General features: G+C 35.1%; 10 protein-coding genes, 2 long non-coding RNA genes, 1 other non-coding gene and 1 pseudogene across 21 annotated transcripts in view; 9 read left to right on the forward strand and 5 right to left on the reverse strand.

Annotated features, from left to right (window-relative positions):
• The window catches only part of LOC108993029, a 2,952-nt gene extending 2,341 nt beyond the window's left edge, over window positions 1–611 (reverse strand). Inside the window, exon 1 of the long non-coding RNA XR_004798429.1 lies at window positions 516–611. This is a non-coding gene — a long non-coding RNA (uncharacterized LOC108993029). The remainder of the gene's footprint in view (window positions 1–515) is intronic.
• A 383-nt stretch (window positions 612–994) lies between these two features.
• On the reverse strand, window positions 995–2,391 carry LOC118344701. Its single transcript, XM_035685819.1, has 6 exons — window positions 2,316–2,391; window positions 1,998–2,207; window positions 1,786–1,878; window positions 1,485–1,580; window positions 1,250–1,372; window positions 995–1,129 (listed from the first exon to the last, which is right to left on the reverse strand). Exons 1-6 carry the CDS (start codon window positions 2,379–2,381, stop codon window positions 995–997), a joined length of 723 nt encoding a protein of 240 aa, XP_035541712.1. The 5' UTR covers window positions 2,382–2,391.
• Window positions 2,392–2,419: 28 nt separating this feature from the next.
• LOC118344743 lies at window positions 2,420–3,206 on the reverse strand. Its single transcript, XR_004798494.1, has 3 exons — window positions 3,170–3,206; window positions 2,702–2,974; window positions 2,420–2,584 (listed from the first exon to the last, which is right to left on the reverse strand). It is a non-coding gene; the product is annotated as an uncharacterized LOC118344743 (long non-coding RNA).
• Window positions 3,207–27,724: 24,518 nt separating this feature from the next.
• On the forward strand, window positions 27,725–29,918 carry LOC108993035 (UPF0481 protein At3g47200-like). Of its 2 annotated transcripts, none has more exons than XM_018967798.2 (2): window positions 27,725–27,922; window positions 28,441–29,918. In XM_018967798.2, exon 2 carries the CDS (start codon window positions 28,773–28,775, stop codon window positions 29,850–29,852), a length of 1,080 nt encoding a protein of 359 aa, XP_018823343.1. In that variant the 5' UTR covers window positions 27,725–27,922; window positions 28,441–28,772; the 3' UTR covers window positions 29,853–29,918. The 2 variants fall into 2 exon arrangements, with proteins under 2 accessions (XP_018823343.1, XP_018823342.1); XM_018967797.2 differs by having other exon boundaries at window positions 28,469–29,918.
• A 10,383-nt stretch (window positions 29,919–40,301) lies between these two features.
• Window positions 40,302–45,179, forward strand: LOC108993030 (putative nuclease HARBI1). Its single transcript, XM_018967791.2, has 4 exons — window positions 40,302–40,617; window positions 43,659–44,113; window positions 44,192–44,417; window positions 44,527–45,179. Exons 2-4 carry the CDS (start codon window positions 43,673–43,675, stop codon window positions 45,030–45,032), a joined length of 1,173 nt encoding a protein of 390 aa, XP_018823336.1. The 5' UTR covers window positions 40,302–40,617; window positions 43,659–43,672; the 3' UTR covers window positions 45,033–45,179.
• Window positions 45,180–47,505: 2,326 nt separating this feature from the next.
• LOC108993098 (uncharacterized protein At3g17950-like) lies at window positions 47,506–48,482 on the forward strand. 2 transcript variants are annotated; one of them, XM_035686054.1, is made up of 3 exons: window positions 47,506–47,533; window positions 47,700–47,796; window positions 47,902–48,482. In XM_035686054.1, exons 1-3 carry the CDS (start codon window positions 47,529–47,531, stop codon window positions 48,400–48,402), a joined length of 603 nt encoding a protein of 200 aa, XP_035541947.1. In that variant the 5' UTR covers window positions 47,506–47,528; the 3' UTR covers window positions 48,403–48,482. The 2 variants fall into 2 exon arrangements, with proteins under 2 accessions (XP_035541947.1, XP_035541948.1); XM_035686055.1 differs by having other exon boundaries at window positions 47,518–47,568.
• A 2,512-nt stretch (window positions 48,483–50,994) lies between these two features.
• On the forward strand, window positions 50,995–51,124 carry LOC118344767. Its single transcript, XR_004798518.1, has one exon. It is a non-coding gene; the product is annotated as a small nucleolar RNA snoR80 (small nucleolar RNA).
• A 4,578-nt stretch (window positions 51,125–55,702) lies between these two features.
• LOC108993241 lies at window positions 55,703–60,003 on the forward strand. Its single transcript, XM_018968088.2, has 6 exons — window positions 55,703–55,804; window positions 56,109–56,251; window positions 57,359–57,519; window positions 58,298–58,384; window positions 58,714–58,872; window positions 59,720–60,003. Exons 2-6 carry the CDS (start codon window positions 56,122–56,124, stop codon window positions 59,816–59,818), a joined length of 636 nt encoding a protein of 211 aa, XP_018823633.1. The 5' UTR covers window positions 55,703–55,804; window positions 56,109–56,121; the 3' UTR covers window positions 59,819–60,003.
• A 2,020-nt stretch (window positions 60,004–62,023) lies between these two features.
• Window positions 62,024–71,313, forward strand: LOC108993190. 6 transcript variants are annotated; one of them, XR_001996477.2, is made up of 12 exons: window positions 62,024–62,802; window positions 63,278–63,535; window positions 64,674–64,715; window positions 64,804–65,046; window positions 65,240–65,389; window positions 65,754–67,276; window positions 68,354–68,433; window positions 68,557–68,638; window positions 68,714–68,839; window positions 68,998–69,094; window positions 69,854–70,011; window positions 70,827–71,313. XR_001996477.2 is itself a non-coding variant. In XM_018968003.2 (12 exons), the coding sequence occupies exons 1-12, from the start codon at window positions 62,362–62,364 to the stop codon at window positions 71,070–71,072; spliced, it is 3,456 nt and encodes a 1,151-aa protein (XP_018823548.1). In that variant the 5' UTR covers window positions 62,026–62,361; the 3' UTR covers window positions 71,073–71,313. The 6 variants fall into 6 exon arrangements, 5 of the variants coding, with proteins under 5 accessions (XP_018823551.1, XP_018823552.1, XP_018823553.1 ...); XM_018968003.2 differs by having other exon boundaries at window positions 62,026–62,802; window positions 68,988–69,094; XM_018968006.2 differs by lacking the exon at window positions 69,854–70,011 and having other exon boundaries at window positions 68,988–69,094; window positions 70,827–70,950.
• A 2,166-nt stretch (window positions 71,314–73,479) lies between these two features.
• Window positions 73,480–78,307, forward strand: LOC108993105 (ABC transporter G family member STR-like). The gene is made up of 5 exons (XM_018967869.2): window positions 73,480–73,532; window positions 75,175–75,577; window positions 75,684–75,863; window positions 76,093–76,361; window positions 76,678–78,307. The coding sequence occupies exons 1-5, from the start codon at window positions 73,480–73,482 to the stop codon at window positions 78,305–78,307; spliced, it is 2,535 nt and encodes an 844-aa protein (XP_018823414.2).
• Window positions 78,308–79,140: 833 nt separating this feature from the next.
• On the reverse strand, window positions 79,141–83,635 carry LOC108993217 (TPR repeat-containing thioredoxin TDX). The gene is made up of 11 exons (XM_018968051.2): window positions 83,570–83,635; window positions 83,219–83,471; window positions 83,080–83,113; window positions 82,592–82,744; window positions 82,392–82,479; window positions 82,212–82,292; window positions 82,035–82,099; window positions 81,489–81,629; window positions 81,300–81,416; window positions 80,717–80,747; window positions 79,141–79,663 (listed from the first exon to the last, which is right to left on the reverse strand). The coding sequence occupies exons 2-11, from the start codon at window positions 83,326–83,328 to the stop codon at window positions 79,329–79,331; spliced, it is 1,155 nt and encodes a 384-aa protein (XP_018823596.1). The 5' UTR covers window positions 83,329–83,471; window positions 83,570–83,635; the 3' UTR covers window positions 79,141–79,328.
• Window positions 83,636–109,419: 25,784 nt separating this feature from the next.
• Window positions 109,420–112,911, reverse strand: LOC108993250 (protein TIFY 6B). Of its 2 annotated transcripts, none has more exons than XM_018968102.2 (7): window positions 112,762–112,911; window positions 111,435–111,643; window positions 110,887–111,191; window positions 110,683–110,773; window positions 110,263–110,581; window positions 110,048–110,108; window positions 109,420–109,685 (listed from the first exon to the last, which is right to left on the reverse strand). In XM_018968102.2, exons 2-7 carry the CDS (start codon window positions 111,615–111,617, stop codon window positions 109,586–109,588), a joined length of 1,059 nt encoding a protein of 352 aa, XP_018823647.1. In that variant the 5' UTR covers window positions 111,618–111,643; window positions 112,762–112,911; the 3' UTR covers window positions 109,420–109,585. The 2 variants fall into 2 exon arrangements, with proteins under 2 accessions (XP_018823647.1, XP_018823646.1); XM_018968101.2 differs by having other exon boundaries at window positions 112,594–112,911.
• A 2,462-nt stretch (window positions 112,912–115,373) lies between these two features.
• LOC118344775 lies at window positions 115,374–115,491 on the forward strand (annotated as a pseudogene).
• A 10,989-nt stretch (window positions 115,492–126,480) lies between these two features.
• On the forward strand, window positions 126,481–127,152 carry LOC108993116 (low temperature-induced protein lt101.2-like). Its single transcript, XM_018967882.2, has 2 exons — window positions 126,481–126,656; window positions 126,761–127,152. The coding sequence occupies exons 1-2, from the start codon at window positions 126,576–126,578 to the stop codon at window positions 126,842–126,844; spliced, it is 165 nt and encodes a 54-aa protein (XP_018823427.1). The 5' UTR covers window positions 126,481–126,575; the 3' UTR covers window positions 126,845–127,152.
• Window positions 127,153–130,063: the final 2,911 nt, after the last annotated feature.

The raw sequence follows: 130,063 nt of genomic DNA on the forward strand, positions 1-130,063 counted from the left end.
ATTTCAGCCCAAGTAGTTATCATCCACGGGATTAAAATCATTTCATTGTCACTGCACCAATCATAGCAGTAAACACTGGGACTATATCGTCGACTCAAACCATAGATGTCCAAGAATAGACTGAGATCATACCAATTTACAAACCACTTATATGGCAACCCCATATTGCACCAATGCGAAAAATGGTCCCTATTTGGCAAGTGTGTGGTATTTTAAGGAAAATTAATTATAGACATTTGAAGATAAGTACAAGCGACACTGGAGACTTGCAAAATATGTGTAACTACTATAGATTGTAATGGGCTGAGTTTTCATGATTTTCTCATCTCTTTTCCTGTTCCTAATCAAGAGTTCATCTTGTATACTACTCATGTGCTTGGGCTATGCCTTTTGGGATTTTAATAGAATCTTTGTTTGGTTATTTATTTAATTCTTGGAAATAAATAACCATAAAATCACCCATATCGAACTAGTACACTTAAAAGATACAAGCAAACAATCAGCAAGAGGCTCACCATAGAATATTTTGAGAAAAGATCCTTAGGCATCTGTCACATCCCACTTGCCAATGACCGTAGATATTCTTCTCGACAGAGGACGACAGGAACAACTGTGGCAAACACCAAAAATAGCATTAATATTCATCGGGTTTGGGAAACCAAGTTGCTAGAAATATATTGAACACTTCACTTGTACAAGTACATTTTAAGGTGGATAACTCCAAATGATACTAACCCCATTTGCAGACCATGAGAGATCAAAGAGATCCCCGGTGTAGACATAGATCCAAGATTTATATAAATATATATATAATACTATATATATATATATATATAGCCCAGTGTCGTATAGACTAAGTACAAAAACCACCCAAAAGCACAACACCTCGACACCCTAACTTCATATCTCCCAGGTGTCACAAAAAACCACCCAAAAAATGTGCCCTTTTATGAGAAGCCCCTTATGGGCCGGGGGAATCGTTACACTGAGTCTGTCAAACTGACTCAGTGAACGACGGGAAAGCCCTAAAGAAAGACTGCATCAGATTGTCATTTTGTATCTGATGCTCCCTCAGCTCCCGCATCTCTGTCCTCATTTCATCCAGCTGACTCTTGTAAGCTTCAGCATCCTTCTTATATTGTTCAACATCCTTCTTATATTGTTCAGAATCTTTCTTGTGCTTTTCAACCTCAGACATGTATTGTTACATTTGAAGTTTGTCACATTGTCTACTTGACTAGGGGATGACCATTTCCCCAAGTCCCCGTGCATATCCAGGTCGATGGCCAAGAGCCTCCCTAAAGACAGTCGCTACTGCCTCATCACTACGTTGCTCTGGTCCTAGGCCATCCAACCTACCTTGCATCTCCTTCTGCACATTGACAAAGCAACGATTATTAACAAATAATCAGCTAGTGCTATGTTAATATTTATCACGTATAGAAAGAAACATAGATCCCAATGGCTGTTTATGTACTACTCACATAAGTACTTTCTGTAGCATCTGTGACAAATGCATTCTTTTTCTTCGACCAACGCGTCTCTTTGTAGAAGTCGACCAAATTCTCATTCTCATTGCGCTGTCATGTGTGACAAATGAGTATAAGAATACTCATTTAATATGAGAAAACGTTATTCTGTGGATGAACCATGTGGATTTGAACAACAAAAGCTATGAGTAACCACCTTTAGTGATAGTAATGTAATATTGTCACTAAAATCTCCAAGTAAAGTTCATTTTCACTATTCTATTGAAATGAAAAGATTGTTTTCCCTTAGACATACATTTTGCTCAAGTAATCGGATGAATGATTTACGTCCTGATGTGTGATTAATGGCCTGCTTGTCTCGATTCTCTCGATTTTGAGCTGAAATTTTCTGTCATACACATTAGGGAACAATTACTTATAATAGACAAACAGATTTGCCACAACAATATTTAGACATATTAAATTGATACATATTATATGGTTGTATGTAAGAAAGATCATATGTACCTTAAAGGCATCGCTGCCCCACCTTTCACACAACTTCACCCATACAATGGGGTCCACCAGACTAGTTCCATTAGCCAATGCTTCTACGTGGCTTCCATAGGATTCATAAATCTTGTGCAAGTCGTGGTGGAAGGAGTTGAAGCACTTACGTAAGGCCTTTGTCACCGTCAATCGGTGGTTTTCGCGATCCCAGTCCAACACAAAGTCACTCTACATAAGGCAGCATGCAAACAATCAATGTGTCATCTCGTTATTTAGGCGATGATTATACTACATAAACAACTTCCAAACAATCACAAGAACAAATTTGTGACTTACACAAACACGATCGATGAGCTCCTCTTTAATCGCTGGTGGGACATCCGACCAACGCTTGTAACTCATGTCACAGTATTGTTTAACAATCCACGATACTCGTGTTGTGAACATAGAAGAGTGTTCACAACATGGGGCTGTCTCACCATCGTTTATCTTCAACTACACTTTCCCGTTCTTCCTTAGCTTGTCAAAGAAAATGCATCTAGCTGGCCCACGAGTTCGTCTCCTCTGTTCTTGCGTTCCTTCGGTCTCCATTGGGGCATCTGCAGCTGTATTTTAACGTGCAATATATTAGTATTTTTAAGTTTAATGTGGAATATTCACACTTAATAACACATACAAACATGATAATGCTTTCAAAATTAAAGTATTGGAAAAACATGCACCAGTTTGTTCTCTAGTAGGTGATTGTTCCATTGTATTTGGTGGGGGTTCTTGAATAGGTTCTGGCGCATAAGTTGGCACAACGCATGGTGGGGGACTTGGGGGCTGTGTCGAGTCATCCGAGGAGGATTGATTACACTCCTCCGTGCTGTGATATGAAGATAATTTCGCACCACATGGTCGGATGTGACGACTTAAGTATGGGATATAACGCCTTCCACCTCGAAGACCGCGAAGTCTACCTCGGCCTCTTGAACTGGGTCCCTGCTGGTTACCTGCACGAGTTCAAGTTAATAACATAGTGGGATAAAATTGATGCCCTAATTGATACAAAATAATCTCAATATGCACAGACAGGTTCGTAAACAAGGTCATTTATCTACCATTTTCAGTTACTTTTAGGTAGACTAACCCTTACATTATGAGACTTTAAATAGACAAACGAATAACTGAATTGTCAATATATATACCTTGATAATGCATAGTGCTCCTCACACAGCCTCCCGGTATTGAACGTAACCTGAAGCAAATTAAATCACATGTTAGATACTATTTAATTTAGGTATGGATGTTGTAAAACCTGAATACTACTCTCAAGATTGTTTGCTACTTGCATAATAAGTAGTTCGAGCCAGGTAAAATGAAATTCTTCATGGTGGTAAGAAATAAATCAGAACATATATTTCATCCAAACTCATATTGAACTGTCTATATACACATACCAATTTCAAAGTCAATCTCATATTGTCAGATGTCTATATACACATGGGAATTTCGAACAAGAAATCTAATATCTCAACCTTAAATGAACGAAGTTCCTGGGTTGTACTTATAGGTCACCAGACTCATCAGATGTTGATAGGCCGTCCTCATCTGAATGTTCCCCCTCATTTGTTGATAGGTCATCTTCATTTGAATGTTCCCCCTCACTGGCCGCATTTCCAGAATCAGAAGTGATCATGTCATCATTAATAAAGCCTGTTGAATCTATGCATTGACCAACCGGATCCATGATTTCTCGTGCATCTACATGGCTAGGTGGTATATCAGGCCTATTCAGTTGAGTTGCCACTTGATCTGTGTTATCACACTGCACTGGTTCATAATAATATGATGGCTCATTTTCTTGATCGGCATCAGGAGTACTTGATTCCCCATCAATATCTTCAAGAACTCTCGGCAGTGGTGGAATGTTGTATACATTCCTATTTGCATAGTTCTGCACAACACCCCAATTCCCTTTTTCCCTTAAATCTCTTATGTAGAAACATTGATCAGCCTGACTCGCCAACACGAATGGTTCATCCTTATACCAAGTCTTGTTCATGTTGACACTAATCATATGGTCATCCACCCGCACCCCTCGTTTTCGATCACCAATGTCAAACCAATCACATTCAAACAGGTACACCCGACGCCACTCCATGTAGCGTAACTCTACAATATTATTAATAACTCCATAGAAGTCCAAGTTATTTGTGGCCTCATCACCAGTTACCACCACTCCAGAATTTTGTGTACGCTGGCGAAGTTCATGCTGTTTCGTATGAAACATTTTTCCATTTATTATGCAAGCAATATATGTTGCAACCCAACGGTCAGGCCCGCAAGCTAACGCATACAGATCAGCGGACACATCAAGTGTATGCGAGGTACGATGTTCCTGGATCTATATATTTAAAAAAGTAAATTTCATAACGTTTATTTTTTATTAGATCCAAATCATATAAAATGAAAGCTATAGCAGTGCATCTTAGATAGGAATGGATAAGAACTTACACGTTGCTTAAACCAAGTTGGAAACTCAGTTTGGTGCGTGCGATCGATGCAATTTGGGTGTTGCACCTTACATTTCTCGTAGTGCTCCCTGCATTTGGTGCATCGAGGCGAAGCAACATATTGAAGTTAGATGGTATTGGGTTCATAACAACTTGTATAGAATGAAAGATGATTTTTAAGTAGACTCGTTAATGCTTACTCTATATAAGGTCCAATCTCCGCACAATTATTGAGCACATACCAGATGGCTGCCCTAAATAGTTTATCTTCTAATTGCACGTTAGAAGGCATGCCCAAGGGACGGACTTTCTGGTTGAAAATTTTGAACCCATCTAACGTTTCCTCTTCGTCAGCATCAATGTTGCGGTCCGGTCGACTAAACCTCGTCTCAATATCTTTGAGCTACATCGAGCAGAATGTCAAGCATTCGGTGTGAATGTAGGCCTCAGCTATTGAAACTTTTGGGAGGCTTTATTCTTAACATACCGCTTGAATTTGCCAAGATACCTCTCAAATGGGTACATCCACCTATATTGTACTGGACCCCCAAGTCTGGCCTCAAGGGGTAAATGGACAGCTAGGTGGACCATAACGTCGAAAAAGGAATGAGGGAATATCATCTCCAGTTTGCATAGAATGGTGACAACATCAGTTTGGAGTTGGGCCAGGCGGTTGACATCAAGTGTTCGAGCGCACAACTCTTTGAAGAAAGTACCAAGTTCAGTCAAAGCCAAGCCAATGTCACTTCTTAAATACCCCCCAGCAGCAATGGGGAGTATTCTTTGAAGGAAAACGTGACAGTCATGGCTTTTCAACCCTGAGATTTTGCAATCACGTCGAGAGACACAGTTCGAGATATTGGAAGCAAACCCATCTGGAAATTTGATATCAGACAACCACTCACAAAATTTATTCCTTTGCTCAACATTTAATGTGTACTGTGCATGTGGCATTGTTACACGATCACCATCATGCCTCAAGTGTAATTCTTTTCTATAGCCCAAAAGCTCTAAGTCACGCCTTGAATTGATGTTATCCTTACTTTTCCCTATATTGTTCATTAAAATGAATAAGATGTTGTCGGCAATATTCTTCTCAATATGCATAACATCTAAATTATGCCGAAGTCGAATTGTTGACCAATAAGGTAACATAAAGAATATGCTACACTTTGTCCAATTCAACTCTTCAGCAGTGCGTTTTTTCTTCCTATGAGATTTGCCAAACTGAACATCCCCAATCATCTGCAATTGATTTTGAATCTCTTCAGCTCCTACATCCCTTGGTGGCATGCGATGATCTTCTCTACCGTTGAACAACCCTTTCCTCCTTCTCCATATGTGATCTGGGGGTAAGAAACGTCGATGTCCCATGTAACAATGTTTTCGGCCATATTTCAACCAATTAGAGTCTGTGTCTGCATTGCAAGACGGACAAGCTAATTTTCCCTTTGTTGACCAGCCAGACAGATTCCCGTAGGCAGGAAAATCATTGATTGTCCACAATAAGGCAGCATGCAACATAAACGTCTCCTTAGTTGAGGCATCATATGTAGGTACCCCATCTTCCCAAAATTCAAGCAGTTCATCGATCAACGGCTGCAAGTATACATCAATCTCATTCCCTGGTGACCTTGGGCCAGGAATAATCAAAGATGTCATGAAGAATTGGTCTTTCATGCATGACCACGGGGGCAATTTTATGGGACAAGGATCACTGGCCAAATGCTATGAGGTTTAGCCAAGTTGTTGAATGGAGTGAAGCCATCACTTGCCAGACCGAGCCTAACATTGCGAGGATCCGAAGCGAACAAACCATGATCTTCATCAAATTTCTTCCAGCACTCATACAAGTATCTTCTTTCGTCTGTTGCTCTTTGTGCCATCGCATATCACCTGCTATCTTTGCAGACATGAAGAGACGCTGCAATCTCGGTTTCAAAAGAAAATGACGCAACACTTTTTGAGGTACCGCACGTGGTCCGTGTGTATTTGGTATCCACCTCGAAGCCTTACATACAGGGCATTCATTAAGAGCAGCATTTTCCTTCCAAAATAAGATGCAGTCGTTGGGGCACGCATGGATTTTGTGATACTTGAAGCCCAAACCTCCAAAGACCTTGACTCCTCATATGATTGTGGCAATAAGGCATTAGGAAAGGCAGACCTCAACAAATCAAGGAGCATGTCAAATGACTTAATTGACCATCCACCGATTGATTTGATGTGTAACAACTTCACAACGAATGACAACTTTGAAAATTCTGTACACCCATCGAAAAGAGGACGTCGGGCATCCTCTAGTACCTGGTCAAAAGATGGTGTTGGTCCATCTACATGTATTGATGGCCTGTTTGGCACAGGAGTGCTATGTTGAGGCACATCAACGAAGGTGCCTGCCCGGATGTCATCCAACATATAATGCATGTCATCTATGTAATCGTCTTCTTGGATGATATCGTCATCAAGATCATCATCACTGACGTACAATGTTGTCTCCTCCTCCCCATGAAATATCCACTGGGTGTAATTTGGATTGATCCCTTTAATAAACAAATGGGTTTCCACCTCAGGTATAGGCAGCCACAGATTGTTAAGGCATGCACGACATGGACACCGAATGCGAGCCCTTCCACTTGCATGGTTTCGTGCTTGTGTGAGGAAATATTTAACGCCTTCGGCGTATGCAGGTGATACAAGCCTATCGGGGTCATTCATCCAACTTTTGTCCATCTAAACAAAAACATGGTGGGGAAGAAAGTTAGGTCAGCAGAGACTTTAAATATATAAGTTTGATGAAAAACTCACCATAGGCCAAATGTTGGGATAGGAGAATAAATGTTTAACTTGAAGATGATTTATGAATGTGGCTAGCTAGGCATCTCAGAAGGTTTAAACTCCAAAAAAATTTCAAGGATACTTGGCTGACAAAACTTTATTGGGAGCTACAATGTTTATGACATCATATGATGCCATATGTCCCAAAAAAATTTTAAACCGGGGGGATTCATCATATGAATTAACGTGAGTCAAGTTCGATGAGGACGCTAGCTACATAGTCCCTAGTTGTCCCCTCTTAAGGTTGTAATGTGTATTGAAATATATATATGTATTTATCAATACTGGACCAATAATGTTTGATTGTGATAGTAATAACCGTCGATGGCCAACTACATGTCTAAGCCCCTTCACTCTCATGTATATATATATATATATATATATATATATATATATATCCATGTGTGTGTGTGTGTGGGTATGTATGAGATATACACATGATATATATAGACTTACAAATGAACAACATCACCCAAAACAAAAAACCAATTCCAAGAGAGTTTGGTAAGTAGAATACACTTGACTTAGAGATTATTATCTAATAATAATCCATAAAAATATGCAAACTCAGAAGGTCTAGCATATATAATAACACTAAGAAAAAAACATCCATCTATGTTTTGAGAATGAGCAAAATAGATAAAATATCGTCTTGAAGCTGTGTATGGGTATTTCTTACCTTCAATCCCCAACTAAAGGAATTTCAGCTCACACAAGAGTGAAATGGCTCCTCAACAAGCTTGTTGTCTCAATCAAGTGTTTTTTAATCAAAAGCACAACACGTCCGTCTTAGAATCTGCACCCAACAATCCAAGTAATTTTCAAAACCAATCTCAATACCAAAATATAACACAAACAAAATCAAGAAACAAAAAATATATATACACTAATAAAAGCCAAAAAATGTAGGAGCTAGAACTTTTAATCACAATATTAACTGCATTTACCAACTATATAATTTCAAGTACAAAGCACTTTCCTTACATCCTCTTAACTTAGGGAAAATCAACTACAAAACACAACATCAAACCATGTAACTTCTATCCATACTTAGTGCTAAGCCAAACTAGAAAACTCCTCATTTCAAGCATTCTAAGATAAATAACTTAAATTGATCAAAATTGCATGTTTGCTGTCCAATAAAGGCCATTGAGTTATCTACATGAAATATAAATGGATGGAAGCGACAGTTGGGTTAACTTACACATACGTGGACTTTATCTTGGAAAAGGGTGTATTTTCAAGATGTTGGATCAGCTCAAACAAAAGGATACAAAGAGAGAATGCCCATTTAAGTCCTTAATTTTGCTGCAACCAGATTTAAAATCAAACTCGCAATCCCTAACGTTTTCACTTACAAAGTGAAACTCAAACAGTTCGAAAAAGTCCATGTCTTATCTGCTAGAACATTAAGAAACATCCTCAACAGTATATAAAATGTTCATTCGTAACGTAGCCTAGTATGCAAATGTTCAGTACTTCATTATTGGGCTTCCCGAAGGATATGAGACCATGGTGGGCTATGTTATGAAAATAAGCATAATATATATGCTTATTTTTGAAGTTCAAATCATTTTTAAGTACTGATAAAGTGTGTGGTCTTTATCTGGGGTTTGCTATTGATATGTTTGCAGTACCTAAAATAATTAATAACAATTACAACTCGATAAGTTTTTGGGCGGGGGAATAAATGGTAAGATATGGTTACTAGTCGTGATTTTGTCATCTCATATAGGGACTTTGAATCTGGTCTTATATATTAGATCATATGCAAGGGGAAGCTACACTCAACTGTGCTCTTTGATATATACATAAAGTTCTGCTTAGTGCTTTTAATCTTCTAGTATATATATATTATATATATATATATATAAAGTATTAGGATATATGGTAGTACTCACGTCTGCATTATAGTCACAAAAGAACTAGCATAAATAGGACCACTCCCCCATATATAAGACTATTTCAATCTAGTATATTTTTCATTTGCTGGCTGTTCAGTGCTGAAACTCCCAACTGGATAGAACCAGTTAGTAACATAATGGAAAATTAACATTGATTCCTCCTTTGGCTTCTTCATTGCTACATGTGAAATATTTTTACACGTTGTCTAATATTTCAGCTTTTTTTATTTTTATTTATTTCAGTTTTTTGCAACAGACAGTGAGTGAATTTGAACCCAATTAAGTGTAATGTTGGGTTAGAACATGCTTATAGCATCATACTTGTAGTACCTTCACCTAGAAAAACAGCTATGCAATTATCCCTTTCAAGCAGTAATAGCACAAACAATTTTCAATGATGAAGGAAACAAAAAGTCGAGGGATTTCCAGCACAAGTTTCAGTTTAGGCTATCCTATTTAAATTAATCTGTTTCTTTTAAGCCTTTGAGAATTTTAAATTTGACCTGACATATCTCATCTCATTTCCCCATTCACAGTTTTTGTTAGAATTGGTACATGTTTGGAGTTCTCCCTGCAGCCTTCCTCCTGGTCAGAAAGGTACTGAATTTAATCCCCAGCTGTAAAACTGCCACTGCTGGTTCCAAGAGGCAGCCTAACTGTCAAGCATTTTGGTATTGGAGGGGCAGAATGTGTTGGCTTCTTGGAAATATTTGAGAACTTTGGGCACCCCTAAGCATATGATTTAGTTTTCCATGCTTATGCAAACTAAGATACTGACATCATTGGAGGGGCAGGATGTGTCTGTTGGCATGAGATGCTGATCATTCAGGAGTGCATACACATATTCAGAGCATCTCAAAGTCACACACTCAACAGCTCCCTTCAGCATGCTTCTAATCCATATGACAGTGACATTATGTTTGAAATAAGTTCAAAGCAAAACCTTGTTCATACCCACCATGACCTTTGGCCCCACCTCTACTTTAATGCTAACTTGAGAGGTTTCATGGAGGACAAGACACTGAAACAGATAGACACCTCATGATTTGAAAGGCAATATGGAAGGTGATTGTATAAAATGCCTTGAATTTGAAAATCATCACCACCACAGAAAAATATATATTTAATGAAACGAATGGTGGGTGGCTAAACATCTCCTCTAGTTTTCTGGACCAAACATCCCTCCATATCTACATCCAGCATTTATTCACATCATAAATGAATCCATTCTGATATGAAATTCCTTCTTGTTTCACTGCAAATAGAACCATCATGCTGGCCCTCCTATATATATACATATATATACATAAGCTTTCCAAACATGTAGTAAACAGCCTTTATTCTTTGAATTAATCCTTGTCTGGTTTATGTAATTAAAGATTCGATTCTAGCCTTTCTAGCTAGGTTTGTATCCAGCAATAAGAGCTAGGCTTTGCCAATTGAACACTCAACCATCCAACCATCCATTCTTTTCCTAATAAGGGACTTTGATCTGATCTTGATTTATAGCTAGAGTCTAAAAAATTAGGTAATTTTAGAACTTGAATTCATTGTAGGTAGTAGTACTTGGTTCAATTGCATGGCTTGAGAAAGAAGAACAAAAAATTAGCTGAGAATAAAATCATTCAATATAAATATATATATATATATATATATATCAACTTTTATCCCATTTCATGTTAAATTGATCCACACCCATCAACTTTTATCCCATTTCCTTTCTTAGAAGGCCTAGATCTAGCACAGAACAGTACCTTAACATATCATTGGGAAGGAGTCAACTTGCCAATAATAAGCCACTTTGAAGAAATTGAGGTTCGACTGAGGAGAGCAACTAAAGGATCCCAATATATAGTACGCTTTATATATAATCTACTTTGTTCATATATAGTTTTGGAGTTTCTTTATAATCTACGCGCGCGCGTACTCGTCAACTCTAGACTTGAGTTAATTTTCACTTTGTTTTCCCACAAATCGATCCTTGATCAATTAGTTTATTGGTTTTGGGAAGAATTGTAGATTCTCATGTGTTTTATATTGAATCCTTGGACCAATGTTTTTTTATGAAGTTTCCTATATATATATATATATATATATATATAATAGCTGTTAATATTCACGCACGAAATACGTGAATTTAATATTCACGTAAGCCTATAAATGCTGAGTGTGTAATCTATAATCCGACATGCATGCACCAGACCTTTGAATAATTTCCTCTAAAAACCTTTAACTCCATACCTCCATGTATATATATAATCTCTATGGATCTTTATATAGTCAAGACAAGATCAACATATTGATCAATAGTCCATCACAATCTTCGTTAATGAAAGATCTTTTCCCAGAAAATCGTAGAAGATTTTCACATCCAAACAAGATTTTCATTTAATTATATTTTAGTAAATTCAGACTTTAAACAATAATGTGTGTTAGTACTACTATATGAAACAAAAAATGGAGTTGGTTGGGTATGTAGATTAACGTTAATTTCCATTAAAACTTATTGCCTCCTGATTTTCTTCTTTGTTATTATTATCAATCAGTTTTCTTATTATACGTGCATTACAAGTTCCAACAACCATTTATTTCCTTGTTCGTGTCTATTTTTGTTGAAGCTTAAAATTTAATTAATGTTATGCCCAAGCTTACATTAACCAAATCCACTTAATTGCTTGAGTCGATTCTCATACATATATGCAATATCTTAAGGCTTAAGCTATTGAAATCGTTAAGAAGTTTATTCAGCTGTATTTGTCTATTCTAGTAGATAGGTGCATCTGTAAATAAGCCCTTTGGATCAGAATTTTACCTAATTTCTGACCCAAAAAAGCCTGCCTCTGGGTGTTGGAGTAGCTTTCAAGGAAAACGTGATAGCAAACTACTGCTTCAGATTAAACTAAACAAGCTTCCTTTCCTGTTTAGTTTCTTCTCTTTTTGCATGAAATGGCAACCCGTGCCAGGGATTGTAATGCAACCAAATTCAGAATCTAGATAAATAGACTCTGATCAACGGTAAGGGATGGTGGAATGTTAGGATCGTATCCATCATCATCATCATTTCTTAATCACAGATGCTGCTGCATGCTGCTGATGATGATGATGGAATATCTGCTACAACAAACTAGCATGCAATGCAGCAACAGAATTCCTGATATGGCAGTTGAAAATGGCTCTCATAGATGTAGAGCCTCGTCATTATAAGAACATGCATGCAGGTTTCAACCTCATAATGATGCATGGCTTCCGGATTTCCATCAAAATTTTGACGGGCCAGCATATGGTTGGGCGGCTTGATAGCAATTGGCAATTGCCATTCAAACCATTAAGCATTAATGTCGTCCCACAGACAAAATACAAGTCATCGTTAACTCCTCTCCGCCACAAACCAAAAAGAAATGCAAACACTGATATTGCCATTCAAACACTAATTATATTTTAGTAAATTCAGACTTTAAACAAGAATTTTATTTCTGGATTGATGTATTATATTTTAGTTGATAAATTTAACTCTTTGCGCGAAATATTATTTAGTTTTCATTTAATTAGTAATTACAAAATTGGCCGGGTGGTGGCTTTATAGACTAAATATTAGAAGTAATAACACAAATATGTTGGTATAAAAGATTCATATACTTTAGCTTCATTCTTAAAAGTAATAACACAAAAAGCCTAGTACTATGTAAATGCTAAAAGTATATATTTATAGATCATATACAAAGATAAATGTTTGGTTGATCACAAACAGAAATTAGAAATAGTTGTCATACAAACTGAAATACATACCTACTTATATATACACCCCTACTCGCATTTGTATATAGTTTGCTGTGATAAATTAATTAATTGATCATTAATTTATATTGGAACCCAAAATTAATCTGTATATGCTGAAAGAACTTGAGTTCCCCAATGTATAGACTAGTGTTTGCCTAAATATTTAGTACAGAAAACTTGTCAATGGCTTATGGTATTGACAAGTATTATAGCACTTGAAACCCTAAGGGAAATTTTTGCCTCTGCTCAGCTGTTTAATTGACTAGTACTAGAAAGAACTTGAGTTTCCCCAACTAGCAAGAACATAGATATATGAATATTAACTACAAAAATTGATCATATTCGAAATACCCTATAACTAACTTTAAACTAAAGGGGTTTTTAATTGAAGTTATGATCTTAATTATAATGTTTCAATTGAGGATAGTACTAAAACATAATAGATCCAACTTCATTTTCCCCTAAAAGGGGCCATAAATGCAGAGAGAAAAGGCTCGGTTTCAGGGTTCAACATCACCAGTAATTACATACAGAAAAGGGAGGTATACAAAAATTGAACCTCAAGGAAGAACATGGGACTAAGATTGACACTGTAATTGTAAATCCATATATACAAACATAGCAGAATACCAAAACGGAAGAACATGGGAATGAAGCCGAAAAATAAGTATTATGCATGAAGGTTTCTGTCATAAAAAGAGTAGACAAGAAAATATACCTGAATGGGAATATATTATCTGAAAATTACACTCGATCGACAGGGAAATGAAGCCCCAAAAACTTATCTCCAAGCCAAATATGGAGGCACTGTGCGGCGACTCTCTAGGGGCAAGGAACGGCTCGAAAATGAAGCGAAAAACACACAATGAAAGTCTCGGTGCAAGCTGGGTTATGAGGAACGTAATTTTGCAGGTGGGTTGTCCATGGAGAAAGAGGAACTAGGGGGGAAGGGTGTGGGAAAATGGGACTCCGAATGTAAACGACGTAGTTACGGCAATGAAGCCTTCGAGTGGCCTTCCGTCCGTCGCAAACAGCCGTGACCATCGGCAATGGGTGTAGCGATTTGGTCCGGGTTTCGTCTCAGGGGGGATTGCAAAACGAGTAGTGTTTTGGGGGGAAAGTAAATTGGGGGAAAGTAATCAGATTACTTTGGCGCCCACGATTAGTTGCAGCGATATTTTAATCGCTGTTACTTAAAATACCTTTTACGGCGATTAAAAATCGTTGCCAATACAAAATAAATCGCTACAGCACCAAATTAAGTTAAGTCAGGACCCAAATTGGGCATGTAGTGTTTAAAACATGCGGCGAATATAAAATCGCTATAAAAAAAGTAGCATTAGCAGCGATTTTCTTAGTGGCGATTATAAAATCACTAGTAAAGAAGGTTTTTCTTGTAGTGGTTTTTGCTTATTTCATGGAAGTTTGTAATAAGTGCATGGGTTGTGGGATCCATTCAAGCTACGTACAAGTTGGAAACTTTATGAATGTCCCTCAAAGTCAATACGATATCATTTATGGCCTCTTTCTAAATTGAAAAAAAAAAATATATATATATATATATATATATGCTTATTAAATTGAAAAATCATATTTTAATTCTTTATTGGACTCACGCACGGATGAGCCAATTCATTATTTATGCGAACATAGGCACTACAAATACCAAAAAACCTTTTTTGGGATGAAAATTGTAATTTCGTCTCAAAAATATCTTTTATGACGAAATCCACCCAACTCGTTCAAAGGCTTTTCGAATGGGAAAAAAGTTACTGGACGAAGGTGTTGTTAAAGGCGGCAACACTATTCTCTCCTTAGAAAGTTCTATATCAAGTCACAATCATTCAAAAAGGCCTAATCCAGAAAAGCCTAGATTTATCTTGATCAAAACGATGCCTAAAAAGAGTTAGCGTGAGTGTGACAATTAAAATAAAGAGAGTGAATCTGTTGTGCGTGTAGGCAGGGGCGGACTACGTGTTAGGGACCCCAGTCTAGTCCCTAAACACTTGGTTCGCCAATCTAATGGGAACCTTGAAATGACCGAGTCTAGGTTCTTCTCTTGCTTGGTCCACGTCCAAAGATGGTCAAGGTGACCAATATGCCAATGTAAGGTTAAGTGTTTCGGCTAGTAAGGGAGTGGGATGTTGGGAATGGATGATGGAAGTGTATGGTTAGGAAGGTGGTAAGGGTGCACGGCAATGGTGTGGATTTAGGGTTTCCCGAAATGGATAGTGAGGTGGGCGGCTAGGGTTTGTCCCAAAATATGAAATGAATGTGGCAGCTAGGGTTTCTCCAAAATAGGAAATGAGTGTGGCGGCTAGGGTTGTCCAAAATAGGATAGTGCCGAAATTAGGAAAGTTTCCTAATTGTTTGGGATGTAAATGGAAGGTATTATGGGCGGCTAGGGTTGGCCCAAAATGGTAACAGAGTGTGGCGGCTAGGGTTTGTCCTAAATGGAAATGAGAGTGGCGGCTAGGGTTTGTCCTAAATGGAAATGGATGGGGCGGCTAGGGTTACCAAAGTGGGATAGTGAGAGTGGTGGCTAGGGTTGCCGAAATGGGATAAGGTTGGAATTAGGAAAGTTTCCTAATTGTTTTGGATGTAAATGGAAGGTATTATTGGTGGCTAGGCAAGTCCCAATAAGGCAAGAGACGGCCGAATGGGATTTGACTTACCAAATATTGATATTCGGCTAAGGCAACCAAAGGGATTAAATCAACTTATGGAAAGTTGACTAACACCTTTGTGGTCGAAAATTAGGGTTGAAGGGATTGAATAGCCGAAAATGGATGGGGATGAAATTAGGAAAGTTTCCTAAATGCTTGAGCTGTAAATGGATAGTGATATGGACGGTTTAGGCAATTCCCAATATGGCAATTGATGGCCGAATGGGACTTGTCTTACCAACTATCAATATTCGGCTAGGGCAACACAAGAGTTAAATCAACCTATGGAAAGTTGAATAACACTTTAGTTGGCCGAAAATGAAGATCAAATGGATTGAATAGCCGAATATAATGAAGAACACCAAGAACAATACGAAGACCCTCAAGAACACAAGTAAGAACTCTTATGTCTTGAATAAAATAAAAGAAAGAACACTAAGATAATCCAAACTTGATTCACGAGTTGCACAAGTATTGAATAACCTCATATATTGATAAACCAACTTGGATTCATGAATTGCACCAAGTTGCATTCATGAATTGCACCAAGTTGCATGAACAAGAAATTCGAACTACACTTATTCAAAGAATTGCAAAGTGTAATCCTCTTCTTGGGATCAACGAATATCACCCGACAAGCCCAAGTGCTAAGGCACCGAAAATGACCTCTCAAACAATAATGCTCTCTCTAAGAGTTTTGCCCAAAAAATGTGAATGAAATGACTAAGGGTCATATTTATAGAGAATACAACTTGGAAACTCCCAATAGGTCCCTTGGAAAATAAATAATTAAATAAAAATAACTAATTAAAAATAACATAGTTGGCATGGGTCAAGTTGACCCATGGCATGCATGAGCTCATGGATGGGCTAGGTTGGCTGTTGGGATGTGGCTGGCAAGGCCCTGGGCTGGTCTGGGCGTGGGCAGGCTGGCATGGCCCAGGCTGGCTGCCTGGGCGCTGGGGGCTAGGCGCTGGGGCGCTGGGCCTGCTGGGGCGCGCGCGCGCTAGGCATGCGCGCGGGCGTGCGCGCAGATGTGGGCGCTGGGCGTGCTGCGCGAGCGCGCGGCATTCGTGCTGTGCGGGCTGCATGCTGAATGGGCTGGTTTGGTCACCAGCTCCCTTGGGCACCCTGGGCATGTCAAGGCAAGCCCCATGGCATGCCCCTAAGGCTATTTTGGGGTTCTCTAGCCTTGTCCCCACATGGCTAGGGCCTTGGCCATGGGCCACTAAACATGGGTTTCTATCACTACGTTAGTGGTTGCCCCTCAAAATTTTTTAAAAATATGAATTAATATATAATTTTTTTAAAGATATCTTAATATAAAGATAATTTACTCTCTAAAATTTTTTAAAAATATAGTTTAATATATGATTTTTTAAAGATATCTTAATATAAAGATAATTCACCCCTCCAAAATATTTTCAAAAATCTCATTTAGTACTTAGTTGTCTAGGTTTCTTTTAGTTTTTTAATCATTTTTTCATAATTACACCTATTTTTTGTCATTAATAAAATTTCACATTCTCTTTTTTTTTTTTTTACATCTCATAAGTGGTAATAAAATATATATCTTGATCTCTTTTTATAAGATATTTGGTAAATTTACAACCTCATTTTTTCTATTTATTTACACTTTTCCTTTTAAGTCTTCCACTAGCTAGCTTGTTTGGATTAGTTTTGTTAATAAGTACATATATTATATATATAACTACCATTGAGTTAACAATTAGGTGTGAATGCAACAAATCTCACATAGTTATTTCTATATATATTATAGAGACTTTACAATATTCAATCGTAAATTCAACAAAAAAATTATCTTTGTTTACTTAATTTTTATCCTTTATTTTAAAAAATCTTACATGATTATTTCTATCTTAATTTTTATCTTCATTTGAATTTGATGGAGCTCAAGTAAGAGGTTTAGATGAATGGTTTTAATAATTTAGTTTGTCCTTATATAACAACTTTATATGGTTAATGTTAAATGTCGATGACACATTTTGCTACCTTAAATGTCGGTTACTATTCACTCATACATACGACACACTTTACTAATCGCCCCACACGCACCAAATCCTAGTTCCGCCCCTGCATATAAGAGTGAAAGCGATGATCTCTAGTTATAATATGTTTGTCTTGCACGTGTTTGCTAATATCTTAATAAAGTGATTTTGGTTATTTTCCACTAAGAGCTTCTCCAAACCCACCAAGTGTTTTGTCCCTCAATTTCGTTCGAAAAGTTGATAACAGAGTTTGTTATTTGAACCGCATATATCAAACCGAATGGTTTCAAGTGTTCGAAAAGTTGATATCACATTCGAATATTGAATGCAAATGTCACAATCCATGAATGGAATGGTTGGGTTGGGCTTGGGCCAAGTCTAACAGGGACTAATTTACTTGTTATTTCATCTTATGGAGTGGGCCGCAGAGTAGCTAGGCCTTAGTTGTCTTGCTTTCTTTTATTGAGTTTGTTTAGTTAACAATCGTGGATCTAGTTTAAGGCTAAGGCATTTTTACTTTGTTGCAAGACCTTCATATAAGGTTATTGTAACTACCGAAAGGGGCATCGAGAAAGAAACTAATAAAAAGTCTATTTTCCTTCTCTTCTCATCTTCTTCATTTTTCTATGGAGTGCTCTCCTCGAAATGAGCAATTTCAACATATTTTTTCTTAAGTAACTTAAGGTGTGTTATAATTGGTATCAGAGAGACACCGATTTCTGTATTATCAAGCTATGGAAATAGAGGAAATTATCTCATCATTACTCAAAATCAAAGAGTCGGTCGAGCAATCACAACAATGCTATGAAGTTATTCTGCAAACATTCAAAAATGTCAAGAACGGCTTTGAAGGCCTCAGGAAGAACTTTAATGAAGAGTTCACCTATCTGGAACACCAACTCTACATTATGCATAAAAAGGAAAAATGCGCAGCAAGTGTAGAAGAAAAAGAGGTAGTCAACTCGGATCATTTTCCTCTTTCTCGTGTTCCCATAAATCCCATTAGAAATAAGAGACCATTTTCTCCATTCTCTTATCTTCATCGCCGACTATCTGGACCTTCCTTTACTCTCAAGAATTATTTCATTTCTCTTTCATTTATGTCGGTCAAGTCTAGCAATAACTTAAGCATTGGGATGAATCTAAATACTAGATGGAAACTTGATCCTGGTGGTCTCTAATTACAACCCTCACGTTTCTTCTTCTTTAACCTTTATCTCTATCAATGTTGTTTCCACTCAGCAAAGCATCCTTCTCCCCAATATTTCCCACAGATCATATTTTCACTTGATATTTCCTCACGACCTGGTCCATCGAGCTCTGCAACGACACCCACGACCACTGCTCATCCTCCTTCCACGACCACCGCAACCACCCATATTTGGGCAATCAAAACCTGAACCTCCGAGTCCTTTCTCGTCCTGAGGTTATGAAATGAACAAAGATCCTCTAAACCGTTGGGCTAGACCACGACGAGAAGCTCTTTCTTTCGATCGACCATAGGCTCCTCAAGGTCGTAGAGGTGCAGTTCAATACCAACCAACTCCTCGTCGGATAGCCACAAGCTACATCTACAGGTGGCTATAATGGATTCAGTGGTGTTAGTAGCGGTGGTGGAGGCTTTTGGGGGTGGGGGGGGGGGCGAGGGGCCTGCTTTCGTGGAAAGGGGGGTCCGAGGAGTGACTGGCCCTCCTTAAGGTGGTGTGCATCTCAATTTCGTCGAGATCCTAGTGCTCAGTATACAATCAAAGGTATGGCTGAGGTATATAAAGCATTGTTTTGAATACCGTACCGGATGTCATTCCAGTCAAGGCATTGGAACGAAATATTTCGATACCGGCACTGTTTCATGTACCGTTTCGGGATAGTCGATATATGAATAAATTATATATCTAAATATATATAAATTATATTTCAAAATAATAGTCTATATATGAATAAATTATATATATATTATAAATAGCCTAATCTGAATTAGAGGTCAAAAAATAAGTTTGTACTTTGAAAAAATGAAAAAAAAAATTACAGGCCGGTATTTTGGCCGGTACGAAACACATATGATACCTGTACCGGCCACTCAGTACGAAAAATTTCGGTTGTATAGGCCCGTACGATACAAAATTAAAAACACTGATATAAAGTCCTTTCTACCTTGCTTGTAATCTATGGTGGAGGGAAAATATTCATGGGTTTGAAAGTTTTAGAAGATAAGAAATTTGCACCTCAGCTGCTTAATTTTTTGCCGAATGAGTTGTCCATGCTCTTGGATTCTAGAGGAAGAATCATGGATTCAAAAGCTTTAAGAAATAGAATATTTTATGCTGGAGTGGAGCAGGGATTATGGAAGGAGTTATGGGCATTCTTGCATGGATACCATCGCTATGATTCAGCATATGCTGAGAAAGAATGTCATAGGTCCCTTAAAAAGACAAAGTATGAGACAATAAAAATTCAATGGCAGAATATCTCCCCTGATCAGGCAAAACGATTTACAAAATTTAGGGAGAGAAAATGCCTTATTGAAAATGATGCGATATGCACTGACAGATCGATCTTCGTCTACGATGGGGATGATAATGCAAATGTGTATATGATGTGTGATATTTTGCTAACATAATCATTCTACAACTTCGATCTTCGTTATTTCCAGAGTATGAGTGATCTCTTGTCCCCAATATTGTTTGTAATGGATGATGAGTCAAAGGCATCTTGGTGTTTTGTTGCAACTTGTGCAAAAATAACTGACATCTCACTAGAAGTAGTTGGGTCGCTCTGCAAATCTTTGGAGACCTTGTCATTGGATTTAGAGTACATAAGCAACAAAGCGTTACTTGTTGTGGCCAAGGGATGTCCTGTTTTGAAAATTCTGAAGCTACAATGTGTTAATGATACTGATGAGACTTTAGTAGCTATTGGCACTGGTTATTCATTGCTGGAGTTCTATACGGCTTACAGAGATTTACTAATAGGCGTCTACAAGCAATTGGCAATCTTACCCTAAGTGGTTGTTATCTCCTAAGCGAAAAGGGCTTAGAAGTAATTGCAACTGGTTGCAAGGAACTTACACAACTGAAAGTTAATGGGTACCAAAATATCGAAACTATGGGATTGGTATATGTAGCAACACCCCTCGATGGTGTTAGTATTATGAAATATGAAATGGCTTTGGTGCAAAGAAAATTCTTGTCGCTTAGTTGATACTGTTGGTGGGACAATTGTGGGCAAAGATACCGCACCATGTGGACAATGTGCTTCTATGGGGGATGGTTTGTCACAGTCCATGAATGGAATGGTTGGGCCGGGCTAGGGCCAAGTCCAATAGGAACTGATTTACTTAGTTGTTATTTCATCTTATGGAGTGGGCTACAAAGTAGCTGGGCCTTAGTTGGTTTGCTTTCTTTTATTGAGTTTGTTTAGTTAACAGTCGTGAGTCTTGTTTAAGGCTAAGGTCTTTTTCCTTTTTTGTAAGACCTTCATATAAGGTTACTATAGCTACCGAAAAGGGCATAGAGAAACTAAATGAAAAGTCTATTTTCTGCCTTTTCTCATCTTTTTCATTCTTCTATGAACGTGCCTCCTCAAAGTGAGCAATTTCAGCATATTTGTTCTTAAGTAACTTGCGGTGTGTTACAACAAATAGTTCAAAAAAGAGTAATATATGATCAGATGGTCAACTATTATATATTGTTCAAATGTTGCAACTACGTCTAAAACCATTCTGAAATGGATATTTACCAGTCCTACCAGGGCGACTATACTCCCTTTCCCGAAGGCCCACTTAACCCATGGGCAGTCCACCTCTGTGAGAATGAGAAGGGAGAACCTAGGCCTGGTCCATGATGTACATGTCAATGAGAGAAAATGAAAGGGAAGTCGCATATCTAAATGTGTCGTAGCCAACTCGCACGGCAGGAGGCCACGCCACATTAAATGCCCAAAGGTAGCCACCAGCAACAACCCCGGCTGGAATCACACATTTTCCAGAAATCCAGATGGTGGGCGCACCTCCTCCACCTAACACAAGAAACAGACGTGTCAGGAGACACAACCACGTTCGATACAGCAACACGGCACCTGAGGCAACAAGTAGTCACCCTGCCACAAGTGCTGCGTCCAGTATGATGCGCGTAAAATGTTCTGATAGCGAGTGAGGACCACCTCAATCAATGTAGATAAACCCATCCCCAAGTATAGTTAACGGATTAGCTTCCTCTCCTCTTTCTCATACGCTCAAGTTGTTCGTCCTTCCCATGATACTTCATTCTCCCTACTAACTTTGGCATCGGAGGGGTCCCGCGCCACCCCAAGCCCGCATTCTTAAGTGTTTTGCAGGCCAACAAGACCCCCTGGAAGGAGTTGCCCAAGGTACGAAACACAACATCAACAGTAGCGTCATTTGTGGGATCTTTTTGAATAACATGTCATTTGTATGTCGGCAACAATGCACTTGCAGACCACCTGCGAACAAGAAGAATAAACAAGAAGCGTGGAAGCAATGCTCGCTGAAGTGGAAGACGTGGTTAGAAGACTGCAATGGAAGTGGGGAGGCTCTAGCATGAGAATGAAGCTCTGGGAAGAGGAAGCGATGGACCATCGGAAGATGTTGAACTAGGTCAGAGTGAACACGCCGAGTCGTGGAGCCCAATGGGAGTAGATGCAGTCAACGAAGAGAGAAGATAGATGCATCACGAGTTGTGTGGTCTTACGGATAAATACGAGGAGATAGCCAGGAAGATGGGTGCATCATCCTCTGTGGACCAACTGCTCACAAGCACTAATTTTCAATACAATGCGGAGGTCATGGCTGCTCCGCTCCTACCCAAGTTCAAATTCCCTCAAATGCAAATGCACGATGGATCTAAGGATCCCCTCAAGCATCCAGAAACTTTTATGGCCCACATGACCCTCCACGGGTTTTTCCAGAGGACATATGTATCCGTCTCTTGGGCCACGTGGTGAAAGACACTTTGGTCGATCCATTGCTTGATTTGACCGATAGTCTTCTTGTGCATCTTTTTCCACACCAGATTCGTAACTTCATCTGACTTTTTCCCTTCATTTTCCAATTGGACAGACAAATCTTTAAGAGATCCTCCATCTAAGGTCTCCAAAGACTATAGTTCGAGTTAGTCAGCTTTATCATGGTGCCTGATGCTAAATCATCCATGGACTTAAACTGATTCTAAGTTCAAAGTGTAAGTATAGGATCTTCGAGGTAGAATCTTGCAAAACGGACAGCACCGTTGTGTCCGAAACGCCTGATTTTGTTAGCTACAAGTCTTGTTTCGTCAAGATCAACCTCGAGTAGCACAAGGATCAGCAAAATTACCAAGACAGGAACTTTGTCGCCCATGGACCATGTTAAAATGCGTAGGCGCGTGTCTAGGGTCTGGAGCGCGTGGAACACGCGGGGCTCACGAGCTAGACCCTCTCTGAGAAAACGTGTGGCGCATGGGCATTAATACAGTTTATAATGTGGATTCAAATAAACTTTTGAGGTTTGACATGATCTTAATTATCTTGTTCAATCAGAAACCCAAGTACACTTTCTTCTACGGTGGCCAAGACAAAGAATGGATCAAAACATTTGATCAGATGGCAGGTCATGTGGCTCAAGATAAGCTCATAACCAAACTAGGCATTTCCATAATGCGGTATTCGATTGGAAACGACAACAAAATCGATGCTAAAGAACGTTTATTGAAAGTCACTCATGGGAATTTGGAGAAAGTGAACAAGCTTTTGGATCTCTTCAAGACTGATAAAAGGGGATGGGTTGTGCTGAGCGGCGAGAATGGAATGTGGGTCTCTGATCGTGGGGGGAAAATGATGGCCATATTGGAGCGTTTTGACGAGCATTGGAAGGCAAATGTCGAAGAAATAGGCTTCGGAAGAAGTTTCATGTATAGCCATGACCACTTTAAATAGATGGCTATTATGTGGATCATGTTTGATCTGTAATGCTCTGCAATAATAAAGGGCATCCTGATTACGTGGGTCATGATCTGATGCCAATGTTGTTTGGAATTAAGTATCTATGTATGTAATTGTTTGATATTCGTAGTGTCATAGGGAGGTTTTTTATGGAAATTCTCTGCTTGGCCAGCTGCATGTTTTGGTTAAGGAGTTAGGCCTAGGACTCTGGTCAGTAGTGAATATCTAATCAAGTTATATCTTCTTATTTATTCATCTAAATTTGTAATGATTTTCACCTTCATTAAAGTTATCTCTAAAATTTGATGAGAAGTGCATGTTTTCAGTAAATCCAAAATCTCCATAGTCATAACGCCACATTAGACTAGCTACTAGATTAGTCAAAATAATAATATAATATTATTTTTTTAATAATAATATTTTTAAGTTATTTTTTTCATATTTACAATTACACTAACCATATGTTAATTAATAATTTAATTTGATACTTAAATTATTGTTTCCCAACTAATTTTTTTTCTCAACCTAATTAATCCTGATTAATTCTTAAACTGTGGTGGCATTAATCTAAAAGTTGGAGGAAGTGATTTTGTAATAAAATAATAAGAATAGACCATGAACAGTGTCTCTTCAAATATGAAGATGAAAGTAAATACACTATAACTCAAAGTTAGAGTTTTGATTGTTTAGATCTAATGTAAGGATTTTAACCACAAACCATTCAAATTTTGAAGATTCCTCCATTTTGAAGAGACCGATGCAAGTGGTCTAATTTCATTCAAAATTGCACTAGAGAGAAAAATAATATGTTTTTTCATTATTTATTAGACAAGTAGTGATATTTAAAAGCTGTTACACCATATATATTCACATAACATTATTTGATTTCTAGGATTCAAATTTTAAAATTTATCTTCCAAATCAACTTATATAACGTCTATGATGTGTGGTGTAAAGGATTTCAAATAAAATTATTCTTTATCAAACATATGTTTAACCCTAGTCATGGGGAGGTTGGGTGAATCAATCCATTAATGCATGCACATTTTACCTTACATTGGCATTGATATTTTTTATCTCATATGTCAAGTAATTATTAAATATTTTCAAAATATCAATATATGATTATGGGATATTCTTATCTTATTGCACTATTTCATATCATTAAAAATTATTAATTGTATTTTAAATTTTATTATAAGAAGATATTATATAACTACACTTCATCTTACTTCTACCCTATTAGATGAATTATTTGTACAATTCTATAGTGTGCAAGTCTCACATACTTCCTTTAAAAAAAAAATAGATAAATCTGAAATCCACATGAAAAAATTCACTTTTTAAAACAAAATACATGAGATTTGCACACCTTACTATATTTATGTAACATTGTCTGTTAAACTCTAAATTTAATATTTAAAAAAAATTAAGAGTTGGATATAATAATTGATAAAGAAAAACATATTAAAGTGAAAGATGTGTAATATAATATAACTCTTATAACAGGATAACACTACGCAATGCACATCTTCACTGTCTCAGTTAAGACTTAATATAAACAAGCGCTAAGAAAGTTCTAACTGTCTCAGTTGGACCAGGAAGATACATGGTGGAGGCAAAGGGCTAAGAAACACTGGCTAATAAGGGGTGACAAAAACACAAAGTTCTACCATGCATGTGTAAATCAGAGAAGAAAGAGAAACTCTATTAATGGAGTTATCGATTCGGAAGGTGTTGAGTTGATGGATAAGGAAAATATAGCAGTTGGTTTCAAGAGCTTTTTTTCTGCAATTTTCCAGTCCTCACAACCCAGTCCAGCAAGAATCAACCAATGTATTCATGGGGTAGACTCAAGAGTGACTGATGAAATGCTCCAACAGTTGGATAGGCCTTGTACAGTTGAAGAAGTGGAGGTGGCTCTCAAGCAAATGTCCCCATTCAAGTCCCCAGGACCCGATGGTTTCAGCCTAGTTTTTTTCAGGATCAATGGAAATCAGTGAGTCACGATGTCTCTAAAGTTGTTTTAGATTTCTTCATAACTAGGAAACTACCAAAGGACTGGAACCATACTCACCTGGTCCTTATTCCCATGGTTAAGTTCCCCATCTCAATGCATGAATATAGGCCCATTTCACTTTGCAATGTGATTTACAAACTGATCTCTAAGGTTCTGGCAAATAGGATGAAAGGAATTTTAGATAAGGTAATCTCCTGGAATCAAAGCGCTTTTATACCAAATAGGCTGATCACCGACAATATAATGGTGGCTTACGAGCTACTTCATTCCAAGAATTCCAAGAGAAAAGGCAGGGAAGGTTCTATGGTCATCAAGCTGGACATGTCCAAAGCCTACGATAGAGTAGAGTGGGACATTTTAGAGGCCATGCTCTTCAAGTTGGGGTTTAGTAAGAATTGGACGGGACTAGTGATAGAATGCGTAAAGTCCGTTTCTTATTCTATCGTCATAAATGGGGAGCCAAGTGAGAGTTTCTTTCCATCTAAAGGGTTGAGACAAGGCGACCCCCTGTCACCGTATTTATTCCTAATATGTGCTGAAGGCCTTACTTCCATGCTGAATAAATCTGAATCGAGGGGATTGATTAAAGGAGCAACTGTAACACGAGGTGGGATGAGAATAAATCATCTCCTCTTTGTTGAGTTGACGACTGTGTTATTTTTTGTAGAGCTATGCTAACTGAGTGGTACTTAATCTATAATCTTTTGCTGCAATATGAGGAGGCATCAGGAAAAACTTTAAACAAAAAAAAGACGAGTGTTTTCTTTAGTTCGAATACAAAAGAGGTAACCAGGGACTTCATTCTTCAGCAAGTAAATGGCTCAAGAAATAATGACTACAACAAGTACCTTGGCCTCCCAACGCTGTTTGGGCGATCAAAGTATGAGACCTTTAGAAGCCTAAAGGATAAGATTTGGAGACGGATTAACAGCTGGAAGACCAAGCTTCTGTCCTCTGCAAGGAAAGAAGTCCTTATCAAGAGCGTATTGCAAGCCATCCCAGCTTACACAATGAGCATTTTTTAAATGCATGTTCTGTTACTAAAAGAAATAGAGGCTCTTTTGGCTAGGTTTTGGTGGCAACATAAAGGGGAAGGAAGAGGCATTCACCAGAAATAATGGAGCTATCTAGGCTTGGTTAAGAACCAAGGGGGTTTGGGCTTCAGGGATCTTAGCAGCTTTAACAAAACTCTACTGGCTAAGCAAGCTTGGAGGCTGATTAAGGAATCTCAGTCGCTGGTCTCCAGAGTTTTTAAATAGAAATATTTTCAGAGTTGTGATTTATTGGAGGCTAAATTGACAGGCTCGTCATACTCTTTCCTCTGGAGAAGTCTTTGGTCCAATGTGGATCTGTTAAAAGAAGGTACTGTCAGAAGGGTAGGTAACGGAGCTAGCATAAAAATATGGAAGGATAAGTAGCTCCCTAGACCAGTGACATACCAGATTCAAACCCCTCCAAATATGCTGGCTCCAGACTCTAGAGTGCAAGTTCTAATTGATGAGGACAGTAGATCCTGGAAAAGAGACTTGGTGGCTGCAATTTTTAAGGAAGAGGAAGTTAAGAGCATCATTTCTATACCTATAAGCATTAGAGGCACATGTGATAAACGAATCTAGGCTGGCTCAAAAAAAAGGAACCTTGTCGGTCAATAGCGCCTACTTCTTAGCATCTACACTCCAGAGGAAACATTTGGGTGAAGGTTCAAAGGAGGGGGGGAAGTCTGAATGGTGGAAAGATCTCTGGCTTCTAGAAGGCCCTGGTAAGGTTAAATTATTTATTTGGAAATGTTTAAATAACATCCTCTCAAGGAAAACTTTGATAAATGTTTAAATTTTTTTTTTTTTTTTTTTTTTTTTTTTTGAAAAGGGAATTATTTGGATATATAGGCTGAGAAACCGAATTGATTTTAGAATTAATTTCATCTTTCTAGGCTGAGAAAGTAGGTGATGGAGAAAGGCACGTGCTTAATTAGTAAGTACGCGGCTTCGCATTGGGGTAAGAAACGGATAACACGTACTGGAATTCAAATATTTGAGGCAAAATAATGAATGGTCCAATTTTGTGCTTGTAAAGGACAAATGACAAGTGAGATAAGAGTGCAAAATGTGGCTATATTTCTGTGTCTCTCTAGATATAGATCAGAGAGAGAGAGAGGCCACAGCAGATCAGCATTTCAAAATCTATGTACTCCCCCCTCGAACCATCGCTGCTAAGTTTCCGAAATCAAGGGTGATCAACAGCCACCTGATCTTGCTCATTAGTGGCACAGAAAGCTCATCAGAGTACTTCGTTACCAGGTGATCCGATATAACTCCCTCCCCTCAGCAGTGATATATATATAGACACTCAAGATTTTTACAATTTTTAACATAAACTTTACTACTTTGTGAGAAAAAGATGGGTCAGATATATAATATTAATATAGTTGATGGAGATTATATTAATTACTTTTTGTTGTTTCAAGTGAATGGCATTAAATTCTAATTAAGATTGTATTCTTATATGGAATATCACCAAGATTTGGCTTTTTTGCTTCTTGTAATTTAGGCTGCAGGGACAAAGCCAAGGGGGCGAGGGGGGCCTGGCTTCTTGTAATCGCATGTTTTCCTTTTTAAAAATTTATAATTATCTAAGTGAAATATATTTAATAAAAAATAATTTATAATTATCTGGCATATAAGCTAGCTGCACAATGTGCGTAATTCATGTTATATAATAGTTTCTTAGCTTATTTTAGTTATAAAATTGAATATGAGATTTAATTGCATAGTCATGGGACTATATAATTTCCTTCCAATATAATTTGAATTTGAAGGCCGGTGGCGGCCTGTTTTTCTTGTCAGGAAATTCAGGAAAAAAATAGGAAACAAAGAAACCTTGATAGATGGCCGAGGAATCAGCAGCTATGGTCATACCAGAAGAAACAATTAATGCTGTAACAAATATTAATGAGCATCAGGGGCCAACATGGTTAGTAGAGAAAATCGAGCATGCTGATCGCATAGCGCTTAATCGCCCATCACGTCAAACTATTTTGAGTATTTACAGGGTTCCTCATTTGCTTCGGGAATTGAACAAAGAAGTTTACACACCTCTCAAGTTATTTCAATAGGGCCTTTTCACCACCGCTCGCAAAAATTGCAATCCATGGAAATTTATAAACTGAGATATTTCAAGAGGTTCATGGAAAGAATTACCAATATCAACAGGGATGAGATGTTAGCAAGCATTATACAAGATTCGGAAGAACGGGTATGTGGATGTTATGCAGAGACCATTTCATTTGATAGTGATACTTTGAGGCAAATTATCCTGGTGGATGCGACCTTCATCATTGAGTTTTTCTTGAGAGCTTGGTTAGAAGAAGATGACGACTATATAAAAGACCAGCCATGGGTGCTTTCTTGGATATATTCTGACTTGATAATACTTGAGAATCAACTTCCTTTCTCTATAATCGAGAAATTATATGAGCTGCTTCCACTCGATCAGTCTTCCTCAATATACCCATCAAGCTTCCTCAAGTTTACCGTTAACTTCTTTGAACAGAAGAATGTTCAAATGATACGTCATGATGATATAGATTCAGAAAAAGTAATGCACTTTGTTGATTTGTTGAGATACTTTTACTTGCCTCCTCACCAAATTAGGCTCCCAGACAGAAGTTTTAAGCTAGTTAACAAAATGCACTGTGCCTCCCAGCTGGCTGAGGCAGGATTGAAGTTTAAGGCAAGTTCAAGCACATCCATACTTGACCTAAAATTTAACGAGAAAGTGCTGGAAATCCCAAGATTTAAATTACGCAATGACACGGAGACTTATGCTCGGAACCTCATCGCCTTGGAGCAATGTGTCTATCAATTTGAAAGATATGTTACTGATTATTTTATGATGTTAGATTTCCTTATCAATACAGGCAAAGATGTGGATTTACTTATTCAACAGGGGATCCTTGTGAATGAAATGGGCGCCAACAATATTAGGCCACCTTTCGCCGGCAATTTGTGCACAGGTATCTCATTTAGGGATGTCAGCGATGATTATCATGATCTCTGTAGACAATTGGTGGATTTCCATAGAAAACATGGGTTCGTAATTCTGAAGAGTAGCTTGAAACATGATTATTTTTGCACGCCTTGGATGGGTGCTGCTACCATTGGTGCTATTATCTTGTTGATTTTCACTCTCATACAAATTGTTTGTACTGTCATTTCGACATTCAAGTAGAGTGAAATGCTGCTTGTGTAATAAGAGTATATATTAATGGATTGCTTGCGTTGTGATGTTATAATATCTTGAGTCAATACGATATGATCATTTCCTTTTTCTAGATGGAAAAAAAATATATGCTTATTAAATTGAAAAATCATATTTTAATTCTTTATTCTTCTCACGCACGGATGAGCCAATTCATTATATATGCGAACACGAAAAACCTTTTCTGGGACGAAAATTGTAATTAAAATTTAGAGTGGTTAGCCTGAGTGTGACAATTAAAATAAAGAGAGTGAATCTGTTGTGCAAGTAAGAGTGAAAGCTATGATCTCTAGTTATTATCTGTTTGTCTTGTGTTTGCTAATATCTTAATAAAGTGATTTTGGTTATTTTCTATTAAGAGCTTCTCCAAACCCACCAAGTGTTTTGTCCCTAAATCTCGTTCGAAAAGTTGATAACACAGTCTGTTATTCAAACCGCATATATCAAACCGAATGGTTTCAAGAGTGTTCGAAAAGATGATATCACATTCGAATATTGAATGCAAATGTCACAGTCCATGAATGGAATGGTTGGGCTGGGCTTAGGCCAAGTCTAATAGGGACTGATTTACTTAGTTGTTATTTCATCTTATGGAGTGGCCACAGAGAAGCTAGGCCTTAGTTGTTTTGCTTTCTTTTATTGAGTTTGTTTAGTTAACGGTCATGGATCTAGTTTAAGGCTGAGGCCTTTTTCCTTTGTTGCAAGACCTTCATATAAGGTTATTGTAGCTACCGAAAGGGGCATCGAGAAAGAAACTAAATAAAAAGTCTATTTTCCTTCTCTTCTCATCTTCTTCATTCTTCTATGGAAGTGCTCTCCTCGAAGTGAGCAATCTCAGCATATTTATTCTTAAGTAACTTAAGGTGCGTTACAATTGGTATCAGAGAGACACCGATCTCTGTATCATCAAGTTATGGAAATGGAAGAAATTATCTCATCATTACTCAAATTCAAAGAACCGGTCGAGCAATCACAATAACGCTATGAAGTTATTCTGCAAACATTCAAAGATGTCAAGAACGGCTTTGAAGGCTTCATGAAGAACTTTAATGAAGAGTTCACCTATCTGGAACACCAACTCTACGTTCTACAGAAAAGGGAAAAATGCGCAGCAACTGTAGAAGAAAAAGAGGGAGTCAACCCAGATCATGTTCCTCTTTCTCTTGTTCCCATAAATCCCGTTAGAAATCGAAGACCATTTTCTCCATTCTCATATCTTCATCGTTGACAATCGGGTTCTTCCTTCATTCACAAGAATTATTTCATTTCTCTTTCATTTTCATCAGTCAAGCCTAGCAATAACTTAAGTATCAGGATGAATCTATATAGATGGAAATTGATCCTGGTGGTCTCTGATTACTACCCTCACGTTTCTTCTTCTATGGCGTCTATCTCTATCAATGTTGTTTCCGCTCAGCAAAGCATCCTCTCTCCCCGATATTTCCCTCAAATCTGATTTTCACTCAATATTTCCTTACGGACTAGTCTATTGAGCTCTGCAACGACACCCATGACGATCGTTCATCCTCCTTCCATGACCACCGTAACCACCCATATTTGGGCAATTGAAACCTGAACCTCCGAGTCCTTTCTCGCCCTAAGGTCACGAAACAAGTAGAGATCCTCCAAACCGTTGGGCTAGACCACGATGAGAAGGTCTTTCTTTCGATCGACCATGGTCTCCTTAAGGTCGTAGTGATGCAGTTCAACACCAACCAGCTCCTCGTCGGACAGCCACAAGCTGCATCTAAAGGTGGCTATAATGGATTCAATGGTGGTAGTAGAGGTGGTGGAGGCTTGGGGGGGGGGGGGGGGGGGCGCTGCTTTCATGGAAAGGGCGGTTCGAGGAGTGACAAAGGTGGCCCTCCTAAAGGTGGTGTGCATCTCAATTTCGGTCGAGATCCCAGTGCTCAATATACAATCGAAGGTATGGTTGAGGTATATAAAGTCCTTTCTACCTTGCTTGTAATCTATAGTGGAGGGAAAATATTCATGGGTTTGCAAGTTTTAGGAGATAAGAAATTTGCGCCTCAGTTGCTTGATTTTTTGTCACTTAAAGTTGTTTTTAAGTCCTTTGATATATTACTTGGTTCTGTTTGTTCAAGAATGTAACACCCGGACTCAGAATTTGTATGGTTGGACCATGGTTTTATTTATTTATTATTTTTTTTTTTTTTATTTTTGGTTTCTAGGTTATGGATAGAGTAGTGATTTTTTTTTTTTTTTTTTTAGCGTTTGGCCCATCAGTTGCGGATTAAGGCCGCACCCGTTTGACTAAACCTTAGAAAACCTTTCGGTTTTTGAGGTAGCAGATTCTCTCGTTTTATTTATTTTTGGTTTCTAGGTTATGGATCGAGTAGTGATTTTTTTTTTTTTTTTATTTAGCGTTTGGCCCATCAGTTGCGGATTGAGGCCGCACCCGTTTGACTAAACCTTAGAAAACCTTTCGGTTTTTGAGGTAGCAGATTCTCTCACCCGCTCGACTCTCTTCCCAGCCGCATGCATGTCCCTCATGCACATCCCTCGTCCGTTTGGTTTCATCTAGGGTTTTCTTTTCATGTTTAATCATCTATTTATATATATACATACGAAGAAAACTCACGCCGCTGCCTTCCCACGCGAAACCATAAGGCAGACCACTGCCCTCCCACACGAAACCGTAAGCCAGACCACCGTGAACCACTCCCACTGCCAAGCCCTTCCACGCTGCAACCCACATGACTGGCCCCTCACACGACGGAAAACACTACCCCGAAGTAGAACCAACCACAGCAAGCCTCCACAGGCAACCTCACGTCGCCCAGATAAACCCCGAAAGAAGCCAAAACTGCTCTGTTTTTGCATCAAAAAACAGAGTACTTCCTTAGCCAGGCCCTCCTTCCCAAGCACGCGTTCAACCACTGTCCTCGACGGAAACAGCCATAACCTGGTCTTGCTAGCTACGCCCTGCACCACCTTGCTACACTACCGTCGACTCAAACCACCACCCTCTCTCTTGGTAACACCTCCATGCACACGCGGTGTGTCACTCTCTATTGCATGAATTTGTCCCTCTCTCACCGTGTTTCTCTCTCTCTATCATTTGTAACTACCCAGGCACCGCCCTCACCACTGTCGACCTCAGCCAGTCCCTTCGCCGTCACACGTTTCCTTCCTCGGTGAGCCTCATCGCTGCCTCCTTCTTTTTCAAATTTGAAAGCAAGTTCCAGTTTTAGTGGATCCCGATAGTGCCGTTAGCATTTAGTTGGCTTAAAGTTTTTCCAGTTTTAGTGAGTTTTCGTCGCAAGCATTAGGTGGTTTGAGTTTATATATTTTTCGGTTGGGTTGGGTTGACTTTTACGAAGGGTTTTATGATGGCAGATAAGTCTTTTATTATGTTAGTAAAAAAAAATGTTTCTTAAATGCTTTAAATTTGTTATTTCTTTCAAAGGAATAATCGGTAATGTTGGATTTTTACTATGACTTAGTTTATTATATGGTTGTTGTATAATTTAAAATATTTTTGGTATAATTATATTATCTAGTATTAGATTTTATAATTACACTTCAATAGTAAATAAGTTAGACTTTTAAATGTTTTTAGTCGAAGTTATTAAATGGACATTGGCAATTTTAGAAAGGGATGATATATTTTGGGCTTTTAAGGGTTTTAGGTTTTGAGATATTAAAATAAGTTATTTTATAAGCCTAGGCTTAAATACTGAAATACGTGATTGATTGGAAATTTACGGGAATTACTTAATTATTTGATAGGTGACGATTGTTAATTGTTCGACATTTTGAGAAAAATTCTGAAAAGTTAAGAAGTTCAAGTAAGCAGAGTTCTTATGCTAGATTTTGCATTAAATAAAATGAACTGAGGTCCTTTTGAAAAATATGCATGTTTTGTTATGAAAATAAATTTGAACTACCTCAGTTATTTGTTCTGCATTACTCATGAGATTCTGTTTAAGAAGAAAGTATTTTCTGTCATGACTGATGTAGACATGAGCTTATTTTTGACATTCTGTTTCTGAACTTTGAAAATGAGAGCGAATATGAAATTTGTGCATAAATTATGTTGTGATATGATTTTGTTCTATTTTGAAGATTTTTTGTTCAGTACTCTATTTGGATAAGACGTGATTTCTGAAAACGTTTGGCATGACTCTCTGATTCTGAATTTGATATGTTTCCGTTCTGTTCAGTTACGGCCCTACCACGGGTGATAATAGTGGCATACGGCCCAACCACGGGTTACAATAGTAGATACGGCCCAACCACGGGTTACAATAGTGGATACGGTCCAACCACGGGTTATAATAGTGGATACGGCCCAACCACGAGTTATAATAGTGGATACGGCCCAACCACAGGTAATAATAGTGGATACGGCCCAACCACGGGTAATAATAGTAGATACGGCCCTGCCACGGGTTATAGTAGTGGTCTCTATTTTGAGTGCACACCTTGGTGACAGAGTGTTTCATGTTCTGCTTGGCTATCCGCATATGCACAACCCTACCACGGGGATTATACATGGCCTCTGTTCTGATATAATGTTCTGATGATGATGATGATCTTTTATGCTATGCCAAAGAATATTTTGAATGAAATTATTTCTAAATCTTCGCTCTGATATTTTGATAACATATTCTGCTTCCACACTCTGAAAATGAAAATGTTTTGTTCTGCATTCTAATCTTTGTAAATGCTCATGTTTATACACTGGTATATGTTCTCTGCTTACTGAGTTATTGATAACTCACCCATTATCTCTATATATTTTTCAGATAATTTTGATGGTTCAGTTGGAGAACAAGAGAATGAAGTTTTAGCAAAGTGTGATGATCGAAGTGGAATAAGTACCTGAGGGTACAAGTGCTTATCTGAGAGTCGTTGTTAGTAAACTGATTTTATTTTTCGGTTATTTTTTATCTTATGAGTTAAGGATAATTTCGAGTTTTGGAGAGTTTTTAATTTATGTCATTGAGGTTTTCTTTATTGTCCCCATGGAAGAACTTAGATATTTGGTTTAATTAACTGGATTAATGTTTTATGGAATTTTCTGGACTTTATAGTTGTATTATTTAAGTTGATTTTAGGTATTAAGAGTTAACTCTCTGGACCTCCGGGAACGGGGCGTTACAAAGAACTTCTCAGTTTCCTCCCGACAAAAATGGGGTTTTAAGTCATGATGGTAGTCATTTGGCAAGCACATATAGTGCTCTAGCCATACTAAAAATTGTTGGCTATGACTTCTTAAGTATCGACTCTGAAATGAGATTGACACAGGTATAGGGAAAACCACGGCTGCCACCTTTTGGGCTGAATGAGTTGTCCATGCTCTTGGATTCTAAAGGAAGAATCGTGGATTCAAAAGCTTTAAGAAAGAGAATATTTTATGAGGGAGTGGAGCATGGATTACGAAAGGAGTTATGGGCATTCTCTCTTGGATACCATCGCTATGATTCAAAATATGCCGAGAGGAAATCTTGTCTGTCCCTTAAAAGGACAGAGTATGACACCATAAAGATTAAGCGGCAAAATATCTCCCTTGATCATGCAAAACGATTTACAAAATTTAGGGAGAGAAAATGCCTTCTTGAAAATGATGTGATAAGGACTGACAGATCGCTCTTCTTCTACGATGGGGAAGATAATGCAAATGTGAATCTGATGTGTGATATTTTTCTAACATACTCATTCTACAACTTTGATCTTTTTACTGCCAGAGTATGAGTGATCCATTGTTTGTAATAGATGATGGGTCAGAGGCATCTTGGTGTTTTGTTGCAGCTTGTGCAAAAATAACAGACATCTCACTAGAAGCAGTTGGGTCGCTCTGCAAATCTTTGGAGACCTTTTCGTTGAATTTAGAGTACATAAGCACAAAGGGTTACTTGTTGTGGCCAAGGGATGTCCTCCTTTGAAAATTCTGAAGCTAAAATGTGTTAATGTTACTGATGAGACTTTGGCAGCTATTGGCACTGGTTGTTCATTGCTAGAGTTCTATATAGCTTACAGATATTTACTGATAGGCGTCTACAGGCAATTAGCAATCTTACCCTAAGTGATTGTTATCTCCTAAGCGACAAGGGCTTGGAAGCAATTGCAACTGGTTGCAAGGAACTTACACAGCTGGAAGTTAATGGGTACCATAATATCATAACTATGGGACTGGTATATGCAGCAACACCCCTTTATGGTGTTAGTATTATGAAACATGAAGTGATTGTTGGTACAAAGAAAATTCTTGTCGCTTAGTTGACATTGTTGGTGGGACAATTGTGGGCCAGGATACTACACCTTGTGGACAAGGTGCTTCTATGGGGGATGGTTTGTCATAGTCCATGAATGGAAATTGGAATGGTTGGGCCAGGCTTGGGCCAAGTCTAATAGGGATTGATTTACTTAGTTGTTATTTCATCTTATGGAGTGGGCCGCAAAGTAGTTGGTTTGCTTTCTTTTATTGAGTTTGTTTAGTTAACAGTCGCGGGTCTTGTTTAAGGCTAAGGCATTTTTCCTTTGTTGTAAGACCTTCATATAAGGTTACTGTAGCTACCGAAAGGGGCATCGAGAAACTAAATGAAAAGTCTATTTACCTTCTTTTCTCATCTTCTTCATTCTTCTATAAAGGTGCCCCCTCGAAGTGAGCAATTTCAGTATATTTGTTCTTAAGTAACTTGCGGTGTGTTATATCAAATAGTTTGAAACAGAGTAATATGTGATTGGATGGTCAACTATTATATATTGTTCAAATGTTGCAACTACATCTAAAACCATATTGAAAGGGATATTTATCAGTTCTACCAGGCTGACTCGACACCCTTTCTCGAAGGCCCACTTGACCGGTGAGCAGTCCACCTCTGTGAGAACCTAGGCTTGGTCTACGATGTACGTGTTAGGGAGAGAAAATGAAAGGGAAGTCGCATCATCTAAATGTGTTGTAGCCAACATTAAATGCCCAGAGGCAGCCACAAGCAACATCCCCGGCTGGAATCACACATTTTCCAGAAATCCAGATGGTGGGCGCATCTTCTCCACCTAACACAAGAAACATACGTGTTAGGAGACACAACCACGTTCGATACGGCAACACGACGCCTAAGGCAGCAGGTAGTCCTGCCGCAAGTGTTGCATTCAGTACGATGCTCCATCCGAGGACCACCTTAATCAATGTATATAAACCCATCCCCAAGTATAGTTAACCGATTTCCTCTCCTCTTTCTCATACGCTCAAGTTGTTCGTCCTTCTCACGATACTTCATTCTCTACATTACCTTTGGCATCGGAGGAATCCCTCGCCACCCCGAGCCCGCATTTTTAAGTGTTTTGCATGCTAACAAGACCCCCCTTGAAGGAGTTGCTCGGGATATAAAACACATCATCAATAGTAGCGTCATATGTGGGATCTTTTTGAATAGCATGTCATTTGTATGCTAACAACGATGCATTTGCAGACCACCTGCGAACAAGAAGCATGTAAGCAATGCTCGCTGAAGTGGAAGACGTGGTTAGAAGACTGCAACGGAAGTGGGGAGGCTCTAGCATGAGAATGAAGCTCTGGGAAGAGGAAGCGATGGACTGCTGGAAGATGTTGAACTAGGCCAGAGTGAACATGCCGAGTCGTGGAGCCCAACAGGAGTACATGCAGTCAACAAAGAGAGAAAACAGATGCATCACGAGTTGCACGGTCTTACGGATAAATACGATGAGATAGCCAAGAAGATGGATGCATCGTCCTCTATGGACCAACTGCTCACAAGTACTAATTTTCAATACAACGTGGAGGCCATGGATGCTCCTCTCCTGCCCAAGTTCAAATTCCCTCAAATGCATATGTACGATGGATCTAAGGATTCCCTCGAGCATTCAAAAAATTTTATGGCCCACATAACCCTCCACGGGTTCTTCTAGAGGACATGTGCATCCGTCTCTTGGGCCACATGGTGAAAGACACTATGGTCGATCCATTACCTGATCTGACTGATAATCTTCTTGTGCATCTTTTTCCACAACTGATCTGTAACTTCATCTGGCTTCTTCCCTTCATTCTCTAATGGGTAAGACAGATATTTAAGAGATCATCCATCCGAGGTCTCCAAAGACTATAGTTTGAGGCAGCCAGTTTTATCGTGGCGCCTGATGTTAAATCATCCATGGACTTAGACCGATTCTAAATTCAATGTGTAAGTACATGATCTTTGAGGTGGAATCTCGCAAAACAGACAACATCGTTGTGTCCGAAATGCTTGATTTTGTTAGAAACGAGTCTTATTTCATCAAAATCAGACTCAGATAGCATAAGGATGAGTAAAATCACCAAAACAGGAACTCTGTCACACGTGGACCGTGTTAAAAAGCATAGGCTCGTGTGAGTGACAAGTCGGTCTGGAGCGCATGGGGCACGTGGGGCTCACGCGTTGGACCCTCTCCGGAGTGCCTGTGGCGTGTGGGCATTAATATAGTTTATAATGTGGATTCAAGTAAAATTTTGAGGTTTGATATAATCTTAATTATCTTGTTCAATAAGAAACCAAAGTACACTTTCTTCTATGGTGGCCAAGACAAAGAATGGATCAAAAAATTTGATCTATGGCAGGTCATGTGGCTCAAGATAAGCTCATAACCAAACTAGGCATTTCCATAATGTGGTATCCAATTGGAAAGGACAACAAAATCGATGCTAAACAACGTTTATTGAAAGTCACTCATGGGAATTCGAAAAAAGTCAACAAGCTTTTGGATCTCTTCAGGACTGATAAGAGGGGATGGGTTGAGCAACGAGAATGGAGTGTGGGTCTCTGATCATGGGGGGAAAATGCTGGCCGTCTTGGAGCGTTTTGACGAGCACTAGAAGGCAAAAGTCAAAGAAATAGGCTTAAAAAGAAGTTTTGTGTATAGCCATGACCACTTTAAATAGATGGCTATTATATGGATCATGGTTGATCTGTAATACTTTGCAATAATAAAGGGCATCCTGATTACGTGGGTCATGATCTGATGTCAATGTTGTTTGGAATTAGGTATCTATATATGTAATTGTTTGACATTCGTGGTGCCATGGGGAGGTTTTTTATGGAAATTCTCTGCTTGGCCAGCTGCATGTTTTGGTTAAGGAGTTGGGTCTAGGACTCTAGTCAATAGTGAATATCTAATCAAGTTCTATCTTCTTATTTATTCATCTAAATTTGTAATGATTTTCACTTCTATCAAAGACATCTTTAAAATTTGATGAGAAGTACATATTTTTCATAAATTCAAAACCTCCCTAGTCATAACCCCACATTAGACTAGCTATTGGATTAGTTAAAATAATAATATTATTTTTAATTTATTTTTTTTATATTCTACAATTACACTAATCATATGTTAATTAATAATTTAATTTGATACTTAAATTATTGTTTCCCAAATAACTTTTTTTCTCAACCTAATTAATATTGATTAATTCTTAAACTGTGGTGGCATTAATCTGAAAGTTGGAGGAAGTGATTTTGTAATAAAATAATGGAAATACACTATGAACAGTATCTCTTCAAATATGAAGATGAAAGTAAATACACTGTAGCTCAAAGTTGGAGTTTTGATTGTTTAGCAAATCTAATGTAAGGATTTTAACCACAAACCATTCAAATTTTAAAGATTTCTCCATTTTGAAGAGACCAATGCCAGTGGTCTAATTTCATTCAAAATTGCGCGAGAGAAAAATAATTTATTTTTTCATTATTTATTAGACAAGTAGTGATATTTGAAAGTTGTTACACCATATATCATTCACATAATATTATTTGATTTTTAAGATTCAAATTTTAAAATTTATCTTTTAAATCAACTTATACAACGTCTATGATGTGTAGTGTAAAGGATTTTAAATAAAATTATACTTTATCAAACATATGTTCAACCCTAGTCATGGAAAGGTTGGGTGAATCAATCTATTAATGCATGCACATTTTACCTTAAATTGGCATTGATATTTTTTTTTTATCTCATACGTCAAGTAATTATTAAATATTTTTAAAATAACAATATATGATTATGGAATATTTTATCTTATTGCACTATATCATATCATTAAAAATTATTAATTATATTTTAATTTTAATTATAAGAAGATATTATATAACTACACTTCATCTTACTTCTACCCTATTAGGTGAATTATTTGTACAATTCTATAGTGTACAAATCTCATATACTTCTTTTGAAAAAATTAGATAAATCTGAAATTCATATAAAAAAATTCACTTTTTAATGACGAACGTATCTATTTTTTTTTAAAAATACACGAGACTATATTTATGTAACATTATCTGTTAAACTCTAAATTTAATATTTAAAAAAAATAAGAATTGGATATAATAACTGATAAAGAAAAACATATTAAAGTGAAAGATGTGTAATATAATATAACTCTTATAACAGGATAAAATGAAAATGGCACTGCACATCTTCACTGTCTCAGTTAAGACTTACCATATAAACAAGTGCTGAAAATGGGAATAAAAACACAGTCGCTCTGTACACAGACCCAACGTTACTGCTGCCACCAAGACGCCATTCATTTGGTTGTCTCCCTCTCCTTCTCTCGCTCTCACACCCTCTCAGTCTCTCTGATCCCTCTATTAACATTGAATTCTACCTCTCGTCCCCACCTGCCTCGGTTTCTCGGAAGGAATCAGCTAAACGTCGTCGTCTTCGCCTTCTTCGAGTACCAAAGCGGCACCGAACACTCTTCCGGACTTTTCAGGTATGGGGGTTTAAGTATTTTGGAGGCGGCCCGTTTGGTTTCCGAATAAAAAAAAAATGTGGTAAAAGAGGAATCTGGATTGTGACTCTTGAAATTCTTTGTTATCTGAGATTCGAGAGAACAGTAATGACCGTGCCTCTACTGTGTGTAAAGTGCAGCCTACTGTTGATGATAGAATAGTTCGATAGGAAATTCTCGTTAGTATTGAAGGTTACATGTCTCTATTTTTGGTAGGATCACTAATGATAATTGCTTTGTCTTAAATGGCTTGTTTTGTTTGTGAATGCTTCTCTCTCTGCAATTTGATTGATACCTTCGTTCCCATCTCTCCAATGGTCCTCGGTTTTTTTATTTGACTACCAATGTAAAACTATGTCGCGGTCTCTTAAAGCTTTGTTCGATGGAGATGACAAATGTCGGTTGGCTTACTCTTTGTGCCAAGACAAGCCCTTCTGATTGATTCTTTTGATTAATAAACAAATGAATGGATAAATAAATAAATTAGGATTGTCTATCCATTTGAATACGTCCCTCACTTGGAACGAGTTTGTTCTTGTATCTTGCTATTTCCTCTCACTACCAATAGATTTGCATCTCATTTTAGGATCTATAACCTGTTTGTATATGAGGGGGTGTGAATGGAGATGGAGTTAGATTCTAATTCGAATAGGCATTATGAATTTATTGGTTCTTTTTTAGGTCATTATCGGCATATTGTCAATAGGCACTAACTGTTTTGATTCAATTGCCCAAATATTGTGGAAATAAAATTTGGTTATTACCTCACACTGAAATGGAAGTGACCTCATAACTTGATCAGTGGCCAGTCTTAATGTTTTAAATATTTGATTCATAAACTTTAGCTTTCAAACGTTTGCATTAAGCATGTATACCTATATCTGACTTTGTAAAATATTGCCTTCCTTGATCAAAATTAACATCTTGCATGACCCTCCCGGGCACTATCTTTTTCAATAAATCCATCCTCCTGTACAATATGATGGGAAAAATGATAATAGTAATAATAAAGGGGGAACAAAACAGGTATTAGTCAATCCTTACCCCACAAGTTAAACAAAGAGAACATGGGGAAAGGGGGGCGTAGGGAAAACCCATCTTTCCAGGAGTTATACAAGAGATTTTAAGGCCGGTTTGGGGTTGGGGATGGAAGCTCTTGAATGTCAAGTTCTGGGGGGATGGAAGCTCTTGAATGTCAAGTTCTGGGGGGATGGGAGCTCTTGAGTTTTTCTCAATGCCCAGTGCTGTTCCTCCGCTTTTTTCTCACCATGAAACTCTTCTCTTAGTTCCTTTTAATTTATGATTAACAGTTGAAGTATGCAAATTAACTCTAGCTCAAAATCTCAAATGGCCCTTCGCCCTCTCTTAAGAATAGAGTGAAGAGTGTGGTTGTGTGTTTAAGATGTGTTGGGTAAAATCAAAATTATGATTGTCACATCGAGTTTTGGGAAATAGAAACTTTATATGCTCGTTTCTTGAGGAAGATGGCTGTATAGAGCTGTTGAGGGACATCTGGTGTTTCTAAGCAAGAACTTGGTTTTTCTGCATCCTAATTTTACAACTTTCTGACTGGAAGACTGTTCAGTACGACACATTGTGAACCAGTATTTTAAGTTTCATCTTGGTATGTTGTAAAGGTTGTCACTAAGCAATGATATACATTTTTCATAATTGCGTGGAATGGATGTGGTAGTTTATCAACTGCTAGGAAATTAACATAAAAGGTCCGAGAAGATCTTGTGGATTGCTGCTGGCTCAGAATCTGAATTATTGGCTCTCATTCCTTAAAGGGTGGTATTGTGCGTCTGTATTGTGCATGCTTATCAGCTTAGTTGATTCTCCTATACATTTTTTGCCTAGTCTTCTCTGACCATCTTAAGGGTATTCAAGAGACCAGCCATGGGGCTTTTATGAGTCCAGCGATTGAGTACTGATAATCCTCATTGTTTGATATATTGTGAACGGCAAGTCTTTTAACTTGATGCTATTTGTCTGCATGACAAAAGGATGCTTGAAAATCTTTCCACTTGAGGGAACATGGGCAGCTGAGGGGTGATGGAGTTGGATGACTCGGTTTGTTCTTCTTCCAGTTGCTAGTGTTGGTTCTGCTGGTCCATTAGATGTTACGTCTTTCCTTGAACTCTAAACTTCTGACTTTGGAGGCTCATGTTGTTGAATGCTTTTACAGATGACTAAACTTATGTCTGGTTCTTTGAGTATAGATTTGATTTTTCGAAGATGAACATTTGAATTTGGAGAATATATGCTGCCTCTGTACAAGAAGTGAGCCCCACTTTGGTGCCTTAGTAAGAAACCTCTGTACTTAAAATTACTGGATCACGGAGAAATAGGATGGAAATAGCTTTTAGGTTATCAGTTATCACTAATAGATGTAATATGTTGTCTCTTCTGAGGCTGTGAAATTGTGTTAACATCCTAAAAAAGCCATTTCTTATCTATATTTAGCCTCTTATTCCTTGGTAGTGTTGGCCTCGTCCTATTATTTATGAGAAGCACGACTGTGTTGGAATTTCTTCGGTATAGGATTTCAAATCATAAAGCAAAATTAGGTCCTGTTTTTAGGTCCTGGTAGGCACATCAATTCTTATTAAAAGAAGCTATTAGGGGTTGGGCACGTTGTTTGTAGTCCCAGTATTCTCACAAAAACCACTTTGTATGTTCTCGAGGAGAATCTTTATAGCTATTGTACGAGGGTTGGTGGTTAGATCTCTAGTGGATTTATTGGCTGGCTTATTTAAGGTAAACATATCTGTAAAGAGCGGCATCAGGTTATACTGATTCTGAAGAAATGTTGCCTATTCTCATAACGGTTTTTCAATTGGTTCCGTCCGCCTTTTATGCATTACAAGTTAATTAGTGTAGCACTTCTCCTCAGTTGATCTTCTGCATTCCCTTTTACTCATCATAATTGTTTCTTGTCTTCTTCTATTTGTTTTCTGTTAAATATGAGATTCTGATTGTCCCCGTCCTTTGCTGATAAATGAATATGTTGTTGGGTGCAGAGGTTAGTTTTTCCATGGAGAGCTCTGATGATGAAAAGGATGGAGTCCTTGGGAATTACATTCCAACAGAACTGACGCGTGTTTTGGCATCCAGTGGAGTAAAATTTGTGGATCAAGTACTGAATGGGCAAAATGAACTTTGTTTGGAAAATTTTCGAATGGATAAGCATGTATTTTACAAGTTGTGCGACATTTTGCAAGCCAAAGGCTTGCTACGCCACACAAATCGAATCAAGATTGAGGAGCAATTAGCCATTTTCATGTTCGTAATTGGCCATAATCTACGAACACGAGCTGTCCAAGAGTTATTCCGATATTCAGGAGAAACCATTAGCCGCCATTTCAATAATGTTTTGAATGCAATTATGGCAATTTCATTAGATTTCTTTCAACCTCCGGGTTCAGATGTACCACCTGAGATTTTGGAAGACCCAAGATTTTATCCGTACTTTCAGGTAACATAAATTGTTAAGGTTGACTGGCATCTCGTTTCTGGTTAATCTTTTTTTCGTTTTCCATTTGTTTTCTGTTAGGATTGTGTGGGAGCCGTTGATGGGATCCATATTCCAGTTATGGTAGGTGTAGATGAGCAAGGACCTTTCCGCAATAAGAATGGCATGCTTTCACAAAATGTTCTGGCAGCTTGCTCATTTGATCTAAAGTTCCATTATGTCCTAGCGGGCTGGGAAGGCTCAGCATCAGATTTGCAAGTCCTAAATTCTGCACTGACAAGGCGGAATAAACTGCAGGTCCCTAAAGGTATGGTCTGTATTTGGGAAGTTGTCATTAGTCGGATGTTTTCACCTTCTGCTAAAACAGTATGAAGTTCTTACTTCAATTCTTGTATACAAAATTACGATGATGGCAGGTAAATACTATCTTGTGGACAACAAGTATGCAAATATGGCAGGTTTCATTGCCCCATATCCTGACATTCCCTATTACCTGAAGGAATATCCGATTGGCTATCAACCACAAGATGTCAGAGAGCTATTTAATGAACGGCACTCACTGTTACGAAATGCCACTGATCGCACATTTGGCGCTTTGAAGGCAAGATTCCCTATATTGATGTCTGCTCCTCCATACCCATTACAAACACAGGTGAAATTGGTCGTGGCAGCATGTGCAATACACAATTACATCCGTAGGGAGAAACCAGATGATTGGATCTTTAGAATGTATGAACAAGAAGGTACTGTATTCGAGGATTCATTGCCTCCTTTAGATGTGGAACAACCCATTATGCATATTGACACCCAAGACCCGGACATTGGTGTTGAAACAGAACAACTAGAAATTTCTTCACAACTGCGAGACTCTATAGCAACCGAAATGTGGAATGACTATATCCATGATTTTTCAGCCATGTAAATTGACTTATTTTGGCAATAGTTTTCAGGCTAGGATTGAAAATATTTCAGGATCATGAACCGTATGAAGGTTTTGGAAGTGATTTTCATGATGTACATTGGCCTTGTTCATACAAAGAAAATAGATCAGTAGATCATACTTCTCAAACATGATTGCACTATGACAGGGTTTTTTTGAAAGGTTAAAGAGGGTTCCCTTTGAAAAAGGGTTTACGTTGGGGGCTTTTGTAATTGTGTGAGACAGATGTTTTAGCTTTACGACCAATTTGAGGCTTTAAAAAAATTAAAATAACTAAATCAACCATTGCAGGTGGTGATTGAACAGGGACGCCAATCTGTATATATTAATTAGGCGCAAAAAAAAAAAATTTGATTTTCTTTACTTGTGTGATATTCCAAATATACAACGTTGATGCCATTGTCGTTCGAATCCTTATGAACATAGTCAGAGAAGAGGGAGGGGGGTTATATGTATAGAATTCAAAATGCAAGTAGAGGTTTGGATGTTGAGATGAGATGAATTGAGATAAAAATTGAAAATTGAATAAAATATTATTATAATATAATTTTTAATATTATTATTATTTTAAAATTTGAAAAAGTTGAATTATTTATTATATTTTATGTAAAAATTTGAAAAAATTATAATAATTAAATGAGATGAGTTGATATGGAGCAAAACGAGTTTTTTCTTATGAAACAAATCCCACTAACATGGCAGTTTGGATTGATAAATATTCTCAATCTATTTTATCTAATCTAATAATTACAATTTTCATAAATTTTTATATAAAATTTAATTTTTTTAATAATAATATTAAAAAATAATATTCTTAACAACTTTTTATTTTATTTTTAATTTTACTCATTTCATGACTCAACCTTACATGTAGCCCTCTCTCTCATATCTCCCTCTCACTCAATGACCCTGCATGAATTAATTCAAAGACTGGGGGACCCATTAAGCAAAAGAATACTGATCTCTGATGAAAAAATAAAAATAAAAATTCTCACAAAAGCGAGACCTCGAGGCCATGCATGATGAACAAATACACATGAATATTACCCGGAGAAAATGACATAACTTCCGAGGGTTCTTATACTTTGCATCAATCGGATAACGCTGTCATGGATTCCTCATGCGTACTTCATCAACCGATTATCATGTTTACCATTTTACAAGATAATATGTTAGGAGCCTCAGGAATGCATGCATGCATGTGTCAATTACCATAACGCCAGTTCTAAATTCCAAGGACTAGAATATATGATTATCGTACGTAATTGGCTTTACTTTGTTCACAAAGGACATTATAATTAAAGAGCAAAACCACGAACTTAATTGGATTATATTGATTTTGTAGACCTCTCATGCAAAGTCAATGAGTAGTACTAGTAGTAGTACTTCAACTACTAATTTTCACATGAATGGCAGCCCCAAATTGAGCTGTAAAGTTTGGCATGGCATACAATGAGTATTAATGATGCTATAATTTCTCACCGCTCCCCTTATAATTCCTATGTGTGGTGACCATCCTTCTTTGAGATCACCCCCTTTCTAACGAGACTTTGATCTTTCGCACACTTTGAATAACACAATATGTTAAAAGGAGAAACGAGTTTGGAATTCAGCTTGCATCTAAGATGGAAATTAGTGACAAAAGATGGGTGCCCAAAGCAATATTCTTAGAGTAATTCTACATACAATCATGAAATGTGTAAACGTCGTGCAGTCGTTTTGAAAAAGAGTATGATTCACTATTAAAAAATTAATTTCTTTTCATGTAAATCTCATATTTATTTATTTTTTTTAAAATAATTATATAATACTTACACACTCACGATCGTAAATATTCTTATACTATTTTTCCTACTAATTTCAGACATAATATAAAAATAAATAAGGGTGATGAAATGTTGTGGACCTCACCACGCAAGAGACAGAGACAGAGACAGAGTCATAAAGGAGATGTAGGGGGTTGAAAGAATGAAGGGAATCTCTTAAAGAAGCATATGGTCAACATTCAAACCAATCAAGAGAACTAATCAACAGACACATGAACCTTTTGATGACTTTTGCAGCAATGTTGTCGGCAGTCTTCCAGCTACCTCTCAATTATGGTCTCTTTCATACCTAGCCTTCGCACAAAAAAGAAAAAGAAAAAAAAAAATGTAGACCGTAACCCTGTATTAATAAAGAAAACTTCCTGTCCATTTGCTAAGTTCAAAGTTTTTCTTATAAATATTTAGTAACGCTATATATAATATCATATAGTTATTTGGAGATTTACGTATAATGATCACTAATATTATTGATATCTTTATAAAAAATGATAATTATAATTGTAAATACATAAATACCGTCCAATTAATTTTAAAAAAATAAATAAATACAAAATTCACGTAAAAACTCTCATTCAATTTTTCTTTTATATTCCACGTTTATGAGAGAGAGAGAGAGGGGGGAGCAATAGATGCCTCAAGGGAGACAATACAAATGATGTTCGTAAAAACTCGAGGAACATCATCAATTAATGGTTTCAAACACAAATATTTTTTCCTAAATAAAGCCCACCCAACTCTACTTTCCTTTCAAAAACTTCCTTCAGCTACAATACTCTATACATTACGTACATTTGATTTCTGATATTTGTCACTCTTCTGACAGCAAGATAGATCAGATGTTGGATCCAGCAAACGACATGATGCCTCCACCCTCATCTCCCTCCATCTCCTCCGTTTCTTCCTCCGATCTTGACACTGAGGTACCCATTAACCTACATCCTTCAAACCCTTTAAAAATCTCTTCTTTTTCTTTCTGAATTTCTCTGTAAAACTTGATTTATTTAGTTAGTTATGAATGAGTGCAGTCTACAGGGTCTTTTTTTCATGATAGAAGCACAACTCTGGGGACTCTGATGGGCGTCAGCTTCCCTTCCATTGCCTTCAGAGCTTCATCTCAGCACAGGGAACCCCACGCGTCCGTGTCGGTGTCCGTTTCCACCGTGTCCCGGAAGACCAAGAAGGCCCGGAAGAACAAGAACAATGCACAGCCGCCTTTTGCGATGGTGGAGCGTCGGCGGAAATGGTGGCAGATTTGCAGGGACAACGAGGCGGTGCCGGCCTCGCTCGGAGAGTTTCTCGAGGTGGAACGGAGGTTCGGTGATGGCGCGTTCTTCGGTGCCGCGGAGGAACTCGAAGGCGTGGTGGTGGTGCAGCAGCATCAGATCAGGAACGGACACATGTTGTTTGCCGACGGGAGGGTACTTCCACCGGCCGCGGCGGACGTTGATGATGGATCATCGACGGCTGGGGCCCTTTGTAGATTCCCGGTTTCACTCACCGGAATCTGTGGTGGCGGTGTAGTATAAAACTTCCATTTTTTCTATTTTCTGGAGGGATTCTTAATTCATAATTGGAATTATTAACGATTATATTCAACATTTTTTTTGAACTTTTTTTTCTTAATCTATTTAAATTTTTAATTTGACAATTTTAAATTCTCCCTAATCAAATTTAGACTTCTAAATTTTAATTTTTTAAAAAAATTATTTTTTTAATTTCAATTTTATTAAAGCATAACCAAAATTTAAAAATAAATTATTATACAAATTATTATTATTATACATTAGTATTATATGTTATTATATGTTAATGTTTATATATTAGTATTACATGTTATTATACATTACTAGTACATCTTATTTTAATTTAGTTATTATATATTAATATTACATGTTATTATAAATTTATATATTTATATTTATACACAATACATCAGTATTAAATATTATAACTAGTATTATATGTTATTATATATTAGTGTTTATACATTAATGTTATATGGTAATAATAGTTAATAGTATGGTGTTTATATATACAAAACTATTATTAGCGAATTTAGCTTATTTATATTATAATATAAGCATATTATTTTATAATAATTTACTCATATTAATATATTATTGAATTTAATTAACTATATAAATTATAATTATACAAAATATATATTATTAATATATAAAAAATATATATATTTTTATAAAAATATATACAATATTAGAGTCGGAGTCGGAGTCTGTATATCGCCACCTCCAACTCCAACTTATCAAAGTCGGAATGGGGCCGGAACAAAGTTGGTGCGGAGTTGGATTTTCGAACTTTTACTCAACCCTGTCTGTTGGGTATCATTCGGCATAGATATTAGCTTTATTGGTTTTTTTTCTAATCATGTTGGGTTCCATTTTCACATAATATTGGGAAAAGAAAAATGAGATATAAAATCATCAAAGACAATCATCCCACGTGGTATTTGGAAAATTAATAATAATACACTCAAGACGGCAAATATTAGTTTTAAAAAAAAAAAAAAATTATCATCAATAGACTCAATGGATAGCGTGAAACCCTATGTGCTAAGAGCACTGGCAATGGACTAGCCATTGCCAAGTTCAAGTCTAATTTACATTTGAAATTTAGCTAAAATCTCTGGCATTGAACTCGGCAAACCTATATTTTTCTAACTTTAGCTACAGTAAAATCTTCACACTCGCTATACTTGGCGAGTAACTGTTGAAGAAGCAAACATTTATTTTATTATTTCCGCTCTCTTTCCCTCGTGATTTCTATTTCCCTCGTATTTGCCCTCATCTCTTTCCCTCGTCTCTTTGCCCTCGTCTTTCCCTCGTCTCTTTGCCCTCGTCTCGCCCTCGTCTCGCCATCGTCTCTTTGCCGTCGTCTCTCTGCCGTCGTCTCGCCGCCCTCGTCTCGACTTCGCATCTCGTCTTTTCCCCTTTCCCTCACCCTTTCCATTTTTGCAGCTCCATCGCGGCTTCTCTCTCTCGCTCTTCTCTCCGTTTGCCATTTTCTTTTTCTGAAACTCCGATCCTTCTTCTCTCTTTCTCAATCGATTTTCTCTCCTTTCGTGGGTTGATCTTCGACGGTTGGGCAATTTCCCCTCTCTCTCTCTCTCTCTCTCTCGGCTTGGCTCAACAACACAGAACTCTCTCTCGATTTGGGTAAGCTTTATTTGGGTAAGCTTTGTATTGAGTACGAATTTGTTAATTTCTGAAATGGGTATGAATTTGTTTGGGTAAGTTGGTTATTATCGTTGCTGATTTTTTTACAGTTGGTGTTGTTGATTTGTCTGAAGTTTGTGTATGGTTATGTTTCTTCAGTTGTTCATTATCGCGTCCAGCCAAACCTCCTCTCAGAGTCTGAGAGTTGAGCCCCCATATATATATATATATATATATATATATTTTTCTGTTTTCAGTAACTACAATCCATTGTTTCTGATTTGTTGTTTTTGGGTTTGTTTACTTTTCGTGTATAGCCATTTTCTCGTGTCTTACTCTGCTTGCTAGTCATTTTGGTAGTAGAAAAGCTCATTCAGTCATTTGATCCCGTTTACTTTGCACAGCTTTGTTTTTCATAGGATGAATCCAAACTAACAGGGTCTTTTACTTCATAATTGATGTTCAATGTGTTATTTTGTTGAGTGTTGCAAAGGGAAAAAGTATAGAATTAGATAAGTATTTGAGGATAGAATTCATCAATAACAGGTTTTAAACATAAATATAAACAGCTCTAATTGCGTAAACTTTCACTTTAGGTGCATTAGAAAACCTTAAAAACATATGGGAAAACACCTGTTTTTATGGATTAGTAAAAGGAGTTCCATTAATGTACAAATTAGGTTTCTAATTCCATATATTATTTTTATTGCATTTGTAAATCTTCCCCAAACAACTCCCGTAGATAGGAACATTGTAATGCACCTATATTGACTAATGAAGTGAAAAGAGTCCACAACATAAAAACACAGCAATCTTTGCTAAATAATAATGATCAGAATAGGATACTTGTTTGCTATACAATACTTGTTTGCTATACAATACTTGTTTTTCTATCACTTTGCTGTTATTGTTTGCTCTCTCCTTTCATGTAAGCATACTTTAGGGTGTATTTATGTGTGTATGTAGTAGTATATGTATGTGGATAATGGTTTGGACGCTACATATAACGTTTGTGGCTATACCGATCGATGGTTTCTTTCAATGCCATTTGATCCCGAAAACACCACATATATTATTTGTTAAGACACTTTTCTAACTCCACAACCAAAAACAGAGTTTACTTTTCTGTTTTTTGCAAAATAGATGAGGAATAAAATGTGTTTGTTGTTCTTCTTTGCAAAACAGAACAAGAAGTTTAATTTTGTTGATGTTTTGCAAAGTTGTTCTTTTTCTTTGCAAAACAGAACAAGAAGTTGATTTCTTTGCTATTTTTCTACATCTTTCTTTGCATACCAGCTTATCCAAACAAATTGATGATGTAATATTTGTTGTTTTTGTAATTTAGTGGACTGTTTTGTAATTAGTGGACTGTTTTGATGGAAGGGTGGACTGTTTTTGTAATTTTAGTGGACTGTTTTGTAATTATTGGACTGTTTTGATGTATTAGTGGACTGTTTTTGTAATTTTAGTGAGCTGTTTTGTAATTAGTGGACTGTTTTGATGGAAGGGTGGACTGTTTTTGTAATTTTAGTGGACTGATTTGTAATTATTGGACTGTTTTGATGGATTAGTGGACTGGTTTTGTAATGGCAATGAACTGTTTTGTAATTATTGGACTTCATTGATGGATTAGTGGACTGTTTTGTAATTTTAGTGGACTGTTTTTATGGATTAGTGGACTATTTTGTAATTTTAGTGGACTGTTTTGATGGAATAATAGACTGTTTTTGTAATTTTAGTGGACTGTTTTTATGGGTAGAAGAAATGTTGGTATGTTTGTTTATGTGATTGTTGGGTGAATGGTTTACAAAATATATTTATTGAATAATTAGGTTGAGGGAAAAAATAATTGAAAAATAATAATTTTATTTTTTAATAAAGTTATTAATTAAATTTGTAAAATATTAAAAAAAATATTATTAAAATATTTAATATTTTATTATTATTTAGACTTTAAGATAGCTAGTCCAATGTGGACTACTTTAACTATAAATCTATGTTATAGCCAAAATACAACATTCTAACTAAATTTTAGACTTGGCAATGGCTGCCAATGCTCTAATATTGGGTAAGCCAAGGACATGCTTACTTGAACTTAAAGATTAAGATTTCATTTGAATTTAAAGATGAGTCGAGATAATTTATAAATAATAAAATAAAATATTATAAAATATTATTTTTTAATATTATTATTATTTTAATATTTAAAAAAATTAAATTATTTTTTATATTTTATTTAAAAATTTTAAAAATTATAATAATAAATTGTGATAAGTTACCAATCGAAATAAGGCCTTAAATTACGACTCACGAGGATATCATTCTTATTTGAGAGATAGGGTCCAAATCCTATGTGCTATTATGCTCGCGCCGATGATAGGGATTCAATTTATGGCGTTGTTTCATTGGATCGCATACAATTCACGTGTAAATAATATTATCGCCTCTATTTCACTAATTTATAATGTTTAAGCAACAAAAAATTTGAATATAAATAAACTTCTAAACTTATGAGATTTAACGTAGTATTTCATATTTTAAAGTTATTTTTATTATAAAATAGATCTAACGAATCTTATGAAACCATATCAGCTTGTGAGTTTACTTTTATAAAATTTCATTGTAAATTATAAAATATATATTTCTATGTAAATTCATTTATTTAATTAATGGGAATCAATTCTTCTCTCCAAGTTTATACACTACTCAGCATACCTTTAACCAAGTTTTAATTTTAATTCATTGAGTTTTTATTTATTTATTTATTTATGAAATAGTCTCATTTCATTAATGAATCGAAGTTATAACTGTGACTTATCAATACATGAGAAAATTCAAATTATAAACCAAACTACGCATAAGCTCTGGGGCTTCCCCACACATAAATTTCATTGTAGCGGACATTGTCTTAACTTCTCGATAAACTCTCTCTTAACAGAGAAAGCATTTTGTAAACAGAACTTGAAGGCCCCTCTATCCTCCTAGGGAGGAAAGGTACGAGATACTACTATGAACACTAAAACCAATAGCCTATTCCTATTTTATTAAGAAAAATGATAAACACACAACACTTTATACAACAATATTTTAAAAGGATGAATATTTTTATAAAATACCTTATAAAACTAACATCATTTTAGAAAAATACCCTTATTTTATTACATGTGTTGTAAAAAGTGTTATGTATTTATCACAAGCCTAGGTGTGACCACAAGCCTCAGTGTGACCCGAACGTCATGCCCACGCAAGCATCGGAATCACGAGCCCTTACGACACTAGCATCCAGCTCACGCACGGACACAACAACCTCCACTACACAGGTAGCACCTACATGCGAGCACTGGTCGCACGATATCACGGGTCATAACATTGCCCCCCACTCTTGAATAGCTCTTGCTTTAGATTGCGTCCGATTCAAAGGCTCAACACCTCGCTCGGGTCAACAAAAGAACAGAAGAACATAAAAACAAACAACAACAAAATACTGGAAAAGAACAACAAAGAAACAAAAAAACAAAACAAATGAACAGTGCACGATGCTTCGACAGTGGCACGTGTAGGGTACTAGTCACTCGGAGAGGAAAACTAGCGGTCAATCTTGGAAGCCTTGGAGTCAGGTAGTCCAGAGAAGCCAAGCGTGGCTGCAGCAGAGGGCTTCACGGTGACATGTGATGGGCACGCGTCTACGAGATCCGAAGCTTTGTCCCGCGCATGCTGGCTACGCTCCATTCTGATGAACGTCATATTTGGTGGTCTTGAAGATTGGCGGCTGGGCATCATCCCGGTGGGGCGCGTGTAGGAGGGTGACGACTGGAAAGACTTGAACAACGATCCTCCCTTATTTGATATGAAAAACTAAATAAAAAAAAACTAAAAAAATACTATACAAAAAATAAAATGGACATACGAAAAGGGGGAGGGAAGGGAGAAAGAGGGGAGGAGCCGAAGCTCCCACCGCCTTTCATTTGATCTGAATTTTTAGAGAGTTTTAAGAGAATGAAGAGGATTTTTCTAGAGAGACCCCTCGATCTAATTCATTGAGTTAAGAAACAGTAGTAACTATACTTGGTCGAAATAAAAAGATACAGTGAGAGCTCTCCTAGAGTCCGCTGTAGCACAAGGGTAAAGCGAACTATGTTCTGAATCCGGGTTCGAATCCCGGCAGCGGAAATTAATTTTATTACTATTCCATGTGTTTGACTTATTATATTTTTTTTTATAAAAATATTGACTTATTAAATATAGAAAATGAAAACACTACTTTGCCTCCCCACTTTACCCATTTTATTTGACCGCTTGTCTTTTTTTTTTTTTTTACTTAGTGATTAAGGAAGTGATTTTAAATGTATTTGTATTTTTTTAAATATATTTAAATGTAAATATGAAAAAAAAAAAAAAAAAAAAAAAAAAGTTATGCCCAGCGGTCAACATGGGGCGGCATTGTAGCCGCACCCATATAGAAAAATGATACTTTTACTATGGTTACCGGCTTACCGCTCTATTACCGTTAGAATTTTTAATTTTTTAATTTTTTTAATTTAATGATTAAGAAAATATTTTTTAATAATATTATAATTCTTTAAAAGATATTTAAAAATATTAAAAAATACATGTAAAAATCATATGTTTGACTTATTAAATATAGGAAAATGATACTCTTACTATGGTTACCGCTCTGTATAGTTGGAATTTTTTATTTTTTTACTTAATAATTAAAGAAATATTTTTTAATAATATTTTAATTTTTTAAAAATATTTAAAAGTATTAAAAAATACATATAAAAAAAACCAAAAAAACATAATAATTATGCCTAACAGCGGTGGACGTAGCTACGTCAATTTTTGTAAATATATTTATAAATTGCTGCTCATTTTTCGTTCCACCGTAGCACTAATGCCAGTTCTAAGTATGTTATAGAATCCGGGTTCGAATCCCGGCTGGGGAAATGTTTTTATTTTTTTAAATATTATTCCTTTACTTTATTTTTATTGTAAAGTTTATCTAATATATTATATGAAATCATCTCATTTTATAAATTTTATAATTTCTTCATATATGTAATACTTCTCTTTTTAAAAATTACGCCAAGGTGCATACAGAAAAGATTGAATAATATTATATACCATCTTAATAAGTCTGTGCATTTTTTTAAAAAATAGTTAGACTTTCCATTAAAAAATAGGTTTTCTTGTTTCAAATTTGACAATTTTTTAAAATTATGTAAAATTAAATAATTAACAAATAATTTATTATTTGTTAAAATAATCCTAAGATATGTAAGTTATATGCATTTCTTTTAAAAAATAGTGAATTTTATAATTAAAAAATAGGTTTTTTTTATGTATATATCATATTTGCATTTTTTTCAAAATAAATGTGTAAGATTTGCTTATTCTTCAACTGTAAAACTTATTTTTTTAAAATAAAATATATTTTTTTAATTATTTTTTATGTGATATTAAATTTACATAAAAAATAATTAAAAATAATTTATTATTTTTGCTTACAGATAATTTAACGTCACGTCGTCACTGTTAAGATATTTATGAATATTGCAAATATCATTTTTAAGTCTTAAAATGTTATTTCGATAAAAAATAAAAAAAAAGTAGGACCCAATTTTGTCGAGACTCCACCATTCAGAAAGATTTTTTTTTTTTTTTCTCGACGACTGAGATTAGTACCTCTGGTTTGGAAGGCCACAACCATCTATCCATTAACGGTCTCCACCCCACCAAGAGCTCCCGCTTCCAGGTACTCCATCTCCTCCTTCCTCTCCTTGTTGCAAATTTACGCTTCTTTTTCACCACCTTGAAATTAGTCATAGATAATGCTTATCTTCGCAGTATGGGGACAGTGAACGATAGAAAACTATAACATGAAAAAAAATTGTTTTACTAAAAATCAGTGGTCTGGCACCTGGGCTATGCCTGTGCTTGATTCATAGAAACATTCCTTGTAAAGAAATTAACTTCAATTTAACTCCCCCACAAAATGCCTTGATGTGCTAGTTTCTTTTTATGTGTTTTAATTTGGTTTCTGTTTGTGTGCTGTGAAGAATATACGCAGGAATGGCTGCTATTCCTCATGGAAATATGAATTGCAGCATCTTATGCAAAAGGGGAGTGGTTTCCTTTGTGGGTTTTGCCGCTCTTCCATTTTCTCAGCCGAGGGCGAGAGCTTTTGAAGGTTTGGTGAGAGGTCAGTTGGTTGTTTCTTTGCTTTGCTTTAACTTTCGTCAGATGCGTATCATGAAGAAGTTTGGATTATTCTAATAGGATTTTTTGTTTTTGAAAGTGACTAACTGGATCGATTGAGCTCTAAATTGATCTACTAGGAAAAAAAATCTATAACTGTTCTTGAGTCGTGGGTTGTTTTCATTTGTAAGCCTTATAGCTGGCTTATTTTCTCTACCACAACCACAAGTTTTGTACCAACATGTTAGAATTTGGGATGAGCAAATCTGAGCGGCAGTTATAGATGAATGAAGATAAGCATAACTTTATATATATAAGTTATTATTATTATTATTATTTTGTCTTCTTGAATCCTCTTTGAGTATCATTGAATTTTAGTTGTAATTTAGCTGTTTCTCATATTTATATATTATCAATGTATTCTTTATTCCGAATACATTCTTACACCATTATCTATGTCCCTTCATCAACTCTCACCTTGGTACAAGTTTAAAAACAATTTAAGGTTTTAGTTAAAGTTTCTCTTTCTTCCCAACTATAATCTTACCTGGGAAGAGTTTTTGGAACCCATATAATAATGTCCTCATACCGTTGGAAATGTCATGGTGCAAGCAACTGTAGTGATAGTGGTTGTTTACATGGCTTGTTATGGCAATTTTCAAAGGTGCAGTTACAACCTTCTTACCGTTAGATTTGATCCGGGCTCTTTATTGAAGTTTGAATCATAAGGATGAGGCAAGAATTATGCTTTGAAAAATTATTTTCTCTTATGTAATCAAATGCTTAACTGACAATAAAGCTGGATGCTTGACATATAAAAATTATGACAGCCATAAAATAGGATACATGTTTTGACACGTGATGCTCAACTATCATCATTAGTCATCTGTTGACTATTAGTCCGCTGCGATATCTGGTCATGTCACAATAATATAGACAAGTTTCCCAACGAGTCTCCGATTATCATTACTACTTTTTTTTATTCATTTATAGGTAATTTTTTTACAAGAAGCCTTCGTGGTGCAGTTATAAGGCTTTATATAAATCAGAGTTCATTGCTTATATAACTATGTCCTCAATTTGATGATTCTATATGTTTTTATTGAACAAGGACGACTTATTAGTCAAAGCTTATATAGGAAGGAGAGTCCTATTTTTCTGGCAAATGGATCCAATCGCGTACTGTCAAAAAAACTGATCCTTACCATCCCCAGAAGCAGCCCTTCTTCAAACTCCAGTGGTAGTGACAATGACTCCTCTGATCAGGCCAAGGTATGTACAAGCAAGGACTAGTGAATGATTTTGTGTATGGAGGAACTAATAAGATCTATTTACTCGTAATCACATATTGGTCTTTAAATGCTTGATACTCGCTTTATTTTGTTTCTATTTAATTCCATTTTATTCAAAAAGGAGATGATACATCAAGTCATGCTATGGGTTAAACCCAAATGGTTAACCTTAAAACAAAAATTCAGACTTTAATACATTTTGACTCAAAAGCGAATTTCATTAATGGGCAATCCTTTCAGTTTGCTGATAATGTCTACCTAGTGGTACACCTTGGGTCCCATGCTGTGTCCGTGGCTCTGTTTAATGCTAGAGTTTCTTTGGAATCCTTAAGTTAGAATGAAGCATAACTGAGAGCAGTATTTTATGATCATTTTGCCTGTTTGCTTCTTCTTTGCTTTACAAAGTTTATATCTTGTTTCAAAAGTGAATTGGTTAACGAGTGGTCCTTTCAGTTTGCTCATAGCAGTTGCCTAATGGTACGCCTTTGGTCATATGCTGTCCCCTTGGCTGTGTTTAATGCTACAGAGTTTCTTTGGGTTCCTTGTAAGGAAGCATAACTGAGAGCAGTAGACTTCATCACACACACATACACTAGCAAAAGAAAGAAACAGCTTATCATTTGAAGTTATGACTGTTGGATTTCAGAATTCATTAATTTGGATGCTATTATCAGACTCATAGCAGTCCAAGAAGAGAAAAAGAAAATAAAAGGCATTTCAGTAACTTCTTTCATAACTTCTTCTTGTTTCTAGAGCAGACACCATTTGGTTACACGAGGAAGGATGTTTTACTAATTGGACTCGGAGTTACTGTCCTGGGCATTGGCTTGAAAACTGGATTGGAGGTATTAGGCTCTCTTATGTAATCATTTAAACTTTTTGGTACACTTGATGCCTATTTCTTTTTTTTTTTTTTACACTCTAGCTATATAGTGAAGGAATATAATATTGTTAGATATGTTGGAACATTGTCGGAAAATCATCAAGTAATATATTTAAGAATGTAAAAGAAAAATAGTGACTTCTTCTCATAATTATGCCCATTAATGATATTTTCACATTATTTTTTCTCATATATATTAAAAGTTATGCCATCAGTAATAAATTCAATGCATCAAGGTGATTCACTGGTCGTCCATCCATGTAATTGTTCCTGTCATGATTTCATGTGCAGTTTGTAGGAGTTGATCCTCTGCAAGCAGGGAATGTAGTTCAGCTGGTACTGGTTTTGGGCCTAACAGTTGGTTGGATTTCAACATATATATTTAGAGTTTCAAACAAAGAAATGACATATGCACAACAATTACGAGACTATGAATACAAAGTCATGGAGGTATTACTTTCTTTAGATTTATTTTGTTCTTATAAAAAAAAAAAAGATTTATTTTCTTCGTACTTTTAGCATAATCTTGATCAAAACAATGGTTCTTATCTGCCACTAATATATTCCTAATTTCCTTTTTAGTTTCCCTGGTTCCCACTTATATTTTCAATTGAAAATGATTGTAAATATATATTGTGAAGTCCAATGCTTTCTCAATATGATACCTTGATACTTTGATTGATAGTTTTCTTATGGATGGTCCAACTTCTTATGTAGTAAAAAAAAGTTATTGCATATGGTTGATACTTATCCTGCTGTGTGATGTGGAGGTCACCGAGATGTTGTAGTACTATGCAAATGTTTGTAATTATACAGGCATTGTGTCCAGAACTGTCTTGTATCTATTCCTTTTTTTCTTTTGTGAAGTCTCAATCCTATTTTTAGGAATTCGCTTCATGTTACAGGAAACTAGAATTTACTAATGATTTCGGTGATAATTGGAAAAATCTAATTGGAAAAAGGTTTCCATCGGGTTTGTCTTAACAGCTCAGCTGCTTAAGTGCTCTAATTATGATCATGCTGCACCTCTTCATTAGAATGGGAACATGTTTTCCTCATTATTTTGGAACTGACACTGAACAGGATATATATTCTCCAGCTCCATTTAACTCGTCTTGAAAGACCTTCAGTAATATATTTTGATGACTATCAATCTAACAACCTTCAGCAATGGTTACTCTTGATTTCCTTTTCTACTGAAATAAATGGATCTTGTGTGATGCAGCTTTTTTTAACGATTCGTGTGGAGTTTTTTGCCATTATGTTTGTCCCTAATACTGGATTGGCATTTTTGCAGAAGAGGTTAGATGGCCTGACAGAAGCAGAGATAGAAGCATTGCTTGAACAAGTTGAGGAAGAGAAGAGACGCCTATCCAGGGGTGAGCAGGTTAATTAAGTACCCTCTCATACATGTCACTAAAACATAACCACAGTAATTTATGTACAACTCTATGCTATACAGAGTAGTTAGATCAATATCATAGATGTTTTCTTAAAGATATATAACAGGATATGTTAATGCAAAATCGCTTTTACGATAGTGAATGTCTTTCGAGAGGCCAGAAACCTCGAGCTATTGAAGTATTACTATTTATATGATTTAGCAATGTTTTAAAGGGGCCATTTAGGAAGATTGAGGGTGCAAGTTAGCTTCATAGAATGGAAAAAATTGTTCAAGTTCTCACTTGCCTGGTGGATATAGTTTCTTTCTTCCTCAGTAGACTTTTGATTCCCCAACTAATATGGAAGGGACTTGGTTCAGTCCCTTTTCTTAGGGGGAAAGATGAAAGAAATAGAAGCACTTGCTCCAACAACATCTTAATTATAAATTCAGAGGGAGAAAAGTCTTCTACTCCATGAAAGTAAGACATCTTTAAGTAAGGCATGCATTATTATTTTCTCTTACTTTTCCATTCATTTTCTAGTTTTACTCTTCCATTTTTTAGCCAAAAGTTAAAAGTTTAGCCTCTTTTTTTTTGTTTTTCAATGAAAATTCGAGTCAAAACAACAAAATATAGAGTAGATTATTTTAATCAATGCTTCAAAAAAGATGTTTCGATTAAAAAGATTATATCTAAACAACTTTTTATTTTATTTATCCATTTTAAAACAAAGTCCTGTACGTTGAGAGAGAGAGAGTTGGTTTATATAGAAACAATTACAAGAGGAATACAAGGAAACCTTGCCTGCCTTTAAGGAAACTCATTCCTAATATATAATAGATTCCTGTAATCAAGCCTTTATAATAATACATTTGACTAATTGACCCTATAAATAAGGAGAAGACTTCGGTTGTGCTCTATCCCTTTGAATGAGGTGGATCTTGAGTGATATATCCTTAATACATTTACACATAATTTAATACAAAACACATTTTAAAACCTTTTTATCTAACAACTTTTCATTCTTCCTATCCACTTTCAAAAATCCAAGCGCTTTCAAAAATTAATTATGTTTTTTTTTTCCTAAAAATCAGAATATTTTGAATCGAATATTCAAGGAAGCAGACATCAACCTAAAAGAAAATGTATATGCAAGAATTCCACAATAATGACAATATGATGTGCAGTGGAAAACTGTCTTTCTGGGAAAGGACAAGGGAAGACTCATATTTTCCATATTTTCCTTTCCACCTACACAATGACAAGCTCTCCTTTGAGATTGAAGGGCTGTTCATAGTTAATTTTAATTAATAATTTTACTATTGTTTATAAACTATCTCTAATCATCTTATCTCATCTCGAACGGGCCAAGAAAAAACAATTACTGATTGAAGATGACAGCCAAAATAATTTCAGTCCAATTTCTTACCTTTTTCCTTTTTTTCCCGCAAATACAGATGCAACACACTCTTCCAATAATATTTCAATTACATGTTGACGTAGATTTTGGATTTAAAATAAAATCATAAATTGATATGGTTAGATATGGTATGTTAAATTGTAAAATTATTTTTATTATAAAGTAGATCTAACGTATTATATGAAATCATGTCAGTTTATAGATTTATTTTTATATAATCTCTTTGGAGCTATATACAATATACTTTTTGTATTAATCTATTTTTTATTTGAAGTCTTAAAATTTGGATAAGATTTTTAGATGGATCTCTTTATATTTAAATCATTTCTCAATTCCCATTGTATAATATTTATTTGAGTATTAAATGTTGTAAAAAAAATTCACTTGAAAGATCCGAATTTAGAATCTCTACTTTTAAGTCTAAAATTCATAAAATTCGAGGGATCCAAATCTGTAATTTTGAGGACGTTGGGTTCAGCCATTGGATGCATGTTACATGTTCATACCTAAGGTAGATGACTTGTATTTAATAGGTGCAATTTTCACTAACATTGAATCCAAACCCATATCACGAAAGGTCAATCATGTAACAAACATTTTAATTCATGAAAAAAATGTAACGAGTGTTCCTAACAGTTCGATGGTTTCCTATACGTCTTCGACTACCGACAATCGATCGGGATGAACCGGAAAAGCCAACGGTTCAGCGGAACCGTTCAGTACATCCATGCCAGGTGTCTTCCCCTCGTATGTCTTCGTCATATCTATTTTGTTAATTACAAATTTCCAAAACGACAGAGTCGAACCCCAATCATTATACCCCTTCTCTCTCTCGCCCTCTCTCTCTCTCCCTCTCTCTCTCTCTCTCTCTCTGATCTCCGCGTGAATGCCATGGCCGTTTCTCTCTCCCCAATCCCTCCGAAACCCCCTTTCGCGCTCTCTCTCTCTAAGAATTCCTCCATTTCTTAATCTCTCTCTCTCTCTCTATCTCTCTGAGATTCTGTTTCTTTACATAGGAATATATATATATACACACACATGTATTTACGTAGTCTAAACGGAAGATTACCTACCTACCTTATGTATTTTCCTCAATAGAACCCGTAGATTCGGTCCGGAAAGGATCGCCGAGGGGGAATGGAGATTGTGACCGGGGATAGGTACCTGGAGAAGCTGGTGGAATTCGTCGACGAGCAGGCCGGTCCGCTGCTCGACGGTGCCATGGTGCTGAAGCTCAACCCCGCGGGCTTGCACTACGTACAGTCGCGCCTGGAGGCGCTGAACGAGCTAGAGAGCCTGCTGGCTGGTGCGCCCATCGACTACCTCCGCGCCTACGTGTCGGACCTCGGAGACCACCGCGCGCTCGAGCAGCTCCGCCGGATTCTCCGCCTGATTCCTTCGCTCAAGGTCGTCTCGGCTCTTACGCCGCCTTCTCGGGATCCCACACCGCTCTCTTTGCGTCCGTTCGGGAGGCTGAGGGTTCTGGAGCTTAGGGGCTGCGATTTGTCCACCTCCGCTGCCCGAGGCTTGTTGGAGCTGAGGCACACTTTGGAAAAAATCATATGCCACAATTCTACTGTGAGTTTGTTTGTTTGCATTCTTGCTTGAGAGTTACGGAATGGAAAAGTAATAAGTACAACGGAATTTGGATTCGGGAATTAGATTTCTTATATACTATGCAATGATTCATTGAAATGCTTTTGAGCTTGGTTTTGGAATGAAACTAAACGTGACGGCTATTAACTCGAATTTAATCTCTCTTTTTGACATCTGTTTTGCTTATTGGTACCTGTAAGTGAAAAGTATGAATTTCAGATGCTGAAGTTTTTGGAGTTTATACTTTCCAAGTTTTTTATCAGTGATTTAAAGACGCAATTATTTCAGTAAAATTTAATGCTACCAATTTACTTTTCAGTTGTGTAAATGTGGAGTGAAAGTTTTCTCTTTTTGAATTCAACCTTTTTTTTCGCCTGATACGTGAATTTAATGATATTGTTAATCGGCTGGGCGATTAGGGCTAATTATTTTTTCTTTGAACTTGCATGTAATTTAGGATGCTCTACGGCATGTTTTTGCGAGCAGAATTGCCGAGATAAAGGGCTCTCCTCAATGGAACCGGTTGTCCTTTGTTTCATGTGCTTGTAATGGCTTGATTCTCATGGACGAGTCTTTGCAACTTCTTCCTGCTGTTGAAACTCTTGATCTTAGCCGGAACAAGTTTGCGAAAGTGGATAATCTTCGCAAGTGTGCCAAATTGAAGCACCTGGATCTTGGTTTTAATCACCTAAGATCGATTACATACTTCAATGAGGTAGTTACTTAAGAGTAATTGACTTGTGTAAAAAAAAGAATTCATAGCCTGAAATTACATTTTTAGGTCATTTCTACAACTCGTTGCCCGTAAAATTCTTGATCAAAGAGGTCTGCTTCTACATACATACATACATACATACATACATATATATATATATATTTCTGTTTATATATTGTTTAGAGTTCACAAGGTGCTCTAGCCCATATCTACTCATCTTGAGTGTTTGGGTTTCAGGATTACTTTTAGCTAGTTATTCAAGATTATAGTTGCAAATGGAAAATTCATTTGTGGAAGACTAAAGCTTGATTCATCTAGAAGTTCTTGTAGGCTATTTCAATCTAAGAGAAGGGAAAAAGAACAGAAAAAGCTTATTCGGACTATTTTGGCAACCAAGTGAGGAAGTGAAAATTTGAACTCTAGGACATTGACTAAGGCTTCTTCCAGGGTAGTTGACGTGCAGGAAAGGGAAATTTGCTTAGTGTGTGGAGCTTGAACTGAATTAGGCTTGTTGTAGTTATGAGGATGGAACCTATTTTGAGTTCTTTAGTAGAGCTCTATTAAGTAATTAACCACAGCTGCAGCATCATGCTTAATGCATTTTGCATTTCACTAATCTGCTGTTTCTTAACTTTACTCCATACTATTTTTAAAGCTGTTTGAATGCTTGGGATCTATGGTTAAACTCTATCGACGCCTTGATGACAAGGATAATTTTGGGACCTTAATCTTGGTATTTGTGTATCGTGTTGGTCCTCATGCATCACTAGCCCATTGGTTATGCTAAAGATGTTCTGCTCACACGACTATGTTTTTTTTTTTTAATTTTTTGTTGCATGGCGTGAGACCAAAATTCCGTTTCTATAGTATTAGATTATCAACTTTTATCTTGAAATGCTAATTCATCAATACTTTCTTCCGTCGGACAGCTTCAATAGACTTTAATTGGCTTAACTTTCATGATTTTCTTGTATCTTTATCCCCTTCTAGATAGGTGTATTTCTTGCATACTTCCTGTGTACTTGGATTGTGGCTTTTAATGAAGTCTTATTACTTATGAAAAATCTAGGAATGTTAATAACTTCCGAGGTTTAATTTTATTTTACTTTGCTGGATTTTTACATCATTTTATTTTTAGCTTGGAAAGCTACCGATGGTGCTATGCATTGAGCTTTATGGTGTGAGTGCCAGCTAGTATGCCTTTTGCTTTACATTTTTAATTTAGGAATTAGCTCTGGACTCATTTACCAATGATTTGGACTATGCAGGTCTCCTGTCGTATTGTTAAACTTGTTTTGAGGAACAATGCTCTAGCGACATTGCATGGGATTGAGAACCTGAAGTCACTTGAAGGGCTTGATGTTTCCTACAATGTAATTTCCAATTTTTCAGAGTTAGAGTTCCTTGGGTGCCTTCCCTCTCTACGAAGCCTATGGTTGGAAGGAAATCCATTATGTTGTGCCCGATGGTATAGAGCCCAAGTATTCAGCTTTTTCAATCATTTAGATAAAGTAAGACATAGTTTATAGATTTATCTTTTGCGACTTGTTCTTGTTGCTTTTGAACTTTGATATACTATGTTGTCGTGTTCGGTGGAATTAATGAATCATAATGTTTATAGCAAGCATTTCATGCTTCTTTCCTCAATTTTGCACCCCTGCTAAACTCACTATTCCGTTGCCCCTGCTATTGTATGCTGATTAGTTGAAGTTAGATGATAAGCACATCAGCACCAGAGAGTTCTGGAAACGTCAAATTATCATTGCCAGCAGGCAGAAGCGACCTGCCACCTTTGGATTTTATTCTCCTGCAAAAGATGAAGCTATAGAAGATGGGAGTATTTGCCGAAGACGGGTATGAATTTATAAATTTAACGAGGATCTGTGCAAATCAATCATTGGGTTTTAAAGACTTGTTTCAAGACACAATGAGATTTGGGTTTCAATGGATCACATTAAACTTTTATTTTAAAGGTGCTTATTTTTTAACCTTTAATATAAAAAATTAAGTGATGCTTGACCCTGCTCTTCTTCCCCCATTAAAGAAGTTCAATGGGATAAATTGCATTTGCCCCACATCTCAATTCTTAAGCATGCAGCTTTTTTTTAGTTTAATATTTTTTTCCATATCTTTAAAATTTTGGCACTGGTATGTTGCTTATGCTTCTTCTGTATTAGTATTGATGTAGGCCGTCATCTCATGTTGTTATGTTTTACAGAAAAAGGCATCTCGCCTTGCTTCTATTGAAAAGGAAGAAGAGAACACATATATATGTTCTGACCAAGAGTCTGTATCATGTGATGTTGATATTCAGAGCAGAGAAGAGGCTGTCATGTCCGATGCCGAAGCTGAAATTGTTGATTTAATGAACAGAGTTGAACTCATGAAGAAAGAGCGTTCTGTTCTTTGGTTACGGGAGTTAAGGGTGTGGATGGATCATGCTTCTGAGAATTTTGTGGAAAGAACTAAATCTTATGGGGCAACATTGCATAACGAAAAAGAGAATTATACGAAAGGAAAGCCAAGCAAATGGTATCTGGGTGATAGTTCGAGATATGTTTCTGACTCTGTCCAAGCTTCTGGAGATGATAGTAGTACAAATGTTTTAGAATCTGATAATTCCTTTGCAGATATGTCTACTGGTTTGCCTGCTAACCCATACTTTAGTCAAGTTAGTTTCCTGGGGAATAGTAGTCGGTTTTCTTTGGCTGGAATGGGGAGAATTGATCTGAAAGAGGAGCACCCAAAATCTTATTCACATGACGGGATTACTACTATTTCTCTGCAAGCTAAAAGTTCACACCCCGATATCTTTGCTGTCCAAGGTGTTCATGGGGTGTTTGAAAATGTCATCATGTCACCATTACCAGCCACTGATGATATGTTAGTGTCTCATTCACCCTCTCCTTTCCCTGCATCTCCCCCTCATTATCAAGAGGACATTCTACATCGTCGCCACAACTTAGTCGAAGAAACTTTGCAACTATCTGCAGAGTCTTATTCGCCAGCATCATCTGATAGTAATACCAGCTGTAGTGATGGTGATTTCCGTGAATCAATAGTTGCAGTTGATAAGCCGCTGAATGAAGCTTATGCTAGAAGTGCTGAAGGCCACTCATTTTCTTTTGATGTTGAGGAGGATTTTGACCACCTAAGTCCTGAAATTCCTCATGTAAGAGAAAATGGCACGTCTTGTTCTTTTGTTGACCAGACCTCTAGTATGCACAAATTTTCAAATTCAGAACGGTTCTTGCAATCACATTGCAATGATTTTCCTGCTGCTGATACTCTTGATGATCAAATTGCTTGTTATGTCAACCAAGAGGCTGATTGTTTTGAGAAGAGAAAAAGCCAAAGGAAATTGAAGAAAAAAGTAATTCCACTACTAGGGGAGAATAATGTGGTTGGTGGGACAGAATCGTCATTCAAATCAGATGGCAATTTGGATATTTGTGGAGTTCATGGAGCTGCAATAGAAAATGAGCAAGGGAAACAAATTTCATATGCCAGCGAATTCCAGGAAGTTATTCATATGGAAGAGATGTGGAGAAAAGCAAATGTAGCCCGACCAATTGATGATTCTTATAAATTTCCAGGGTCTTGGTGCTCATCTTCTTGGAGTGCTGATTTTATTGAGAATTTTTTCAATACAAATATTGCAGAATCTAGCATTCATGAAACTTGTCGACAGTATTTGTGTTGTGATTGTGTACTTGAGCCAGAGTCCAAATATGGAGAAAGGTGAATATTAGTATGTTATAATACTTATAAACATAAATATTATCTGATATAATGAATGGTAGGAAAATACTTTAAAAAAAATAATGAATGGTAGGAAAATACTCATAAAAAAATGGTAGGTAAATGAATGGACTAGGCAGGTCTTTCTGACACCTGCAAAAACAAAACAAAAAACTAAAAGAGGAAATCCATGTAGTATCATGTTTTTAAAATTTTTGTTAATGATTACTAATGGTTTTTTTTTTCACCATTCTTGTTGATATGGTAGTTTCCGTGGTCCTATGCATCTCTTATAAAAAAAAGTTAGTACTGTTTTTTAGGAGAACTTTATAAATGTTTCCTGTTTCTATCTTACTATATTCTGTCCTGATGTTTAGAGTTGATTTATTCATAGCTAGACTCTGCCGAGTGTATGTAGGACTGGACATGGTACATGCTAATAACTACAACAACATTGTGCATAAGTTTGGCACTTAAGATTCTCCTGAAGTTCATAATTTTCTAGCTACTAATTTTCTTATTTCTGTTTATATTAGATGGATTTGTGGGTGATCTATTTGGTGCTTCAGTGGTACAAGTTAATGGCTTTTGTTTTAGAATTTTGCAATTGATACCAAGAACTACCCTCATAATTTATGTACTCCATGGGGCAATATCAGGTGCTATATTTTCACCTGTAAACTGTCTTCTTAAGTTCTAAAGATCAGTAAGATACATCTGCATTGGAGCTTTGGAATCTCTAAAGTATACTTTAGAGAATTTTTTTTTTTTTGATAAGTAAGTATACTTTAGAGAAATTTGATATCTCTATTGTCTAATTCATACATACTTGGATTCTGTTCTATAAGATATTGTTTCTCTGAAGGTTATTCATTTCACTTATTACGCCATGTGTACTTGGGCAACGCCTATTTCATTCTCTTCAATAAAGTTACTTTTACTTATAAATATATATATATTTCACTTATTATATTTGTCATATTGGCCTCTTCAATGAACTAAACACTATCCATAATTATTAAGTTGTGTATCTTATAGAAATTCTTATTCTGATGTTATTTATCTTCCTTGTTCCAGATGCAGAGAAGTGATTCTGGTAATGAGCAGTGAACACAAGTTGTATGTTTTGCTTATTGGTATTTCAGGTGATGGATCAGGTCAGGTTTTGAAGCTTTACAGGAGGAATAACTTTCTTTTGTTTTGTAAATAATGTCAATTACTTGGTGCACTCTTGTGCCTATGTTTTTCAGCCTAATGACTGTTGAAGTGGCTTAATGCAGGAGCTATCTTAAGTTTAGTAGGTTGCCATAAAATGGAAGATATTAGAGAGGTGTCAGTTGGTGTTGGACTTCAGGTTGTGAGGTTAGTGATTTCTTGTTCTTTTTTATCAATCACATAAGCCATAATTTTTCTAAAACTCTATTTTTTGTGGGTTAGGTTGTGCATTGACAGGGATTCAGCATACCTGTTTATAACTAGAAGCATTGAGAAGTCAAGGCAATTATTTAGTACCTTGAAAGTGTTTGATTTACATCCAGAAAATGATCATTGTTCTTTACGAAGGTGATTTATGGCGTAAAACACAGTTCCAAACCTTGCTTTGGCATTACTTTTCCATGTTATATTTGTTTAGCTTCAAAATTAGTAGTTTATATATGCATTTTTCCATTGCTTTGTTATAATAGACTGGTTTTGGAAATTTAAATGGCAGTTTGGAGCAGGTTCAGGTTGAATTGCTTGAGAAACAAATATGTGGAGGTTCAAAAGTGAACATCTTCCAATACTCTATGGTGCTATTCAGGCGTACCAACAATGAAGGTTTTACTTCTCATTAGTTGACCTTGGTTATGATGTATGGGAATGTACCTGAACATGTTGTGAGATAGTTCAGTCATCCATTGAAAGAGGATTTCTGAGTGCTGCAAGAAATTCTGATTGAGTTTTTTTTTATAGAATTTCTGATGTTCCCACTCCCCTTTTTACTTGGCATTCTCCTATGTGCCCATTATTCATTGACGTTATTTAGTAAAAAAATAGTAATAGGAAGGATTTTTGAAGAGAATATGTGAAGGCTTTTAAAATCTTTTGGAATAATTAACAAACATAATACACATTAAGGATCAGGCTTAAATCACGCATGTTTTGGAACTTGTCCTGAAAAAACACAGTTTGAATAGATGATTTTCCTGTGCACGTTGTAGGTGCTGAATTGGCCTCTGTGATTGTATTTGGTAGCCCTTCCATAAAAGTCTCTCTCTCTTCTTTTTAATATGTAACGAAAACTTTTTTAAAAGTGCAAAAGGCATAACCCAAGTACATAGAAGTATACAGGAGAAACACCCTTCTAGGGAGGAATGGATTGTTTTTGCACATGAAAGAAACCTAGCGGTCCCATTTCACTATGTTTCAGAGAATAGTTATCCACTCTTAATTTTGATTTTTTTTGTTTTTGAATTTACATCCTACTTTTTAAAGAGATCGTGGATATCTGTGAAATAAGTTTATACTTGTATGATTTCTTTTGCACAAGCATATATTCTTAATTTAGGTGATGCTTAATCTTTTAACATGCAACAGAGGATATATGGCTTTCAAGATCACTATTTGTGATTGGAAGGCATCTGCTTGTGTGTGTTGAAGACCTTATCCACTTCAGCTCCCTTTCAATGGATTCATCTTTGCCTCCATATTTCTCACTTGATTCATGTTGCTCCATTGTTGACTTATCTGAGATGGTAACTTACTAAATTTACGAAGGCTTCCTTAAGATTTTGCCTACATTTAGTTCTGCCAAATTGTGTACATCATATTCACCTCATGTGATAAGAAACATTATCTTGATCTTCTTTTGCATGATTATATGATTGCATTTCTGGTTTCGTTTGTGGTGCATGTGTGTTTTTGTTGATGAAACATCTTATAGATTTACATCGTGATCATTGATTTGAATTCTTAGTTAATATACTGTTCAGGCTTCAATGGAATAACATTGTCGCGACCCTTAATTGATAACTAACAAGAACACTATTTTCTCTGCTGACTCGTTTCTAGTTTGCCTACATTTATGTTTATGTTCCAGGTTCATACATCACTTACTGCAATTGATATCTAAAAAATCATTGTTTTTTTTTTTCTCCATAGTCTTAGATTCTACCATGTTTCTGGTTCGACATACCATGTTCTCTGTTTTTGTGAAAAAGCATGTTATTGGGGATTGTCGGGATTCATTTTTATTTCTCTCTTTGTTAGCCAATATCTTGTTGAGCCATTACCAATCGAAGAAACAAAACTTGTTGAGCCATCATTGGGAGGATGATGTATGTGATAGATGGTAGCCAAAAGCTTATGTATACCATGCTTAGTAAATCACAAACATGATGATTTCTTTTTAATAGTCTATATGCTCTATGCTTCAAGCTCAATTTTCATTGTGGTTTTCCTTCCTTTGTTACTTCAGACAGATTTTCCTGTGTCTTTCTCTCTCTCTTTCTACCCGGAGAAGTGGATGTGTGGAGAAAGATGTTAATTTACATATTAACTTCATTTCCAGGTCATCGAGGCTAGAGAGAGTCGGTGTGTGACCCTAGCTCTTAAATGTACCGCATCAGAGTTCTACCCCTCTGCCAAAGCCAACACGGAGGGTGCATCAATCAACAATGAGAAGAAAGCTTCAGGCTGTGTAACATGGAAGATCAGGTGGTTCTCTGAAGAGAGTCTGTTCAATTTCGTGGCATTGGTAAAGGCAATCCATGCAGGAACATCCATGTCTCCCTTGCTCCTAAGATGTAAATGGTGAAGCCTTTTTGTTTCTTGTTTTTGTTTGTTTCCTATTCATTTCATTCTTTTTGATCTGGCCTTCCCTATTTCGCTTCTCATTTCCATATAGTTTTGAAATTTGTTTAGTAGCCGCAAGTGTTGTGAGTGAGTCAATAGCTTCCTTTTGTATTCTTTGATTTGTGTTTCTTTTATCAGTCCATCATGTACAAATTTTGTACAGCATACACCATCATACGAAAATAAGGCTTTTTTTTTTTTCATACACGAAATTGTACAGTGAATGTTAATTTTCTTTTATTGGCATTTGAGAATGTGAAAAAAAAAAAAAATTGGCTTTGAGCTTCGAATCATGTGTTTATTGAAACATAATTTGCTGTCTGGGACTATTGCCAAGAGACGAGTCGAGCAGAACGTGTTTATTAAACAAGGTAAGATCTCACTGTATGTTGGTACTGTATAAAGTATACGAGATGTTTGGTTCTATAATTATGTGTTGTTAATGTGAAAGTAATGGTGTCAGTAGGAACATATGACTGCAATGTTTTAAATACTTTGATGTTATGTTTTTCAAATCTTAGAAGTTGATTAGGGGATAGTTATGTACTCTTTACCACTATGTATTTGAAGGGCTTTTAATTTAGGGGTCTAAATAAGTCAACTTCAACGGGGAAATCGGAGCTCTAATCGTTTAATTTTTATTCAACAGGAATCGAGTTGGGATTTATAGTTGAATTACACTTTTATTCTTCACCAACCGTTTATTTATTTTTCGTCAAAACATGTAATAATTTAGGATGTTAATTCATATTACAATGATAACTACAATATGCAATTTGTACGAAGTTTATATTTTTGAGTCTTGCAAATCGTTCCGAGTCACACCATTGATGTGACAGTCGAGTCACTAATTATAAAGGAATACAAAATCCTATCAATTTGTGTGTTTGTTGGAGTGATTATGGTCTCAAGATTTCCATGATCTCAATCAAAACTTTGGTTATAAAGGAAACTCTTAGCTCATCATTTCACATGTATGGTTATTGAAACCAGAGGAAATTGTCATAGAGAAAGAGTCATATAATCTCCATTCTACAACATCAATCTTTGACCCAAGGAGATTTTGGGGGGGGGTCTATTCTATAATCTCATACATCTATGCAATCCTACTTTTGATCTTCTCTTTCCAGACAGCTCAGAAGATTTCTCACTCAGCATACTCCATAGCTCACAAGTTGGTTGACCGAGTCCTGAGCTCTCTGAATTCATACCTCTTACTCGATCTCCTCTAAAATTACCTTTTACCTCTTCAAACTATTTGGATATGACATTCTTTTTCCTCATTCTTCTTCTCATGTCACTCTTTCAGACATACCGAGGGGGGATTTCTTTTACGGATAATGCTAGTATGCCTTCATATTTTTTCTCATTATTTTGATCGTATTTAATTTTTTTTTTTTTTTTTAAAAATTGCTTACTGATTAAAGAAGTGACTATTAGTGTATTGATATTTTTTTATTTTTTAAAAATGTTTGAAATAAAAAGTAAAAACAAAGAAAAATACAATTTGTACTAGCGGCACACCAAGTGGGCAAATTGAGGGGCATAGTAGTACCATCATTTCTTTTGCTCATTATTTGTCAAAGTTTGGTTCTTTCAGGAAAGATTGAATATTTTATTTCACCAATTCAGTTTTCTTTACGGCTTAATGGAGAACATAGGATCACATGCATTATCTAGATTGCCAAGGTTTCACATGATCAAGCATATTTTATTATGTAATTGTTTCTGTTTAGGTTAATTAATTTATAAAAATACATATATATTATCAAATAACAATTCATTTATGAAAATCTTCCACGTTTTCGATACATGATTTCGTAGTGACCCGCCATCCATACCTCAAGCATTACATGCTTCAATCAGCTGATCGAAATCAGTCAATTGTAGCAAAGCAAACTTCGAGTGCCACCACCATCATAATCATCATCATCATCATCTTGTAGCTTAAAGCTCCTGCTCATCTCAGCCTGCACGATTAGTTTAGAAAACAAAACAACACCATATAAGAGTAAAAGGCACGCGATATTGGCGCGGCTCAATCAGACCACAGAGTCAAGTAAATTGATCAGCCATTGACGTTATGGTAAGATTGAACCACGCCAACACCTCGGGTTTGTGCCTCAACAGCTTGTTTGGATATATATGCATGCAAGAAGATAAAGGGTGCATGCCTGCCTCATGCCTCACCTTTAGCTGCCATGCATGGAGACAGACATTCATTAATATTGCTTAATTGATCGATATGAACCTGAGTAAGTTCCTGCTAGCTAGCATCCTCGATCTATTTGTAGCTTCCAATCCTTGTTTTTATTATCATGAGTCCAAAATATAGAAAACAAGACCAAATAAATTTGATCAGAAAGGACATGGAGAATACTCCCAAGGAGATGTGTCTGATCTCTCTAGGAGTGCCGGCGAGGTTCTCCAGAATACATGTTCGCATATTGCCGGCTTGTTTAATTTACATAAATAATTACATGCATGGGTATTTGCGTAGGGTTTTGTTACGTTGGATTTGAGGCAGCTGTCCTCAAAACCAACCCAGAGGCGTTTCTTGTGGGCAATTCTCCAATTACAAAGCTAAGTAGTCATACATCCTAAGGATTCTTTGCAAATGTATATATATTTGTAGTTAGTAGGGATTGAAGTTCAATCTTGTCCTGATGCTGTTTTTCGATCGTTTGTTGTTTGATCCAGTTACTGGGGCTAACATTATAAGCGTGACAATTACCTGAATCCTTGATCATGTCAGCTTGACAAAATCGTTTTGAATAATTATCACTATCAAGCTATCTTTTAAACTTTCTTGGAAAATATCATCCACAATTTTTTTTCTACCTTCATTATTTGTGAAGTTATTCATATCATGATGAGGATTACATTGCACGCATCCATGTGCATTTATATAAGAGAAATACTACAGTTACAAAGAGATTTCGTAAAAGTAAACTTACAATCTGGCACGGTTTAAGGTAGACGTAAGGTTATGAAGTTATTTGTATTACAAAATAAATATAACGTATCACATGAAAACACGTTATCAGTTTGTGAATTTACTTTTGTAAAATCTTTTTGTAGTTGTAGCACTTCTCTTATATATAAATGTATAGATGCCGGCATGAATGTCATCCTCGTCATGATAAGAAAATCATTTATGGCTAAAGTATTTTTCTTTATTATATAATGACAACAATTAATGGTAGACAAGGGACGAAATCATGAAATTCAATTATTTGTAAAATTATTTCTGGAGGGGGGAATTCATATTTATCAATTTAGTTTGCCTTACTTAAAAATTATAAACACAAAAAGTTTTTGTTTTTTGGGTAAAATTCAATCTGAAAATCTTTTAGTCAAACAAAGTACAAACTGAGTATGTTTTTAAGCACATACATGCACCCCTAGTGGCCGTGATCATGCTCGATGAAATAGATCAGTAGGAGAAAGATTTATATTTTTGTTCTCTTTCTTCGACATTTATAGTCTTATTTCCCTAATTTTATGAAAGAGTTATGGTGTGTAAATACGCTATTTATTGTTTTTAAATAATGTCAAAATATCAGTATTTTTCTTTTCAATTATAAACAGACGTCGTCAGTGTTAGTATTTGATCCCAAATGTACAAAACTGAGCAGCTGTTTACAGTGGACTCAAACTAAAGAAACTAGGCAGTTTTTGATAACACTCTGCATGCTGAGTCTAGACTCTAGAGCTTTATGCCCTTCAGACTTGAAAGAAAGAAGTAAACAAAAGAGCTGGGAAGTTGTCTCTAGTGAACAAAGAAACAAAACAGGAACATGATCTTCCGTATAGATCAAAGCAGATTAGTGTCAAGTCCAAAGGGAAGTGAGAGAGACAGATAGCCCCCCCAGCAGAACCTTCTCCATTTCATGTCTTTCTTGCCGTCTGATACCTCAATGATGATCTTATAATTTCTTTCATTTTTAACCTTTAACATTTCGTCCCTTCTTGTCCACTTTTTGTACCCTACCTGATCTGCTCCTCCTTTTATACCCTTTCACACCTTAATCTCAAGGCTTAAAAAAAGCTTCTTGAAACAGCAAGTTGACAAAAGCCGACAGGAGGCAAAAGGTTGCTGCCACAGCTAGAATGGCAAATTTTAGCAGAACAGACACGAGTAGAAGCCTTGGGAGCCTTATGGACTCGGACAAAATAAGTTCTGGGAAAAATGTTGTTCCTCCTGGAACCCAAAAGCTGGTTCCAGGGCATGGCCTTGAATTCAAAAACCTCTCGTACAGTGTGATAATGAAACAAAACAAGGATGGTCAAATGGTGAAGAAAGAAGCATATCTTCTTAGTGACATCTCTGGCCAGGCAATTGGAGGTGAGATTATGGCCATCATGGGGCCTAGTGGTGCTGGAAAATCCACTTTTCTTGATGCCTTGGCCGGTCGGATTGCACAGGGGAGTCTTGAAGGATCTGTCAGAATTGATGGAAAGCCAGTAATCTTTCTCTTGCATTTCCCCTTAACATTTCAACCAAATTCTCTTACTACTTTTGAACCTTTTCTTTTTTATTTTTAATAATATATATGGGTTGGTCATCCAGGTTAGCACAAGCTACATGAAGATGATTTCTTCATACGTGATGCAAGAAGATCAGCTCTTTCCCATGTTGACAGTATTTGAGACATTCATGTTTGCAGCCGAGCTCAGGCTTCCTCCTACCATTTCCAGGACTGAAAAGAAAACGAGAGTATACGAGCTCCTTGATCAACTTGGCTTGCAGGTATAAACAACTCTCTCTCTCTCTCTCTCTCTGTCTGGGTGTCTGCGTTAAACTGAAGTGTAGATTTGTAGAATCAAGGTTCAGTTCAAACTCAGGATTACTTTGATACCATGTTAAACCATCACTTATCTTAAAAACTCAAGCTGATGGGATAATAAGGTAAACATAATTATTTAAATTATATCTCAACACTCTCCAAGGCAACGTCAATGATATTATGAACGTGCAGACAGCAACTCATACATATATAGGTGATGAGGGGAGAAGAGGGGTGTCAGGAGGGGAACGACGGAGGGTCTCCATAGGAATTGACATAATCCATAACCCAGCACTCCTGTTCCTTGATGAACCCACCTCGGGTTTGGATTCTACAAGTGCATACAATGTGGTAGAAAAGGTAAAGGAGATAGCTAGAGGTGGCAGCATAGTACTCATGACCGTCCACCAGCCTTCATATCGAATTCAAATGCTCATGGATCGCATCCTTGTCCTTGCAAGGTACACAAATATGACAAACATTTTACACCCTGATCTCTACCTACTACAATTGGAAAAACCCGTGTTGTGCATCCTGCATAACTTGGAACTTGAGAAACATACAATTCATTGTAAAAGCCTGTCACATCAGGTGGCATGAAAAAGTTTTCTTTTTTCATAATTGTAATGGACCTCAATTCATTACTGTATGGAAACACCAAGGAGTTTGTAAGTAACAAAACTCTTCAAGTAAAAGAATTATTAATCTATTTTTTTTATTATTATTTTAATTTTCTGCTTGACTTGGTGCTTATTCAGCCATCACATGTAATTACAGAGGAAAACTGATATATATGGGGAGCCCACTTGTCCTTCCTGCTCATTTGTCTGGATTTGGAAGGCCAGTTCCAGAAGGTGAGAACAGCCTTGAGTATCTCCTAGATGTGATCAAAGAGTATGAGGAATCAACTGTAGGGCTAGACCCCTTAGTGCTTTATCAACGAGATGATATCAAACCTGATCTAATGGCCAGGACCCCCATTCCAAAAACACCTCGCACGCCTTACAGAAGTAGCCCTGCATCTAAGCACAAGTTTAGCCTTCGTAGTCATGCATTCTCTTCTTCTCCGACTCCCATGACACCTCAACCAGTTTCTGGACAGTCCGAGTATTTTGAGGATGATGACGATGATGAGAATTTCGACAACTCACTTGAGAGGAGAACTGTACATACACCAATGAGCATGCAGAGTAGAGTCTATAATGCTCGCTTAGCTTCTCATTTCTACAAAGATTTTCCAGTTTGGCTCTACAATGGGGTAAAGGGGACCCCTCGCCATGCACCATCATGGACTCCGGCCAGAACACCAGGCCGGACACCCGGATTAAACACTCCGGCAAGAAGCCTAGTTTCAAGCCAATATCCAACACCTCTACAAAACCCCACTAGAACTCCAGTAGTCTTTAGCCGGTCCATGGAATCTTATGCCCCCAATTCTTATGAAGAATTTGAGGAGGAAGAAGTGCTTGAAAAGGCACACCATGGCCCCAAATTTGTAAACCCATGGCTACGTGAGGTTGCAGTGCTCTCATGGCGCACAGCTCTCAACGTGATCCGCACTCCAGAGCTCTTCCTCTCACGTGAAATTGTGTTGGCGGTTATGGCAATCACTCTATCTTCCCTATTCAGAAACCTCGGCCATCCTACCTTCAAAGACATCAACCGGCTTCTCAACTTCTACATCTTCGCAGTTTGTCTTGTTTTCTTTTCCTCCAATGATGCTGTCCCAACCTTCATCCAGGAAAGGTTCATCTTCATCAGAGAGACTTCCCACAATGCATATCGCGCTTCTTCCTATGTCATCTCCTCCCTCTTTGTGTATCTTCCGTTCTTTGCTGTTCAAGGCTTTACCTTTGCAGCCATCACAAAACTCATCCTTCATCTCAAAGGAGGTCTCCTGAGCTTCTGGATAATCCTTTATGCCTCACTCATTACAACTAATTCTTATGTGATGCTTGTTAGTGCACTTGTTCCAAGCTACATTACTGGGTATGCTGTTGTGATCGCAACCACAGCTCTCTTCTTTCTTACTTGTGGGTTCTTTCTGAAGCCATCTCAGATACCTTTTTACTGGAAATGGCTCCATTATATCTCTGCAATCAAATACCCGTTTGAGGCATTGCTAACAAATGAATTCAAAGGAGATGGTTGTTATGATGGCCTGCCCCAAGATCTTTCCCCAGGTCCTTTGGGAACTGTGCGTATCAGTCCACGGCATGAAGTGAAGCGTGCGCTCGGAGAACTGGGAAACAATTGCACGTTGATCGGAGAAGATGTTCTTTTTACGATGGATATTACCGAGGGAAGTATTTTGTATGACATAGCAATCTTGCTGGCTTGGGGAGTTCTTTACCGCTTCTTCTTCTACTTGGTTTTGAGATTTTACTCCAAGAATGAGAGAAAATGAAGTTTGTTTGCCTCTGAATTCAATAGTAGCTGGCTAATGCATAATCTAAACACATTTGATAGCACTCCATCTTACAAAAGTTTTCTTCTAAACATGGGAGATGCATCAAATCGAAGCTTGTTACTTGTTTCTCATTGGTGGGTTCCAAAATTAGACCAATAATGATGTATCTATCTTTGATCTTTAGAATTGGACCATTCAATTTGATTGAAGAGGATGAAAGTTAAATACCCAAAGAGACAATACTAGAAAATGCAAAGAATCGCACATTTTGAGTAATGCTCGATACAAGTTTGGGGCTTGTAAAATGTTTGATTATGAAGTTCAAATATTTGTATCTAATATAAGAGGTTTGATGTTATCAATCATGTTGTTGTATTCTTTTTATTTTGGCCAATTAAAATCTTTCTATAACTCGGATGATTAGACAGAAGTGCAAAATATTTATTGAAATGATGTTGTTTGGGTTGAAAAAAATAAAAATAAAAACAAATTCATATTTGAATGGCACTACAGCAATTTGAACGAATTTTCTATCATTTTTTCCTGTGAAATATAAACAAAGAACACTGAAAATTAGATTATCTTGGGATATTAAACTTGGGTAACATAAATATGCTACTTGGAATATAGTAAATAAATAAGATAGCATACATGAACATTTGCTCTTCCCTAAGCTTTTCATTTTATCAATAATACTACAATATATTGTCACCTTGGTGGAGTCACCTTTTCAAAGCTATCTTTACTAGTAAACCTATGGTTATTGGCTACGTTATTTTATGAAGCACCAGAAGACTATAGGTGCTCACTTTTTGAATAGAAAAGCAGGATTGTAGTCACCGAAAACATAAATTAATCTCTTATTGCTATAACCCAAGCAACACAATTCAGCAAGTCATTTACCAGAAACCAGTACCATCATCAGACACATCTTTCATGAACGACATGATAGAAAAAGGCACAGTATTCAGAAGACAAGAGAAGAAATACTAGCTTCCTTATTTCATCAATTTGGTTCTCACATCTTGCTTGCATGCTGTGCAATCTTCTTTTCAAGTGCATTTTTGTCAGCCCCAACAACCTGGTCCACCTCCTTTCCATCTTTTATGAAGAAAAAGGTCGGAACGCTGCTAATATTCCAGCGTGAAGCCACGTCCCTGGCCTCATCTATGTCAACTTTCAAGAAAACAACTTTAGGGTACTTCCCAGCTAAGCTTGTGTAAAGGGGTGAAATGAAACGGCAGGGACCACACCATGTTGCAGTGAAGTACAGGATTGCTAGACGAGATGTCTTTGAAGCAGCATCAGTATTTTTTTCCAGTTCACTTACAGAGTGAATACCAATAACTTCCCCTGTTGTAAATCAATAGCATGATAAGATAATCTACAGAAAATTGTCTGAAACACACAATTAGATGTTACTCTTTTTGTATATCAATGGCCGAAAGGAAAAAAGTGTCCAAACAAATTATCACATAACTTCATGGCTCAGACGGTTGATGTACTGGCAGTGGTAACAAAGGGGATCAGACACCTCTCCAAACAATATAGTCAAAAACTTTAGCTCCATGCACATATATCGAGTTTAGATTATGAAATTTATCCCTATACATTTGCTCAATAGGACCGAGTCCTCCAAACATTTTTTTTCCCAGTGTTTTGAGTTGCTCCAGTTTCTCCAACTCAATTGAATGGATAAACTCATGCACTGTATGTCACTGTAAACATAAGTTTATTGATAAAGCTCAAGTATTTTGATTTGCTCCAGTTTCTCCAACTCAATTGACACGGATAAGCTAATGCACTGTATGTCCCTGTACACAAGCTTATCGATAAAGCTCTCAAGGGATGTTTAGTTGCATGTTGCCTTGGAAATTTCGAGAAAACTTTTACAGAGCTTTTTATGGGATTTTGTGAAAGTGGAGGGACCTATTAAAAATATGTTCGAATTGAGAAATTTTTTTAGAGATATTTTTATTGGAGTTTGAATAGGTGATGGAGTCTGCTGTTTGGGAATAAAATTTTCACTTTTTAAAATGTTATTTACTTAAAAAATTGTAAATGTTATTTTATTTTTGTTCATTCCTGAAATCGAGGTAAGATGTTTTGATGAAAATTATTTTTGAGGTTGTTTTGGTGTAAGAAAATTTTCAAAAACTTGTTGTCAAACATCACCTTAGTTAAACTTTGCAGACCTGTGCGGGTGGGTGGGTGAGAGGAGTCTGTGCTTGTAACCAAAGCCAATAGTAAAATTAGTATGAGATTCTAGTTTTAAGAAAATGGTTGTCATTGTCAGGGCCTTCATATGACAATTGAATGCATAAAAGCTGAGGGAAAGCAGACAAGTATTCAATCCTGCTTAAACTTGAAGACTTGTTTAAATGGAAAAGACAATGAATAGCTTACCGTCCTTTAAAGCAGACAACGCATCTTGATCCTGCACAAATTGAAGAGAGCAAAAAGATCCAGAATCAAGGTTATCAATCTCTGGCATAAGACGCATTCAGCAAGTAAGCTTATAAACAGGGGAGTGATCGTTCAATTCCTAGGGACTCCTAACCTTGATAGGACAACCCCAAACCCTAACCATCTCTTTAAACCCCTTGAAACACAAAAAAGTTAAAAAAAAAATAAAAAATTGTGATACTACGCCTCTGATTCATGGCCTGGCGAAGGCTTCATTCATAATCATGTCATCTAATCAATACCAACATTGCCAGTGCACTTAATCATAGAGTTAGCCAGGTCCACCATCAACCTGATTAATAAGATGAACTAACAACCCACATCAACTCCACCAAAGAAGAAATCATCAATATAATATTTTTAGATGTGGTAAAGTTTTATTTCAAAATAAAATTGATATTCATTCTTCCCATGCCAACCATATGTTGCTTACAGAAACTCTTTAGAGTATCTCATTAATATCTTTTAACACACGCAAAAGGAAATCTAAATGGAAAAAAAAAATTGATAGTAAACCAACTACCTGTGCTTGAGCTTGCTGCCGTTTCCTCTCACGTTCAGCCTTTTTAAGTTCCCTGTCTTTGCGCAAGCGTTCGTATTTTCTGCGATGCTCTTCAATTCGTCGGGCATTTGGTTCGACCTAAAAGATAAATAAATTATCAAGCAACAATTGTGTTGATGACCTCTCCTATAAAATGAAGGAATTTTTTACCTTTTTAAGAACCAAACCAATCTCCTCATCATAGTCCAACTTTGACGCTATATGCAGATCTTTTGCTGCCTCTTCCCACTGGCCCAACGTGGCCCTTGCCATTCCTCGTACTTTATATCCTTTTGCCGAGTCAGGGTTGATCTAGAAAAGACATGGCTCTTCAGAACATATAATCATTGGTCTTTACGGCATCTTACCGTGTTGTACATGGTAAATTACAAACTCAGATGCGTCATTAGTTCATTTCTAATAGGCAGTGCTAGAGCCACCGATAGTGGCTCCCAACACTGCCTACCAAGAAGGCTAAATGCCTCTCTTTTTTTTCATGCATTTTTTTATATTCTTAAACATTTTAAAAAAATTCACAACAGCATTAAAAAACACTCACTTAATCACTAAGTAAAAAAGAAAAAAGAAAAAAAGGGTATTGGTAGAAATGCTCAAGACCCAAAATGGGGACCCCAAGCATTTCTCTTTCTAATTTTAAGTGGAACATCTTGTGCAGTCTGCAAAGGCAGAGACGTATCGGAAGGGTCATTAACCAACCTCCAAAGCTGTATCAGCATCACGGATTGCAGCATTCGGTTTGCTCAATTTGACAAAGACACTAGCTGAAAACATGAATGTCAAGTTTCCAAGAGAATGAAACAATGATGAGACAAGGCTGGAAAAATAGGGCAAAGGAGGTAACCAGTGTAAATCCAATTTCATTTAAAAAAATACCTCTAGTTGAATATAATATTGCTGATGTTGGGTTCAGCACGATCGCTTCTGTTAGATGATCTATGGCTTCATCCAGCTTACCTGAAATATAAAATGTCATAAATAGACAGAAAAAGGTTCACAAAACAAAAGCAAAGAACATTGAATTCAAAAGTTCAATCATAAGAAACAATGCCATGCCTTCAGAAATAGCATCCATAGCTTTTGATTTTGCTACTTGTGCAGCTTCCCGGTTCTCTTCCGTAACTTCAACTGAAGGGTTTCCCATCTGCCATTAATAATGCACAAATCTACACGTTTAGAGAGAGAGAGTATACAACCGCAAGAAAAATTGGGAAAAATAAGAGGAAACATCCACACCAAGCTTTTATGCCACCCACCTTTTGTGGAGTATCATCATCAGGCTCCACAACATCAGTAACATCCAACTCAATATCAGACTCAACAATGTCATCATTATCCTCAGTTGAATTATATGTATTTTTGGCATCAAAATGTTCCTTAGTGTCTGGCATTTTATCACCACCCTTTTCCTGCACATGTTTTCATAATTAGACCATCAATATCACAAAGCAAGCAAAATGAACTACAAAAAGATTTGAAGTGCTAAATTATTTCCATTGATTGTCATGGGATATGGACTCGAATCAGAACATCCAATTGCTTGGATTAAAATCATCCAGAGACTATAGTCTAATTGGGTTTTCCACTTGTATTGATTGGAAAAGTATCACTTCCCTCACATGATTGATCAAAAGAATACTACTACAATTTACCTACTCCTTCTACTACAGTCCCCATTAACAGTACTCATAGAATGTTTATGTTCATACTATAAAGAAACAATCTGTGGAAAATCGGTGCTCACCGTTTTGGGTTGTACCGGAATCCGAGCTCCCAGGCTTCAAATGCCAAACCAAAAAGAAAAAACACAAAACCTCAGGTGAATCGAACAAAGAATTAACAGTGTAAATTAACACTGGCACATGGTATATGAAATACAATACCCTTGGAGATAGGACTTGAAGAAGCCGAGAGAAGGGTCGTGGAGAAGTGAAGGGTTCGATTTGCACTGGCTCACAAATTGCTTCAGCTCTTCCAACTTTTCCGCGTCCATTCTGTGCGTCGTTGGCTTCTGTCTCGCGATCTCTGCAAAGTTATGGAAAATTGCCGAGTCTTCTCGAATTAAATTTCTCGGTACGGGCGAGAAGTTTCAGTTGCGATGGACTTCGCGTCGATCACCGTCAAAGTTATGCCAACCTATGATACAGAGGTGAGTCGTGCGGTCAGTAATGGGGAGAGTACGATACAGAGGGTGGACCTGATGTACCGGATTATTTTTGCGAGTTACTTTTTACCTTTGAGACATTCGCGAGCACCATTGCTGAGAATCGAATTCCCATGGAAAGTGAAACCGAGAAGAAGCCATGAACAGAAATTTAGCGGATCCAAAACCTGATTTTGTTCGGACAAATTCACGGTCTGAGTCGGTTAATTTCAGTTTGATCGACGGGTACTATGACAAGATCACGAATTTTAATCAAATTTCTCAGGGTTAAGAATTTTTAAAAATCTTGTCCCCTCTATTTAATGAAAAATTATTTATACCATCTAATTTCTTCGGCAATCTATTTAAAAAAAAAAAAGTGAATAAATTTAATATTTGTATAAAATAATTCATACTTTATTGATGAATTTAACTTTTTTCTTTAAAAAAAAAAGAATGCGTAGAACTTAAAATTCTAAACTTTTTCTTAAATGTATCGAATAATTATATTCTAATTAACAAAGTTGATTATGCAAGATGAATGGACTTATTTCCAACATTTTAACTATTAAAGTCCTGTTTTGGAATATAACTGTTTTAAGGTATTTTCAAATATTCTCAAATTTAGATTTTTTTTTTCATTTTTTAAAATTAATAAAATATCTTAACTCAAACTATTTTACTACTTTTAATATTATTTACAAATATTTCAAAATATTTTTAATATCTAAACGAACCCTTAGATGAATGGTCAGACTAGGGCTGGGCTCCGACTCCGACGGAGTCGGAGTGTTCATTTCCGACCTCCGACAAGAGTCGGAGCCAAATTGGAGCTCCGACTCCGACTCCGAACTGGAGTCGGAGTCCGACTCCGATCGGAGGTCGGAGCTCCGACATCCTATCGGAGCTCCGACCTCCTATAGGAGCTCCGACATAAGATCGGAGGTCGGAGCTCCGACATAAGATCGGAGCTCGACGTGCGCTCGACGTGGCGCTCGAGCGGAACTCTTTTAGAGAGGTTCGCTCGACTTCCGCTCGACTTCCGTTCGAGCGAACCTCTCTGGAAGAGGTTCGCTCGACTTCCGCTCGACCTGTCGCTCGAGCAGAATTCTTCCAGAGAGGTTCGCTCGACTTCTGCTCGACATGTCGCTCGAGCCAATATTCAATACAACGTGTGCTCGACTTGCGCTCGACACCTCGCTCGAGCGCAAGTGTTCAGTAAAAAAAATTTTCGAAGTCGGAATCGGAGCTTCTTGGAGCTCCGACTCCGACTCCAACTCCGAATAGATATTCGGAGCTACTCCGAATTCCGACTCCGAATTCTGATGACTCCGAGAAAGTAAGTTCATTTTTTTTTTAATTTAATTCAATTCAACTCAGTTCAACATTTAAACTCATCCAAAACCTAATTTGTTCGGACAAATTCACAATCTGAGTCGATTAATTTCAGTTTGATCAACGGGCACTTCAATCTATGTCAAGATCAATAATTTTTAATCAAATTTCTCAGGGTTGAAAATTTTTAAAAATCTTGTCCTCTATATTTAATGAACAATTATTTATACCATCTAATTTCTTCGGCAATCTATTTAAAAAAAAAAAGTGTATAAATTTAATATTTATATAAAATAATTCATACTTTATTGATGAATTTCACTTTTTTTTTTTTTAAAAAAAAGGCGTAAAATTCACGTACCTTAAAATTCTAAACTTTGTCTTAAATGTATCGAATAATTATATTCTAATTAACAAAGATGATTATGCAAAGTGCATGCACTTATTTTCAACATTTTAACTATTAAGTCTTGTTTTAGAATATAACTGTTTTAAGATATTTTTAAATATTCTCAAATTTAGATTTTTTTTTCTAATTCTTTAAAATTAATGAAATATCTTAATTCAAACTATTTTACTGCTTTTAGTACTATTTACAAATATTTTAAGATATTTTTAATATAAAACGAAAGATAAATGGTCGGACCACCACATGGAAAGGATGACAACATTACGCATGTCAAAAACTAAAGAGAAAGTAAGTTCATCCCTTTTTTTTTTCAAAAAAAAAAAACTTATGTCCTAAATTATTCACATTGTCAATTTGCAATTTTTCAATTCAATATATTAACTTTTTTGCATATAATGATTTAACACTCAATATTATGTCAATCTTAGTGGTCAAATCTAAATTGATTGGTGCAAATTGCTAAAAAGCGATAGTTTGGGAAGAAAACTGTTAGTTTTGAAGATTTGAGGCATATATTAAAAAATTGGTGACAATGCAAAGTTGCAATATGTATTTTCTCCTAAAAATCATCGATTAAATTAATTTATTTTAAGATTTCTAAAGGTAATAATGAATTTCTCGCTCCTTTTTTCGGCAAATATTATTTTTCTTAGCTTAAAAAACAATTTCATCACCTAACTTCTGTTAAATAATTTTTTTTTAGAGCCACTTCTGCTAAATAAATTAATAAAGGCTTCGTGCATACACTAACATCATCACCTTACATTCACCTTACATTCAATATAAGCTACATTTCCACTTAACCATCACCTCCAATTACCAAAAATTTGTTTCAGAAAATTCATCGATCTCAAAATTTATATGCATACTCATTGTCACAATGGGCCACGACTAATCTCTCCTTCAGTTGCATACTCCTAAATATTCTACCTAGATTTATTTTGTATATTGACAAGGGAAAGGTTTCACCTTGATATTATGCATGCTTGATTAGAAAGAAAAAGAAAAGAGTGTCTATAGTTTCAATAATTTAAAAACAAGAAAACAAAAATAAAAATAGAATAATTGTTGAGAGGTGGATTGAATCATGTTGAAAAAGTGCATCTACAGATTGTTTGCTCGAGCGGTATCTCTGTCGCTCGAGCAAAACCTCACCCAGAGAGTTCACTCGACACCCACTCGACACTCAGCTCGAGTGGGATGGTAAATCCTAAAGTTCGCTCGAGCTCCGCTCGACACTTCACTCAAGTGAATGTTCGTAATTTAGGATCCGTGTCGTTTCAGTATAAATACGAATGTTTCAACATTCATTTATTACTTACTTATCTTTTTAGGCTACTGAAACTTGTATAGAGAGAGTGTGGTCCTCTTCTGATATTTCCAAGAGTGTATTGACACTTTGGGAAGAGGATTTTGTAATTAATCTCTTGTACTCTATCTTTGTTGATAATAAACTCATTGAGACAGACCCCACCAGTAGACGTAGGCTCACATTGAGCTGAACCACTTAAATCTTAGTGTATTGTGTGTGATTTTCGTTATTTCTTTTGTTTACTTTTGCTATTATTTATTTCAAACGTTTATCCCAACAAACTAGTATTAGAGAGTTAGACTTTGTGCGAAGTCTTGAGGGATGGCTATGGCAAAGTTTGAAGTAGAGAAATTCAACGGTCATAACAGTTTTAGTTTATGGCGCATCAAGATGAACGCCTTATTGCGACTACAAGGTTTGTCAAAGGTATTGGACGGGAAGGTATCTGATGATTCTCCTGCACCGACAAGAAAAGATGAAGAGAAGACACAATGCCATTTTGTTGTCATTATCAGATGGAGTTTTGAGGGAGGTTGTTGATGAGGAGACCGTTGTTGGTCTTTGGGCTAAACTTGAGAGTTTGTATATGAAGAAATCTCTCACCAACCGTTTGTATATGAAGCAACGGTTATACAGACTCAAAATGAAGGAAAGTACTCCTATCTCTGAACACTTAGATGAATTCAATAAGATTATTATGGATTTGAGGAATATTAACATTAAGCTTGAAGAAGATGATCAAGCCTTAATTGTTCTGTGTTAGTTGCCTATATCATTTTATAACTTCGTGAATTTAATGTTGTATAGTAGAAATAATATTTCCTTAGCAAATGTGAAATCTGTTTTGAATTTTAAAGAATTGAGAACTAAATTGAATTTGAAGGGGACGGAAAATCAAGCTAGTGGTTTTTTTGTTAAGGGTTCATCTAGCAGGGGTAGACCCAGTGAGAGAAGTTCAGAGAAGAACAATGATAAATCCAAATGCAATTCACAATCAAAATTTAATAAGAAAAATGTTAAATGTCATTACTGTAATAAATTTGGTCATTACAAAAATGAGTGTCCTAAACTGAAAAACAAAGAGGAATGCACTAGTTCCTCTAATGATGTTAGCATTGCTGATGAAAAGTCTAACAGTTTAGATATTGTCTTAGCAATTAGTGGCTCAAATAGTCGCTATGGTGACAAGACTGGGGTTGGTTCAGTTAGGATTAAGATATTTGATGAGATTGTATAACACCTCGCCTAAAAAGCTCCTTAGACATTGACCTTAGTAACCTTAATCCTAATTAATCAAGAGTTGATCTATACTAGAATAAGAATAATTTTGGATACTTGAGTTGGCAAAAAGGCCGTATACTTTGGGTTTAGAAGAATTTTTAGAAGATTCTAATGCAATATTGATTTTTGAGGAAAAATGAAATTTTTGGAGATTGATTGGTTTAACAATATTATTTTGGAGAATCTTTAGTGCTTTATTAATTTTGAGGATAAGAAGTCAAAAGGCCCATAAGGGAATGACACATGGCATATTGGATGGTTGCCACATTAATTGGCTAAGCAATTTAGGTTAAATATTTGATGGAATTGGAGAAGACCCAAAGAGTGGTTTACTAAGGGCCCAAGTTTTTTGGGTATAAAGGCTTAGGAGAGGCAATAAGATTTTAGGACTCTAATGCACTAAGGATGTGATGAGCTAAGGTTAAGATATTAAAAAGCCTTAGGCCCAACTTGAGAAATATAAAATTTTAAGTCTATCTCAGAGGACACTAGAAAATAGACTCAATGAAAATGACATATGATCATTGGGCCTAACTTAGTAAGAGTGAAGATATTAGGCTCAACTTATTAAGCATGAAGGATTAGAGAATCAAACCCATTAGTAATCCTATTAAGACCTTTAGAACCTTAAGGCATTTATGGGTCAATCCTTAAAAGCCTAAAACAAGCCTCTTAGGAGTGCAAGACTTGGTAAGATAGTCTTGGCCCAAATATAAGGAAGGCATAAGGTCTTTTGGGCCAAACATGGTATAGATTTGACTCATTACCCAATTATATCAAGGTAAGCCTCTCAAGCCATATCTTAATAGATCCTGAGGTCTCTTTTAATCCTTCAAACTCTGGAAACAAGGCTCTCATTCATTCAAGCCCAAAAGTCCATGAGCCTTTAACCCACACCCATGACCATTTTAAGCCCACAAGGCCCAAAGCCTTGTTTTGTTTTATTTCACTCTTCAAATTGAAAGCCCAATGCACCATACCATGAGTTTCCTTAAGCCCATGTCATACCCTAAGTATCTAAATTAAGTTTTAAAATTAGTTAAGATCCTTAATCAACTTACCCAAAATTAGTGATTTTTTAAACTATGTTTTGAAACTTAATTTTCTTTCATAATTTTTTTTAGCATCTTGATATGAAATTTTCTTACTATATTACTCAATTACATAACTCTTAAATCATATTAAAACGCTAGATAAACCTCGATACATGTCATTAAAGGAAATGGCATATCAAACCCCAAAACTACACCAATTGGCACACATGTGTGCCCTTTAAGTGTATGGACTGTTTTGCCCATAAGCCCAATCTTCTGATACCTTCTTCTCAAGGGCATTTTGGTCCTTAAACATCTCATAAGACTCCTTTGAACCTAGACCAATATTTACATTATGGTTCCAGGAAGCTAGTTGGTTGCAAACTGATTTGGTTGAGATTCAACAACTCATCTAATCTTGGCTGAGCCACCACCCCACACTACCTCCTTAACTACCCAATCATCAAAAGGCCCTCATGGTCATCATGAACTTTGGATTTATTCTTTTCAGCCAAAGAAAGCACAAAACCAAAATCTACCCAAGGAAACCGCCATTGAACCTGTTTGCTTGTGTATGATGGTTTTGTGTTTTTCTTTCTTTTCTTCTGCACCACGACTTGACCAGCCCTTATAGGAGTAATGTAGCAACTTAACCAAACCGAGTTAAGTGTGTTTATACTGTAGATTGATTTGATGCTCTTGCCAAATGCTAGAGATGCTGCCTAAATTGTCAAAGTGATGGCTCTTGACTTGATTCAACGGGCTTAGTCTAGAATAGAAAAAGACAACAACTTTCTGCTCTGGGATTTTGCAATAGCTTGGCAATCAGTCTTTTTTAAATCTCACTTCAACAGTATTTAGTTGAAATTGTGTTTAACTATTTGGTTTAAATTATCCGTATGAATTGGCCAACTTGACAATACTCTGTTTGGTTCCTCAACCGAGCTCAGTGCAGTTTACTTTTATACCTCCTTACTATCCAAACAACAACTTGAGCTCCATCCGAGCTAAGTTAAGTGAGAGTTTATACTGTAGATTGATTTAATGCTCCTATCGGATGTGAGAGATGCCGCCCAAATTGTCAAAGTGATAGCTCTTGATGTGATTCAACAGGCTCAATCTAGAATAGGAAAAATAACAACTTTCTACACTAGGATTTTGCAGCAACTTGATTATGATCTTGTCCAATGCCAGGCTTTGGTTTTGGCACCGACTGGAGATATATATATTACTATGCTTTAATTTGTAAAATTGTATAAAATTTCTTAGTAATGTACATTATTATGCTTGATCAATATATTACGCTATAATTTATGTGTATGTTATTTTTTGTTGTCTTGCTCTCAACTAGGCAAATTACGACTCTTGGACGTGCTACCTTCCAAATTTTAGGGACTCCTATAGTGTTTAATTCTTATTTATTAACAAACTCTTTAAAAATAATATGTTTTGTAGCCAATTAGTGCCAACATGCATGCATATTGACATATATATACATATATGTTTACATTTATTCAAAAATCACAATATATGTGATTTTTAAATTGTTACACTAATTGGCTATAAATTTGTTTTCGATGCAGATCGAGTTTGAGGCAATTTAAATTTATGCAGATATTAGAAAATCAAAATATTTAGTTGTAGATCAAAATGGCTCACGAAGTCAATTTTTGATATATGGGCAATGGGTATGTACCTGATAGACACGGCATATGACTTATGATATTTTCAATCTTTGCATTAAATTTATACATATTTTTCTAAATCTATATGTCATTTAAATCGCTCACATAAACCAATCAAGTACACATTTTCGATTCCAGCCATTAAAATTGTACATGTTTACTTAAAAAAAAATGACTGTAATTATTTTCCTCCTCCCTAAAATTATACATGTTTACTACCTCGGCACCACTACAATACACAGCATTCATCTTGATGGTTGGGAACTTTGGGCATTGATCATCCCTCAACTGCTACTCTAGTCACACGTTAATGGTAAGTCTCGTCTAATTTACTGTTTGTATTTTAAGTACTATATAATCTCACATTGACGATTCTCCTGTCCTAAATAATATTCGTACGTAACCTAGTGCAGGGAGCCGAGATTTGTAAAATCTGTTTCGGCCAGTAGTCAATTTAATTAATAATGTCATTACCATAGTTATGTTCCAGAATCCAAGTGACATTATCCTCATACAAGAATGTTTATATATGAACATCGCTATTTTGACATCATTACTGAGTTCCAGCATCAAAATCTAAACTCTTCATTCAGGCATTTCCTTCCCACCTACATACCCACACGGGTGTGAACATTCACAAGCAATAAGACTTTTCATGTACAAGTTTGTTTAAACAAAATAAAAAAAAACCACGTAACTGAAATACTAGTACATTCTGATATGCATGACAACACAGATAGTTTACTATACAATTCACTGGTCTATACAGTTCTTCAAATCTCATCACTGCTTATAATAACTGCATATTTGAATAACAATATTAACATAAAGTAGGGGATTCAAGTTCGTGACGGAAATATAATATTATTGTGAAACTTTTCTTTATTTCCAGCAAAAATAATCCAAGAAGTATATTAGTTTATATTATTTCTAGTCTTTTTCGAATGATTGTGTATGGTGTTACGTTTCATGTCAAGAACTCATCTCACCTTGATTGAGCCACCACCCCACGCCACCTCCTTAACTACCCAATCCTCAAGAGGTCCTTATGGTCATCATGAGTTTTGGCCTTATTATTTTCAACCAAAGAAAGCACAAAACCGAAATCTGCCCTAAGAAAGTGTCATTGAATCTGTTTGCTTGTTTATGATAGTTTTGTTTTTTTATTTCTTTTCTTTTGCATTATGACTTGACCAGCCCCCAAAGGAGTAATATAGCAACTTAACCAAGCTGAGTTAAGTGTGTTTATACTGTAGATTGATTTAATGCTGCTGCAAAACGCGAGAGATGTCATCCAAATTATCAAAGTGATGGCTCTTGATGTGATTTAACAGCCTCAATCTGGAATAGAAAGACAACAACTTTTATTTTGGGATTTTGCAGCAACTTGATTATGATCATGTCCAAAGCCAGACTTTGATTTGGGCATCAACTAGTGATATATACTACTATGTTTTCTTTTGTAAAGTTGTATAAAATTTCTTTGTAATGTACATTATTATATTTGATCAATATATTACGCTATAATTTATGTGTATATTATTTTGTGCTGCATTGCTCTAAACTAGACAAATTACAACCCTAGGACGTGCAATCTTCCAGATTTTTGAGACCCCTATAGTGTTTAAATCTTATTTATTAACAAACTCCTTAAAAATAAAATGTTTGTAGCCAATTATTGCCAACATGCATGCATATTGACATATATATACATATATGTTTACATTTGTTCAAAAATCACAATATACGTCATTTTTAAATTGATACACTAATTAGCTATAAATTTGTTTTTGGTGCAGATCGAGTTTGAGGCATTTTGAACTTATGCAGATATTAAAGAACCAGAATATTTAGTTGCAGATCAAATGGCTCACGATGTCAATTCATAATATATGGACAATGTGTATGTATTTGATAGACACGGCATATGATTTATGATATTTTTCATTTTTGTATTAAATTTATACATATTTGTCTAGATTTATATGTTATTTAAATCGCTCACACAAACAAATTGGGTATACATTTTCGATTCCAACGACTAAATTAGTACATATTTTCTCCAAAAAGAAAAGTGACTACAATTATTTCCATCCTCCCTAAAATTATACATGTTTCCTACCTCTGCACCACAACGGTACACAGCATTCACCTTGGTGGTTAGGAACTTTGGGCTAAGATCATCCTTCAACTGCTACTCTAATGGTAAGTCTCGTCTAATCAATTATTTACATTTTAAGTACTATATAATCTCACATGATTATACTTGATCAATATATTACGCTATAATTGATGTGTATATTATTTTGTGATATCTTGCTCTCAACTAGGCAAATTACGATCATTGGACGTGCTACCTTCCAGATTTTGGAGACTCCTATAGTGTTTAATTCTTATTTATTAACAAACTCTTTAAAAATAATATGTTTTGTAGCCAATTATTGCCAACATACATACATATTGATATATATATACATATATGTTTACATTTGTTCAAAAATCACAATATAAGTCATTTTTAAATTGTTACACTAATTGGCTATAAATTTATTTTCTGTGCAGATCAAATTTGAGGCAATTTCAACTTATGCAAATATTAGAGAACCAGAATAATTAGTTACAGATCAAAATGGCTCATGAAGTCAAGTCGTTATATATGAGCATTGGATATGTACTTGATAAACATGGCATATTACTTATAATATTTTAAATCTTTGTTTTAAATTTATACATATTTGTCTGGATTTATATACCATTTAAATCGCTCACAAAAACTAATCAAATACACATTTCCGATTCCAGCGACTAAAATTGTACATGTTTACTTCAAAAAAAAAGTTACTGCAATTATTTCACATCTCCCTAAAATTATACATATTTACTATCTCTGCGTCATTACGGTACACAACATTTACTTTGGTGGTTGGAAACTTTAGGCATTGATCATCCCTCAACTGCTACTCTACTCACATGTTAATGGTAAGTCTCGTCTAATCTAGTGTTTGTATTTTAAATACTATATAATCTCACATTATTATGTTTGATCAATATATTACTCTATTATTGATGTATATGTTATTTTGTGCTGTTTTACTCTCAACTAGGCAAATTACGACCCTTGGATGTGCTACATTCCAGATTTTGGAGACATCTATAATATTTAATTCTTATTTATTAGTAAACTCCTTAAAAATAATATGTTTTGTAGCTAATTATTGTCAACATGCATGTATATTGATACATATATACATATATGTTTACATTTGTTAAAAAATCACAATATATGTTATTTTTAAATTGTTACATTAATTGACTATAACTTTAATTTGGGTGCAAATCAAGTGTCAGGCAATTTCAACTTATGTAAATGTTAGAGAACCAGAATATTTAGTTGCAGATTAAAATGGCTCACGAAGTCAATTCGTGATATTTGGGCAATGGGTATGTCCCTAATAGACACGACATATGACTTATAATATTTTCAATTTTTGCATTAGATTTATACATATTTATCTGGATTTATATACAATTTAAATAGCTCACAAAAACTAATCAAATACACATTTCCAATTCTAAAGACTAAATTTGTACATATTTTCTCCAAAAAAAAGTAACTACAATTAATTCCCTCATTCCTAAAATTATACATGTTCACTACCTCTGCAACACCTCAGTATATAGCATTCATCTTGGTGGTTGGGAATATTGAACGTTGATCATCTCTTAATTGCTACTCTACTCACACGTTAATGGTAAGTCTCATCTAATCTATTATTTACATATTAAGTACTATATAATCTCACATTATTATGCTTCATCAATATATTACGCTATAATTAATGTGTATGTTATTTTGGGATATATTGCTCTCAACTAGGCAAATTACGATCATTGGACGTGCAACCTTCCAGATTTTGGGGACTCCTATAATATTTAATTCTTATTTATTAACAAACTTTTTATAAATAATATGTTTTGTAACCAATTATTGCCAACATGGATACATATTGACATATGTATACATATATATTTACATTTGTTCAAAATCACAATATAAGTCATTTTTAAATTGTTACACTAATTGGCTATAAATTTGTTTTCGGTGCAGATAAAGTTTGAAGCGATTTCAACTTATATTGATATTAAAGAACCAGAATATTTAGTTGCAGATCAAAATAGCTGACAAAGTCAATTATTGATATATGGACAATGGGTATGTACATGATAGACACGGAATATGATTTATGATATTTTCAAACTTTGCATTAAATTTATACATATTTGTTTAAATCTATATATCATTTAAATCGCTCACACAAACCAATCGGATACACATTTTCGATTCCAGTGACTAAATTTGTACATATTTTCTCCAAAATAAAAGTGACTACAATTATTTTCCTGCTCCCAAAAATTATACATGTTCACTACTTCTGTACCACTTTCGTATACATCATTCATCTTGGTGGTTAGGAAATTTGGGCGTTGATCATCCCTTAACTGCTACTCTACTCACACGTTAATGGTAAGTATCGTCTAATCTACTGTTTACATTTTAATTACTATAAAATCTCACATTATTATGCTTGATCAATATATTATGCTATAATTGATGTGTATGTTATTTTGTAATGCCTTGCTCTCAACAGGGTAATTTACAACTCTTGGACGTGCTACCTTCCAGATTTTGGGGATCCCTACAGTGTTTAGTTCTTATTTACTAACAAACTCACTTAAAATAATATGTTTTGTAGCCAATTATTGCCAACATGCCCGCATATTGATATATATATATACATATATGTTTACATTTATTCAAAAATCACAATATAAGTCATTTTTAAATTGTTACACTAATTGGATATAAATTTGTTTTCGGTGTAGATAAAGTTTGAAGCAATTTCAACTTATATAGATATTAGAGGACCAGAATATTTAGTTACAAATCAAAATAGCTGACAAAGTCAATTCTTGATATATGGATAATAGGTATGTATCTGATAGACACGGCATATGACTTATGATATTTTCAATCTTTGCATTAAATTTATATATATTTGTCTGAATATATGTTATTTAAATCGCTCACACAAACTAATCAAGTACACATTTCTGATTCTAGCGACTAAAATTGTATATGTTTATTTCAAAAAAAAAAGTGATTACAATTATTTCCCTCCTTCCTAAAATTATACATGTTTCCTACGTCTGCACTTCTACGGTACACTGCATTCATCTTAATGGTTGGGAACTTTGGACGTTGATCATCCCTCAACTGTTACTCTACTCACATGTTAATGGTAAGTCTCGTCTAATCTACTGTTTACATTTTAAGTATTATATAATCTCACATTATTATGCTTGATCAATATATTACGCTATAATTGATGTGGATGTTATTTTGTGATGTCTTACTCTCAACTGGGCAAATTATGATCCTTGGACGTGCTACCTTCCAGATTTTGTGAATCCCTATAGTGTTTAGTTCTTATATATTAACAAACTCATTTAAAATAATATGTTTTGTAGCTAATTATTGCCAACATGCATGCATATTGACATATATATACATATAAGTTTACATTTGTTCAAAAATTAAAATATGTGTCATTTTTAAATAGTTACAATAATTGGATATAAATTTGTTTTCAGTGCAGATTAAGTTTGAAACAATTTCAACTTACACAGATATTAGAGAACCATAATATTTATTTACAATTCAAAATGGCTCATGAAAGCAATTTGTGATATATGGGCAATATGTATGTACTTGATAGACACGGTATATGATTTATGATATTTTCAATCTTTACATTAAATTTATGTATATTTGTCTGGATTTATATATCATTTAAATCGCTAACATAAACTAATCAAGTATACTGTTCTGATTTCTGCGATTAAAATTGTACATGTTTATTTCAAAAAAAAATAACTGCAATTACTTCCATCATCTCTAAAATTATGTATGTTTTCTACTTCTGCACCACTACAGTACACAACATTCATCTTGGTGGTTGGGAAATTTGGGCGTTGATCATCTTTTAACTGTTACTCTACTCACACTTTAATGGTAAGTCTTGTCAAATCTACTATTTACATTTTAATTACTATATAATCTCACGTTATTATGCTTGATCAATATATTACGCTATAATTGATATGTATGTTATTTTATGATGTCTTGCTCTCAGCTGAGTAAATTACGACCTTTGGACGTGCTACCTTCCAGATTTTGGGGATCTCTACAGTGTTTAGTTCTTATTTATTAACAAACTCTTTAAAAATAATAAGTTTTGTAGTCAATTATTGCCAACATGTATACATATTGACATATACTTACATATATGTTTACATTTGTTCAAAAATCACAATATAAGTTTTTTTTAAATTGTTACACTAATTGGCTATAAATTTGATTTCGATGCAGATTAAGTTTAAAGCAATTTCAACTTATATATATATTGGAGAACCATAATATTTATTTACAATTCAAAATGGCTCATGAAAGCAATTTGTGATATATGGGCAATATGTATGTACCTGATAGACACGGTATATGACTTATGATATTTTCAATCTTTGCATTAAATTTATGCATATTTGTCTGGATTTATATGTCATTTAAATCGCTCACATAAACTAATCAAGTACACAATTCTAATTTCAACGACTAAAATTGTATATGTCTACTTCAAAAAACATGATTGCAATTACTTCCATCAGTCATAAAATTATGCATGTTTACTACTTCTGCACCACTAAGGTACACAATATTCATCTTGGTGGTTAGGATCTAAGGGCATTGATCATCTCTCGACTGTTACTCTACTCACACGTTAATGGTAAGTCTCGTCTAATCTACTGTTTACATTTTAATTACTATATAATCTCACATTATTATGCTTGATTAATATATTACGCTATAATTTATGTATCTTGTTTTGTGATCTTTTGCTCTCAATTGGGCAAATTACGACCATTTGACGTGCTACTTTTCAGTTTTTTGGGACTTCTATAATGTTTAATTCTTATTTATTAACAAACTCTCTAAAAATAATATGTTTTGAAGTCGATTATTGCAAACATGCATGCATATTGATACATATATGTTTACATTTGCTCAAAAATCACAATATACGTCATTTTTAAATTGTAATACTAATTCAATATAAATTTGATTTCGATACAGATTAAGTTTGAAGCAATTTCAACTTATACAAATATTAAAGAACCATAATATTTAGTTGCAGATCAAGATGGCTCATGAAATCAATTCATGATATATTGCCATGTGTATGTACCTGATAGACACGGTATTTGATTTATAATATTTTCAATTTTTGCATTAAATTTATACATATTTGTTTGGATTCATATGTCATTTAAATCGCTCACATAAACAAATCAAGTACACAATTTTGATTCCAGTGACAAATTGTAAATTTTTACATCAAAAAATTGATTGCAATTATTTCCATCATCTCTAAAATTATGCATGTTTACTACTTCTGCACCACTACGGTACACAATATTCATCTTGGTGATTGGGAACTAAAGGCATTAATCATCACTCGACTGCTACTCTACTCACACGTTAATGGTAAGTCTTGTATAATCTTCTATTTACATTTTAAGTACTGTATCATCTCATATTATTATGCTTGATCAATATATTACGCTATAATTCATGTGTATGTAATTTTGTGATGTCTTGCTCTCAATTGGGCAACTTACGTCTCTTGGATGTTCTACCTTCCAGATTTTGGGGACCCCTATAGTGTTTAATTCTTATTTATTAACAAACTCTTTAAAAATAATATGTTTTGTAGCCAATTATTGCAAACATGCATGCATATTGACATATATATACATATATATTTACATTTGTTCAAAAAACATAATATATATTATTTTAAAATTGTGATACTAATTGGCTATAAATTTCTTTTCTGTACAAATCGAATTTGAGGCAATTTCAATTTCTGCAAATATTAGAGAATCATAATATTTAGTTGCAGATCAAAATGACTCATGAAGTCAATTTTTTATATATGGGCAATGGGTATGTAACTGATAGACACGACATATGATTTATGACATGTTCAACCTTTGCTTTAAATGTATATATATTCATCAGGATTTATATAACATTTCAATCGCTCACAAAAACTAATCAAATCCACATTTTTTATTCCAACGACTAAAATTGTAAATGTTTACTTCAAAGAAAATGTGAATGCAATTATTTCACTCACCTCAAAAATTATACACATTTACCATCCCTACACCATTACGGTACAGAATATTCATCTTGGTGGTTAGAAACTTTGGACATTGATCAACCCTCAACTGCTACTTTGCTTACATGTTAATGTTGATTCTCGTCTAATATACCGTTTGCATTTTAAGCAATTACTGATGTATAGGTTATTTTGTGCTGTTTTGCTTTCAACTAGGCAAATTACGACCTTTGGATTTGTTACATTTCAGATTTTGAGAACACCTATAATATTTAATTCTTATTTATTAGTAACTCTTGAAAATTAAAATGTTTTGTAGCCAATTATTGCCGACATGCATGCATAATGATACATATATATATGTGTTTACATTTGATCAAAAATCACAATATATGTCATTTTTAAATTGTTACACTAATTGGCCATAAATTTATTTTCCGTGCAAATCTAGTTGGAGACAATTTCAACTTTTGTAGATATTAGAAAACTATAATATTTAAATACAGATTAAAATGACTAATGAAGTTAATTCGTGATATATGGGCAGTGGGTATGTACATGATAGGCACGGCATATGACTTATGATATTTTCAATCTTTGTTTTAAATTTATACATATTTGTCTAGATTTAAATACCATTTAAATCCCTCACAAAAACTAATCAAGTACACATTTTCGATTTCGGTGACTAAAATTGTACATATTTACTTCAAAAAAAAGTGACTGCATTTATTTCACACTTCCCTAAAATTATACATATTTACTATCTCTGCATCATTACAGTACACAACATTCGTCTTGGTGGTTCGAAACTTTGGGCATTGATCATCCATCAACTGCTACTCTACTCACATGGTAATGGTAAGTTTCGTCCAATCTACTGTTTGTATTTGAAGTACTATATAATCACAAATTGTTATGTTTGATCAATATATTACGCTATTATTGATGTATAGGTTTTTTTGTGCTGCTTTGCTTTCAACTAGGCAAATTATGACCCTTGAATGTGCTACATTCAAGATTTTGGAGACACTTATAATGCTTAATTCTTATTTATTAGAAAACTCTTTAAAAATAATATGTTTTGTAACCAATTATTACCAACATAAATCCATATTGATACATATATACATATATGTTTACATTTGTTCAAAAATCATAATTTATGTCATTTTTAAATTGTTACACTAATTAACTATAAATTTATTTTCGGTGCAAATCAAGTTTGAGGCAATTTCAACTTATGAAAATATTAGAGAATTAGAATATTTAATTGTATATCAAAATGGCTCACGATATCAATTTGTGATATATGGGCAATGGATATGTCCTTGATAGACATGGCATATGACTATTGATATTTTTAATTTTTGCATTAAATTTATACATATTTATTTGGATATATATGTCATTTGATTCGCTCACACAAACCAATCGGATATACATTTTCGATTCAAACGATTAAATTTGTATATATTTTTTTCAAAAAGAAAAATAACTACAATTATTTCCTTCATCTCTAAAATTATACATATTCACTACCTATGCACCACTTCGGTACACTTCATTTATCTTGGTGGTTGTAAACTTTGGGATTTGATCATCACTCAACTGCTACTCTACTCACAAGTTAATAGTAAGTTTTATTTAATCTATTGTTTACATTTTAAGTACTATGTAATCTCACATTATTATATTTAATCAATATATTACGCTATTATTGATGTATAAGTTATTTTGTACTGCTTTGCAATCAACTAGGCAAATTACGACTCTTAAATGTGCTACATTCCAGATTTTGGAGACACTTATATTGTTTAATTCTTGTTTATTAGTAAACTCTTTAAAAATAATATGTTTTGCAGTCAATTATTACCAACATGCATGCATTTTGGTAGATATATACATATATATTTACATTTGTTCAAACATTGTAATATATGTCATTTTTAAATTCTTATACTAATTGGCTATAAATTTTTTTTCAGTGCAAATCAAGTTCGAGGTAATTTCAACTTATGCAAATATTAGAGAACAATAATTTTTAGTTGCAGATCAAAATGGCTCACGAAATCAATCCATAATATATGGACAATGGGTATGTACTTGATAGATACGACATATGACTTCTGATATTTTCAATCTTTCCTTTAAATTTATATATATTTGTCTTTATACAACATTTAAATTGCTCACAAAAACTAATTAAGTACACATTTTTTATTATAGCGAATAAAATTGTATTGATCATCCCTCAACTGCTACTATATTCAGATGTTAATGATAAGTCTCGTCTAATCTAATGTTTGCACTTTAAGTACTATATAATCTCAAATTATTACGTTTGATCAATATATTGCGCTATTATTGATGTATATGTTATTTTGTGCTGCTTTGCTCTCAACTGGGCAAATTACGACACTTAGATGTGCTACATTCCAGATTTTGAGGACTCTTATAGTGTTTAATTCTTATTTATTAGTAAACTCTTTAAAAATAATATGTTTTGTAACCAATTATTGCCAACATGCGTGCATATTGATACATATATACATATATGTTTACATTTGTTCAAAAATAACAATATATGTCATTTTTAAATTGTTACATTAATTGGCTATAAATTTATTTTCAGTGCAAATCAAGTTTGAGACAATTTCAACTTATGTAGATATTAAAGAACCAGGATATTTAGTTGTAGATCAAAATGACTCACGAAATCAATTATTGATATATGGGCAATGGGTATGTCCTTCATAGACACGGCATATGACTTATGATATTGTCAATCTTTGTATTAAATTTATACATAGTGTTTGGATATATATGCCATTTAACTCGCTCACACAAACCAATCAGATACAAATTTTCGAGTCTAACGACTAAATTTGTATATATTTTTTCTAAAAAGAAAATTGATTACAATTATTTCTCTCTTCCTCAAAATTATACATGTTCACTATCTATGCACCACTTCAGTACACATCATTAATCTTGGTGGTTGAAAACTTTGGGCGTTGATCATTACTCAACTGCTATTCTACTCACAAATTAATGATAATTTTCATCTAATCTATTGTTTATATTTTAAGTACTATATAATCTCACATTATTATATTTAATCAATATATTACGCTATAATTGAGGTGTATGTTATTTTGTGATGCCTTGCTCTCGACTGGACAAATTACGACCCTTGGATGTGCTACCTTCTAGATTTTGGAAACCCTATAGTGTTTAATTCTTATTTATTAGTAAACTCTTTAAAAATAATATATTTTGTAGCCAATTATTGTCAACATGCATGCATGTTGATACATATATACATATATGTTTACATTTGTTCAAAAATCACAATATATGTCATTTTTAAATTGTTACACTAATTGGCTATAAACATGTTTTCGGTGTAGATCGAGTTTGAGGCAATTTCAATGTATACAGATATTAGATAACCATAATATTTAGTTACATATCAAAATGGCTCACGAAGTTAATTCGTGATATATGGACAATGTGTATGTATCTGATAGACACAACATATGACTTATGATATTTTCAATTTTTGCTTTAAATTTATACATATTTGTCTCAATATATGTCATTTAAATCGCTCACATAAACTAATCAAGTACACATTTCTGATTCTAGCGACTAAAATTGTATATGTTTACTTCAAAAAAAAAAGTGATTACAATTATTTCTCTCCTCCCAAAAATTATACATGTTTCCTGCCTCTGCACTTCTACGGTACACTGCATTCATCTTAGTGGTTGAGAATTTTGGGCGTTGATCATTCCTCAACTGTTATTCTACTCACATGTTAATGGTAAGTCTCGTCTAATCTACTGTTTACATTTTAAGTATTATATAATCTCACATTATTATGCTTGATCAATATATTACGCTATAATTGATGTGGATGTTATTTTGTGATGCCTTGCTCTCAACTGAGCAAATTATGATCCTTGGACGTCCTACCTTCCAGATTTTGAGAACGCTTATAGTATTTAATTCTTATTTATTAACAAACTATTTAAAAATAATATGTTTTGTAGCTAATTATTGCCAACATGTATTGACATATATATACATATATGTTTGCATTTATTCAAAAATCACAATATATGACATTTTAAATTCTTACATTAATTGGTTATAAATTTGTTTTCTGTGCAGATCGAATTTGAGGCAATTTCAACTTATACAGGTATTAGAGAACTAGAATATTTAATTGCATATCAAAATGGCTCACGAAGTCAATTCGTTATATATGAGCAATGGGTATGTATCTGATAGACACGGCATATGACCTATGATATTTTCAATCTTTGCATTAAATTTATACATATTTGTTTGGATCTATATGCCATTTAAATTGCTCACACAAACCAATCGGGTATACATTTCTGATTTCAATAATTAAATTTGTACATATTTTATCCAAAAAAAAAAGTAATTACAATTATTTACCTTCTCCTTAAAATTATACATGTTATCTACCTCTGTACCACTTCGGTATATAACATTCATCTTGGTGGTTGGGATCTTTGAGTGTTGATCATCCCTTAACTGGTACTCTACTCACACGTTGATGGTAAGTCTTGTATAATTTATTGTTTACATTTTAATTACTATATAATCTCACATTATTATGCTTGATCAATATATTACACTATAATTTATGTGTATGTTATTTTGTGATATCTTGCTCTCAACTGGATAAATTACGATATTTGGACGACTTACCTTCCAGATTTTGGGGACCCCTATAGTGTTTAATTTTTATTTATTAATAAACTCTCTAAAAATAATATGTTTGCTAGCCAATTATTACCAACATACATGTATATTGACATATATATGCATATATGATTACATTTGTTCAAAAATCACAATATATGTCATTTTTAAATTGTTACACTAATTAGATATAAATTTATTTTCGATGCAGATCTAGTTTGAAGAATTTCAACTTATACAAATATTAGAGAACCATAATATTTAGTTGCAGATCAAAATGGCTCACGAAGTCAATTCGTGATATATGGACAATGTGTATGTACTTGATAGACATGGTATATGACTTAAGATATTGTCAATTTTTGCATTAAATTTATACATATTTGTCTGGATTTATATGTTATTTAAATCGCTCATAATCAAGTACCATAAAATTAACTGCAATTATTTCTCTCATCCTTAAAATTATATATATTTATTATCTCTGCACCATTATGGTACACATCATCCTTCTTGGTGGTTGGAAACTTTAGGCATTGATCATCCCTCAACTGCTACTCTACTCACATGTTAATAGTAAGTCTCATCTAATCTACTGTTTACATTTTAAGTACTATATAATTTCAAATTATTATGCTTAATCAATATATTACGCTATAATTGATGTGTATGTTATTTTGCGCTGCGTTGCTCTCAATTGATTAAATTACGACTCTTGGACATGCTATATTCTAGATTTTGGAGACACTTATAGTGTTTAATTTTTATTTATTAGTAAACTCATTAAAAATAATATATTTTGTAACCAATTGTTGCCAACATGCATGCATATTAACATTTATATACATATATGTTTACATTTGTTCAAAAATCACAATATATGTCATTTTTAAATTGGTACACTAATTGGATATAAATTTATTTTCGGTGTAGATCAAGTTTGAGGCAATTTCAACTTATATAGATATTAGAGAACCAGAATATTTAGTTGCAGATCAAAATAATTGACGAAGTCAATTCTTGCTATATGGACAATGGGTATGTACTTGATAGACACGGTATATGACTTATGATATTTTTCAATCTTTACAATAAATTTATACATATTTGTCTGGATTTATATGCCATTTAAATCGTTCACATAAACTAATCAAGTACACATTTCTGATTCTAGCGATTAAAATTGTACATGTTTACTTAAAAAAAGAAAGTGATTGCAATTATTTCTCTCATCCTTAAAATTATACATATTTACTATCGCTGCACCACTATGGTACACAGCATTCATCTTGATGGTTGGAAATTTTAAGCATTGATCATCATTCAATTGCTACTCTACTCACACCTTAATGATAAGTCTTGTCTAATTTACTGTTTGCATTTTAAGTACTATATAATCTCACATTATTATGCTTGATCAATATATTACGTTATAATTGATGTGTATGTTATTTTGCGCTGCCTTGCTCTCTACTGGGCAAATTACGACGCTTGAACCTATCTTCTAGATTTTGGGGACACCTATAGTGTTTAATTCTTTTTTATTTGTAAACTCTTTAAAAATAATATATTTTATAGCCAATTATTGCCAACATGCACGCATATTGACATATATATATATGTTTATATTTGTTCAAAAATCACAATATATGTCATTTTTAAATTGTTACACTAATTAGATATAAATTTGTTTTCGATACAGATCAAATTTGAGGCAATGTCAACTTATGTAGATATTAGAGAATTAGAATATTTAGTTGCAGATTAAAATGTCTGACGAAGTCAATTCTTGATATATGGACAATGGGTATATGCCTGATAGACACGACATATGACTTATGATAGAAATTGTGTCAAGACAAGTAGAGAAAGAACAGGAAGGACCGTTGGATACAGATGATTGAAGAGGAGCCGGACCCTGAGCGAAGAGTAGATAAAATTTTGATGCTTATAAGCATTGTCTCTTCATACTTCAAAGCGTATGAAATAGTTGATTTAACCATGAAACTTAAATTAAGTACTTTGTATTGAGGAAATTCTATCTTTAAGTTTGAATTTATTATGGTCATTAATGCTATTGGATGTTTTAGTTTATTCTGGCATAAGTTATAACTAATCACCCTTATTTAATCCACTACGATTATTGCATACTGCTAGTTGCATACTAGGATACATTGCATATTAACTATCATGAGCGGGAGTATGTAACCTTGTGTTGCATATTCTGACGTTTCAAGTCTCTGTTATATCTCAAGCGTGGGTTTGGGGGCATCACAGATTGCCAGGACATTGTCTAACATCTGACATATCCCATATTTGAAGAAAAATTTTATTTTCTTGGGCACTCTTGATTCTTTGGGTTTCCGGTACACCGGTGAAGGTAAAACTATTAGAGTCAGTAAGGGTTTCATGATTGTAATGGGAGGAGATAAAACAAATGGTCTTTATTTCTTTCAAGGCAATACAATGATAGGTGCAGTTACAGTGTCTATTTCAGATAATCCAGACTCAGACATTACTCGTTTATGGCACATGCGTTTGGGTCACATGAGTAAAAATGGGATGTCCATTCTGAGTAAGCAGGGTTTGTTACGTGATAAGAAGATAGGAAAACTTGAATTTTGTGAACATTGAGTGTTTGGAAAACAGTGCAGGGTTCAGTTTACTACAGAGGTTCACAGAACTAAAAGTATTGTGGACTATATTCATTTTGATCTTTGGGGTCCATCTTCTGTTCTATCGAAATGTGGAGTTTAGTATTTGCTCACTTTTATTGATGATTGCTCCAGAAATGTTTGCGATTCCGAACCGACAATGGTATGAAATTTTACAGAGGTAATTTTGATGAATTCTGTAAAGATGAAAGTATTGTAAGGCACTGCATAGTGAAACATACTGCACAGCAAAATGAGGTAGTTGAACGGATGAATAAGACTCTTGGAGAGAGCCCATAATATGCTTTCAAATACTGGCTTGTCTAAAGATTTCTAGACTGAAGTAGTCAACACATTTGGCTATTTGGTTAACCGCTCTCCAACCAAAGTTATTGGATTAAAAACTTCAAATGAGGTATGGTCTGGTATTCCCTCTGATTATTTAAATTTGAAAGTTTTTGGTTGTCCTGCATAGTTCCATGTTAATGATGAAAAACTTGAGCTAATGGCAAAGAATGACATATTCATTGGATATGCCAGTGTGGTGAAAGGATTCAAGTTATGGTGTACTGATTCTAAATCACCCAAGTTTGTAATTAGCAGGGATGTTGTATTTGATAAACAATCTATACTTAATCTGAGAAAGGAGTTTATTGTGTCTATAGGTGAAGAGCAGGATAATGGCAAGAAGGTAGGGCTACAGGTTGAAGTTTCACAAGGGGTGTCAGATGGCACCCAAGATCATGTTATTTATTGATGAGCATGATCTTGACTTTGATGATGGCACACAAGATGAGCAAGACTACAACATTGCTACTAGTAAACAGAGGAGGCAGATTAGGCCACCTCAAAGATATGTTCATGCAGACATGGTGATGTATGCACTAACTATAGCAGAGGACATAGATGGTCAGGAGCCTTCCAGTTATTCAAAAGCTATCAAAAGTAAGGAGTCTACACAATGGTGCGCATCGATGGCTGAGGAGATTTAGTCTCTTCATAATAACTAAATCTGAGATTTGGTTAAGTTGCCTAAGAAGATGAAGACTGTTGGTTGCAAATGAGTCTTCAAAAAAAAAGAGGGAATCTAGGGTGTTGCATATGCAAGGTACAAGGCACGCATTGTTGCAAAAGGCTACAGTCAGAGAGAAAACATCGACTTCAATGAAGTTCTCTCTAGTTGTGAAACACAATTCAATCAGGGTGCTGCTTGCTATGGTAGCAGCGTATGACCTAGAGTTTCAGCAACTTGATGTTAGAACAACATTCCTGCATGGTGAGCTTAAGGAGATCATTTACATGCATCAGTCAGAGGGGTTCATTATTCAAGGAAAGGAAGATCATGTGTGTAGATTGAAGAAATTATTGTATGGTTTGAAGCAGTCTCCAAGGCAATGGTATAAATGTTTTGATTATTTTATGATAGATCATGGTTATTTGAGGAGTAGTTATAATAGTTGCGTTTATCACAGACAGTTATCTGATAGATTTTTTCATTTATTTGCTACTTTATGTTTATGATATGCTTATTGCTGCTAAAAGCATATCTGACATTAGCTTGTTGAAAATCCAACTCAGAAATGAGTTTGAAATGAAAGACTTAGGTGCTGCTAAAAAGATTTTGGGGATGGAGATCCACAAAGATAGGAAAGATAGAAATTTGTACTTGTCCCAGAGAAAATACATTGAGAAAGTTTTTCAAAGATTTGGAATTTTTAATTTCAAACCAGTAAATACACTGCTTGCTACACATTTTAAACTTTCAACATTCCTATCTCCTCTAATAGACGAGGAGGAACGGTTCATGGCTAGTGCTCCTTATTCCAGTGCAGTTGGCAGTATTATGTATACAATGGTCTGTACTCGTCCAGATATTTCACAGGCAGTGAGTGTTGCTAGCAGGTACATATCTAATCTGGATAGAGCTCATTAGCAAATTGTGAAATGGATAGTCAGGTATTTGAGAGGTATTTCGAACCTTGGTTTAATTTTTTATAGAGAAATTGACTATAATTCATGGGTGGTTGGTTATGTTGATTTTGATTATGCTGGTGATTTAAACAAGAGAAGATCATTGACAGGGTATATTTTCATTTTGTATGGTTCTACTATTAGTTGGAAAGCAACACTACAATCTACAATTGTTTTATCAACTACAGAAGTAGAGTATATGGCAGCAGTCGAGGCTGTTAAGGAAGCCATTTGGTTGAAAGGTCTGATCAGTGATTTGAGACTGCAATAGGATGCAATTTCAGTATTTTGTGACAACCCAGAGTGCAATACATTTGACCAAAAATCAAATGTATCATGAGAGAACAAAACATATTAATGTTAGGTATCATTTTCTTTGGGAAATTGTTACAAAGGGCGTGTTAGAAATTCAAAAGATTGCTACTACTGAGAATCTAGCAGATATGATGACAAAACCAATTCCAGTATACATGCTCAAACTTTGTTTGGACTTGATTGGTGTTCGGGGTATGTGATTCCCTTTGGGGATTTGGTAGAGGATGTCGGTTCTTTGGTTAATGAATTATTGTTAGGCTTGGCAGACTTCAAGCCAAGGTGGATATTTGTTGAGAGGTGACTTAAATCCTGTTGAAAAAGCGCCTCTACAAATTGTTCACTCGAACGGTGTCTTTGCTGCTCGAGCAAAATCTCACCCAGAGAGTTCGCTCATCAATTGCTCGACAGTGAGCTCGAGCTGGACACAATCCGAAAGTTCGCTCGACACCCGCTCGACACTTAGCACGAGTGATATGGCAACCCGAGAGTTCACTCATCAGTTGCTCGACACTCAGCTCGAGCGGTATGGCAACCAGAAAGTTCACTCGACACCCTCTTGACACTCAGCTCGAGCGAGATGACAACCCTAACGTTCGCTCGAGCTCCGCTTGACACTTCACTCGAGTGAATGTTCGTAATTTAGGGTCTGCACCGTTTTAGTATAAATACGAATATTTCAACATTCATTTATTACTTTCTTATCTTTTGAGGCTGCTGAAACTTGTATAGAGAGAGTGTTGTCCTCTTGTGATATTCCAAATAATTTATTGGCACTTTGAGAAGAGGATTTTGTAATTAATCTTTTGTACTCCATCTTTGTTGATAGCGTATTCATTGAGACCGACTCCGCTAGTGGATGTAGGCTCAAATTGAGTTGAACCACTTCAATCTTGGTGTATTGTGTATGATTTTCGTTATTTCTTTTGTTTGCTTCCACTATTATTTATTTCAAACCAGCATTTGATAACCTGTTTATCCCAACAATAATATATATCTGACAAATTTATCTAGAACTTGGGGTGAAAAGAATTGAGCTTAACATTAAAAAAAAAATCAATGTCAATGAAGATCTCTCCTTTATTTACTATAGTAGTGTGCAGCTGTTCTCTGTTGATCTCTTTCTCACTAATTCATTGCTGTGGGCTGAGATGAACCAGAATCAGATCTAGGAGTGCTGCAGCCCGGAGATTGCTTGCTGACATTGTATGGCGATGTGTGCATCACCCTGAATGAACACAAAAGCAGAATTTAGCACCAATTCTTAACACAGCATAAACCTATGACTCCAAATTTTTAATAATTTGGATTATTGACCATGGAGATCAGTGTGTATTTCTAAACGAAGATCCATAAGATTCAATAGAACTTGAAGGACACATTTGAACTGACTTCATATCAGAAAATCCATCCCATTTCACAAAAATACTGAGCTAATTTGGGTTATAAGGCCTGGCCAGATAAAAAAAAATGGTAATATAGTTGCTAAACATCTAGCACCTACTCAGATAATGCACTTGAGTTAACTGAAAACATTTTAGTTTCTCATAATTGAATCGAAATGAAATGGAAAGGCGACCTGGCATATACCTTTCCTTGCGCTTCTCTAAAAATCGAGCCAAGGATGCTTTACGCGCTTGAGGCAAACCCACTGCAAACACATAACAAAGATTTCTTAAACTGGTACCACTTCTATAGTTTACAAAAAAGACTGTCATGCTGGTATCAACTATATGGTTTATAATTTCGACAAAAACGAGAAGCCAATGGATAGGATGTGCAGGTAACACACAAATTAGTTATACCTGTTGGAATTAATGTTGTTCCAGCACATTCTGCTAGACTGAATGCTTTGCGAGACTCTGAATGGTTGGTGGGAAATGATGAAGCTTCCATTGGTTTGACTCTCTCTGATTCATTGGTACTACTTGCTCCTACTCCCAACTGATCAGAACAAGCTTGGGATGGAAAAGAAAGAGGGTCTGGAGGCCCTGGGAACAGTGTTGTGGTATGGGGCCGGTTTTTAATCACGCCATCAAATGGGGAAGGCTCTTGGGTTGTTGAAAGGGTCATATCATGTGCTGTAGATGACCCATTTCCAGCCAGTAACATAATGGCCAGAGCCTGATTAGAGAAAGAAATAAGGAATTAAGAAATAAAAAAGAAAATTGAATATTGAGTTAACAGATAGATAGGAGAATGTCTAGAAGGATATATATATATACCCTTTCAGGAGTAATATCATCATAAACGCTCACTGAACCAGCATAAAAGACGGTCAGCTGAGCAGGTGCTCCAGAGGATTTGGAACCATTCCTACAAAAGATCAATCTCAATTGAGCTCCTACATATCCTCACAAAACCATAGTTCTGATTCAGTATTTTTGGTAAAATTCTCATACAATACAAATCTTCAGACACATACAAACCTGAGATCGGTGGTACCAACCACAGAACCTGTGGAAGGAAGAACAGAAACAGGAGCTATGGCTCTAAGAGGTTTCGGTTTTATGGTAGAACCAACCATGTTCTGGCCAGTAGAAACAGGGTGAGATTGAAGCACAGTGGTGCCCAAAGCAACAGTACTAGTTTGATTTTGTTGATTGGAGAATGGGAATATTCTCACTTCCCGGGAGCGATGAATTGAATGGGCATCATGTTGTTGTAAAGGATAGAGTACTGTCATTGCATACTGGTTCTCCATCTCCACTTGCTTATCAAAACTCAAATTCTTCTGAAAAAAATAACAAGTTAAGATTGGGAAAGAATCAGTCATCCATAACCAAACCATATAGACCATATATTGTATTGAAAGAATGCTCAAACTTCAGTCCAACTAACAACATTAGCAATCAGAAATTCACAAGGTGTAGGTAAAATTTTATTTTATACCTCAAGATTAACTCCCCTTGTTTTAAGGAGAATCGTTTGAATTGAGTAATCTTGATCTAAACAAACAAAAGAGCAAAAAACAAACCTGGATTACTCCAGAGTATGGTTTCTGGTTAGTGTCAAAAACAGCAGCAGATGAAATAGTAGTCATAGATCCAGATGATGCCAGTGGATCATGCAGAGTCTTTCTGGGACTATCTTCTTGAGTAGCCCTGAAAGACAGGAACTGAGGTCCTGCAGAAATCTTGTTTGAGAATGGCCACTGCATTCCTGAACCTCTCAGTCTCAGCTGTGCTGGAAAAAAAAAAAAATCAAAGAAAATGCAAAATGATGCCCGAGTAAGTACGTGAATGATTAACACTTTCAGTATAAATATGCAGAAAAGCCTCGCCTTTCATATATTTTTACCATATAGATGCCAAAGCTCTTCAATACCACAAACTTAGAAAAAAGTATCAAATTGATGTACTTTAAGACTTTAAGTCCCGAAAAGAACGGAAAACCAACGGCATGTAAAAAAACTATGTGCCAACAAGAATCATGGCTCTCCTACAAGGTAAGCATAAGTGACAGAATCGAATATTCTCAACGTGATTTTTCAGTAAAAGGATTCAAAGTAGGATTAAAAACACCATTAACATAACAAACCTTTAACAACAATTAAAGTTCACTACAAACAAACGAATACAGCACATTGCCAACTTACTTTATATCACTAAGCGGACAAAGAGCTACAGAACAAACATCCATGTCCTTTAAGATCACTAGGATCAAACCTAAAAAACTCTATATATATCTGCCAAAACTCTGTTTAGTTCATGCATTACTTTTCAGAAGAGCAAATCCAAGAACTATAAATCCTTGTGACCATTAATTTAAGTTCAATTTCTTTACCATTTAAAAGAACTCAATAATTTCATCTAAGTATAGTACTTTAATGCAGTCCTTTATTATAAATGTTGCAGCAAGTTGTCAGGCACTGCTGTTGAGGATAATAAAGTATGAGTTTTTGGTAGGAAATTCAACGTGGCACATGCATTAGTTTAAAGTATCCAAAAAGCAACTCACGCTCATGCTCATGTTACTCAATAGACATGAATCTATCCCCCCCAACACGACAAACTAAAGTAGGAAAAGTGAAATTGACGTTATATATATACACACACACGCATATATAAGCACCAAAATGAACTAAATTTCAGAAGGAAATATGAAAAGAGGACCCAGAAAGCCATAATTAACACCTGAGTTATTAGAATCTTCATTGGCCTCCATGTTTACAGAAACCAAATCATTTTTGGAGCTCAAACCCAGAAAGTCCCTCTCCATCTCTGTGCCTGACTATTTCCTCTCTCTCTCTCAAAATTCTTACGAAACCAACAAAAGAACTTTCAACAACAAAGTACTTTTACCTTACCAAAAACTGCAACCCAGAGAAAACAAGAACAAGCAAAAGAGCTGATAAGAGCACACATACGAAGATGCTTTTGCAGCTTCAACCACAGAGAGAGAGAGAGAGAGAGAGAGAGGGGAAAGGGTGCGAACTTAGTAGCTACGGTGGTACTACCGGTGTCTTGTGGGGTTTAAATAAAAAAAATCTCCGCAACATATTTTATAATATATATTATAAAATAAAAATATTTTTATAAAATAATTTATAAAAAATATTAGTTTTATAAATTATTTTATAAAAGAATCCATTTTTTAAAATATTATTGCGTAACGAAAAATGATATTTTTTAATAAAGTGATGGTACGTCCGACACGTGGCAAGACACATGGTAATGCTTTAAATTTAAAATTATCTCCACTGAGCTGTGATCTGGATGAGTGAACGAAAAAAAAAACGTTTAAAATCATTTAGTTGGGGTCTTTAATCAAATATTTATTTTTTTATTTTTCCTTTTTTATGTTTATTTTTATACTTTTTTTTTTAATTTGTTAGACAGAGATGCATGTTGCGTGCTTATATAATTCTGACTTCTGACTTATTAAATTTGTTAATTGAGAGTTAATGGAAGGTTTTTATTAATGATAAAATTAAAAACTCGATAAATAAATTCATAAATTGTTTCAATACTTATAATTTTTTATTAAGAAAGCTATTTTATTGAGAACTATTTTAGGGAGTTATATTGACAAACGCTTTAATTTGGCTCCGGTTCCGGTTTTACATGTTGTCTCAACTTATCAAATCACATCATATCTCGTTTTATCTCATCTTAATATTCAAATAATATTCAAATATTTTAATTTTAAAATTTTAACTTTATCATTTAATCATTACATTATCATTACAAATTTTCTTAACTTCTAAATAAAACATAAAAATAATTCAAATTTTTTAAATGTCAAAATAAAAATTATATTCTAACAATATTTTAATTTCATAATATTTTTATTCAACTTTTTCTCTCTCATTTTTCAAAACCCATATAGCATCTTAATTTAAACTATTTCACTATTATTCATAAATTATCTCATTACTATTTACATATTTTTCATCTCATCTTATCTCATTTGTGTAATCAAACGAGATCTTAATTACAAAAAGATTTTATAAAAATAAATTAATTAATAGACGTAATTTGATATGTCATGTTAAATTATAAAGCTGATTTTATGTCTATTCTATAAGTTTTGATTCTTGAAGAAGAATAAAGTGATATTAAAGCAATCTAGGTGGTTGGTATTTACTAACGCAAGCATAGAAAATGTCACCCTAACTCTTAGGATGTACCACATTTGTAATTGAGTAAGTAGAAAATGGATGAGGATTATCCGTATTAATCAAGACCGACTACATTCAATCCCAAAAGTCCTCATTATGTGGTCAATTTCACGTGTTTGACGAGAAATATTAAATTAGAATTACCAAATCAACAGCCAACTCTATATTTGTGGTCATTTTTTTTTAATTTTGTATTTATTTAGCCTATTACTAAGTATGGAAGCTAAATATTAAAGAAAGGAAAATATTATTTATACTTATAAATTTTATTTATATAATAATACGGGCTGACGTGCCAGTTATTGATATGAATAAGATTATAAAATTTGAATTTAAAATGAAAATTGATAAAATAAATTTTATACGTAAAATTGTAAGTACATATAACATTACTTTAGAAGAAATAAAATTTTTTAAAAAATAAACTAATTGAGATGTGAAAAATAGAATAAAAGAAAAGAAAAGAAATAAAAAAGAAAAGGACAAGGTACGGAGGTAGCATGTGGTGGGATTCGAAGCAGTGGGACTGGAGGAGTGCATGTGATTGGCGGGGCCCTAAGGTTAGAACTGACACGACGTCGCTTTTGGTCCCCCCGCCCTCGAAGTTTCTAACTCTCTACTAATCAAATACAATGGGGTGTCTCCCATTTATGCAACGTGACATCTTTCGTATACGCATCTTTTTATTTTTATTATTTATTTATAAATAAATAAGTAATAGTCACTAATAGGCTATAATTAATTGTGAGTTGTGAAATAGTTCTTTCATTTTTATCCTTTTGCTTATGGATTTTCACTTTTCGCACATTTAATTTTTTGTTAACAAAATTAATAATTTAGTCCTATCCATCTCTAAATCAAGCTTTTAACAGCCCAATGTGCGAAAGGTTGATTGTTGATGTTTGAGTTTCATATCAATTATAATACCCTTAAAATAAAATCTGAATAAAATAATATTTTTAAGAGTTCCCTTTAAAAAACATTAGGATCCACCGTAAAAAAGTTGGCATTTTTATATAAGTTTCAAATTTTCTTTACTTTTCTTAAATGAGTGCACGGAATTTATGCACTTTCAGATTACATGAAAATTAGCAAAAAGTGTAAGGTCAATATTACTCCTTTTGAATGCAGTGGAAATGAAGGTATGGCTAGATCCATTAAGGTTGAGAGAGATGGAACTTGTGTCGGATTGCTATTTAGCTCCCATCAACGGCAAAATTAATTTCAACATTTCTAGAGAAGAAAATTTTAATTTTTAGCTACCACTTAGTTATAGAATCAAGTATCAACTCCCTACTTACCTGGACGGGGTCGATGGGTGATCAAGAAGGCTCATGACCTAATCATTGCACACAGGAGGGGTGCTCGCCTAAGGTCTCCCCAAGTGGGAGAGCCTACGTCATACTTTAACCAAAAAAAAGTATCAACCCCCTACTTTCATACCAATTTGTGATCACCAATTTCCTGTTGTGTTTGTGGAGCATAGTTTGAAGAACCAGCCAAATTGTTTGCTCAGCTGTAGCTCGACTTGGTGCTCGAGTGAAGCGCAGACAGATAGTTTGTTCGAGGCGCACGCGACGGTAGGCTCCAGTGAAGCACAACCCTAGTGTTCACTTGAGTGGCGCTCGAAGGTCGACTGGAGCGAATGTTGCACAGATTGTTCTCTCACAACGTGCTCAACACTCCGTTTGAGAGAAGAATCCTGATTTTGCCGCCTTAGGTTTCTCATGTCGTGGCCGATATATATGAATGTATTTCATATGTTGTTGTATCAAATTGAAGAGAGGGAGAGGCAAACGACGTGTAGAGCTTTCTTGAGAGAGAAAGAAGACTGAGAGAGAGAGAGAGTTGAGATTGTGTGAGTAGAGTAAATCTCTTGTAACTCACTGTGTATTGTAATCTCCTCTGAACAAAATCCACTGCAGCTCCATGGACGTAGACAAGTTGTCGAACCATGTAAATCTGTGTGTAGTGTGTGTTCTTGATTCTTATGTTTCTGAATTTATTTCATTGTCTTTCTCGCTATCGTTGTTAGTAGGTGTGGGGATTATCCCCAACAACTGCTATCAGAGCTCCAAGGTTCGGAGTTCGGGCTTAATGATGGTAGGAGAAGAAGTGAAGGTTTGAATCGAGAAGTTTGATGTCACAACTTTTGGTTATTGGAGGATGCAACTCGAGGATTATCACTATGAAAAGAGACTCCACCTTCCTTTGTTGGGACTGAAGTCGGAGATCATGAACGATACTGATTGGAACCTGTTAGATCGACAAGTTCTGGAGGTTATTCGGCTCACCCTGTCCAGATTAGTGGTGCACAATGTCATTAAGGAGAGAACCATAATGGATCTTATGGTAACTTTGTCAGATATGTATGAAAATTCGTTGGCGAATAACAAGATGCATTTGTGAAGAAACTATTCAATCTAAGAATGACAGAAGGTACGTCTGTTACCCAACACTTGAATGAACTCAACACTATCACAAATCAATTGTCATCGGTCAAGATTGAGTTTGATTATGAGATTAGAGTGTTGATTGTATTGCATCGTTGTCAAATAGTTGGGAGGCCATGAGAATGGTAGTGAGTAATTTTGCTGGGGAAGGCGAAGTTGAAGTTCGACAATATAAGAGATTTGATCCTAGCTGAGGAGGTGCGCATAAAGGATTATGGCGAGATCTTGGGTATGGCCCTGAACATTGACAATCGGGAGAAGGGACATGCTTGACCATGTTCCAATGGCAGGAGCAAGTCTGATATCTAAGCAGTGAATCACTTGTTGGAAATGTGGCAAGCCAGTCACATCAGAAGATACTGTCAGAGTCAGAAACAGACTGAGGATGATGCTGTGAACGCGATGGCTGAATAATTACAGGAGATCATGCATAATTACAAGAAACAACATCTTTACCTTTGAGGCACGCACGACAATAGGCTTGAGTGAAGCACAACCCTAGAGTTCACTCAAGCGGTGATCGATAGTCGACTTAAGCGAGTGTTACACAAATTGTTCGCTTGCGGCTTGCTCGACACTCCGCTCAAGCGAAGAACCCTAATTTTGCCGTAGTAGGTTTCTCACGCCACCTATATATATGAATGTTATTTCATATGTTTTTGTATCAGATTGAAGAGAGGGAGAGGTAAACGGCGTGTAGAGCTTTCTCGAGAGAGAAAGAAGCCCTAGAGAGAGAGTTGAGATTGTGTGAGTTGAGTAAAACTCTTGTAACTCACAGTGTGTTGTAATCTCCACTGAATAAAATCACATGAAGCTCCGTGGACATAGGCAAGTTGCCGAATTACGTAAATATGTATGTAGTGTATATTCTTGATTCTTGTATTTCTGGATTTTTTTCATTGTCTTTCTCGTTATCGTTGTTAGTGAGTGTGGTGCTTATCCCCAACATTTCCATTCAAATTCATCATTCTTCTTATCCTTTTGAAGCAAATGTGACAACCATTTCCCACTTTTGATCAGTTTTCTCTAGGAAAAAGGTTGGAAAAAATAAAAATAAAAGTGCATATAGAGAATGCATAAGAGAAGGTGAAAATGCAGGTGGAAAAAAAAATCAAGTGGATTATAAAGAACAAAAGCTATAACTAGGACAAGGATTTTCTCCATTTTATTTATTTAGCATAAAATACAAGATATGCTATCCATGTCAGTTAATAACATAATATGAAATGACTAAAGGGTGGTGCTACAGCCCCCAGCGGGGGGCTGTAGTATTATTTAATATATATTTTGTTTAAATAATTTTTATATAGGTTTTTTAATATTTTTTAATATTTTTAAAAAATAAAATAAATTTAAATTATTATTAAGAAAATATTTTTTTAATCCAAAAGTAAAAAATATATATTAAAAAATATTTTCTTAATCACGAAGTAAAATAAAAAATTATAAAAAAAATATTTTTTATAATTTTTTATTTTACTTCATGATTAAGAAAATATTTTTTAATAATATTATGATTTTTTTAAAAAATATTAAAAATAGTCATACTACAGCTCCCGTTGGAGGCTCCCGTTGAGCTTAACATGTACTTTTTTATGTGTAATTTTTTAATTTATTTTTTATATAGATTTTTTTTACACTTATAAATATTTTTTAAAAAATAAAATAAATTTAAAATATCATTAAAAAACACTTCCTTAATCAGAAAGTAAAAAAAAAATCATTAAATATTAATTTTTATTCTACTTCGTAATTAAGAAAATATTTTTAAATAATATTATAATTTTTTATTTTATTTTTTAAAATATTTAAAATTATTAAAAATATCTATATAAAAATAAATTAAAAAAAAACATAAAAAAATGCTACAGGCCCCAGCGGGAGCCCCCAGCGGGGCATGTAGCATTTTCCAATGACTAAAATATCTTATATTTTACAACAGTGGATACTATCTATAATAAGAAATTTCGATCTTCACTTGCCAATGGGAGCCAATAATTCCAATAACATTCTCTTTTGAGCAAAGCATGTGCCTGATGGGGACATCCATTGACATACCCTTTTCTATAAGATTGTGCTACTGTCTTGGCTAAATCAAAATTATTATACTCCATGCTTAGGCCCATTCCATCTAAGATTTTTAAATGTTTCTCTCTTTTGGATAAGTAGCAATGCCAATCATCCAATTATTCGAAGGCCCATCATCAAACGCAAGTTTAATTGGCATACATGCTCTGCATTGATGCAGTCTGGTATGTTGACACATGCTACTACATATCAATTATTATTTTTATAATATAAATTTTATTACTCACCAAATAAATGAAGAGAAATAGTATTTACAGTCATAGAATACGTAGCCACCACATACTCATCTTGAAAAAAAATGAGTAAATATGTAATTCACATAAAAAAAAAATTAATTTTTTAATAATGAACTCCGCTCTTTTTCAAAAAGAATATATAATGTTTGTATAATCTATAATTGTATCTAACATTACTGTTAATACATTTGACATGAATAGCAAGTAAATGAGAAACTCCATTAATGTCTTCTCTACCGACATGGGATACTTCATAGAAATTAAGTCTGAAGCAAGATCAACTTGATCTATGATCAATGCTAGAATAGGGCCTTAACGAGATGAAAGCGAAGGATCTCCATTTAGACAATCTACAATCCATGAAGAATCACATTTTAATATGACTAATATTACATGTATTTATAATTTTTTATATAAGACTTATTTTATTAATTTTCTTTTGAAATTGAAATTTTATAATTTTTAACATATTAATAACTAACACGTAAAGAATTAAGTTTTTTTTAAGTACAATTAGCATTTCTCTTCTAATATAATCCTTGAAAAATCCATATTGCACATGAATAATTCAACTTTTTAAAATTTTAAAACAAAAATAATATTAAAAAAATATATTCTAATAATATTTTATTTAACTTTCAATTTTTATCTCAACTCATCTCATCTACGAAAATAAATAAAGTCACTCATCTTATCTCATCTCAACTGTAGTGTCCTCCACATCGTCTGTACGTAACAACCTTTTCATTTTTGTTCATGCCCATAATAATAACACCCCTTCCATCTCATAAGATACACCAAATTCAGTTTTAAATGAATTCTGATTAAGACTCTAATAAAAATTCAGCTTATAGCTATGTTTGGATGTCAAGATTATCTCAATTTTCAACTTATCTCAAACCATTCATTGATAGAACTCACTATTTTTTCAATTTTCTATAAAAATTTAAACTCATCTCAATCTATTTCATACATTCAAACACATCAACTTATTTACATTTAAACAAATATTAATGAGACTCATAAATACTATTATTTACAGATCAACTCAGATCGTTTAAGATGACCTCAACATTCAAATGTAGTCTATAATAACCTCCAGGAGGTGCTAGCCATTTCAAAAAATTTTCCTTTGCAATTAAACATTTATTGACTTCAATGTCCTATAACTGTGAACATATGCAAAACAAATATAAATGATATGCAAAGAAGTCTATTCGGTATGTCCTTTCCTTTTTTAGAAGGTAAGGTAGTTGTCATTTCTTTCCTTGAGAAAGATAAGGCGGTGGTATAGGATTTCAACAATTTCTCACAGTATCAAAGACAATTTCCAGCTTATTCACCATGGCATAGGAACTGGAATACTTATGGGACGGTTTTAAGCTAACAGAGAAAGAAAAAGAGGAAGTTACTTTCACTAAGGAAGAGATTAGAAGATCAAACTTGTGTGACCAGAACTGTCTGCTTATGCTAGTTGTGGTGGAAAAAAGTATTAACAAGGAAGCTTTCAAAGCCACTATGACCAAACTATGGAACCCAGAGGGTTGGATCATCTCTAAAGAGGTAGGGCCTAACAAATTTCTAGTGGAATTTTAGAAAGTTATGGATATAGAAATGGTGTTGAATGGAAGACCTTGATCTTTTGATAAAAACCTGATTTGTATTCAAGAATTCACGAGTAGCATGCCTCCTACTGTAATGGTTTTTAACCATGAACCTTTCTGGATACAACTTCATATGCCTCTAGCTGCTATGACTTTTGAAGGGGGAAAGGATTGGAAACACAATAGGGGAGGTGTTGACAATTGATGTGGATGAGAAGGGAGTTGATTGGGGTAGAAGATGGTCAGAATTGAGGGGATAAAAAGATGGATAGAATTTAAATATGAAAGATTGTCATTGTTCTGTTTCAAGTGTGGGGCTATAAAACATGTACATAGAGTCTGTGTTGTGGAAAAAGCTAAAAGAAATACTACAGGATGGGGAACTGTTTGGTATGGACAGTAGTTGAGGGCTTCTCCTACTATATCAAATGGCTAGGGAGAAAAAAGAAATAGTGCTCGTGGAACACAACAACCTAAGCTAATATCACAACTAGGTAATGGAGAAGATTGTAGAAAAGCTGATATTAATTATGAATACAATTCAGTTTCAAGTGGTTAGAAAAGTACAAGGAAAGATATCATACAAGTGGAATATCATCAAGATTCTGATAAAGCTGAAGCAGACCAGAACTTCTCATTCAATCACTTTAAAACAGTTTTAACTAACAAGGAAAGTTTGATAGGGGAAACTAGTAATCTAAACAGAAGGGGAAATGAAGCCTGGATTCCTACTTCAGAGTTAGCTAGTAATTCTGAGAAATCTTTGAGGAACTTAGTAGCAATAGAAGGAAGTGAAAAAAAGAAACCTGGATGGAAAAAAAAAAGAAGAGCAAGACAAGTTTTCATGGAAAGGGCAACTGAAATGGCACAAATGGACACTTCTAAGAATGACATAGGAAGTAGGAAAAGAGAGACATTAGAGTTTATTAACAATGCGCAACAGGGTCTCTCCAAAAAACTAAAAGCCATGCTCAATCCTGCAAGGAGCTTAAATCAAGAACACAACAACCCCACCAGGAAAAATGAGATGCATTAGTTGGAACTGTTGAGGGCTTGAGAACCCTTGAACAGTTCAGGAGCTTCATCTTTTAGTGAAACATAAGAGCCCAAATATCCTATTCCTTATTGAAACTAAAGGCAACAGGGAAAAGATGGAAAGAATAAGGAACAAAATAGGATATGACAGGAGCTTTATGATAGAGAGTAGAGGATTTAGTGGAGGAATAACTATGATGTGGAATTCAAATGTTCATATAGAATTGGATTCATATATTAGACATCACATATCTGTTCACATAACAGAACCTGGAAATGGGAAGAAGTGACTTCTCACAAGGTTTTATGGCAACCCTTGTATAGCACTTAGAGAAGGGAGTTGGTAGTTGCTAAGGCTTTTGAAACCTATAGATAACAGTCATTGGCTTTGCATAGATGATTTCAATGAAATTTTGCATCATAATGAAAAGTTTGGGAGAGCTGTGAGACCTTATGCTCAGATGGAATCCTTTAGTCAAGCCTTACAAGGCAGTGAATTGAATGATTTGGGATTTATAGGGCCAAAATATAATTGGTTAAACAATAGAGAAGACACTAGGTTTACAAAAGAAAGGTTAGACAGAGTAGTTGGAAATTCACATTGCATCAGTATGTATCCAGATATCAGTGTTACTACCATTCCTACATGCACATCAGATCATAATCCTCTTATCTTAACTCTAAATACAAAATTTCAAGAGGAAAGAAGGAAGAGAAGGATATTTAGATATGAATTCAGCTGGGGGAGAAAAACTAAATGCAAAAGTATTATTTCGAATGCATGGAATGAAGGGCTCAACATAGCACAAACAATAGCATTAGTATCAAACAAGCTTACTAGCTGCAAGAAAAAACTACTCAATTGGAGCATAAACCAAAAGCAGGAAGCAATGAGAAACATTGAGACTAAAAAACTAAAAATGCATCTTCTTCAGCAAATGAACAATGGGAGTGATCTGCAAGAAATAAATCAGATTAAAAACGATGTGACATTGCTCTTAGAAAAAGAAAATTTGAAGTGGAAACAAAGAGCAAAAGAAAGTTTGCTTCAAAATGGAGACAAGAACACCAGATTTTTTCATACGTGTGCATCACAAAGAAGAAAAATAAATCATATCAGTAGCATTCAAGATGATGATGGCCAGATTCATAATTCTTCTCAAGGAATAAAGCAAGTATTTCAACATTTTTATAATTCCTTATTATCCACTTCTAACCCAACTAGAATAAATGATTGTTTGGAACCTATGCAAGCAAAGGTCACTGAGGAAATGAACAGCAGGCTGATTTCAGAATTCACCTTCACAGAGGTACAAGAAGATGTATTTTCTATGAATCCAATGAGCTCACCAGGACCAGATGGATTTTCAAATAACAACAACATTGGAATACAGTAGGCAAGGAACTTTGTGAAGCAGTGACATTGGCCTTAAATACTAACAACTAGGACAGCACCATCAATGAAACATTTATAGTTCTCATACCAAAAAAGAAATGTCCAACACAAATCAATGAATTCAGGCCAATCAGTTTATGTAATGTAATCTACAAGGTTATGGCCAAGGTTCTAGCTAATAGATTGAAACAAATCCTGCCATAAATCATTTCCACAACTCAAAGTGCATTTGTGGCTAGAAGACAAATTCTAGACAATGTCATAATTGCTTTTGAAGTATTACATTCAATGAATTGCAGATTGAAAGGGGCATCAAGATATATAGCCTTATAATTGGACATGAGCAAAGCATATGATATATTAGAGTGGAGCTTTATCGCAGTAGTGATGGAAAAAATGAGATTTGCAAACAAGTGGATAGCTCTCATAGTCAACTGTGTCAAGACAGTATCTTATTATCTCTTAATTAATGGAAACCCACAGACTTCTTTTAAGCCTTCGAGGGGCATTAGACATGGTGATCCCTTATCACCCTATCTATTTATACTATGCTCATAAACTTTTACTCAGCTACTTAATAGAGCAGAAATGATGAACCTCATATCTAGTTTTCCACTGGCAAGGGGACAAATAACCATCAATCATCTATTTTTTTTTGCAAATGATAGTATTTTATTCTGTCTAGCCTCTTCTATTGAATGGAGCATGGTGTAATACTTGATTGGACAATATGAACCTTCTATTGAATGGAGCAAGGTGCAATACTTGATTGGACAATATGAACCTTCTATTGAATGGAGCAAGGTGCAATACTTGATTAGACAATATGAACTGGCTTCAAGCCAGAGATTAAACAAAGAAAAATCCTCTCTATTTTTTAGCAAGAATACAAGGGTTGCTGTGGAAGACAATATTCTTAGCATAGCAGGTATTAGAACTACATCTTCCTATTAAAGTTATTTAGGGTTACCTGCTTTGCTAGGAAAATCAAGAGTTAGGACATTCACTACAATTCTTGACAAAGTGAGAAGTAAATTGAACAACTAGAAGCTGAAATTTCTATCTAGAGCAGGTAAAGAGATTTTTCTCAAATCTATCATACAAGCTATCTCAACTTATTCAATGTGGGTTTTTAAACTTCCTCAACGCCTATTACATGAAATTAACAAGATGATGAAAAGTTATTGGTGGGGACAAATCAATCAAGAGAGGAAAATAAGTTAGATTAATTGGAGTCAGATGGGAAAATCTAAAGCTGAAGGAGGATTGGAGTTTAGAGACTTTGAAAACCTCAATATTGCTTTATTAGCAAAGCAAGGTTGGAGAATGTTGCAACACCCTAACTCTCTAGCTGCACAGGTATTACAACTTAAATATTTTCCTCACACTGACTTCTTCAATGCAAAGTTGGGTAATAGACCATCCTATCTATGGAGAAGCTTTCTAGTTGCTAGACCTCTACTCAAAGAAGGGACCATTTGGAGGGTAGTGGACGGAAATTCTACTAGAATATCGTCAGATAAGTGGCTACCAACACCCACCACATTCAAACCTCAAAGTGGTTTTCAGATACAAAAGCCAAAGTAGAGGTGCTTATTAACCAACAAACAAGGGAATGGAATACCAGTTTGATTAGTGTAGTCTTTTCAAGGATGATACAGATACCATTACTCAACTACCTCTCAGTCACTGCAATAGACCAGATAAACTGATATGGAGGTGCACAACAAATGAGATATTTAATGTCAAAAGTGCTTACTACTTGTAGGGAGAAATTCAAGACAGAAATAAGGGACAAGGCTCACAACACAAACAAACTCGAGAGGAATGGACTAAATTATGGAATCTTGGTATTCCCCCAACCATAAAGAACTTCCTGTGGAGAGCATGCCTCAACATTCTACCTACTAAAGATAATCTCTGCAAAAAGAAGGTAATGACAGATAACAACTGCCCCATCCAAAAGTGCAAGACCTCATGCCAGAGTTTAAAGGAGCTTATTGATGACATGTTAAACAAGTTACAGCAGGATGAAATGGAAGAATTAGCTCTGACTTTATGGAATATGTGGTGGAGAAGAAATGAAAAAGTATTTATAATATTCTGATTGATCCCAAAACAGTTCTACATCGAGTCCATCAAATGCAACATGATCTTGCAGCACTAGAATCTAGAACAATCAACCAGAATCAAACCAATACATTGAGAAATGACACATGGGAGACCCTTCCACCAGTTGACAGAATGCATTACAAGATTGGTATTGCATTGCAGTGAGAGATGAGGAAGGTAATTACTTAGCCACCATTAGGAAGAACCAACTACCTTGTCCTGACCCTTTAATTACTGAAGCAGTAAGAGCATTAACAGAAATAAATTTTGGACTTGATCTGGGAATGAGGAATGTAGTATTAGAGAGTGATTCCAAAAGAGTAGTAATGGGGATCCAAAAACATGCACAAGATGAAAGCTACTTTGGAATAATCATCTCAGATATAAGATCAAGAATTAGCTCTTTTGATGTTTATGTTACTAAGCATATCAACAGAGAAGACAATGTAATAGCTCATACACTTGATAAAAATGCTTTGATTATATCAGAGTGTATAGTGGATTTGGAGGAAGAAAAATACTATTTTTTCCACTCTATTTGCTCCCTCATTTTAACATCTCATGTATTTTATTTTATTTTTAATTTTTTTTATTTACTTAATAGTTAAGGAAGTGACTATTAGTATATTTTTATATTTTTATATTTTTTAAAAATATTTAAAAGTGTTAAAAAAATAAAAATAAAAAAATTGAAAAAAAAATAAATAGAAAGAGAACTTTTAACTAGCGGTAACAATGTCTTTAAAACATACATTAAAGACAATGGGGAGTTTGCTCGCTGCTCTTTGGAGGAAACTCCCCATTGTCTTTGATGTATGTTTTAACTTCAGTTATATGAAATGAGTTTGTTTAAAAAAAAAATCCATCCGGTGGCTTTATGCAAACCAGATTCCTTCATCGCCACATTCCACGTTCTACATGCAATAGTACTTAAAGATAGTTGAGAACCACGTATCAATGATATCATCACTTGTTGTCAACACATCATTGCTATCTTTTTTTTAAGTGACAGTTATTTTTTAAATTGATTTAACTACTAGTAACCGTTTTCTTTCAAAATTTCACAAACTGTTATTTCAACAGTAATATATATACTACCCTCTTTTAACAATTATTAACCGTTTTTCATAAATTATTTAGATCTGTTTAGATACAGATGTGAGATGAAACTATCTCATTCATCTCATCTCATCTCATCTTATTTAATTTTAACTAATAGTCTCATTATTATTCATAAACTATCTTAATTCATCTCATCTCATCTCACTATCCGAATCTACACTCACCAATTTTGGATAAAAACTCAAACATGATAATGGGAGTCCAAAACTAAGCACAAAATGGCTAAAAATTTGACACGTAGCAAACCCTCAACAACGTGGCGCTCTCAGACATCTCGCCAATGACATCTGTTCCAACTTCTTTTGTTTAATTTCACTTCTCTTCCTTATTATTAGATAGTACATACCCATTGCCAAATCCAACGCAAACCCATCCTCTGAATTAGCACTACTTTGGCAAAATATCCCCATTACTTTCTGCAGAACTTTCATCAAATTCATCAAGAACTCATGGGTTCAGAAACTTTCGTAGAAGTAATTCTGGCAATACTTCTACCTCCTGTTGGGGTCTTCCTCCGCTATGGCTGTGAAGTACTAATTCTTCTCTTGCAAACCAGATTTTCATATGATCTGATCATGTGCTTGTTCTTTGATTTCATGAACATGAATTTGTTTTTGAATTTTGTGAAATGCAGGTGGAGTTTTGGATAGATTTGCTGCTGACAATATTGGGATACATTCCGGGAATCATATATGCCCTTTATGTGTTGGTAGGATAGCATGACATCCTGCATGGTTGATGCAGTACCAGAAGATCATATATGTGACATGATCTGCTATTTTGGACGTGATTGATCGATGTTTTCTAGGACTAGGAGCAGTCTATGCAGGATGTTCTGAGAGTGGCTTTGATCTCTTTCAAATCATGTACTGTTGTTTGTTTACAATAAGTGTACTTGAGTCATGGAAGTGTTTATATTCTTTCAGTACTCGTTTAGTACCCATATATGTCTTCTGTGTAGTTTGATTAAAGGAACTACGTATGGAAATGGAAATGGAAATTGACTCTGAAAACATGTTCTATATATGGTGCACTCTTTTCATGCCAATCTTTGCGCAATGGCGCACACATGCTAAAGAATGAATGTACAATTAATTTGCAGTGAAAAATTTAAACGAACAGTAATCACTATTTATTATTTTATTATTATTTATTATTAATTATTTATTATTATTTACTATTATTTAATATTCTATCATTACTTTTTCACTACTATTTATAAAATATTTCAATAACCAAACGCAAGCTAAGATAATCTCATGACTCAACTATAATAAGAACAACGTACGCCATGATGATCATCCTAATGATTCAATTATAATAAAAAATTATAGGCAGCTAATTATCTTAGTGAATCGGGATTTTGATCCAACACAATTTGCCAAAAGTAGTGCTGTTATGTTAGAGATTCCAGCTATGTACATGAGTGAAAACATCATGGAGAGGCTCCTTAAACAACGCAATCACAAATTAGTCTAAAAAGATTCAAAAACGCGTGGTTCTCTCTTTTGGCACGACGAGCTGGGACGCCTAAATTGCTGGCTTTTTCTCTCAGCATGTGATCAAGTGGAAAGGTCTAGTCAATAAAGATATTGATGGTGATAAAGTTGGTCAATGGGCTTGTTCATAAACCCATCACCACTAGCAAGCCCACCTTTTCTTAATTCTTTTTTTTTTTTTTTTTTCTTTTTAAGCTAGTTAATTTCTTCATTAAACAGGAAAAATGATGCATAAGGAAGGGGTGAGGTTTCCAACAATCACGCCAGAGCAATAGAAAAGAGTGCTAAAGGAAAAGCCCACCTTTTCTTACTTACAAACACTAATATTTTCCTCCATACTTTCTCAATTTGATTTATAGTTAAAAACATTTTATTGACTTAATTATTGGAGTGTCATCAGGTATTATTGATTAATTATGGTACAAATTTTCTCATTTTGTGGAGAGTTTGATGCCAACCTGATTGTTTATTGCTGATGATTTGAGTTACTTTTAGACATCATCATCAAATATCAATGTGCGCGTTATCTTGTTATTCAACCAATGAGTTTTTCTATGCATCAGTTACTATTCACTCCCACATCCAACGTCTGACAATTTTTTCTATATTTTTGATAAGGTGTGAGATGTCTGCAGTGAATAGTGACTAATGAGAAGAATTATTCTTCGACCAATATCTTTCTTCATTATTAAAATCTTGCTAAAATATTTAGAATTGGTTATAGAATTCAATCCGAAAACTACAAAAAGACTTGGGGGGTTTTCTTTTGGCTTCACCCAAAGCCTTCTTTTTTGTTTGTTCTATTTGACTTCAGTGGCCTACACAATGTCTAACAACTCCTCATCTTCCTCCACAAAGCACTTCTGCAACACCCTAAAGCACAATAATTTGTTCCATACTTGAAGGGGCAAAAGCTTTTCAGTTTTTTTGATGGGGCCAATCCTTGCCTTTTCCATTTTATTCCAAAAACAATCACTATCTCTCCAAATTTAAGTCTTTCCCAACCCTAAAAGATGGTATTTGGTTTTAGCAAAACTCAGTTAAAGTTGACATACTCTCGTATTTAGAATACGCGACTTGAGCCAGTCTTTAATATTGATAAAATTTAATATCTGAAATTCACTAGTTAAGGCAAATTTTAATTAAGCTTATTTTTTCTAAATTTAAATTCTCTTTAATTTATGTGGAATGAAAGTTGTATAAGTAGGGATGCCATTTTAGCAAGTCATCTTGATACTATTGTACTGTGGAATGATCTTTAATTTAGCAAGTCCTTCAGAACTGCATAAATGCAATTTGCATGATTGGATATCAAGGTTTTAAAACCAACTACTATATAAAGCTAATTGATTAAAAGCTAATACAATTTTTAAATATCTTAATCTATCATACACGTATTTAGCCCCGAACGCATATGATATATTGAAGAGGGATTGAATGTCATATTCATGGTAGTTTCTCTCGAAGAAGTTTGAGAAAAAACTTCAATACGCAAAATTAAAAATGAGGATTGAAATATTCTAACTTCGAGAAATCAATATATATATTAAGAGGTAGAGACTTTTAAGTAGTTCTAGTTCTATGTCAAACAAAAATGAAATGCTGACTTGTAGATTCTTTAGAAATTTATGAACTTTCTCTCCCTCGACCTAGAAAAGTAAAATCTATTGATTTGAAGATAATGCAAGAAGATGTTTAGGAAATTTCCCCAACCTAGGAAGGAAAATCTGAAGAATAAGACTTCCAAGATTATAGAAAGATCAAATGGTGACTTTAGTGTACTCTCACAAGGCAGGAAGGAGAAAAGTATGAATTGTTTCTATTCTCGAGTCGGTAGGTAAAGTACACTATTCATATTACTTAAATAATAAGATTTGATTTATAAGATTTAAATTTTAAAAATTATATTAAAAATTAAATTATACTGCATAAACAGGTGTTTTGTAAAGATTTTAGAGTAAAAATGATGTAAATACATACACACATATATATATATATTATATATATGAAGGAAAAGCTATAACAAAACCTTTTGAAGAATAACTACTACTAAAAAGATTAATGATATTGAACTTCAACATTATTCATAAAAAAAAGTTGACAAAAAGAGGATAAACTCTCAATATTTCTTATAATGTACTAAAAATTGAAGTTGAAAAAAATAATAAATTCTCACTTATCAATATTTCATACACAATTTTGTGCTATTATTTTAAGTAAGGATTCAATATCGTTTGTTTTTGTAGATGAGAGAAGATGAGTTAATATTAAAGTTAAAAGTTGAATAAAATATTATTAGAATATATTTTTTTAATATTATTTTTATTTTAAAATTAAAAAAAATTAATTAATTAATTTTATTTTATATAAAAATTTAAAAAATTTTAATAATTAAATAAATTAAGAAAAATTGAGAAAAATTATAAAAACAAACATGC

This window comes from Juglans regia, chromosome 15 (genome assembly GCF_001411555.2).
Source record: "Juglans regia cultivar Chandler chromosome 15, Walnut 2.0, whole genome shotgun sequence".
NCBI lineage: Eukaryota > Viridiplantae > Streptophyta > Magnoliopsida > Fagales > Juglandaceae > Juglans > Juglans regia.

Bases quoted from the DNA above. Each gene is read 5' to 3' on its own strand.
- LOC118344701 (XM_035685819.1), bottom strand. From the start codon at position 2,381: ATGAGTTACAAGCGTTGGTCGGATGTCCCACCAGCGATTAAAGAGGAG. The intron at 2,208-2,315 runs GTAAGTCACAAA...TGCCTTATGTAG, and splicing joins AGCTCATCGATCGTGTTTGT to AGTGACTTTGTGTTGGACTG. The intron at 1,879-1,997 runs GTACATATGATC...TGTGTATGACAG, and splicing joins GGGGCAGCGATGCCTTTAAG to AAAATTTCAGCTCAAAATCG.
- LOC108993035 (XM_018967798.2), top strand. From the start codon at position 28,773: ATGGAAATTTATAAACTGAGATATTTCAAGAGGTTCATGGAAAGAATT.
- LOC108993030 (XM_018967791.2), top strand. From the start codon at position 43,673: ATGGAGAGCTCTGATGATGAAAAGGATGGAGTCCTTGGGAATTACATT. The intron at 44,114-44,191 runs GTAACATAAATT...GTTTTCTGTTAG, and splicing joins GATTTTATCCGTACTTTCAG to GATTGTGTGGGAGCCGTTGA. The intron at 44,418-44,526 runs GTATGGTCTGTA...CGATGATGGCAG, and splicing joins TAAACTGCAGGTCCCTAAAG to GTAAATACTATCTTGTGGAC.
- LOC108993098 (XM_035686054.1), top strand. The intron at 47,797-47,901 runs GTACCCATTAAC...GAATGAGTGCAG, and splicing joins CCTCCGATCTTGACACTGAG to TCTACAGGGTCTTTTTTTCA.
- LOC108993241 (XM_018968088.2), top strand. From the start codon at position 56,122: ATGGCTGCTATTCCTCATGGAAATATGAATTGCAGCATCTTATGCAAA. The intron at 56,252-57,358 runs GTCAGTTGGTTG...TTATTGAACAAG, and splicing joins TTTTGAAGGTTTGGTGAGAG to GACGACTTATTAGTCAAAGC. The intron at 58,873-59,719 runs GTATTACTTTCT...GCATTTTTGCAG, and splicing joins ATGAATACAAAGTCATGGAG to AAGAGGTTAGATGGCCTGAC.
- LOC108993190 (XM_018968003.2), top strand. From the start codon at position 62,362: ATGGAGATTGTGACCGGGGATAGGTACCTGGAGAAGCTGGTGGAATTC. The intron at 68,639-68,713 runs GTTAGTGATTTC...TTTGTGGGTTAG, and splicing joins GTTGGACTTCAGGTTGTGAG to GTTGTGCATTGACAGGGATT. The intron at 70,012-70,826 runs GTAACTTACTAA...CTTCATTTCCAG, and splicing joins TTGTTGACTTATCTGAGATG to GTCATCGAGGCTAGAGAGAG.
- LOC108993105 (XM_018967869.2), top strand. From the start codon at position 73,480: ATGGAGAATACTCCCAAGGAGATGTGTCTGATCTCTCTAGGAGTGCCG. The intron at 75,578-75,683 runs GTAATCTTTCTC...TTGGTCATCCAG, and splicing joins TCAGAATTGATGGAAAGCCA to GTTAGCACAAGCTACATGAA. The intron at 75,864-76,092 runs GTATAAACAACT...ATGAACGTGCAG, and splicing joins TTGATCAACTTGGCTTGCAG to ACAGCAACTCATACATATAT.
- LOC108993217 (XM_018968051.2), bottom strand. From the start codon at position 83,328: ATGGACGCGGAAAAGTTGGAAGAGCTGAAGCAATTTGTGAGCCAGTGC. The intron at 82,480-82,591 runs GTGGGTGGCATA...TATTAATGGCAG, and splicing joins ATGATGATACTCCACAAAAG to ATGGGAAACCCTTCAGTTGA. The intron at 79,664-80,716 runs GTAAGCTATTCA...GATTTACAACAG, and splicing joins GTTGTCTGCTTTAAAGGACG to GGGAAGTTATTGGTATTCAC.
- LOC108993250 (XM_018968101.2), bottom strand. From the start codon at position 112,678: ATGGAGAGGGACTTTCTGGGTTTGAGCTCCAAAAATGATTTGGTTTCT. The intron at 111,644-112,593 runs GTGTTAATTATG...TTTTTTTTCCAG, and splicing joins TGAAGATTCTAATAACTCAG to CACAGCTGAGACTGAGAGGT. The intron at 110,582-110,682 runs GTATATATATAT...TTCTCTAATCAG, and splicing joins ATGATATTACTCCTGAAAGG to GCTCTGGCCATTATGTTACT.
- LOC108993116 (XM_018967882.2), top strand. From the start codon at position 126,576: ATGGGTTCAGAAACTTTCGTAGAAGTAATTCTGGCAATACTTCTACCT. The intron at 126,657-126,760 runs GTACTAATTCTT...TGTGAAATGCAG, and splicing joins TCCTCCGCTATGGCTGTGAA to GTGGAGTTTTGGATAGATTT.